Here is a 144,179-nt window from a genome sequence, read left to right as displayed (position 1 = left end):
TAATGTCTGAAAACACTGGGAAACCCTAACTATGTGGCATAATAAAAAAAAACCCTAGGATGATTTGAAATCAACTGGGAGGTGTATTCCTAAGTCATGATGGCCGTAGCATTAAAACACACTGCACGTATTCACTTCTAGAATGTTCTTGATAATCCAAAAGTACAATGTGTTTGTTTGCTGTGGCTAACATCACTTTTCCAAATGATGTTACATCTTAGTACGTTTTAAACACAATGTACACAACATTAACAAGGTAAGTCTGGTTCCTATCACCTTCCCAAGTCCTGTGACATGTTTTTTTTAATTTTAAAATACAAATTAGAAAAACATTTTTTAACACAAATTAATAAGCATTTAGAAAACCCCAAAAGGCAAAAATTTTTGCCCACCCAAAAAAAATATTGTGCACAGCCACAAAACATAACCACAAAATATTGAGTAACATGATTACTGTGCACTGATTATGACACCCATACTGTGATAATGAAAACAAACACACACCCAAAAAAAAGTAACAGCTAAAAACACAACATGGATAACAACACCACAAAAAAAAAAAAAAAAAGATGGTTAAAAATTTCAAAATACAACAACATACCATCAGAGCCTGCCGGGGCAGATACCGCTGGAGATGGTGGAAGGGTGGGAGGGGAAAATGGCTGGAAATTTTCCGAGGGAGGGGTTATTTGTGATGAGGACTTGGGTTCGGGAGGGGTGAGTTGGGATGAGTGGACAGGGGAGGAAGGATTACTAGGGGAGTTTTGGAAGAGGGAGGGAGGGTTACTGGGGGAGTATGGTGGTGGGGAGGGAGGGCTGGGTTGAGCGGATGGGGAAGGTGAGGGTGAGGGCTGCAGGTTGGGCCCTGCATTGCGGGCAATTCTGGGGGCCCTTCTCCGTCTCCGCTGTTGGGCTAAAATTAAACAAAAAAAGGATAACATCTTAGTTTAGTTTGCACTTTCTGCTACACAATACAAGTACACTTTACACATTCTGGACAATAGGGACAACATACAGGAGTGTTTGTTTACATTTAGGAAAAGAATTGGAAAAGGAACAGACATTTTTAAGGGTCCTCTAATTTAATAATTTATACAAACGCATACTTACATTGGCATATTAGCACCCGCAAATTGGCCAAAAGGACTGGCGACCGGTGGCGCAAATCCGACCACCACCTCTCAAGTTGTGCAATACTGCGGACTCCCCAAAAAAATATTGCAGACTCCCCAAGTTCTGGACTCCCCCAAAAAAGTGTATTTTTATATTTTTCTGTGTGTGCGTGGGTGTTAGGCTTAACCACATTAGCGCACAAGATACAGCGACTACAGTCGTGTTCAATAAAAAAAAAACAATTAAAGTGTCATATTTTTTTCTTGTTTGTGTGGGTGGGTTTTCAGCTTAACCCCATTAGTGCACAAGATCCAGAAAGTAACGCAAGTTGCGACCTTGTGCTGCCAGACTGTAGTCGTGATCAATCATTACTCTGGGGCCAAGTTCTTCTGGAGCTGACAAAAAAATATTAATCATCATTTGTCGTTTTTTGTAATATTTTTGTGTGTGCGCACGACTGCACGTGTGTTAATTTTGTAACTGCACCTTGGCTACACTATTGGTGATTGTGACACTGCTTCTAGACGGCAGAAAAAATATGGAGTGCGGTCACATGACAGGAGAGCAAGGCCAAGAACCACATGTTGTAGCTGCCGCCAGTAGTGCAAGGCCATCAACTTCCTCATCCTCTATGAAGGCCCATGCCCCAGGGCTTAAGTCACACCATCGATATGGTACTAGTAGTAAAGCAAGTTTTACTGAAATTAAGAAATAAATTGAAAGGATATTTGACTTTAGATAACCAAAAAATTGGCAATATGCCATTCACTACACGAAGTGGCACGGAAAGGATAATGCCCTGGCCTTCTTACTTTATGAAGAATACCGCTGATTCTTCTGATAGCCCTTCTGCTTGTAGTAGTAGTGGTGGTGGTTCAATTAAAAAAGTGAAAGTTGTTAAGACAGCTCCGGAAAAACCAACTGTGTGCCCTGAGAAATCGAAATCACAAATCGCAGAGGAGAGTGTAGGTGTGTCCGTGTGTCCGCGGTTGCCATGTGTGAGCCTGACCTAAATACTAGTGTACTGGAGGATCCTCCAAGTTCCAACATTTGTGTTCCCTCTGTAAATGTGGGGAAGGGCAGTCAACTTCTTGCACACGTAGTCATTGAGGATGCTTCTGTGGAATTGCACATGGAAGAGGATATTTTGGTGGATGAAGGCGCTAAGGATGATGAGGATGTTGATGATGTTGGTGTTGGTGATAAGGATGTTGATGCCGAGGATGTCCTTTGTGTATGTAAGGCAACAGCTGTTGCCAATGGTTTGAAAAAGCCAAAGCCCATTGTTGTCATGCCGGGACAAAAGACAAAAAAATATACTTCTCACGTGTGGAATTATTTCCATCCCGAATTGGACAACAGTTGTCAAGCCATATGTGCCCATTGCCATACAAGAGTGAGTAGAGGGAGGGACCTAAACCACCTAGGAACCTCCTCCTTGTTACGTCACTTGGAGTGCATTCATCAAAGTGTACGTTGCCAAGTTCCAAAACTTAAAACGTAACAAGTCCAGTGTCACCTACCTGCTCCCTCTCTGTGAGATCCAAGTGCCTTCGATTTCCAACACCTGCATCATCAACATCCTCATTTGTCATCGGGAGTAGTCCTGCTGCATCCAATGTTGGTATTCCAAGCATGATTGACTCCTCTCCTATCTGTGATTCAGAAGGATCCTTGATGACTACACCTGTTGCTGCTGCTGCTGTTGCTGTCAGTGGATCTTCATCCCAGAAGGGGACCAGGAGGAAGACTACTTGTAGCGCATCCCCCAAAAAGCAATTCACTGTTAAACAATCGTCTGCAACGGCAAACAAGTATGACAGCAGTCACACAGTTGCACAGCGGATTACTGACTCCATAACAGCTATGCAGGTATTAGATGTGCATCCAGTATCTGCCATTACTGCAGTGGGTTTTCAACAGTTAATTCAGGTCCTATGTCCTCGCTACCAGATCCCTTTTAGATTTCTCTTCGCTAGAACAGCAATTCCAAAAAAACTTATTAATGTCCTCAGAAATGCCGTTGTACTCACTGTCCACTTGACCACTGATATGAGGACAAGTGGGACAGGGCAAACTAAGGATTACATGACTGTGACAGCCCACTGGATAGGTGTATTGCCTACAACAGCAGCAGCAGCAACATCTTCCAAAAGACAGCTAATACAGAGGCAGGTTACTCTTTGTATAACTGGTTTCACTAAGAGGCATAACGCTGAGAACCTCTTAGAAAAACTCAGGGAAATCATTGCTAAATAACTTACCCCACTTGGACTCTCCTCAGGATTTGTGATTTCGGACAATGCCACCAATATTGTGAGAGCATTACATCTGGGCGAATTCCATCATGTCCCATGTTTTGCTCACACAATTAATTTGGTGGTGAAACATTTTTTAAAAAGTGACAGGGGTGTGCAAGAGATGCTCTCGGTGTCACGCAAAATATCCGGACATTTTAGACATTCGGCGACCGCTTGTCGAAGATTGCATGACCAGCAGGTACAGTTAAATTTGCCCTTCCATCAGCTGAAGCAAGAGGTAGTAACTCGGTGGAATTCTACTCTCTATATGCTTCAATGGATGGAGGAACAGCAAAAGGCCATCCAGGCCTATACAGCGGACATAGGCCGTGGAGGGGAATGCACCTTACTCAAGTGCAGTGGAGAATAATTTCCGTGTTGTGCAAGGTTCTCAAACCCGTTGAACTTGCCACACGTGAAGTTAGTTCAGACACTGCAGGCTTGAGTCAGGTCATTCCCCTCATCAGACTTTTGCAAAAATGGCTGGAGAAACTGGAGGAGGAGCTGAAATGGAGCGACTGCGCAAAGTATGTCGGATTGGTGGATCAAGCCCTTGATTCACTTCACCAGGATCCAAGAGTCGTCAATCTGTTGAAATCTGAAAAATATATTTTGGCCACCATTCTGGATCCTAGGTTTAAGTCCTACCTTTTGAGTTTTTTTCCAAAAGACCAAAATCTAAAACTATGCAAAGAACTGTTGGTCCAAAAATTGTCAGCTGCAGCCGCATGTGAAATGCCTTCATCTCCTCCTTCAGTTTCAACAGCTGCCAGGAAAAAAATCAATTTTCCTAACAGAATGCCTGCTGGTCATGCAGATCAGTCACCAAAAAATGACATTTGGTCGGGCCTGAGAGAACTGCCCACTAGTGACATGTCTTCTACCATGACTATGTGTGATATGGTCTCCATTCACAGAATGGTGGAGGACTATTTCAGAGATAACATCCTAATAGACATGTCAGACAGTCCCTTTCAGTACTGGCAGGAAAAAGAGGCAATTTGGAGTCCCATACAGAAACTGGCTTTGCATTACTTAAGTTGCCCACCCTCCAGTGTGTTCTCTGAAAGAGTTTTCAGTGCAGCTGGTAACCTTGTCAGTGATCGGTGTAGGAGGTTACTTCCTCAAAATGTGGAAAAGATGATGTTCATTAAAATTAATTACAAATTCCGCAAGGAAGACCTCAACCGACAATTGCATCAAAAAATGACAGAGGTGCCTATGGTGGAATCCAGCGGGGATGAATTAATATTGTGTGAAGAAGAGGATGTACACACTGATGGGGATGATGAGGATGAGGATGATTTGTAATGTAAAGCCAGCTTGTGTATGGGATTATTTTCTTTTCCATGTCCAAAGCACAGTGGCAGCTTGTTTAAGGGGGTCCAAACAAACCAATCATTTCAGCCACAATTGGCAGTCCTTGTCTCTGAAATGATTGGTTTGTTAAACTGTCCTGTTTCGTATACAACATAAGGGTGGGTGGGAGGGCCCAAGCACTATTCCATCTTGCACCTTTTTCCTTTCCATTATGTGCTGGTTGGGGCATTGCTGCCTGACATTTTAAATTAATGTTATGGTTGGTTTAGGAACCAATGATTTATTTTTAAATTAATTTATGATCAATTCAACAGCCAAGGGCTGCACCCAATGAATTGTTTTTAAATTAATTTATGATCAATTTAACAGTCAAGGGCTGCACCCAATGAATTGTTTTTAAATTAATTTATGATCAATTTAACAGCCAAGGGCTGCACCCAATGAATTGTTTTTAAATTTATTTATGATCAATTTTACACCTGGCTGTCACTGTCATCGGCGTAGCTGTGCAGGGGTGCTGTGCTCCTGTCTGTCGAGGGGGTGTTGCCCAAAATAATAAATAAACATTTTTTTGTGTGTGCGTGTCAGCCACACCTGTCATCGGCATAGCTGCGCAGGGGTGCTGTGCTGCTGTCTGTCAACGGGCTGAATGAATATTGCAATGAAAACTTTTTTTTAAGTTATTGGGTTACAAAAAGTTTTTTTTTTTATCTTAAACATAGCAGAAATGTTATCCTAACAGCTTATAAAGTTATATGCTCTAAAAAACTAAAGCCTATATTTGTAAAAAAAAATAAAGCCTAATTCAGCCAAAAGAGAGACTGACACCAAGGCTAAACATAAGAGTCACCTTCTGGATGTGAATTGTCTCATTTGCATTGGGAAAACACAACCCTCAGATGAGATGGATCTCAGTCAGTGGACAACATTGAAATCACCATTAAAAAGTCACAATGAAAGACTACGGTGTGGAGAATCATCCTTCACAGTCAGGAGAGGCCTCAGAGAACATGAAAAAAAAGATGCTCTAGGTGCTGAACTTCAAGGGATTTCTCCATATTGTTCTACAGGGTGGAAAGGTTTTAGTCACATGTTTTCTATAAAGCAGTTCAAAGTTACAGCCTTCAAAGTGTCTGGTAATTCCTGGCAAAGCAGGACGATTCTGAATCAAGGCAAAAGTTCTATCGCAGTAGTCCCAGATAGACACAGAGAAGCGAAGAGAAGGAGGAATAGTAAGGGAGGGTGGTCTAAGCTTGTGATCCATTCAGAAGAGAGAGTAAGGGGAATGGAAAGAAAGTAGCTGAGCTGCTAGGTCTACCCAACCCTTAGTGCGAGACGCAGCATGTGCCAGGATGTCCTGAGTTAAGTGGACAGCCAAATAGTATTTGTGAAAGTTTGGTAGACCCAAACCCCCCTCTTTACCACGGTAACATAAAATACAAAAACAGACTCTAGGTTTACGGCCCGCCCAGACAAACCTGGAGACCATCCGCTGCAAGGTAGCTAGAAAAATTGAAGGAACTTTAACTGGAAGTGTCTGAAACAGATACAGAAATCTCGGGAGCACATTAATTTTGACAGCGTTAACACGCCCTATCCATGAAATAAAATGAGCTCCCCAAGTGTTCAAATCTTGGCAAATCATGTCTAAAAGAGATGGAAAGTTGGCAGCAAATAACTTATCGTAAGTGTTGGTGAGGTGGACACCTAGATATTTAATGGATCGGGAACACCATCGAAAGGAATAGGAGCTACGCAGATGGGAGACAGTCATGGGGTCCAAGAGTATAGGTAACACTTCCGTTTTATCTTGATTTATTTTAAAATTTGACAGGCGACCGTAAGATTGAATTTCTTCAAAGATGCAGGGAGAGAAGAAATGGGATGAGTCAAGGTGAGAAGGACGTCGTCCACATAGAGAGCCACTTTATGTTGAGACTGATCCACTTTAATGCCCGTGCATTGCGGGATTGTTGCGAATACTTGCTGCTAGGGGCTCCATGACCAAAGCAAAGAGGAGCGGCGACAGAGGGCAGTCCTGGCGGCTGCCATTTAAAATACTGAACGGAAAAGAAGCAAAGCCGTTGGTCAGGACCAAAGCAGAGGGATTAAAATATAGAGAGGCTACACCATTTATAAAGTTGCCACTGAAACCAAATGCTTGAAGAGTGGATCTCAAGAAGGTCCAATCAATCCTGTCAAAGGCCTTCTCAGCATCTAAGGCCACCACGAGGGCAGAGACCGACTTAGTACTGACAAAATTAATGATGTCGATGACCTTCTGGGTATTATCAAAGGCCTGTTGGCCGGGAATAAATCCCACTTGATCAAGTACGTACATTTGTTTAGGTCTGACGGAGTACATCTGTTGGAGGCCAGTGTGCTTTTGTTTGTAGAGGCTTTGTTTAGGGTGTTGGTGGAGTTGGTCTAGTTTTGTTTGGTGGTGGGCTGCGGCTTGAGTGACCTAACTTTGTCGGAAAGAACGGTAGTGTGCTTTTTATTTGTTATACAAGTTAGATGGGTATGCTCTCCTTGTGCAAATAGGCCAAATCGTCCCTACAGAGAAATGACACAGCTCGTCCGGGGCGTCCTTTTTCTGGAGAGTTGAACACCAATGAGTGATGTGTTTGGTCTGCATGAGTTTTATTGGAGTGTCCGTTCTTTGTTGTCCGCCACCATACTAACTTTAAGCTCACAGTCAATTTCAATTGGCAAAATCTAATTATCTAATTCGATAGCCCTAATTCAATATGTAATTAATAATTAATAATCTGATGTCAAATAAATTTGACCTTTGATTTTAAATCCAACGCCTGTTGTCCGTGTGTTTGTTTTTAGACAAGTATTCAGTCGTGTTAAGTCTGTAAGGTATAGTGCACACATCAAACATTAGGGAGATTAATACAGTGGTGGATCTTACCCAGGGGCTGCAAGGCTGCAACCCCCTTCCCCCCCAGTAAAATCATCCAATGTTCAGTGAGCCAGTGCAGTCCGTGCTGCTTCCTATTGGAAGCACCACCTGCCAGTCACGCTGAAGACTGGCAGCCAGGGACAGGCGTCTCCTCCCCCTGGGACTGCCACTCCGGGCTGCCCTACTGGGAAGCCGCTGCTCTGCCTTTCGGGCAGTCCTACAGGCACCGGGACCCAGGCCAGCAGCAGCAGCAGCCCACCTCAGGTAAGTGGGCAGAAGCCGCTGTTGTTTATATAATCAAAAAGTTAGCTAAGAAATACATTGAGAGCATGCCGTACAGACTAAAAGCTGTTATCAAAGCCAAGAATGGCCCAACCAAGTACTAGCAGAGGTATATGCTAACCTAATGCATGCAAAAGATGTTAAATAATAAAAAAGTTTATATTAGTTTAAAAACTAAACTAAATAATTCCTAATTCATTGTCTAACCAATATATATGTTTTATTGTTTACATTTTAAATTTTTTCCTTATTTTATACATTTTTTAGTCCTTTTGATAATCTGTATTTTCATTTTTTCTTGTATATATGTGTCTGTTTTTGTTTACCCTCCATCCTTCTCCTATATCTATTGTATCCACTTTATGTTCCAAGTCTATGTTCAGAGAAATCCCTCAATCTAAGTTGCTTATACACAATTCGCCTCTCCAACCCCTTCCCCTAAATATATTTTACAAATTTGTCCCCCCTACCCCTTCCCTTATATGTTTTATACATTTGCCCCCACAACTCCTTCCCTAATATACAGTACTGCGTAAAACCTTTAGGCAGGTGTGGAAAACATGCTGCAAAGTAAGAATGCTTTTAAAATAGGAAAATTGTGTTAATCGTTTATTTTTATCAATTAACAAAATGTAAAGTGAATGAACAGAAGCGAAATCTAAATCAAATTAATATTTGGTGTGATCACCCTTTGCCTTCAAAGCAGCATCAATTCTTCTAGGTACACTTGCACACAGTTTTTGAAGGAACTCGGCAGGAAAACTTGGAGAACTAACCACATATCTGTGGATGTAGCTTGCTCATGTCCTTCTGTCTCTTCATGTAATCCCAGACAGACTGGATGATGGTGAGATCAGGGCTATTAGGGGGCTATATAATAACTTTCAGGACTCCTTGTTCTTGTTTATGCTGAAGATAGTTCTTAGTGACATTGGCTGTATGTTTGGGGTCATTGTCCGGCTGCAGAATAAATGTGGAGCCAGACAGACGCCTCCCTGATGGTATTGTATGATGGATCAGTACCTGCCTGTATTTCTCAACATTGAGGACACCATTAATCTTGACCAAATTCCTAACTCCATTTGCTAAATGCAGCCCCAAACTTGCAAGGAACCTCCACCATTCTTCATTGTTGCCTGCAGACGCTCATTATTGTACCATCCTCCAGCCCTTTGGTGAACAAACCGCCTTCTGTTACAGCCAAATATTTCACATTATGACTCATCAGTCCAGAGCACCTGCTGCTATTTTTCTGCACCCCTGTTCCTATGTTTTTGTGCATAGTTGAGTCGCTTGGTCTTGTTTCCACATTGAAGGTATGGCTTTTTGGGTGCAATTCCTCCATGAAGACCACTTCTGGCCAGACTTCTCCAAACAGTAGATGGGTGTACCTTGGTCCCACTCTGCCAGTTGTGAGATGATGACACTGCCGTACATCTTCTGATTTAGAAGGGAAGTAAGCATAATGTGTCTGTCATCTGATGCACTAAGTTTCCTTGGCCGACCACTGCGCCTACGGTCCTCAATGTTTCCCGTTTCTTTGTGCTTCTTCAAAAGAGCTTGAACAGCACATCTTGAAACCCCGGTCTGCTTTGAAATCTTTGCCTGGGAGACCTTGCTGATGCAGTATAACCACCTTGTGTCTTGTTGCTGTGCTCAGTCTTGCCATGGTGTATGACATGTGATATGAAACTGTCTGCCACAACCTAACCTTTGCAGTAGAGTTTGGCTGTTCATCACCCAGTTTTAAGCCTCCTACACAACTGTTTCTGTTTCAGTTAATGACTGTGTTTCAATCTACATATAAAAATTATCATTTTCACTATGATTGGTTAATCATACACCTGAATATAATCCTCCCTGACTTTGTGCAAGTGTACCTAGAAGAATTGATGCTGTTTTGAAGGCAAAGGGTGGTCACAAAAATTTTGATTAGAATAAGATTTCTCTTCTGTTCATTCACTTTGCATTTTGTTTATTGATAAATTAAACTATGAACACTTCTATTTTTAAAAGCATTCTTACTTTGCAGCATTTTTTCCACACCTGCCTAAAACTTTAGTACAGCATTGTATCTTTAATAAATTTGTCCACTTAACTCCTTCCCTAATATAAATGTATGTTGTTATTTATTTATATATTGTGCTGATATTGTTTTGTGTCTTATATACTATTTTTATTCAATCTGTTAATTTTATTTTTGTTATATTATGTATTCATGCTTCAATAAAGAGAACAATTGTTTAAAGAAAAAACATTTGTCCCACCTAACCCTTTTCCTAATATATATATTTTATAAATTTGTCCCACCCACCTAACTTCTCCCCTAATATAATATATATATTTTTAGAAATTGAGTAATTTTTATTGATTTTCAGAAACAACAAATAGAAAAAAAATACTTATTATAATAAAATAAAGCAAAATTAAAACATCAGGGTAATACAATTGAGCAGAGAAAATGTCACATATACAGAGATGTGGTAACATAAAATTACAAATATTGAACATGAGGGAGGATTACTAGCTGTACGTGATGCCATCGCCACCAGTCCAAAGTATATAGGTCCACCGGTTGAATTTTTATTATCATTGATGGAGTCCATTCTATACAAAAAATATTTTATGTTCAATAATGCTTTTTATTTGCAGTTAAAGGGGACAGCAATGGAGTCAAACATGGCCCCTTCCTATGCGAACCTCTACATGCATATTTCCAAAAAAAGTTACATCGTGGCGGACTCTCAATATTCACATTTTATACACTTCTACTCGAGATATATAGATGACCTGTTTTTACTTTGGACTTGAAGCATTTATAGAGAATTTAAATGCGTTGTCTGGATCGATCAGATTTATGTGCACCCACAGTACTGAGCAAATTGAGTTTCTTGATGTGTGCGTCAAGTTAGGACAGGGAGGTTTCAGTACCGAAATCTTCAGGAAACCAACTGATAAGAACACTTTGTTACTTGCAACGAGTTTTCACCTGCAACCTCTTAAAAGGGGTTTGCCATACTCCCAGCTTGTTAGAGTAGTCAGGATTACTTCTGATAGGAGTAAGCTTCCATTGGCGCTCGAACGTATGCGACAAAAATTCCTGGATAGAGGCTATGAACCAAGAGAAGTAAAGGATGCAATTAAGAGGTGTCTGGGACTGAGCAGAGAAGACTTACTAAAGCCAACTCCAAAAATTGATGCAGACACCAGGCTGACATTTGCCAGTACCTACTCTATCACATCAGGGGTTTTAAGAAAAGCCATCCTTATGCACTGGCATATAGTTCAAACCGACCCAACTCTTAAAGAATTTTGTGCACAACCACCACTCTTTTGTTATAGAAGGAGCCCTAACCTTAAAGAGTGGATCAGTCGCTCGGACATTAGTCCTCGGGGAAATCAAACTTACAACTGGTTACATCTACAAAGTGGTGCATATAAATGTGCTGGCTGCGTCAACTGCAAATTCATGCAGACAGGTAAAACATTCACTCATCCAATTGATGGCATGTTGGTTCACCTAAAGCATAGGATGAGCTGTGACACACGGTATGTCATATATACGTTATCGTGTGCCCTTGCAAAAAGTTATATGTCGGTAACACTATTAGGATGCTTAAGGAACACATTGCTATGCATCGGTCTTCAATCAAAAAAGCTAGTTCTGGTATTGAACCGAGCACACTGCCAGTTGCCAGACACTTTAAATTGCTAGGGCACAACATCAATGGTTTTGTCTTCATGCCCATTGACCACGTACCTCCAATAAGGAGGGGAGGGGACAGACACAATTTGCTTCTCCAACAGGAGTGTAGATGGATTAATCAGCTCAGAGCCATGGTGCCCCGTGGGCTGAATGAGGAGTTTATACTTACTCCGTTCCTGCGAAGTTTGAGCGCAAGTTACTGCTGTGATCCATCTATGGACATTCATTTCTCTGCGAGTATAGCTGGGTACACTGATGACTACAAGTACCTTATTGTTATGATTTAACATTAACCATCTAGTTCTCACATGTTCTCTATCGTTTTCCATGGTATATATGTCTGTTTTCATATTATATTTTTTATTTATTGAATATCTAGTGGTTGAAGCTGGGTCGCAGTGATGCATCAATGGTAATATTATGTGTTTTTCAGGGGTTGCTTAGCAACAATTTTGTTTATTCATTTATGATGGTTGCTATGGTTTCAGGACGTGAACCTTGTGACGAGGAATTAATATACTTAGCCTTGGCAGCCTCTAATTGTGTACACAGAATCAAGCGCCTGATATAAGACCCAGCTCCAACCTATGTTGGTTATGTTCTGATTGTAATTATTGTATTTTGTATTTGGTAATTCATTTGGGAATAGTGGTGCCGCGTCACTTCCGGTGACTAGGAACCATGTTGTCTTCCCCGGAGCCTGGTCACGGCCACATTAGTTCCGCCCACCGGCGTCCAGCATGGCGTTGAGCGGCTGTTGTGTCCAGGCTATGCATCCGTTGGGAGCGGTTTCCGGGTGTGCCAGGTGACACGGTTATTTGGTGAGTCCAGTATTCATGTGCGGTTTATTTTGTTAATGATTTTGGGTATATTAGCTGGCGTTTGGTATGGGCAGTTTACAGCAGTCCCCTGAGGAAGGAGGATCTGAAACAGCTGTTGGGGCTTCTGACTGACGGGGTTCAGAGCTTGGCTCCCCCTATGCATATTGAAACCTGACGCTAAGTACTACTCTATTTTACAAGTGTCGTGTGATGGCTTTTCACCCTGCTATGGGACTTTAAACTTATTGTTTTTTTTCAAATGGTGTGCTGGCTGGATTCCACATCCTATACAGGTAGTGGTGCATATATATATATATATATATATATATATATATATATATATATATATATTATATATATATGAGAAAATATACCTAGAGTCTGCTAATATATAACCTTGTCTTAATTTATCTTTCTTTATATTGGTTGTGAGCAGCTAATCTCAGGAAAGGCCCCTTGCCAGTAACCTATCAGTAACAATTAAAGTTTTTTGTTTTTTGGAGAGCACTAGTATATATGTAGTTTGCCAAAATTGATTGGTTAATTATAAATTAATTACCTTAATTTCAAAATATACTGTGTAATGTCATATATCTGAAGATATAATTAATATTTTATTATAACATCTCTAGAGTACACCCAAAACAATTTTCCAATAATAAAATATTATTAAAATCAATTTAATTGCATTAAAAGCAAAACTTATAAAACATTTTCACATAATACAGAATTAACATCACCCTTGTGAGCTACAATGTTTACTCTTGTTAGTTTTTCTTTGGGGTAAGGTTCTGATGATGTCCAGTTCAAAACACTGTAAGCGACAAACTGTGTAACCCAATGCGTTTCGTTAATCGTGACTTCTTCAGGGGTGTTTGGTATTGATGGCTCAGGCTTCTCAAATTAAGTGTATAAAATATGCTTATAGGTTGAGGTTCCTTTTTAGTCCTCAAGTAACAACCTAGTTTAATATGTGAAGTTGTTTAACAATCTTTTAAAATCAGCTTTCAATAAGGATTAACTGTTAGGCTTTAGACTAATTTTGCAGATTAAGCTTTTCAAACTTAACAGTTTTCAAAAGAGGCTAATTAGGAAAGATTTAACCTCCTCTGCTTGTATAAATCAACTTGTCCTTCCTTGCAGCTCAAAAGTTTCAGTGGAAACTATATATATATATATATATATATATATATATATATATGTGTATGTATATATATATATATATATATATATATGTGTGTATGTATATATATATATATATAAAACTGGCAGACATGGAAGCACCAAAACATAGCAAAGAAGAATAACCCTAGCAACTCCACTAGGGGTAAATAGACAAATTACTAGAAATAATGTTGTAGCCTGGCTGCAGAATATGTACATTGATTGCTTTGTTGAGCGCGCATTTAAAGTGGTTTGAGGTGAGTGACTCTTTTAGTTTACTCTGGGTGTTACAGGTGGAGATGCTGCAAGTCTCTAACGGCCCAATAACAAAGGGACCGAGGTCGACAGACTAAAATGAGTATTCCTGCATTGATTTTGTCATTATGATGGATCGCTTATGGAAGTTTTTTGATTGAGTAGCGCTTTACCTACCTGTGCCAGAAGTTTAGACTTTCCTACACTGGGTGGTGATGAAGATATTTTCTGCCTTTTTTAAACAATAAATGTGGATTTATGCTTTTCAATATTGCAACTTAGCATCAGTTGGTTTTTTTGTGGAAAAAGTGTGCCCTCTTTTCTTGGACTAATATATATATAAAAAAACTGGCAGACCTGGAAGCACCAAAACATAGCAAAGAATAACCCTAACACCTCTACTAGGGGTAAATAAACAAATTACTAGAAATAATGTCATAGGCCTTCATTCAGAGCCGCTCGTAAGCGGCAGTACGCTCGTAGCGTTCCGATGTTGTGAAACCACGCATGCGCCGGTGTTACACTGCGCATGTGCATACGGCTGATTGCGATCTTTTTTTTAGTCGTTCGTCAAATAGCGAACAGGAAGTGACATGTCAAATGTGATTGACAGAACAGGCCGTTTTTGGGCGTTGACGGGGTGGAGATGGGAAAACGCAGGCGTGGCGAGGCGTTTTTTGGGCGTACATAAATTATCTCATGCGAACATCAAATGTGATCATACGTCACTGTCTGATCCACTTTCCGTTCAAACTGCTCGCACAGCTTGTGGTCTGGTATACTCTACCACAATGTCGATGGTCTCATCCTCCTTCCCGTGCCTCTTCGATGTTTCATCGATTTATCATTTCTTGCCAGAAAAGCAATCAACTTAGAATTGAAAACTTGCTTGTAATGTGTTTAGCAACTTTTTTTTTAGCAGCACAAAACCGTACGCAGGTGAAATACTCAGCTGCTAATTTCTGGATTAGACAATCAATTAGCGTACCAATTTTTTTGTTTTTTATTTTTTTAGGATTTTATTTTTTGGTTTTGGGTTATTGCAACAATATTGTCATCATGTTTGTGTTTTTGCAACATTTTTAATGGGCCAGGAAAATTCGCATCCATTTTGTTTTTGCAAAGTGTTCCTTAAAACTCCTAAATGGTTTTTAACCCTTTGGACTCATTTTTTTTTTTTAGGCCGGGATTACCTAAAATCCATTTTTTTAATAATGTCACAATACAATGGAGCAGATTTTGTAATGTTTTTATTTTTTACACACATTTTTATATTTTCATGTGCATTTGCCAGTTTGCAGTTCTGGCTAACGTGAAAAATTAAGGAATATGGGGCAAGCACAGAAGGATTGTGGAAAAATTAGCCAGTGCTGTCATCGCTTTTTGCCCCGTTTGGCTGGGGTAGGGTGGGAGCCTGACCAGGTCCGGGATGTCCTTTGGCTGGCCTGTCCAGAGGCAGATGTTGGGGCCTCTGGACTAGGCAGAGGGCTAGGCACATTTGGAGGGATGGCTGTTGTTGTGCCAGAGGTGGAGGATCCTGATGTTCCGGCAGGAAGGGTGGGCGGCTTCACCATGTGCTGGCGAACGAGCTGCTCCAGGGCATTGGCAATTCGGATGTTGGCCCTGGTATTTTCGGCCATTCCTGACCAATGGTCACGTTGGCCGCAGCATTTTGCTCCATGGCCTCCGCCACCCGTAGCAGACTGGCGTCCATCCTCAGCAGAATCTCCGTGTGGTGATCCGATTTAAAATTTAGATCCATGAGGAGGGCCACTGCATGCGAGGGTGATTGCCCTGGACTGGCTTCTGCAGGGTCCCCAGCCGGTTCTACTGCTTCCTCCCCTGCAGAGCCAGCAGAAATTCTGCGGCCAAGGTTCCCCTCTGGAGCAGACTCATCCGCCTGTGTCTCTGTGAGAAAAATGAGAAAAGAGGAACATTAGAATCTACATATTGTCACAAACACATTTCAGAGTTGGTAACATAATAACATTTACCTGGGACAACATGAGGAGCCGCAAAGTCTGGCATGTCCGTTTCCATGTTGGACACGCCAAACACCTCCTCATACTGCACACACCCCTGTGCCAGCTCTTCCAAGTCATTAAGCTCCAATGACACAGGGGTGGGACCCCATTGCATGCCTAGCCCTCTCAGCCAGTTTTTGTTTCAGCCAATATTTATAATCGGTCCATCTGTGGGTGAAAAAGTTTGCATTATTCCTGCAGTATTTGGCCCTGTAACCACTTTTTTTTAAAATGTAGTTTTTACGTACCGGCGTTTGACATCCCGGTATAGACGTTCAAACTCACCCACCCTATTGACAGCACTGGCTATCTCCTCCCACATTTTCCACTTCTGGCTTGCACCCATATTCCGATCTGCCTGTGGCAGGGTGTCAACACACATTTGTAACAAAACCTCCATCTCCTTTCTTATGAATTGTGGCTGCCTTTATTTTTTGGTTTCTTTTGTTGGCCTACTTGGCCCAGCAGCCTCTTCCATGGCATCCTCAACACCTTTTTTCAAAAACATTGTTTAAATTTAGATGTCAAACTTTCTCTAAATTCGGGTTCTAAATAATCCTTTAATCCAAAAGAGACAAATACTTACCGGGCGCCTCTTGGCCATTGTTTTGCTGGTCTGTAGCCATTTTGAGCACAACAACTTGAACTACAGCAGACCGTTTGTTAATTTCCGTGACATATTTATACATGCGTCCTTATTATTCGGCCGCATCATTGATTGTGCGCTCCTATGATCCGTCCTTAATTTGAGCGGGAAAATAAAGACTATTTATGGCTTTTTGCGACTCGAGTCGAGGTGGCGGGTGATGATTGTTGGAGGCTTCGTGTGTAGTAGTGGATTGTTGGCGGGATTAGTGGATTGAGGCGGATTGTTGGAGTTGGTTGGAGTTGGTTCTTGTTTTTTTGGGGGGATTTTCCGTTCGCTTTTTTTTCTTGCGGTTATTTTCTTTGATGGTTATTTTTTGAGTAAGTATTTTTTACAACTCCTTGAAAAAATAAGGGATCTACAAACCAAATGTTCTTTTTTTTTTTTTTTTTTTTTAGTTATTTTGGCTGGGCCCCATTGAAGTTTTTGGACTGTGACTTATTTGTCGAATTTCGGTAAGTTTTTCTTTTTTCCTGATTTTCCAAATTTGATGTGTTGGTCTTCGCATATGTTTTGACCAGTAATGTTTTATTTCTAATTTTATCAATCATGTATTAACACTAAATATAGCGTAATGTTTAGCCAAATATATTTCCTTTGTTTTTCCCTAAAAATGCGAACTATTTAGCGCACTAAAGTTTCCTTATTCCCCATGTAAAAATGCAAACTATTTAGCGCACTAATGTTTCCTTATTCCCCATGTAAAAATGCAAACTATTTAGCGCACTAATATGTTTTTGAGTATAAATTTGGGCATTCTTGTTTGTCCACTCAATGTAGGGTGCATTTTCCAAATAATGTGTGCTCCCCCCTATCTTTTAACGCATTTGCCAATTTTTTCAGATTCCAATCTGTCCCCAAAAAATTCTAACATGAATTTCTAATGTTGAAATGTAGGTTGTTGCACTCATGACAATACCCCGGCATGTAAGCATCTTTGGATTTTGCGGCAAAGATAAGTATATTTTTGTTTTTACATTTTCAGCAAACATTAACTACCTGGCTTACCATTTCAGGTTGATGTTGGTCGTATTATTTTGGCCATGCTTCCGGAACCCGACCAACCTCAACCTCGTCCCAGGCATAGGCATCATAGGCGTGCAAGGCCCCAGATATATAAAACAAGTGTCACCCTTTTTGGAATGCCCGATGATGAGGTTTTAAGACGATACCGTCTTCCTCCACAAATCATCATAGACACTCTCTCATTAATAGAGAGTGATCTTGAGCTGCAAATTGACAGTCCTACAGCAATACCACCACTTATGCAATTAATGGCGGTGTTACATTTCTGTGCCTCAGGATCCTTTCAAACCATGGTGGGAATAGTGGCCGGAATCTCCCAATCCTCCTATTCAAGGATCCTGAGGGCAGTGATGGAGGCCCTTTTCAAGCACCTCCATCATTTTATTAAAATGCCATTGGATATGGGTTCCCTTAGTGTGGCAAAGGCCAATTTTTACCAAATAGCTGGCTTCCCACACATCATAGGGGTTGTGGATGGTACTCACATACCACTTCAGCCTCCAGCATGGCTGGAGGCAATTTGTAGGAACCGCAAGCACTATCACTCACTGAATGTAATGGTGGTATGTGATGCCTCTCTCCAGATCCTGTCCCTGAATGCCAAATTACCCGGGAGTGCACATGACTCAATCGTCATCCGGCAATCAGGGATTTGGCATAAATTAGACAACCTACAAGCTGGTGATGCATGGCTTCTGGGTAAGTGGAGACCTTTAGTTGAAACTAATGCAAAGCTTGATACACAGTGATCCTGATTGTTGTATTTGTTCTTTCAAAGGAGACAGTGGCTACCCTTGCACGACCTGGCTGCTCACTCCTTATTTGGCTCCCACACCAGGGCCACAAAGTGAGTATAATTCCACACTTACAGCCACCAGGCAGGTGGTGGAGCGCTGTATCGGCCTTTTAAAAGGCCGACTCAGATGCCTCCACCGCTGTGGTGGCGAACTCATGCATTTGCCGGCTATGGTTTCTAAAATTGTGGTCCTGTGTGGGATATTTCACAACATCACCATAAGGAGTGGTGCCCCAATGCAGCCAGAGGATGCCTTGCCTGAGGATGGCCCCCCCGAGGTTGGTCGGAGGTCAGTATGTGGGGGGGGCCATACGCGATGATGTGGTGGCCAGATTTTTCAGGTAATTATTGTCAAACATTTACTTAATTGACACAATGTCGACATGTACCATTGTAATGTTCCTTTTTGAAATTATTAATTTATTTTTAACTTTTCTTGTCTTCCTTTACACACCTCGACAAAACGATGCCTACTACCTGCTCCACTAAATTGTGTACATGTGGCCACATTGGATCTAACTTTGGAATCAATTATTTAATCGCCTCATTTGTGGCTTTATGTTGGCCTGCTACTTATTTCATCAGTTCTTGATTGTTTCTTTTGTTGTTTGCTTTTGGTGTTGGTTGTTTTTTGGAGTGTCTTTTCACTGTGTGAATTGCTTGTCACAATTCACTTTCTGTATGTGTTTGGTGTGTATTAAATTTTTGTTTGACGTTAAAAAGACTGTTTTTTACTAAATTCTAGTCACGTGTAACCTGGCACAAAAAAGGCCAACTTTCGTAATGCCTAATCCTGTAATGTGTGAAATGTTTAAGTCTTTGAACATGCTTTGTGGCTTAACAAAAACATCAAAGTATTATGTTGATTCAGTAGGTTTGCCAAACTAGGCCTAAGCTGCTTTTTTAAAAAATTTACATTACCCACCCAAAGAAGAACCAGAAAATGTTTGAATTTGTAATAACCTATTGGTATGGTGAGGTGTTTAATGTGGCAGCTTACATACTTACTAGCGCTTTGTACAATATAATTTACCTTACTTTAAAGAACATGATCAAATAGTGGACTTATGGAAGGTTAAACAATGTAATTGTTTCAGACAATGAATGAGACTCGTTAAAATACAATGAAATTTTAATTGCCAAACAATAATTTGAAAAAAACAAACCAGAAAAATAAAAAATCATCGCCGAAGGGCCGCCGCCATGTGGTCAAGGACCATTAACATCGAAATCATGTGGCCACGCAAGGCGGCCAAACCTTCCTGCATACAATGCATCCGCCTCTGGTCCTCTGTTGGAAAAAAAAAAGAGAAAAAATCAAAAACCTTACATTATAAGTTTAAAAAACCAATTCCTAAAAAAAAAAAGTGTAAACAAAGATCCAGTTGTGATGAAAAAAACAAAGTACTGGCAAATGCAAAGATGGCAGAAATACTAAATTACAAATGACCACACAAAAAGGCGACCACAAAAAATAAGAAGTACCCTTGTTAGGGTAAACAATAACTACACAAGTATGAGTGTTTGGACATGTGTGATATGTATCATTGGTAAAAATCCAATACATTGTCTATCAAATTAAAAATGTCAACAATACAAGTTTTCTAATTTATAAAAGGGAAACCTACCGGACATAGGGAATTGTAGGCCCTCCATCCTCCTCCTCCTCGGAGGTGGTACAGTGCTGTAGGCTCCACGGAGGGGAGATCTGGGAGCTGCTTGATGGCGATGAAAAGAGCCGGGGGGGAGGGGAGGGTGAAGAAAAGAGAAGGGGGGGGGTGGAGTGGAGGGTGAAATTTGTTGTGGGCTCAAATTTCCTGAGGGAGGGGCCTCAGGTAGTGGCCGGTCAGGGGTGGAGGGGGAATTGAGGGAAAGTTGGGGAGTTGCTGCTGGGCTTTGCGTCGGACTGAGGGGCCGAGCCCGGCGTCTGTGCCTACGGCGAGGGCTGATTCTGCGTTCAGCCCCTAAATGAGTTGAGAAAATGTTTAGTCTTTTTTTGAGGTGGGGGGGTTTGGCCCCAAATTAACAACTACACAAATGTTCTAACATTTAAAAAATTGAAACCATGCACACGCAGGCCTGTCCAAAAACTACCAACAGGGCTATACTGAAAACATGCACAAGCAGGCCTGTCCAAAAAATACCAACAGGGCTATACTGAAAACATGCACACGTAGGCCTGTCCAAAAACTACCAACAGGGCTATAGTGAAAACATGCACACGCAGATAGGGCAAAACATACCAACAGGGCTATAGTGAAAACATGCACACACAGATAGGGCCGCAAAAAAAGAAAGGAAAATAAATAAACAAATACTTACTTTCAGCTATCCGCTGCCGAAAACAGGCCAGCAAGCGTGGCGTGCGGCGGCGCAGATCCGACCACCTGCGCTCTAGCTGCCCGATCTGTCGGTGTGAGCCGAAGGAGCGGGCGGCGAACCTCCGCATAGGCGGATCGCTTCTGGCGGTTGCAGATGGGGGGAGGCTGGCTGGTTATCCGCCGGGCCATCACCTCCGTTAGGACCAAAAGCTCCCGCCTGGTAAACGCGGAGTCTCTCATGATGGCAATGGTTGTTTTTTTTTACAACAAACAGTTTTAATAAAGGCCAGAGAAAAAATTTGATTGGCTAATGTAGTTGGTAAATTAACAGGAACCATTCTATTGGTTATTGTATGAGTCATGTGTCCTCCAGCCTAAAAAATATAATGTGAGTTATGATAGGCTTGATGCAGTGACATTCGTAAGGTAATTTAAGTAAAGAAATGAAAAAATTAAAATATGCCATTCACAAACACAGGAAAACAAGAGGATCATTGGTTACAACATGTTTTTTTTATAAAGTTAAACATTGTTGAAACCGTACGTATTCTGCGGGAAAAATGACACACGAACAAAAATAAAGTTTATTGAAAATGAAAAAAAAAACAGATTGCAAACATGTGAAGAGCAATTAAGCTAATTAATATATTGATTGGCATGAAACGATTAAAGTATGTATGCAGAATGAACGAGCAGGTAATCGAAATCTGACAGGCCCACTTCCGGTTTGGACTTGTGCGAGCGTTCCCTGCAACCAAATTTGGAGATGGACGGTCGCATTTTTGCTCGTTCGTTAGCTAGAGGATGGGTTGGGAGACTTTGGGGCGGAAGATTAGCTACGAGCGAACTTACGAGCGAGCGCTTGAATTTACATTTTCTCGCTCGTTCGTCGAACGAGCGTACTGCCGCTTACGAGCGGCTCTGAATCAGGCCCATAGCCTTTAAATAAAAAAATAATCAGAATGTGAGCATGTCAGACCTATCGTCCAGCACTTTAGCAAACCTGGACTGTAGCCACATCTGCCATATATGATCAAATTTAGATTCAACCTTGTGGGCAAAATATACATATTGCACATGGGTCACCGTGACATTGACCAAAGAGACCCATTCCTGACACTGGGGACCTGTAGTTGCCATCCACGTATGTGCAATACAAACCTTGGCGAAAGAACACATATTAAGTATCTACTATTGTCTGGTGTACCGGTCAATGACATCCTCGGCCAGAGTGCTAAGTGTACAAACTGCTGGTGTGAGAACAGATGGAGAAATACTGGTAGAGGCAATCACTCTAATAACCTGTCCCCAGAAACTCTAACCTGTGGGCATGTCCAAAGGAGATGCCAAAAAGTACCCGGAGTAGACTCACACTTTGGTCATGAAGCATCAGTACGACCCCCAAACTTAAGAAGACGTTCAGGTGTGAGATAAATTCTGTGTACTATAAACAGTTGGATCTGTTGGAATCTAATAGAAGTTGTGAATTTTCTCTGACTTCCATAGACCATAGACCAATAATCATCACACATTGGACCTACATCTTCCCCCCACAATAGTTTAAGGCGTGGTAAATTAGAATTGAATAGACTAGAGTGATGAGCCACCATTATATACAAATATAAAGACAAGAGGGTTCTTTTGGAACTAATAGATAACTAACATAATTTAAGTGGGGAGTCCTGTATATTGGGTGACGTCCCTGAAAACTGAGCTGTTCTAGAACATGTCTGAGCTGTAAATAACCATAAAATATCGTAGCTGGGAAAATGATTTCAACACATTGCCTCCCCTAGTATATTTTATATACATTTAACCCACCCAACGTTCCCCTTCTCTTATCTATATTTAATAAAATTGTCCTTTCTAACCACTTCCCTAATTTATAATTTATAAATGTGTCCCCCACACCTAACTCCTTCCCTAATAAATATTATATACATTTGTCCCACCTAACCCCTTCCTGTATATATATTTTATGAATATGACTCCCCAACTCTTTACTATATACATATATATATATTTTTTTAAATGTGTCCAACCTAAACCCTTCCCTTTAAGGACGTCCGTATATACTATGTATGGTATATGTATACAGCGCCCCTATATATTATGTATGGTATATGTATACTGCGCCCGTATGTACTATGTATGTTATGTTAAATATATACTGCACCCCTATATACTATGTATGTTATATGTATACTGCGCACCTATATACTATGTATGGTATATGTATACAGCGCCCTTATATACTATGTATGTTGTTATATGTATGCAGCGCCCCTATATACTATGTATGGTATATGTATAATGCGCCCCTATGTACTATGTATGTTATGTTAAATATATACTGCACCCCTATATACTATGTATGTTATAGGTATACAGCACCCCTATATACTATGTATGGTATATGTAAACAGCACCCCTATATACTATGTATGGTATGTTATATGTATACAGCGCCCCTATATACTATGTATGGTATAAGAATACAGTGCCCCTATATACTATGTTTGGTATATGTATACAGCGCCCAAATATCCTATGTATGGTATATGTATACTGCGCTCCTATATACTATGCATGGTATACGTATCAAGCGGCCCTATATACTATGTGTGGTATAGGTATCCAGTGCCCTTATATACTATGTGTGGTATACGTATACAGCGCCCCTATATACTATGTTTCCTATATGTATACAGCGCCCCTATATACTATGTATGGTATACATATACTGCACCCCTATATACTATATATGGTATACGTACACAAGGCCCCTATATAGTATGTATGCTATATGTATACAGTGCCCCTATATAGTATGTATGGTATACGTATACAGCGCACCTATATACTATGTTTCCGATACATATACAGCGCCCCTATATACTATGTTTGATATATATGTAAACTGCACCCCTATATACTATGTATTGTATACGTATACAGCGCCCCTATATACTATTTATGGTATACTTATCCAGCACCCCTATATACTATGTATGGTATATGTATACAGCGCCCCAATATTCTATGTATGGTATACGAATACAGCGCCCCTATATACTATGTATGTTATATGTATACAGCGCCCCTATATACCATGTATGTTATCTGTATACAGCGCCCCCATATACTATGTATGTTATATGTATACAGCGCCCCTATATACCATGTATGTTATCTGTATACAGCGCCCCCATATACTATGTATGTTATATGTATACAGCGCCCCTATATACTATGTATTGCATATGTATACTGCGCCCCTATGTACTATGTTATATGTATACAGCACCCCTATATACCATGTATGTTATCTGTATACAGCGCCCCCATATACTATGTATGTTATATGTATACAGCGCCCCTATATACTATGTATGGCATATGTATACTGCGCCCCTATGTACTATGTTATGTTAAATGTGTACTGCGCCCCTATACACTATGTATGTTATATGTATACAGCGCCCCTATATACTGTTATATGTATACAGCACCCCTACATACTATGTATGGTACATGTATAAAGCGCCCCTATATACTATGTATGGTATATGTATACAGCGCCCCTATATACTATGTATGGTATATGTATACAGCGCCCCTATATACTATGTATGTTAAACGTATACAGCGCCCCTATATAATATTTATGGTATACTTATCCAGCTCCCCTATATACTATGTATGGTATACGTATACAGCGCCCCTATATACTATGTATGGTATATGTACACAGCGCCCCTATATACTATATATGGTATATGTACACAGCGCCCCTATATACTATGTATGGTTTAGGTATACAGTGCCCCTATATACTATGTATGGTATATGTATACAGTGCCCCTATATACTATGTATGGTATATGTATACAGCGCCCCTATATACTATGAATGGTATATGTATACAGTGCCCCTATATACTATGTATGCTATGTTATATGTATACAGTGCCCCTATATACTATATGTAATATGTATACAGCGCCACTATATGCTATGCATGTTATATGTATACAGCGCCCCTATATGCTATGTATGTTATATGTATATAGTGCCCCTATATACTATGTATGTTATATGTATACAGCGCCCCTATATACTATGTATGTTATGTTATATGTATACAGCTCCCCTGTATACTATGTATGTTATATTTATACAGTGCCCCTATACACTATGTATGGTATATGTATACAGCTCCCCTATATACTATGAATGTTATGTTATATGTATACAGCGCCCCTATATACTATGTATGGTATATGTATACAGCTCCCCTATATACTATGTATGTTATATGTATACAGCACCCCTATATACTATGTATGTTATATGTAAGGTACTCCCTATATACTATGTATGGTATATGTATATAGCTCCCCTGTCATGTTATATGTATACAGTGCCCCTATATACTAAGTATGTTATGTTATATGTATACAGCTCCCCTATATACTATGTATGTTATGTTATATGTATACTTCGCCCCTATATACGATATATATTATGTTATATGTATAAAGTGCCCCAATATATACTATGTATGGTTTATGCATACAGAGCCCCTATATACTATGTATGGTATATGTATACAGTGTCGCTATATACAATGTATGTTATGTTATATGTATACAGCGCCCCTATATACTATGTATGTTATATGTATACAGCGCCCCTATATACCATGTATGTTATGTTATATGTATACAGCGCCCCTATATACTATGTATGTATGTTATATGTATACCGCGCCCCTATATACTATGTATGTTATATGTATATAGCGCCCCTATATACTATGTTATGTTATATGTATACAGCTCCCCTATATACTATATGTTATATGTATACAGCTCCCCTATATACTATGTTATGTTATATGTATACAGCGCCCCTATATACTATGTATGTTATATTATAAGTATACAGCGCCCCTATATACTATGTATGTTGTTATATGTATACAGCGCCCCTATATACTATGTATGTTATGTTATATGTATACAGCTCCCCTATATACTATGTATGTTATGTTATATGTATACAGCGCCCCTATATGCTATGTATGTTATATGTATACAGCGTCCCTATATACTATGTATGTTATGTTATATGTATACAGCGCCCCTATATACTATGTATGTTATGTTATATGTATACAGCGCCCCTATATACTATGTATGTTATATGTATACAGCTCCCCTATATACTATGTATGTTATATGCATACAGCGCCCGTGTATACTTTGTATGTTATATGTATACAGCGCCCCTATATACTATGTATGTTATGTTATATGTATACAGCGCCCCTATATACTATGTATGTTATGTTATATGTATACAGCGCCCCTATATACTATGTATGGTATATGTATACAGCGCCCTTATATACTATGTTATATGTATACAGCTCCCCTATATACTATGTTATGTTATATGTATACAGCGCCCCTATATACTATGTATGTTATGTTATATGTATACAGCGTCCCTATATACTATGTACGGTATATCTATACAGCGCCCCTATATACTATGTTATATGTATACAGCGCCCCTAAATACTATGTATGTTATGTTATATGTATATAGCGCCCCTATATACTATGCATGTTATGTTATATGTATACAGTGCCCCTATATACTATGTATGTTATGTTATATGTATACAGCTCCCCTATATACTATGTATGTTATGTTAAATGTATACAGCGCCCCTATATACTATGTATGTTATATGTATACAGCATCCCTATATACTATGTATTTTATGTTATATGTATACAGCGCCCCCATATACTATGTATGTTATGTTAAATGTATACAGCGCCCCTATATACTATGTATGTAAGTTATATGTATACAGTACCCTATATACTATGTATGTATGTTATATGTATACAGTGCCCCTATATACTATGTTATGTCATATGTATACAGCGCCCCCATATATTATGTTATGTTATATGTATACAGCGCCCCTATATACAATGTATGTTATGTTATATGTATACAGCTCCCCTATATACTATGTATGTTATGTTATATGTATACAGCGCCCCTATATACTATGTATGTTATATGTATACAGCTCCCTTATATACTATGTATATTATGTTATATGTATACAGCGCCCCTATATACTATGTATGTTATATGTATACAGCGCCCCTATATACTATGTATATTATATGTATACAGCGCCCCTATATACTATGTATTTTATGTTATATGTATACAGCGCCCCATATACTATGTATGTTATGTTATATTTATACAGCTCCCCTATATACTATGTATGTTATATGTATACAGCTCCCCTATATACTATGTATGTTATGTTATATGTATACAGCGCCCCTATATACTATGTATGTTATATGTATACAGTTCCCCTATATACTATGTATGTTATATGTATACAGCTCCCCTATATACTATGTATGTTATGTTATATGTATTCAGCTCCCCTATATACTATGTATGTTATGTTATATGTATACAGCGCCCCTATATACTATGTATGTTATGTTATATGTATACAGCTCCCCTATATACTATGTATGTTATATGTATACAGAGCCCCTATATACTATGTATGTTATGTTATATGTATACAGCGCCCCTATATACTATGTATGTTATGTTATATGTATACAGCGCCCCTATATACTATGTATGTTATATGTATACAGCGCCCCTATATACTATGTATGTTATGTTATATGTATACAGAGCCCCTATATACTATGTATGTTATGTTATATGTATACAGAGCCCCTATATACTATTTATGTTATGTTAAATGTATACAGCTCCCCTATATACTATGTATGTTATGTTATATGTATACAGCTCCACTATATACTATGTATGTTATGTTATATGTATACAGTGCCCCTATATACTATGTATGTTATGTTATATGTATACAGAGCCCCTATATACAATGCATGTTATATGTATACAGAGCTCCTATAAACTATGTATGTTATGTTATATGTATACAGCGCCCCTATATACTATGTATGTTATATGTATACAGCGCCCCTATATACTATGTATGTTATGTTATATGTATACAGAGCCCCTATATACTATGTATGTTATGTTATATGTATACAGAGCCCCAATATACTATGTATGTTATGTTATATGTATACAGCGCCCCTATATACTATGTATGTTATAAGTATACAGAGCCCCTATATACTATGTATGTTATGTTATATGTATACAGCTCCCCTATATACTATGTATGTTATGTTATATGTATACAGAGCCCCTATATACTATGTATGTTATGTTATATGTATACAGCTCCCCTATATACTATGTATGTTATATGTATACAGAGCCCCTATATACTATGTATGTTATGTTATATGTATACAGAGCCCCTATATACAATGTATATTATGTTATATGTATACAGTGTCCCTATATACTATGTATGTTATGTTATATGTATACAGCTCCCCTATATACTATGTATGTTATATGTATACAGAGCCCCATATACTATGTATGTTATGTTATATGTATACAGCTCCCCTATATACTATGTATGTTATGTTATATGTATACAGCTCCCCTATATACTATGTATGTTATGTTATATGTATACAGAGCACCATATACTATGTATGTTATGTTATATGTATACAGCTCCCCTATATACTATGTATGTTATGTTATATGTATACAGCGACCCTATATACTATGTATGTTATATGTATACAGCGCCCCTATATACTATGTATGTTATGTTATATGTATACAGAGCCCCTATATACTATGTATGTTATGTTATATGTATACAGAGCCCCTATATACTATGTATGTTATGTTATATGTATACAGCGCCCCTATATACTGTGTATGTTATGTTATATGTATACAGTGCCCCTATATACTATGTATGTTATATGTATACAGAGCCCCTATTATCTATGTATGTTATGTTATATGTATACAGAGCCCCTATATACTATCTTTGTTATGTTATATGTATACAGAGCCCCTATATACTATGTATGTTATGTTAAATGTATACAGAGCCCCTATATACTATGTATGTTATATGTATACAGAGCCCCTATATACTATGTATGTTATGTTATATGTATACAGCGCCCCTATATACTATGTATGTTATGTTATATGTATACAGCGCCCCTATATACTATGTATGTTATATGTATACAGCGCCCCTATATACTATTTATGTTATGTTATATGTATACACAGCCCCTATATACTATCTTTGTTATGTTATATGTATACAGAGCCCCTATATACTATGTATGTTATGTTATATGTATACAGCTCCCCTATATACTATGTATGTTATATGTTTACAGAGCCCCTATATACTATGTATGTTATGTTATATGTATACAGCTCCCCTATATACTATGTATGTTATGTTATATGTATACAGAGCCCCTTTATACTATGTATGTTGTTACATGTATACAGCGCCCCATATACTATGTATGTTATATGTATACAGAGCCCCTATATACTATGTATGTTATGTTATATGTATACAGAGCCCCTATATACTATGTATGTTATGTTATATGTATACAGCGCCCCTATATACTATGTATGTTTTGTTATATGTATACAGCTCCCCTATATACTATGTATGTTATATGTATACAGAGCCCCTATATACTATGTGTGTTATGTTATATGTATACAGCTCCCCTACATACTATGTATGTTATGTTATATGTATACAGAGCCCCTATATACTATGTATGTTATGTTATATGTATACAGCGCCCCATATACTATGTATGTTATATGTATACAGAGCCCCTATATACTATGTATGTTATGTTATATGTATAGAGAGCCCCATATACTATGTATGTTATGTTATATGTATACAGCGCCCCTATATACTATGTATGTTATGTTATAAGTATACAGCTCCCCTATATACTATGTATGTTATGTTATATGTATACAGCTCCCCTATATACTATGTATGTTATATGTATACAGAGCCCCTATATACTATGTATGTTATGTTATATGTATACAGCTCCCCTATATACTATGTATGTTATGTTATGTATACAGAGCCCCTATATACTATGTATGTTATGTTATATGTATACAGCGCCCCATATACTATGTATGTTATATGTATACAGAGCCCCTATATACTATGTATGTTATGTTATATGTATACAGAGCGCCATATACTATGTATGTTATGTTATATGTATACAGAGCCCCATATACTATGTATGTTATGTTATATGTATACAGCTCCCCTATATACTATGTATGTTATGTTATATGTATACAGCGCCCCTATATACTATGTATGTTATATGTATACAGAGCCCCTATATACTATGTATGTTATGTTATATGTATACAGCTCCCCTATATACTATGTATGTTATGTTATATGTATACAGAGCCCCTATATACTATGTATGTTATGTTATATGTATACAGCGCCCCATATACTATGTATGTTATATGTATACAGAGCCCCTATATACTATGTATGTTATGTTATATGTATACAGCTCCCCTATATACTATGTATGTTATGTTATATGTATACAATCACCCTATATACTATGCATGTTATATGTATACAGCACCCCTATATACTATGTATGTTATGTTATATGTATACAGAGGCCCTATTATCTATGTATGTTATGTTATATGTATACAGCGCCCCTATATACTATGTATGTTATGTTATATGTATACAGAGCCCCTATTATCTATGTATGTTATGTTATATGTATACAGAGCCCCTATATACTATGTATGTTATGTTATATGTATACAGCGCCCCTATATACTATGTATGTTATGTTATATGTATACAGTGCCCCTATATACTATGTATGTTATATGTATACAGAGCCCCTATTATCTATGTATGTTATGTTATATGTATACAGAGCCCCTATATACTATCTTTGTTATGTTATATGTATACAGAGCCCCTATATACTATGTATGTTATGTTAAATGTATACAGAGCCCCTATATACTATGTATGTTATATGTATACAGAGCCCCTATATACTATGTATGTTATGTTATATGTATACAGCGCCCCTATATACTATGTATGTTATATGTATACAGCACCCCTGTATACTATGTATGTTATGTTATATGTATACACAGCCCCTATATACTATCTTTGTTATGTTATATGTATACAGAGCCCCTATATACTATGTATGTTATGTTATATGTATACAGCTCCCCTATATACTATGTATGTTATATGTATACAGAGCCCCTATATACTATGTATGTTATGTTATATGTATACAGCTCCCCTATATACTATGTATGTTATGTTATATGTATACAGAGCCCCTATATACTATGTATGTTATGTTATATGTATACAGCGCCCCATATACTATGTATGTTATATGTATACAGAGCCCCTATATACTATGTATGCTATGTTATATGTATACAGAGCCCCTATATACTATGTATGTTATGTTATATGTATACAGAGCCCCTATATACTATGTATGTTATGTTATATGTATACAGCGCCCCTATATACTATGTATGTTATATGTATACAGCTCCCCTTTATACTATGTATGTTATATGTATACAGAGCCCCTATATACTATGTATGTTATGTTATATGTATACAGCTCCCCTACATACTATGTATGTTATGTTATATGTATACAGAGCCCCTATATACTATGTTTGTTATGTTATATGTATACAGCGCCCCATATACTATGTATGTTATATGTATACAGAGCCCCTATATACTATGTATGTTATGTTATATGTATACAGAGCCCCATATACTATGTATGTTATGTTATATGTATACAGCGCCCCTATATACTATGTATGTTATGTTATATGTATACAGCGCCCCTATATACTATGTATGTTATGTTATATGTATACAGCTCCCCTATATACTATGTATGTTATATGTATAAAGAGCCCCTATATACTATGTATGTTATGTTATATGTATACAGCGCCTCTATATACTATGTATGTTACGTTATATGTATACAGAGGCCCTATATACTATGTATGTTATGTTATATGTATACAGCGCCCCATATACTATGTATGTTATATGAATACAGAGCCCCTATATACTATGTATGTTATGTTATATGTATACAGAGCCCCATATACTATGTATGTTATGTTATATGTATACAGCGCCCCTATATACTATGTATGTTATGTTATATGTATACAGCGCCCCTATATACTATGTATGTTATGTTATATGTATACAGCTCCCCTATATACTATGTATGTTATATGTATACAGAGCCCCTATATACTATGTATGTTATGTTATATGTATACAGCGCCTCTATATACTATGCATGTTATATGTATACAGAGCCCCTATATACTATCTTTGTTATGTTATATGTATACAGCTCCCCTATATACTATGTATGTTATGTTATATGTATACAGCGCCTCTATATACTATGCATGTTATATGTATACAGAGCCCCTATATACTATGTATGTTATGTTATATGTATACAGCTCCCCTATATACTATGTATGTTATGTTATATGTATACAGAGCCCCAATATACTATGTATGTTATGTTATATGTATACAGCGCCCCTATATACTATGTATGTTATAAGTATACAGAGCCCCTATATACTATGTATGTTATGTTATATGTATACAGCTCCCCTATATACTATGTATGTTATGTTATATGTATACAGAGCCCCTATATACTATGTATGTTATGTTATATGTATACAGCTCCCCTATATACTATGTATGTTATATGTATACAGAGCCCCTATATACTATGTATGTTATGTTATATGTATACAGAGCCCCTATATACTATGTATATTATGTTATATGTATACAGTGTCCCTATATACTATGTATGTTATGTTATATGTATACAGCTCCCCTATATACTATGTATGTTATATGTATACAGAGCCCCATATACTATGTATGTTATGTTATATGTATACAGCTCCCCTATATACTATGTATGTTATGTTATATGTATACAGCTCCCCTATATACTATGTATGTTATGTTATATGTATACAGAGCACCATATACTATGTATGTTATGTTATATGTATACAGCTCCCCTATATACTATGTATGTTATGTTATATGTATACAGCGACCCTATATACTATGTATGTTATATGTATACAGCGCCCCTATATACTATGTATGTTATGTTATATGTATACAGAGCCCCTATATACTATGTATGTTATGTTATATGTATACAGAGCCCCTATATACTATGTATGTTATGTTATATGTATACAGCGCCCCTATATACTATGTATGTTATGTTATATGTATACAGTGCCCCTATATACTATGTATGTTATATGTATACAGAGCCCCTATTATCTATGTATGTTATGTTATATGTATACAGAGCCCCTATATACTATCTTTGTTATGTTATATGTATACAGAGCCCCTATATACTATGTATGTTATGTTAAATGTATACAGAGCCCCTATATACTATGTATGTTATATGTATACAGAGCCCCTATATACTATGTATGTTATGTTATATGTATACAGCGCCCCTATATACTATGTATGTTATGTTATATGTATACAGCGCCTCTATATACTATGTATGTTATATGTATACAGCGCCCCTATATACTATTTATGTTATGTTATATGTATACACAGCCCCTATATACTATCTTTGTTATGTTATATGTATACAGAGCCCCTATATACTATGTATGTTATGTTATATGTATACAGCTCCCCTATATACTATGTATGTTATATGTTTACAGAGCCCCTATATACTATGTATGTTATGTTATATGTATACAGCTCCCCTATATACTATGTATGTTATGTTATATGTATACAGAGCCCCTATATACTATGTATGTTGTTACATGTATACAGCGCTCCATATACTATGTATGTTATATGTATACAGAGCCCCTATATACTATGTATGTTATGTTATATGTATACAGAGCCCCTATATACTATGTATGTTATGTTATATGTATACAGCGCCCCTATATACTATGTATGTTTTGTTATATGTATACAGCTCCCCTATATACTATGTATGTTATATGTATACAGAGCCCCTATATACTATGTGTGTTATGTTATATGTATACAGCTCCCCTACATACTATGTATGTTATGTTATATGTATACAGAGCCCCTATATACTATGTATGTTATGTTATATGTATACAGCGCCCCATATACTATGTATGTTATATGTATACAGAGCCCCTATATACTATGTATGTTATGTTATATGTATACAGAGCCCCATATACTATGTATGTTATGTTATATGTATACAGCGCCCCTATATACTATGTATGTTATGTTATAAGTATACAGCTCCCCTATATACTATGTATGTTATGTTATATGTATACAGCTCCCCTATATACTATGTATGTTATATGTATACAGAGCCCCTATATACTATGTATGTTATGTTATATGTATACAGCTCCCCTATATACTATGTATGTTATGTTATATGTATACAGAGCCCCTATATACTATGTATGTTATGTTATATGTATACAGCGCCCCATATACTATGTATGTTATATGTATACAGAGCCCCTATATACTATGTATGTTATGTTATATGTATACAGAGCGCCATATACTATGTATGTTATGTTATATGTATACAGAGCCCCATATACTATGTATGTTATGTTATATGTATACAGCTCCCCTATATACTATGTATGTTATGTTATATGTATACAGCGCCCCTATATACTATGTATGTTATATGTATACAGAGCCCCTATATACTATGTATGTTATGTTATATGTATACAGCTCCCCTATATACTATGTATGTTATGTTATATGTATACAGAGCCCCTATATACTATGTATGTTATGTTATATGTATACAGCGCCCCATATACTATGTATGTTATATGTATACAGAGCCCCTATATACTATGTATGTTATGTTATATGTATACAGCTCCCCTATATACTATGTATGTTATGTTATATGTATACAATCACCCTATATACTATGCATGTTATATGTATACAGCACCCCTATATACTATGTATGTTATGTTATATGTATACAGAGGCCCTATTATCTATGTATGTTATGTTATATGTATACAGCGCCCCTATATACTATGTATGTTATGTTATATGTATACAGAGCCCCTATTATCTATGTATGTTATGTTATATGTATACAGAGCCCCTATATACTATGTATGTTATGTTATATGTATACAGCGCCCCTATATACTATGTATGTTATGTTATATGTATACAGTGCCCCTATATACTATGTATGTTATATGTATACAGAGCCCCTATTATCTATGTATGTTATGTTATATGTATACAGAGCCCCTATATACTATCTTTGTTATGTTATATGTATACAGAGCCCCTATATACTATGTATGTTATGTTAAATGTATACAGAGCCCCTATATACTATGTATGTTATATGTATACAGAGCCCCTATATACTAAGTATGTTATGTTATATGTATACAGCGCCCCTATATACTATGTATGTTATATGTATACAGCACCCCTGTATACTATGTATGTTATGTTATATGTATACACAGCCCCTATATACTATCTTTGTTATGTTATATGTATGCAGAGCCCCTATATACTATGTATGTTATGTTATATGTATACAGCTCCCCTATATACTATGTATGTTATATGTATACAGAGCCCCTATATACTATGTATGTTATGTTATATGTATACAGCTCCCCTATATACTATGTATGTTATGTTATATGTATACAGAGCCCCTATATACTATGTATGTTATGTTATATGTATACAGCGCCCCATATACTATGTATGTTATATGTATACAGAGCCCCTATATACTATGTATGTTATGTTATATGTATACAGAGCCCCTATATACTATGTATGTTATGTTATATGTATACAGAGCCCCTATATACTATGTATGTTATGTTATATGTATACAGCGCCCCTATATACTATGTATGTTATATGTATACAGCTCCCCTATATACTATGTATGTTATATGTATACAGAGCCCCTATATACTATGTATGTTATGTTATATGTATACAGCTCCCCTACATACTATGTATGTTATGTTATATGTATACAGAGCCCCTATATACTATGTTTGTTATGTTATATGTATACAGCGCCCCATATACTATGTATGTTATATGTATACAGAGCCCCTATATACTATGTATGTTATGTTATATGTATACAGAGCCCCATATACTATGTATGTTATGTTATATGTATACAGCGCCCCTATATACTATGTATGTTATGTTATATGTATACAGCGCCCCTATATACTATGTATGTTATGTTATATGTATACAGCTCCCCTATATACTATGTATGTTATATGTATACAGAGCCCCTATATACTATGTATGTTATGTTATATGTTTACAGCGCCTCTATATACTATGTATGTTACTTTATATGTATACAGAGGCCCTATATACTATGTATGTTATGTTATATGTATACAGCGCCCCATATACTATGTATGTTATATGAATACAGAGCCCCTATATACTATGTATGTTATGTTATATGTATACAGAGCCCCATATACTATGTATGTTATGTTATATGTATACAGCGCCCCTATATACTATGTATGTTATGTTATATGTATACAGCGCCCCTATATACTATGTATGTTATGTTATATGTATACAGCTCCCCTATATACTATGTATGTTATATGTATACAGAGCCCCTATATACTATGTATGTTATGTTATATGTATACAGCGCCTCTATATACTATGCATGTTATATGTATACAGAGCCCCTATATACTATCTTTGTTATGTTATATGTATACAGCTCCCCTATATACTATGTATGTTATGTTATATGTATACAGCGCCTCTATATACTATGCATGTTATATGTATACAGAGCCCCTATATACTATGTATGTTATGTTATATGTATACAGCTCCCCTATATACTATGTATGTTATGTTATATGTATACAGAGCCCCTATATACTATGTATGTTATGTTATATGTATACAGCGCCCGATATACTATGTATGTTATATGTATACAGAGCCCCTATATACTATGTATGTTATGTTATATGTATACAGAGCCCCTATATACTATGTATATTATGTTATATGTATACAGCGTCCCTATATACTATGTATGTTATGTTATATGTATACAGCTCCCCTATATACTATGTATGTTATATGTATACAGAGCCCCATATACTATGTATGTTATGTTATATGTATACAGCTCCCCTATATACTATGTATGTTATGTTATATGTATACAGCTCCCCTATATACTATGTATGTTATGTTATATGTATACAGCGCCCCATATACTATGTATGTTATATGTATACAGAGCCCCTATATACTTTGTATGTTATGTTATATGTATACAGAGCCCCATATACTATGTATGTTATGTTATATGTATACAGCTCCCCTATATACTAGGTATGTTATATGTATACAGAGCCCCTATATACTATGTATGTTATGTTATATGTAAATAGCGACCCTATATACTATGTATGTTATATGTATACAGCGCCCCTATATACTATGTATGTTATGTTATATGTATACAGCTCCCCAATATACTATGTATGTTATGTTATATGTATACAGAGCCCCATATACTATGTATGTTATGTTATATGTATACAGCTCCCCTATATACTATGTATGTTATGTTATATGTATACAGAGCCCCTATATACTATGTATGTTATGTTATATGTATACAGCTCCCCTATATACTATGTATGTTATATGTATACAGAGCCCCTATATACTATGTATGTTATGTTATATGTATACAGAGCCCCTATATACTATGTATATTATGTTATATGTATACAGTGTCCCTATATACTATGTATGTTATGTTATATGTATACAGCTCCCCTATATACTATGTATGTTATATGTATACAGAGCCCCATATACTATGTATGTTATGTTATATGTATACAGCTCCCCTATATACTATGTATGTTATGTTATATGTATACAGCTCCCCTATATACTATGTATGTTATGTTATATGTATACAGAGCACCATATACTATGTATGTTATGTTATATGTATACAGCTCCCCTATATACTATGTATGTTATGTTATATGTATACAGCGACCCTATATACTATGTATGTTATATGTATACAGCGCCCCTATATACTATGTATGTTATGTTATATGTATACAGAGCCCCTATATACTATGTATGTTATGTTATATGTATACAGAGCCCCTATATACTATGTATGTTATGTTATATGTATACAGCGCCCCTATATACTATGTATGTTATGTTATATGTATACAGTGCCCCTATATACTATGTATGTTATATGTATACAGAGCCCCTATTATCTATGTATGTTATGTTATATGTATACAGAGCCCCTATATACTATCTTTGTTATGTTATATGTATACAGAGCCCCTATATACTATGTATGTTATGTTAAATGTATACAGAGCCCCTATATACTATGTATGTTATATGTATACAGAGCCCCTATATACTATGTATGTTATGTTATATGTATACAGCGCCCCTATATACTATGTATGTTATGTTATATGTATACAGCGCCCCTATATACTATGTATGTTATATGTATACAGCGCCCCTATATACTATTTATGTTATGTTATATGTATACACAGCCCCTATATACTATCTTTGTTATGTTATATGTATACAGAGCCCCTATATACTATGTATGTTATGTTATATGTATACAGCTCCCCTATATACTATGTATGTTATATGTTTACAGAGCCCCTATATACTATGTATGTTATGTTATATGTATACAGCTCCCCTATATACTATGTATGTTATGTTATATGTATACAGAGCCCCTATATACTATGTATGTTGTTACATGTATACAGCGCCCCATATACTATGTATGTTATATGTATACAGAGCCCCTATATACTATGTATGTTATGTTATATGTATACAGAGCCCCTATATACTATGTATGTTATGTTATATGTATACAGCGCCCCTATATACTATGTATGTTTTGTTATATGTATACAGCTCCCCTATATACTATGTATGTTATATGTATACAGAGCCCCTATATACTATGTGTATTATGTTATATGTATACAGCTCCCCTACATACTATGTATGTTATGTTATATGTATACAGAGCCCCTATATACTATCTATGTTATGTTATATGTATACAGCGCCCCATATACTATGTATGTGATATGTATACAGAGCCCCTATATACTATGTATGTTATGTTATATGTATAGAGAGCCCCATATACTATGTATGTTATGTTATATGTATACAGCGCCCCTATATACTATGTATGTTATGTTATAAGTATACAGCTCCCCTATATACTATGTATGTTATGTTATATGTATACAGCTCCCCTATATACTATGTATGTTATATGTATACAGAGCCCCTATATACTATGTATGTTATGTTATATGTATACAGCTCCCCTATATACTATGTATGTTATGTTATATGTATACAGAGCCCCTATATACTATGTATGTTATGTTATATGTATACAGCGCCCCATATACTATGTATGTTATATGTATACAGAGCCCCTATATACTATGTATGTTATGTTATATGTGTACAGAGCGCCATATACTATGTATGTTATGTTATATGTATACAGAGCCCCATATACTATGTATGTTATGTTATATGTATACAGCTCCCCTATATACTATGTATGTTATGTTATATGTATACAGCGCCCCTATATACTATGTATGTTATATGTATACAGAGCCCCTATATACTATGTATGTTATGTTATATGTATACAGCTCCCCTATATACTATGTATGTTATGTTATATGTATACAGAGCCCCTATATACTATGTATGTTATGTTATATGTATACAGCGCCCCATATACTATGTATGTTTTATGTATACAGAGCCCCTATATACTATGTATGTTATGTTATATGTATACAGCTCCCCTATATACTATGTATGTTATGTTATATGTATACAATCACCCTATATACTATGCATGTTATATGTATACAGCACCCCTATATACTATGTATGTTATGTTATATGTATACAGAGGCCCTATTATCTATGTATGTTATGTTATATGTATACAGCGCCCCTATATACTATGTATGTTATGTTATATGTATACAGAGCCCCTATTATCTATGTATGTTATGTTATATGTATACAGAGCCCCTATATACTATGTATGTTATGTTATATGTATACAGCGCCCCTATATACTATGTATGTTATGTTATATGTATACAGTGCCCCTATATACTATGTATGTTATATGTATACAGAGCCCCTATTATCTATGTATGTTATGTTATATGTATACAGAGCCCCTATATACTATCTTTGTTATGTTATATGTATACAGAGCCCCTATATACTATGTATGTTATGTTAAATGTATACAGAGCCCCTATATACTATGTATGTTATATGTATACAGAGCCCCTATATACTATGTATGTTATGTTATATGTATACAGCGCCCCTATATACTATGTATGTTATATGTATACAGCACCCCTGTATACTATGTATGTTATGTTATATGTATACACAGCCCCTATATACTATCTTTGTTATGTTATATGTATACAGAGCCCCTATATACTATGTATGTTATGTTATATGTATACAGCTCCCCTATATACTATGTATGTTATATGTATACAGAGCCCCTATATACTATGTATGTTATGTTATATGTATACAGCTCCCCTATATACTATGTATGTTATGTTATATGTATACAGAGCCCCTATATACTATGTATGTTATGTTATATGTATACAGCGCCCCATATACTATGTATGTTATATGTATACAGAGCCCCTATATACTATGTATGCTATGTTATATGTATACAGAGCCCCTATATACTATGTATGTTATGTTATATGTATACAGAGCCCCTATATACTATGTATGTTATGTTATATGTATACAGCGCCCCTATATACTATGTATGTTATATGTATACAGCTCCCCTATATACTATGTATGTTATATGTATACAGAGCCCCTATATACTATGTATGTTATGTTATATGTATACAGCTCCCCTACATACTATGTATGTTATGTTATATGTATACAGAGCCCCTATATACTATGTTTGTTATATTATATGTATACAGCGCCCCATATACTATGTATGTTATATGTATACAGAGCCCCTATATACTATGTATGTTATGTTATATGTATACAGAGCCCCATATACTATGTATGTTATGTTATATGTATACAGCGCCCCTATATACTATGTATGTTATGTTATATGTATACAGCACCCCTATATACTATGTATGTTATGTTATATGTATACAGCTCCCCTATATACTATGTATGTTATATGTATAAAGAGCCCCTATATACTATGTATGTTATGTTATATGTATACAGCGCCTCTATATACTATGTATGTTACGTTATATGTATACAGAGGCCCTATATACTATGTATGTTATGTTATATGTATACAGCGCCCCATATACTATGTATGTTATATGAATACAGAGCCCCTATATACTATGTATGTTATGTTATATGTATACAGAGCCCCATATACTATGTATGTTATGTTATATGTATACAGCGCCCCTATATACTATGTATGTTATGTTATATGTATACAGCGCCCCTATATACTATGTATGTTATGTTATATGTATACAGCTCCCCTATATACTATGTATGTTATATGTATACAGAGCCCCTATATACTATGTATGTTATGTTATATGTATACAGCGCCTCTATATACTATGCATGTTATATGTATACAGAGCCCCTATATACTATCTTTGTTATGTTATATGTATACAGCTCCCCTATATACTATGTATGTTATGTTATATGTATACAGCGCCTCTATATACTATGCATGTTATATGTATACAGAGCCCCTATATACTATGTATGTTATGTTATATGTATACAGCTCCCCTATATACTATGTATGTTATGTTATATGTATACAGAGCCCCAATATACTATGTATGTTATGTTATATGTATACAGCGCCCCTATATACTATGTATGTTATAAGTATACAGAGCCCCTATATACTATGTATGTTATGTTATATGTATACAGCTCCCCTATATACTATGTATGTTATGTTATATGTATACAGAGCCCCTATATACTATGTATGTTATGTTATATGTATACAGCTCCCCTATATACTATGTATGTTATATGTATACAGAGCCCCTATATACTATGTATGTTATGTTATATGTATACAGAGCCCCTATATACTATGTATATTATGTTATATGTATACAGTGTCCCTATATACTATGTATGTTATGTTATATGTATACAGCTCCCCTATATACTATGTATGTTATATGTATACAGAGCCCCATATACTATGTATGTTATGTTATATGTATACAGCTCCCCTATATACTATGTATGTTATGTTATATGTATACAGCTCCCCTATATACTATGTATGTTATGTTATATGTATACAGAGCACCATATACTATGTATGTTATGTTATATGTATACAGCTCCCCTATATACTATGTATGTTATGTTATATGTATACAGCGACCCTATATACTATGTATGTTATATGTATACAGCGCCCCTATATACTATGTATGTTATGTTATATGTATACAGAGCCCCTATATACTATGTATGTTATGTTATATGTATACAGAGCCCCTATATACTATGTATGTTATGTTATATGTATACAGCGCCCCTATATACTATGTATGTTATGTTATATGTATACAGTGCCCCTATATACTATGTATGTTATATGTATACAGAGCCCCTATTATCTATGTATGTTATGTTATATGTATACAGAGCCCCTATATACTATCTTTGTTATGTTATATGTATACAGAGCCCCTATATACTATGTATGTTATGTTAAATGTATACAGAGCCCCTATATACTATGTATGTTATATGTATACAGAGCCCCTATATACTATGTATGTTATGTTATATGTATACAGCGCCCCTATATACTATGTATGTTATGTTATATGTATACAGCGCCCCTATATACTATGTATGTTATATGTATACAGCGCCCCTATATACTATTTATGTTATGTTATATGTATACACAGCCCCTATATACTATCTTTATGTTATATGTATACAGAGCCCCTATATACTATGTATGTTATGTTATATGTATACAGCTCCCCTATATACTATGTATGTTATATGTTTACAGAGCCCCTATATACTATGTATGTTATGTTATATGTATACAGCTCCCCTATATACTATGTATGTTATGTTATATGTATACAGAGCCCCTATATACTATGTATGTTGTTACATGTATACAGCGCCCCATATACTATGTATGTTATATGTATACAGAGCCCCTATATACTATGTATGTTATGTTATATGTATACAGAGCCCCTATATACTATGTATGTTATGTTATATGTATACAGCGCCCTAATATACTATGTATGTTTTGTTATATGTATACAGCTCCCCTATATACTATGTATGTTATATGTATACAGAGCCCCTATATACTATGTGTGTTATGTTATATGTATACAGCTCCCCTACATACTATGTATGTTATGTTATATGTATACAGAGCCCCTATATACTATGTATGTTATGTTATATGTATACAGCGCCCCATATACTATGTATGTTATATGTATACAGAGCCCCTATATACTATGTATGTTATGTTATATGTATACAGAGCCCCATATACTATGTATGTTATGTTATATGTATACAGCGCCCCTATATACTATGTATGTTATGTTATAAGTATACAGCTCCCCTATATACTATGTATGTTATGTTTTATGTATACAGCTCCCCTATATACTATGTATGTTATATGTATACAGAGCCCCTATATACTATGTATGTTATGTTATATGTATACAGCTCCCCTATATACTATGTATGTTATGTTATATGTATACAGAGCCCCTATATACTATGTATGTTATGTTATATGTATACAGCGCCCCATATACTATGTATGTTATATGTATACAGAGCCCCTATATACTATGTATGTTATGTTATATGTATACAGAGCGCCATATACTATGTATGTTATGTTATATGTATACAGAGCCCCATATACTATGTATGTTATGTTATATGTATACAGCTCCCCTATATACTATGTATGTTATGTTATATGTATACAGCGCCCCTATATACTATGTATGTTATATGTATACAGAGCCCCTATATACTATGTATGTTATGTTATATGTATACAGCTCCCCTATATACTATGTATGTTATGTTATATGTATACAGAGCCCCTATATACTATGTATGTTATGTTATATGTATACAGCGCCCCATATACTATGTATGTTATATGTATACAGAGCCCCTATATACTATGTATGTTATGTTATATGTATACAGCTCCCCTATATACTATGTATGTTATGTTATATGTATACAATCACCCTATATACTATGCATGTTATATGTATACAGCACCCCTATATACTATGTATGTTATGTTATATGTATACAGAGGCCCTATTATCTATGTATGTTATGTTATATGTATACAGCGCCCCTATATACTATGTATGTTATGTTATATGTATACAGAGCCCCTATTATCTATGTATGTTATGTTATATGTATACAGAGCCCCTATATACTATGTATGTTATGTTATATGTATACAGCGCCCCTATATACTATGTATGTTATGTTATATGTATACAGTGCCCCTATATACTATGTATGTTATATGTATACAGAGCCCCTATTATCTATGTATGTTATGTTATATGTATACAGAGCCCCTATATACTATCTTTGTTATGTTATATGTATACAGAGCCCCTATATACTATGTATGTTATGTTAAATGTATACAGAGCCCCTATATACTATGTATGTTATATGTATACAGAGCCCCTATATACTATGTATGTTATGTTATATGTATACAGCGCCCCTATATACTATGTATGTTATATGTATACAGCACCCCTGTATACTATGTATGTTATGTTATATGTATACACAGCCCCTATATACTATCTTTGTTATGTTATATGTATACAGAGCCCCTATATACTATGTATGTTATGTTATATGTATACAGCTCCCCTATATACTATGTATGTTATATGTATACAGAGCCCCTATATACTATGTATGTTATGTTATATGTATACAGCTCCCCTATATACTATGTATGTTATGTTATATGTATACAGAGCCCCTATATACTATGTATGTTATGTTATATGTATACAGCGCCCCATATACTATGTATGTTATATGTATACAGAGCCCCTATATACTATGTATGTTATGTTATATGTATACAGAGCCCCTATATACTATGTATGTTATGTTATATGTATACAGAGCCCCTATATACTATGTATGTTATGTTATATGTATACAGCGCCCCTATATACTATGTATGTTATATGTATACAGCTCCCCTATATACTATGTATGTTATATGTATACAGAGCCCCTATATACTATGTATGTTATGTTATATGTATACAGCTCCCCTACATACTATGTATGTTATGTTATATGTATACAGAGCCCCTATATACTATGTTTGTTATGTTATATGTATACAGCGCCCCATATACTATGTATGTTATATGTATACAGAGCCCCTATATACTATGTATGTTATGTTATATGTATACAGAGCCCCATATACTATGTATGTTATGTTATATGTATACAGCGCCCCTATATACTATGTATGTTATGTTATATGTATACAGCGCCCCTATATACTATGTATGTTATGTTATATGTATACAGCTCCCCTATATACTATGTATGTTATATGTATACAGAGCCCCTATATACTATGTATGTTATGTTATATGTATACAGCGCCTCTATATACTATGTATGTTACTTTATATGTATACAGAGGCCCTATATACTATGTATGTTATGTTATATGTATACAGCGCCCCATATACTATGTATGTTATATGAATACAGAGCCCCTATATACTATGTATGTTATGTTATATGTATACAGAGCCCCATATACTATGTATGTTATGTTATATGTATACAGCGCCCCTATATACTATGTATGTTATGTTATATGTATACAGCGCCCCTATATACTATGTATGTTATGTTATATGTATACAGCTCCCCTATATACTATGTATGTTATATGTATACAGAGCCCCTATATACTATGTATGTTATGTTATATGTATACAGCGCCTCTATATACTATGCATGTTATATGTATACAGAGCCCCTATATACTATCTTTGTTATGTTATATGTATACAGCTCCCCTATATACTATGTATGTTATGTTATATGTATACAGCGCCTCTATATACTATGCATGTTATATGTATACAGAGCCCCTATATACTATGTATGTTATGTTATATGTATACAGCTCCCCTATATACTATGTATGTTATGTTATATGTATACAGAGCCCCTATATACTATGTATGTTATGTTATATGTATACAGCGCCCGATATACTATGTATGTTATATGTATACAGAGCCCCTATATACTATGTATGTTATGTTATATGTATACAGAGCCCCTATATACTATGTATATTATGTTATATGTATACAGCGTCCCTATATACTATGTATGTTATGTTATATGTATACAGCTCCCCTATATACTATGTATGTTATATGTATACAGAGCCCCATATACTATGTATGTTATGTTATATGTATACAGCTCCCCTATATACTATGTATGTTATGTTATATGTATACAGCTCCCCTATATACTATGTATGTTATGTTATATGTATACAGCGCCCCATATACTATGTATGTTATATGTATACAGAGCCCCTATATACTTTGTATGTTATGTTATATGTATACAGAGCCCCATATACTATGTATGTTATGTTATATGTATACAGCTCCCCTATATACTAGGTATGTTATATGTATACAGAGCCCCTATATACTATGTATGTTATGTTATATGTAAATAGCGACCCTATATACTATGTATGTTATATGTATACAGCGCCCCTATATACTATGTATGTTATGTTATATGTATACAGAGCCTCTATTATCTATGTATGTTATATGTATACAGAGCCCCTATATACTATGTATGTTATGTTATATGTATACAGCGCCCCTATATACTATGTATGTTATGTTATATGTATACAGTGCCCCTATATACTATGTATGTTATATGTATACAGCTCCCCTATATACTATGTATGTTATATGTATACAGCTCCCCTATATACTATGTATGTTATGTTATATGTATACAGCGCCCCTATATACTATGTATGTTATATGTATACAGAGCCCCTATATACTATGTATGTTATGTTATATGTATACAGCGCCCCTATATACTATGTATGTTATGTTATATGTATACAGCGCCCCTATATACTATGTATGTTATATGTATACAGCGCCCCTATATACTATGTATGTTATGTTATATGTATACAGAGCCCCTATATACTATCTTTGTTATGTTATATGTATACAGAGCCCCTATATACTATGTATGTTATATGTATACAGCTCGCCTATATACTATGTATGTTATATGTATACAGAGCCCCTATATACTATGTATGTTATGTTATATGTATACAGCTCCCCTATATACTATGTATGTTATGTTATATGTATACAGAGCCCCTATATACTATGTATGTTATGTTATATGTAAACAGCGCCCCATATACTATGTATGTTATATGTATACAGAGCCCCTATATACTATGTATGTTATGTTATATGTATACAGCGCCCCATATACTATGTATGTTATGTTATATGTATACAGAGCCCCTATATACTATGTATGTTATGTTATATGTATACAGCGCCCCTATATACTATGTATGTTATGTTATATGTATACAGCTCCCCTATATACTATGTATGTTATATGTTTACAGAGCCCCTATATACTATGTATGTTATGTTATATGTATACAGCTCCCCTATATACTATGTATGTTACGTTATATGTATACAGAGGCCCTATATACTATGTATGTTATGTTATATGTATACAGCTCCCCATATACTATGTATGTTATATGAATACAGAGCCCCTATATACTATGTATGTTATGTTATATGTATACAGAGCCCCATATACTATGTATGTTATGTTATATGTATACAGCGCCACTATATACTATGTATGTTATGTTATATGTATACAGCTCCCCTATATACTATGTATGTTTTGTTTTATGTATACAGCTCCCCTATATACTATGTATGTTATATGTATACAGAGCCCCTATATACTATGTATGTTATATTATATGTATACAGCGCCCCTATATACTATGTATGTTATGTTATATGTATACAGCTCCCCTATATACTATGTATGTTATATGTATACAGAGCCCCATATACTATGTATGTTATGTTATATGTATACAGCTCCCCTATATACTATGTATGTTATGTTATATGTATACAGCTCCCCTATATACTATGTATGTTATGTTATATGTATACAGAGCACCATATACTATGTATGTTATGTTATATGTATACAGCTCCCCTATATACTATGTATGTTATGTTATATGTATACAGCGACCCTATATACTATGTATGTTATATGTATACAGCGCCCCTATATACTATGTATGTTATGTTATATGTATACAGAGCCCCTATTATCTATGTATGTTATGTTATATGTATACAGAGCCCCTATATACTATGTATGTTATGTTATATGTATACAGCGCCCCTATATACTATGTATGTTATGTTATATGTATACAGTGCCCCTATATACTATGTATGTTATATGTATACAGAGCCCCTATTATCTATGTATGTTATGTTATATGTATACAGAGCCCCTATATACTATCTTTGTTATGTTATATGTATACAGAGCCCCTATATACTATGTATGTTATGTTAAATGTATACAGAGCCCCTATATACTATGTATGTTATATGTATACAGAGCCCCTATATACTATGTATGTTATGTTATATGTATACAGCGCCCCTATATACTATGTATGTTATATGTATACAGCACCCCTGTATACTATGTATGTTATGTTATATGTATACACAGCCCCTATATACTATCTTTGTTATGTTATATGTATACAGAGCCCCTATATACTATGTATGTTATGTTATATGTATACAGCTCCCCTATATACTATGTATGTTATATGTATACAGAGCCCCTATATACTATGTATGTTATGTTATATGTATACAGCTCCCCTATATACTATGTATGTTATGTTATATGTATACAGAGCCCCTATATACTATGTATGTTATGTTATATGTATACAGCGCCCCATATACTATGTATGTTATATGTATACAGAGCCCCTATATACTATGTATGCTATGTTATATGTATACAGAGCCCCTATATACTATGTATGTTATGTTATATGTATACAGAGCCCCTATATACTATGTATGTTATGTTATATGTATACAGCGCCCCTATATACTATGTATGTTATATGTATACAGCTCCCCTATATACTATGTATGTTATATGTATACAGAGCCCCTATATACTATGTATGTTATGTTATATGTATACAGCTCCCCTACATACTATGTATGTTATGTTATATGTATACAGAGCCCCTATATACTATGTTTGTTATATTATATGTATACAGCGCCCCATATACTATGTATGTTATATGTATACAGAGCCCCTATATACTATGTATGTTATGTTATATGTATACAGAGCCCCATATACTATGTATGTTATGTTATATGTATACAGCGCCCCTATATACTATGTATGTTATGTTATATGTATACAGCACCCCTATATACTATGTATGTTATGTTATATGTATACAGCTCCCCTATATACTATGTATGTTATATGTATAAAGAGCCCCTATATACTATGTATGTTATGTTATATGTATACAGCGCCTCTATATACTATGTATGTTACGTTATATGTATACAGAGGCCCTATATACTATGTATGTTATGTTATATGTATACAGCGCCCCATATACTATGTATGTTATATGAATACAGAGCCCCTATATACTATGTATGTTATGTTATATGTATACAGAGCCCCATATACTATGTATGTTATGTTATATGTATACAGCGCCCCTATATACTATGTATGTTATGTTATATGTATACAGCGCCCCTATATACTATGTATGTTATGTTATATGTATACAGCTCCCCTATATACTATGTATGTTATATGTATACAGAGCCCCTATATACTATGTATGTTATGTTATATGTATACAGCGCCTCTATATACTATGCATGTTATATGTATACAGAGCCCCTATATACTATCTTTGTTATGTTATATGTATACAGCTCCCCTATATACTATGTATGTTATGTTATATGTATACAGCGCCTCTATATACTATGCATGTTATATGTATACAGAGCCCCTATATACTATGTATGTTATGTTATATGTATACAGCTCCCCTATATACTATGTATGTTATGTTATATGTATACAGAGCCCCAATATACTATGTATGTTATGTTATATGTATACAGCGCCCCTATATACTATGTATGTTATAAGTATACAGAGCCCCTATATACTATGTATGTTATGTTATATGTATACAGCTCCCCTATATACTATGTATGTTATGTTATATGTATACAGAGCCCCTATATACTATGTATGTTATGTTATATGTATACAGCTCCCCTATATACTATGTATGTTATATGTATACAGAGCCCCTATATACTATGTATGTTATGTTATATGTATACAGAGCCCCTATATACTATGTATATTATGTTATATGTATACAGTGTCCCTATATACTATGTATGTTATGTTATATGTATACAGCTCCCCTATATACTATGTATGTTATATGTATACAGAGCCCCATATACTATGTATGTTATGTTATATGTATACAGCTCCCCTATATACTATGTATGTTATGTTATATGTATACAGCTCCCCTATATACTATGTATGTTATGTTATATGTATACAGAGCACCATATACTATGAATGTTATGTTATATGTATACAGCTCCCCTATATACTATGTATGTTATGTTATATGTATACAGCGACCCTATATACTATGTATGTTATATGTATACAGCGCCCCTATATACTATGTATGTTATGTTATATGTATACAGAGCCCCTATATACTATGTATGTTATGTTATATGTATACAGAGCCCCTATATACTATGTATGTTATGTTATATGTATACAGCGCCCCTATATACTATGTATGTTATGTTATATGTATACAGTGCCCCTATATACTATGTATGTTATATGTATACAGAGCCCCTATTATCTATGTATGTTATGTTATATGTATACAGAGCCCCTATATACTATCTTTGTTATGTTATATGTATACAGAGCCCCTATATACTATGTATGTTATGTTAAATGTATACAGAGCCCCTATATACTATGTATGTTATATGTATACAGAGCCCCTATATACTATGTATGTTATGTTATATGTATACAGCGCCCCTATATACTATGTATGTTATGTTATATGTATACAGCGCCCCTATATACTATGTATGTTATATGTATACAGCGCCCCTATATACTATTTATGTTATGTTATATGTATACACAGCCCCTATATACTATCTTTATGTTATATGTATACAGAGCCCCTATATACTATGTATGTTATGTTATATGTATACAGCTCCCCTATATACTATGTATGTTATATGTTTACAGAGCCCCTATATACTATGTATGTTATGTTATATGTATACAGCTCCCCTATATACTATGTATGTTATGTTATATGTATACAGAGCCCCTATATACTATGTATGTTGTTACATGTATACAGCGCCCCATATACTATGTATGTTATATGTATACAGAGCCCCTATATACTATGTATGTTATGTTATATGTATACAGAGCCCCTATATACTATGTATGTTATGTTATATGTATACAGCGCCCTAATATACTATGTATGTTTTGTTATATGTATACAGCTCCCCTATATACTATGTATGTTATATGTATACAGAGCCCCTATATACTATGTGTGTTATGTTATATGTATACAGCTCCCCTACATACTATGTATGTTATGTTATATGTATACAGAGCCCCTATATACTATGTATGTTATGTTATATGTATACAGCGCCCCATATACTATGTATGTTATATGTATACAGAGCCCCTATATACTATGTATGTTATGTTATATGTATACAGAGCCCCATATACTATGTATGTTATGTTATATGTATACAGCGCCCCTATATACTATGTATGTTATGTTATAAGTATACAGCTCCCCTATATACTATGTATGTTATGTTTTATGTATACAGCTCCCCTATATACTATGTATGTTATATGTATACAGAGCCCCTATATACTATGTATGTTATGTTATATGTATACAGCTCCCCTATATACTATGTATGTTATGTTATATGTATACAGAGCCCCTATATACTATGTATGTTATGTTATATGTATACAGCGCCCCATATACTATGTATGTTATATGTATACAGAGCCCCTATATACTATGTATGTTATGTTATATGTATACAGAGCGCCATATACTATGTATGTTATGTTATATGTATACAGAGCCCCATATACTATGTATGTTATGTTATATGTATACAGCTCCCCTATATACTATGTATGTTATGTTATATGTATACAGCGCCCCTATATACTATGTATGTTATATGTATACAGAGCCCCTATATACTATGTATGTTATGTTATATGTATACAGCTCCCCTATATACTATGTATGTTATGTTATATGTATACAGAGCCCCTATATACTATGTATGTTATGTTATATGTATACAGCGCCCCATATACTATGTATGTTATATGTATACAGAGCCCCTATATACTATGTATGTTATGTTATATGTATACAGCTCCCCTATATACTATGTATGTTATGTTATATGTATACAATCACCCTATATACTATGCATGTTATATGTATACAGCACCCCTATATACTATGTATGTTATGTTATATGTATACAGAGGCCCTATTATCTATGTATGTTATGTTATATGTATACAGCGCCCCTATATACTATGTATGTTATGTTATATGTATACAGAGCCCCTATTATCTATGTATGTTATGTTATATGTATACAGAGCCCCTATATACTATGTATGTTATGTTATATGTATACAGCGCCCCTATATACTATGTATGTTATGTTATATGTATACAGTGCCCCTATATACTATGTATGTTATATGTATACAGAGCCCCTATTATCTATGTATGTTATGTTATATGTATACAGAGCCCCTATATACTATCTTTGTTATGTTATATGTATACAGAGCCCCTATATACTATGTATGTTATGTTAAATGTATACAGAGCCCCTATATACTATGTATGTTATATGTATACAGAGCCCCTATATACTATGTATGTTATGTTATATGTATACAGCGCCCCTATATACTATGTATGTTATATGTATACAGCACCCCTGTATACTATGTATGTTATGTTATATGTATACACAGCCCCTATATACTATCTTTGTTATGTTATATGTATACAGAGCCCCTATATACTATGTATGTTATGTTATATGTATACAGCTCCCCTATATACTATGTATGTTATATGTATACAGAGCCCCTATATACTATGTATGTTATGTTATATGTATACAGCTCCCCTATATACTATGTATGTTATGTTATATGTATACAGAGCCCCTATATACTATGTATGTTATGTTATATGTATACAGCGCCCCATATACTATGTATGTTATATGTATACAGAGCCCCTATATACTATGTATGTTATGTTATATGTATACAGAGCCCCTATATACTATGTATGTTATGTTATATGTATACAGAGCCCCTATATACTATGTATGTTATGTTATATGTATACAGCGCCCCTATATACTATGTATGTTATATGTATACAGCTCCCCTATATACTATGTATGTTATATGTATACAGAGCCCCTATATACTATGTATGTTATGTTATATGTATACAGCTCCCCTACATACTATGTATGTTATGTTATATGTATACAGAGCCCCTATATACTATGTTTGTTATGTTATATGTATACAGCGCCCCATATACTATGTATGTTATATGTATACAGAGCCCCTATATACTATGTATGTTATGTTATATGTATACAGAGCCCCATATACTATGTATGTTATGTTATATGTATACAGCGCCCCTATATACTATGTATGTTATGTTATATGTATACAGCGCCCCTATATACTATGTATGTTATGTTATATGTATACAGCTCCCCTATATACTATGTATGTTATATGTATACAGAGCCCCTATATACTATGTATGTTATGTTATATGTATACAGCGCCTCTATATACTATGTATGTTACTTTATATGTATACAGAGGCCCTATATACTATGTATGTTATGTTATATGTATACAGCGCCCCATATACTATGTATGTTATATGAATACAGAGCCCCTATATACTATGTATGTTATGTTATATGTATACAGAGCCCCATATACTATGTATGTTATGTTATATGTATACAGCGCCCCTATATACTATGTATGTTATGTTATATGTATACAGCGCCCCTATATACTATGTATGTTATGTTATATGTATACAGCTCCCCTATATACTATGTATGTTATATGTATACAGAGCCCCTATATACTATGTATGTTATGTTATATGTATACAGCGCCTCTATATACTATGCATGTTATATGTATACAGAGCCCCTATATACTATCTTTGTTATGTTATATGTATACAGCTCCCCTATATACTATGTATGTTATGTTATATGTATACAGCGCCTCTATATACTATGCATGTTATATGTATACAGAGCCCCTATATACTATGTATGTTATGTTATATGTATACAGCTCCCCTATATACTATGTATGTTATGTTATATGTATACAGAGCCCCTATATACTATGTATGTTATGTTATATGTATACAGCGCCCGATATACTATGTATGTTATATGTATACAGAGCCCCTATATACTATGTATGTTATGTTATATGTATACAGAGCCCCTATATACTATGTATATTATGTTATATGTATACAGCGTCCCTATATACTATGTATGTTATGTTATATGTATACAGCTCCCCTATATACTATGTATGTTATATGTATACAGAGCCCCATATACTATGTATGTTATGTTATATGTATACAGCTCCCCTATATACTATGTATGTTATGTTATATGTATACAGCTCCCCTATATACTATGTATGTTATGTTATATGTATACAGCGCCCCATATACTATGTATGTTATATGTATACAGAGCCCCTATATACTTTGTATGTTATGTTATATGTATACAGAGCCCCATATACTATGTATGTTATGTTATATGTATACAGCTCCCCTATATACTAGGTATGTTATATGTATACAGAGCCCCTATATACTATGTATGTTATGTTATATGTAAATAGCGACCCTATATACTATGTATGTTATATGTATACAGCGCCCCTATATACTATGTATGTTATGTTATATGTATACAGAGCCTCTATTATCTATGTATGTTATATGTATACAGAGCCCCTATATACTATGTATGTTATGTTATATGTATACAGCGCCCCTATATACTATGTATGTTATGTTATATGTATACAGTGCCCCTATATACTATGTATGTTATATGTATACAGCTCCCCTATATACTATGTATGTTATATGTATACAGCTCCCCTATATACTATGTATGTTATGTTATATGTATACAGCGCCCCTATATACTATGTATGTTATATGTATACAGAGCCCCTATATACTATGTATGTTATGTTATATGTATACAGCGCCCCTATATACTATGTATGTTATGTTATATGTATACAGCGCCCCTATATACTATGTATGTTATATGTATACAGCGCCCCTATATACTATGTATGTTATGTTATATGTATACAGAGCCCCTATATACTATCTTTGTTATGTTATATGTATACAGAGCCCCTATATACTATGTATGTTATATGTATACAGCTCGCCTATATACTATGTATGTTATATGTATACAGAGCCCCTATATACTATGTATGTTATGTTATATGTATACAGCTCCCCTATATACTATGTATGTTATGTTATATGTATACAGAGCCCCTATATACTATGTATGTTATGTTATATGTAAACAGCGCCCCATATACTATGTATGTTATATGTATACAGAGCCCCTATATACTATGTATGTTATGTTATATGTATACAGCGCCCCATATACTATGTATGTTATGTTATATGTATACAGAGCCCCTATATACTATGTATGTTATGTTATATGTATACAGCGCCCCTATATACTATGTATGTTATGTTATATGTATACAGCTCCCCTATATACTATGTATGTTATATGTTTACAGAGCCCCTATATACTATGTATGTTATGTTATATGTATACAGCTCCCCTATATACTATGTATGTTACGTTATATGTATACAGAGGCCCTATATACTATGTATGTTATGTTATATGTATACAGCTCCCCATATACTATGTATGTTATATGAATACAGAGCCCCTATATACTATGTATGTTATGTTATATGTATACAGAGCCCCATATACTATGTATGTTATGTTATATGTATACAGCGCCACTATATACTATGTATGTTATGTTATATGTATACAGCTCCCCTATATACTATGTATGTTTTGTTTTATGTATACAGCTCCCCTATATACTATGTATGTTATATGTATACAGAGCCCCTATATACTATGTATGTTATATTATATGTATACAGCGCCCCTATATACTATGTATGTTATGTTATATGTATACAGCTCCCCTATATACTATGTATGTTATATGTATACAGAGCCCCATATACTATGTATGTTATGTTATATGTATACAGCTCCCCTATATACTATGTATGTTATGTTATATGTATACAGCTCCCCTATATACTATGTATGTTATGTTATATGTATACAGAGCACCATATACTATGTATGTTATGTTATATGTATACAGCTCCCCTATATACTATGTATGTTATGTTATATGTATACAGCGACCCTATATACTATGTATGTTATATGTATACAGCGCCCCTATATACTATGTATGTTATGTTATATGTATACAGAGCCCCTATATACTATGTATGTTATGTTATATGTATACAGAGCCCCTATATACTATGTATGTTATGTTATATGTATACAGCGCCCCTATATACTATGTATGTTATGTTATATGTATACAGTGCCCCTATATACTATGTATGTTATATGTATACAGAGCCCCTATTATCTATGTATGTTATGTTATATGTATACAGAGCCCCTATATACTATCTTTGTTATGTTATATGTATACAGAGCCCCTATATACTATGTATGTTATGTTAAATGTATACAGAGCCCCTATATACTATGTATGTTATATGTATACAGAGCCCCTATATACTATGTATGTTATGTTATATGTATACAGCGCCCCTATATACTATGTATGTTATGTTATATGTATACAGCGCCCCTATATACTATGTATGTTATATGTATACAGCGCCCCTATATACTATTTATGTTATGTTATATGTATACACAGCCCCTATATACTATCTTTGTTATGTTATATGTATACAGAGCCCCTATATACTATGTATGTTATGTTATATGTATACAGCTCCCCTATATACTATGTATGTTATATGTTTACAGAGCCCCTATATACTATGTATGTTATGTTATATGTATACAGCTCCCCTATATACTATGTATGTTATGTTATATGTATACAGAGCCCCTATATACTATGTATGTTGTTACATGTATACAGCGCCCCATATACTATGTATGTTATATGTATACAGAGCCCCTATATACTATGTATGTTATGTTATATGTATACAGAGCCCCTATATACTATGTATGTTATGTTATATGTATACAGCGCCCCTATATACTATGTATGTTTTGTTATATGTATACAGCTCCCCTATATACTATGTATGTTATATGTATACAGAGCCCCTATATACTATGTGTATTATGTTATATGTATACAGCTCCCCTACATACTATGTATGTTATGTTATATGTATACAGAGCCCCTATATACTATCTATGTTATGTTATATGTATACAGCGCCCCATATACTATGTATGTTATATGTATACAGAGCCCCTATATACTATGTATGTTATGTTATATGTATAGAGAGCCCCATATACTATGTATGTTATGTTATATGTATACAGCGCCCCTATATACTATGTATGTTATGTTATAAGTATACAGCTCCCCTATATACTATGTATGTTATGTTATATGTATACAGCTCCCCTATATACTATGTATGTTATATGTATACAGAGCCCCTATATACTATGTATGTTATGTTATATGTATACAGCTCCCCTATATACTATGTATGTTATGTTATATGTATACAGAGCCCCTATATACTATGTATGTTATGTTATATGTATACAGCGCCCCATATACTATGTATGTTATATGTATACAGAGCCCCTATATACTATGTATGTTATGTTATATGTGTACAGAGCGCCATATACTATGTATGTTATGTTATATGTATACAGAGCCCCATATACTATGTATGTTATGTTATATGTATACAGCTCCCCTATATACTATGTATGTTATGTTATATGTATACAGCGCCCCTATATACTATGTATGTTATATGTATACAGAGCCCCTATATACTATGTATGTTATGTTATATGTATACAGCTCCCCTATATACTATGTATGTTATGTTATATGTATACAGAGCCCCTATATACTATGTATGTTATGTTATATGTATACAGCGCCCCATATACTATGTATGTTATATGTATACAGAGCCCCTATATACTATGTATGTTATGTTATATGTATACAGCTCCCCTATATACTATGTATGTTATGTTATATGTATACAGCGCCCCTATATACTATGTATGTTATGTTATATGTATACAGCGCCCCTATATACTATGTATGTTATATGTATACAGCGCCCCTATATACTATTTATGTTATGTTATATGTATACACAGCCCCTATATACTATCTTTGTTATGTTATATGTATACAGAGCCCCTATATACTATGTATGTTAAGTTATATGTATACAGCTCCCCTATATACTATGTATGTTATATGTTTACAGAGCCCCTATATACTATGTATGTTATGTTATATGTATACAGCTCCCCTATATACTATGTATGTTATGTTATATGTATACAGAGCCCCTATATACTATGTATGTTGTTACATGTATACAGCGCCCCATATACTATGTATGTTATATGTATACAGAGCCCCTATATACTATGTATGTTATGTTATATGTATACAGAGCCCCTATATACTATGTATGTTATGTTATATGTATACAGCGCCCCTATATACTATGTATGTTTTGTTATATGTATACAGCTCCCCTATATACTATGTATGTTATATGTATACAGAGCCCCTATATACTATGTGTATTATGTTATATGTATACAGCTCCCCTACATACTATGTATGTTATGTTATATGTATACAGAGCCCCTATATACTATCTATGTTATGTTATATGTATACAGCGCCCCATATACTATGTATGTTATATGTATACAGAGCCCCTATATACTATGTATGTTATGTTATATGTATAGAGAGCCCCATATACTATGTATGTTATGTTATATGTATACAGCGCCCCTATATACTATGTATGTTATGTTATAAGTATACAGCTCCCCTATATACTATGTATGTTATGTTATATGTATACAGCTCCCCTATATACTATGTATGTTATATGTATACAGAGCCCCTATATACTATGTATGTTATGTTATATGTATACAGCTCCCCTATATACTATGTATGTTATGTTATATGTATACAGAGCCCCTATATACTATGTATGTTATGTTATATGTATACAGCGCCCCATATACTATGTATGTTATATGTATACAGAGCCCCTATATACTATGTATGTTATGTTATATGTGTACAGAGCGCCATATACTATGTATGTTATGTTATATGTATACAGAGCCCCATATACTATGTATGTTATGTTATATGTATACAGCTCCCCTATATACTATGTATGTTATGTTATATGTATACAGCGCCCCTATATACTATGTATGTTATATGTATACAGAGCCCCTATATACTATGTATGTTATGTTATATGTATACAGCTCCCCTATATACTATGTATGTTATGTTATATGTATACAGAGCCCCTATATACTATGTATGTTATGTTATATGTATACAGCGCCCCATATACTATGTATGTTATATGTATACAGAGCCCCTATATACTATGTATGTTATGTTATATGTATACAGCTCCCCTATATACTATGTATGTTATGTTATATGTATACAATCACCCTATATACTATGCATGTTATATGTATACAGCACCCCTATATACTATGTATGTTATGTTATATGTATACAGAGGCCCTATTATCTATGTATGTTATGTTATATGTATACAGCGCCCCTATATACTATGTATGTTATGTTATATGTATACAGAGCCCCTATTATCTATGTATGTTATGTTATATGTATACAGAGCCCCTATATACTATGTATGTTATGTTATATGTATACAGCGCCCCTATATACTATGTATGTTATGTTATATGTATACAGTGCCCCTATATACTATGTATGTTATATGTATACAGAGCCCCTATTATCTATGTATGTTATGTTATATGTATACAGAGCCCCTATATACTATCTTTGTTATGTTATATGTATACAGAGCCCCTATATACTATGTATGTTATGTTAAATGTATACAGAGCCCCTATATACTATGTATGTTATATGTATACAGAGCCCCTATATACTATGTATGTTATGTTATATGTATACAGCGCCCCTATATACTATGTATGTTATATGTATACAGCACCCCTGTATACTATGTATGTTATGTTATATGTATACACAGCCCCTATATACTATCTTTGTTATGTTATATGTATACAGAGCCCCTATATACTATGTATGTTATGTTATATGTATACAGCTCCCCTATATACTATGTATGTTATATGTATACAGAGCCCCTATATACTATGTATGTTATGTTATATGTATACAGCTCCCCTATATACTATGTATGTTATGTTATATGTATACAGAGCCCCTATATACTATGTATGTTATGTTATATGTATACAGCGCCCCATATACTATGTATGTTATATGTATACAGAGCCCCTATATACTATGTATGCTATGTTATATGTATACAGAGCCCCTATATACTATGTATGTTATGTTATATGTATACAGAGCCCCTATATACTATGTATGTTATGTTATATGTATACAGCGCCCCTATATACTATGTATGTTATATGTATACAGCTCCCCTATATACTATGTATGTTATATGTATACAGAGCCCCTATATACTATGTATGTTATGTTATATGTATACAGCTCCCCTACATACTATGTATGTTATGTTATATGTATACAGAGCCCCTATATACTATGTTTGTTATATTATATGTATACAGCGCCCCATATACTATGTATGTTATATGTATACAGAGCCCCTATATACTATGTATGTTATGTTATATGTATACAGAGCCCCATATACTATGTATGTTATGTTATATGTATACAGCGCCCCTATATACTATGTATGTTATGTTATATGTATACAGCGCCCCTATATACTATGTATGTTATGTTATATGTATACAGCTCCCCTATATACTATGTATGTTATATGTATAAAGAGCCCCTATATACTATGTATGTTATGTTATATGTATACAGCGCCTCTATATACTATGTATGTTACGTTATATGTATACAGAGGCCCTATATACTATGTATGTTATGTTATATGTATACAGCGCCCCATATACTATGTATGTTATATGAATACAGAGCCCCTATATACTATGTATGTTATGTTATATGTATACAGAGCCCCATATACTATGTATGTTATGTTATATGTATACAGCGCCCCTATATACTATGTATGTTATGTTATATGTATACAGCGCCCCTATATACTATGTTTGTTATGTTATATGTATACAGCTCCCCTATATACTATGTATGTTATATGTATACAGAGCCCCTATATACTATGTATGTTATGTTATATGTATACAGCGCCTCTATATACTATGCATGTTATATGTATACAGAGCCCCTATATACTATCTTTGTTATGTTATATGTATACAGCTCCCCTATATACTATGTATGTTATGTTATATGTATACAGCGCCTCTATATACTATGCATGTTATATGTATACAGAGCCCCTATATACTATGTATGTTATGTTATATGTATACAGCTCCCCTATATACTATGTATGTTATGTTATATGTATACAGAGCCCCAATATACTATGTATGTTATGTTATATGTATACAGCGCCCCTATATACTATGTATGTTATAAGTATACAGAGCCCCTATATACTATGTATGTTATGTTATATGTATACAGCTCCCCTATATACTATGTATGTTATGTTATATGTATACAGAGCCCCTATATACTATGTATGTTATGTTATATGTATACAGCTCCCCTATATACTATGTATGTTATATGTATACAGAGCCCCTATATACTATGTATGTTATGTTATATGTATACAGAGCCCCTATATACTATGTATATTATGTTATATGTATACAGTGTCCCTATATACTATGTATGTTATGTTATATGTATACAGCTCCCCTATATACTATGTATGTTATATGTATACAGAGCCCCATATACTATGTATGTTATGTTATATGTATACAGCTCCCCTATATACTATGTATGTTATGTTATATGTATACAGCTCCCCTATATACTATGTATGTTATGTTATATGTATACAGAGCACCATATACTATGTATGTTATGTTATATGTATACAGCTCCCCTATATACTATGTATGTTATGTTATATGTATACAGCGACCCTATATACTATGTATGTTATATGTATACAGCGCCCCTATATACTATGTATGTTATGTTATATGTATACAGAGCCCCTATATACTATGTATGTTATGTTATATGTATACAGAGCCCCTATATACTATGTATGTTATGTTATATGTATACAGCGCCCCTATATACTATGTATGTTATGTTATATGTATACAGTGCCCCTATATACTATGTATGTTATATGTATACAGAGCCCCTATTATCTATGTATGTTATGTTATATGTATACAGAGCCCCTATATACTATCTTTGTTATGTTATATGTATACAGAGCCCCTATATACTATGTATGTTATGTTAAATGTATACAGAGCCCCTATATACTATGTATGTTATATGTATACAGAGCCCCTATATACTATGTATGTTATGTTATATGTATACAGCGCCCCTATATACTATGTATGTTATGTTATATGTATACAGCGCCCCTATATACTATGTATGTTATATGTATACAGCGCCCCTATATACTATTTATGTTATGTTATATGTATACACAGCCCCTATATACTATCTTTGTTATGTTATATGTATACAGAGCCCCTATATACTATGTATGTTATGTTATATGTATACAGCTCCCCTATATACTATGTATGTTATATGTTTACAGAGCCCCTATATACTATGTATGTTATGTTATATGTATACAGCTCCCCTATATACTATGTATGGTATGTTATATGTATACAGAGCCCCTATATACTATGTATGTTGTTACATGTATACAGCGCCCCATATACTATGTATGTTATATGTATACAGAGCCCCTATATACTATGTATGTTATGTTATATGTATACAGAGCCCCTATATACTATGTATGTTATGTTATATGTATACAGCGCCCTAATATACTATGTATGTTTTGTTATATGTATACAGCTCCCCTATATACTATGTATGTTATATGTATACAGAGCCCCTATATACTATGTGTGTTATGTTATATGTATACAGCTCCCCTACATACTATGTATGTTATGTTATATGTATACAGAGCCCCTATATACTATGTATGTTATGTTATATGTATACAGCGCCCCATATACTATGTATGTTATATGTATACAGAGCCCCTATATACTATGTATGTTATGTTATATGTATACAGAGCCCCATATACTATGTATGTTATGTTATATGTATACAGCGCCCCTATATACTATGTATGTTATGTTATAAGTATACAGCTCCCCTATATACTATGTATGTTATGTTTTATGTATACAGCTCCCCTATATACTATGTATGTTATATGTATACAGAGCCCCTATATACTATGTATGTTATGTTATATGTATACAGCGCCCCTATATACTATGTATGTTATGTTATATGTATACAGTGCCCCTATATACTATGTATGTTATATGTATACAGAGCCCCTATTATCTATGTATGTTATGTTATATGTATACAGAGCCCCTATATACTATCTTTGTTATGTTATATGTATACAGAGCCCCTATATACTATGTATGTTATGTTAAATGTATACAGAGCCCCTATATACTATGTATGTTATATGTATACAGAGCCCCTATATACTATGTATGTTATGTTATATGTATACAGCGCCCCTATATACTATGTATGTTATATGTATACAGAACCCCTGTATACTATGTATGTTATGTTATATGTATACACAGCCCCTATATACTATCTTTGTTATGTTATATGTATACAGAGCCCCTATATACTATGTATGTTATGTTATATGTATACAGCTCCCCTATATACTATGTATGTTATATGTATACAGAGCCCCTATATACTATGTATGTTATGTTATATGTATACAGCTCCCCTATATACTATGTATGTTATGTTATATGTATACAGAGCCCCTATATACTATGTATGTTATGTTATATGTATACAGCGCCCCATATACTATGTATGTTATATGTATACAGAGCCCCTATATACTATGTATGTTATGTTATATGTATACAGAGCCCCTATATACTATGTATGTTATGTTATATGTATACAGAGCCCCTATATACTATGTATGTTATGTTATATGTATACAGCGCCCCTATATACTATGTATGTTATATGTATACAGCTCCCCTATATACTATGTATGTTATATGTATACAGAGCCCCTATATACTATGTATGTTATGTTATATGTATACAGCTCCCCTACATACTATGTATGTTATGTTATATGTATACAGAGCCCCTATATACTATGTTTGTTATGTTATATGTATACAGCGCCCCATATACTATGTATGTTATATGTATACAGAGCCCCTATATACTATGTATGTTATGTTATATGTATACAGAGCCCCATATACTATGTATGTTATGTTATATGTATACAGCGCCCCTATATACTATGTATGTTATGTTATATGTATACAGCGCCCCTATATACTATGTATGTTATGTTATATGTATACAGCTCCCCTATATACTATGTATGTTATATGTATACAGAGCCCCTATATACTATGTATGTTATGTTATATGTATACAGCGCCTCTATATACTATGTATGTTACTTTATATGTATACAGAGGCCCTATATACTATGTATGTTATGTTATATGTATACAGCGCCCCATATACTATGTATGTTATATGAATACAGAGCCCCTATATACTATGTATGTTATGTTATATGTATACAGAGCCCCATATACTATGTATGTTATGTTATATGTATACAGCGCCCCTATATACTATGTATGTTATGTTATATGTATACAGCGCCCCTATATACTATGTATGTTATGTTATATGTATACAGCTCCCCTATATACTATGTATGTTATATGTATACAGAGCCCCTATATACTATGTATGTTATGTTATATGTATACAGCGCCTCTATATACTATGCATGTTATATGTATACAGAGCCCCTATATACTATCTTTGTTATGTTATATGTATACAGCTCCCCTATATACTATGTATGTTATGTTATATGTATACAGCGCCTCTATATACTATGCATGTTATATGTATACAGAGCCCCTATATACTATGTATGTTATGTTATATGTATACAGCTCCCCTATATACTATGTATGTTATGTTATATGTATACAGAGCCCCTATATACTATGTATGTTATGTTATATGTATACAGCGCCCGATATACTATGTATGTTATATGTATACAGAGCCCCTATATACTATGTATGTTATGTTATATGTATACAGAGCCCCTATATACTATGTATATTATGTTATATGTATACAGCGTCCCTATATACTATGTATGTTATGTTATATGTATACAGCTCCCCTATATACTATGTATGTTATATGTATACAGAGCCCCATATACTATGTATGTTATGTTATATGTATACAGCTCCCCTATATACTATGTATGTTATGTTATATGTATACAGCTCCCCTATATACTATGTATGTTATGTTATATGTATACAGCGCCCCATATACTATGTATGCTATATGTATACAGAGCCCCTATATACTTTGTATGTTATGTTATATGTATACAGAGCCCCATATACTATGTATGTTATGTTATATGTATACAGCTCCCCTATATACTAGGTATGTTATATGTATACAGAGCCCCTATATACTATGTATGTTATGTTATATGTAAATAGCGACCCTATATACTATGTATGTTATATGTATACAGCGCCCCTATATACTATGTATGTTATGTTATATGTATACAGAGCCTCTATTATCTATGTATGTTATATGTATACAGAGCCCCTATATACTATGTATGTTATGTTATATGTATACAGCGCCCCTATATACTATGTATGTTATGTTATATGTATACAGTGCCCCTATATACTATGTATGTTATATGTATACAGCTCCCCTATATACTATGTATGTTATATGTATACAGCTCCCCTATATACTATGTATGTTATGTTATATGTATACAGCGCCCCTATATACTATGTATGTTATATGTATACAGAGCCCCTATATACTATGTATGTTATGTTATATGTATACAGCGCCCCTATATACTATGTATGTTATGTTATATGTATACAGCGCCCCTATATACTATGTATGTTATATGTATACAGCGCCCCTATATACTATGTATGTTATGTTATATGTATACAGAGCCCCTATATACTATCTTTGTTATGTTATATGTATACAGAGCCCCTATATACTATGTATGTTATATGTATACAGCTCGCCTATATACTATGTATGTTATATGTATACAGAGCCCCTATATACTATGTATGTTATGTTATATGTATACAGCTCCCCTATATACTATGTATGTTATGTTATATGTATACAGAGCCCCTATATACTATGTATGTTATGTTATATGTAAACAGCGCCCCATATACTATGTATGTTATATGTATACAGAGCCCCTATATACTATGTATGTTATGTTATATGTATACAGCGCCCCATATACTATGTATGTTATGTTATATGTATACAGAGCCCCTATATACTATGTATGTTATGTTATATGTATACAGCGCCCCTATATACTATGTATGTTATGTTATATGTATACAGCTCCCCTATATACTATGTATGTTATATGTTTACAGAGCCCCTATATACTATGTATGTTATGTTATATGTATACAGCTCCCCTATATACTATGTATGTTACGTTATATGTATACAGAGGCCCTATATACTATGTATGTTATGTTATATGTATACAGCTCCCCATATACTATGTATGTTATATGAATACAGAGCCCCTATATACTATGTATGTTATGTTATATGTATACAGAGCCCCATATACTATGTATGTTATGTTATATGTATACAGCGCCACTATATACTATGTATGTTATGTTATATGTATACAGCTCCCCTATATACTATGTATGTTTTGTTTTATGTATACAGCTCCCCTATATACTATGTATGTTATATGTATACAGAGCCCCTATATACTATGTATGTTATATTATATGTATACAGCGCCCCTATATACTATGTATGTTATGTTATATGTATACAGCGCCCCATATACTATGTATGTTATATGTATACAGAGCCCCTATATACTATGTATGTTATGTTATATGTATACAGCTCCCCTATATACTATGTATGTTATGTTATATGTATACAGCTCCCCTATATACTATGTATGTTATATGTATACAGAGCCCCTATATACTATGTATGTTATGTTATATGTATACAGAGCCCCTATATACTATGTATGTTATGTTATATGTATACAGAGCCCCTATATACTATGTATGTTATGTTATATGTATACAGAGCCCCTATATACTATGCATGTTATGTTATATGTATACAGAGCCTCTATTATCTATGTATGTTATATGTATACAGAGCCCCTATATACTATGTATGTTATGTTATATGTATACAGCTCCCCTATATACTATGTATGTTATGTTATATGTATACAGCTCCCCTATATACTATGTATGTTATATGTATACAGAGCCCCTATATACTATGTATGTTATGTTATATGTATACAGAGCCCCTATATACTATGTATGTTATGTTATATGTATACAGAGCCCCTATATACTATGTATGTTATGTTATATGTATACAGCTCCCCTATATACTATGTATGTTATGTTATATGTATACAGCTCCCCTATATACTATGTATGTTATGTTATATGTATACAGAGCCCCTATATACTATGTATGTTATGTTATATGTATACAGAGCCCCTATATACTATGTATGTTATGTTATATGTATACAGAGCCCCTATATACTATGTATGTTATGTTATATGTATACAGAGCCCCTATATACTATGTATGTTATGTTATATGTATACAGCTCCCCTATATACTATGTATGTTATGTTATATGTATACAGCTCCCCTATATACTATGTATGTTATGTTATATGTATACAGAGCCCCTATATACTATGTATGTTATGTTATATGTATACAGAGCCCCTATATACTATGTATGTTATGTTATATGTATACAGAGCCCCTATATACTATGTATGTTATGTTATATGTATACAGCTCCCCTATATACTATGTATGTTATGTTATATGTATACAGAGCCCCTATATACTATGTATGTTATGTTATATGTATACAGAGCCCCTATATACTATGTATGTTATGTTATATGTATACAGAGCCCCTATATACTATGTATGTTATGTTATATGTATACTGTGTTCTTCACTGACAGCAGCTCCTCAGATCTCTATCCCACCAACAACATGGCGGCGAGTACCGTCCCTGAGCGGCGACACTTCCTGCCTGTGGAACGGAAATGCTTTGACGTCACAAGGCACTTCCGGGTAGGATCTTGGTGTTCCGTTCTCTTCGGTGTCTCCGCGCTGGTCGTTCGGAGCTGTCTGCGCTACCGGGAGGATGTCTCGCGGCTCCATAGAGATCCCGCTCCGGGACACGGATGAGGTGAGAGGCACCTAATACCCCACCACCGATACTCTGACCCTGACCTGTGCCCCCCACACCCTACTCATTCACCCCAGTGCCCCCATCACTACCTAACACCCCAACTCTGGCCTCATACCCCACCCATACACCCCAGTACCCCTCATCACTACCTAACACCCCAACTCTGGCCTCATACCCCACCCATACACCCCAGTACCCCCCATCACTACCTAACACCCCAACTCTGGCCTCATACAGCACCCATACACCCCAGTACCCCCCATCACTACCTAACACCCCAACTCTGGCCTCATACAGCACCCATACACCCCAGTACCCCCCATCACTACCTAAGACCCCAACTCTGGCCTCATACAGCACCCATACACCCCAGTACCCCCAATCACTACCTAACACCCCAACTCTGGCCTCTTTTACCCCACTCATACACCCCAGTACCCCACATCACTACCTAACACCCCAACTCTGGCCTCATACCCCACCCATACACCCCAGTACCCCCAATCACTACCTAACACCCCAACTCTGGCCTCATACCCCACCCATACACCCCAGTACCTCCCATCACTATCTACCTAACACCCCAACTCTGGCCTCTTTTACCCCACTCATACACCCCAGTACCCCACATCACTACCTAACACCTCAACTCTGGCCTCATACCACACTCATACACCCCAGTACCCCCCATCACTACCTAACACCCCCAACTCTGGCCTCATACAGCACCCATACACACCAGTACCTCCCATCACTACCTAACACCCCAACCACCCTGGCCTCATACCCCACCCATACACCCCAGTACCCCTATCACTACCTAACACTTCAACTCTGGCCTCATACACCCCAGTACCCCCCATCACTACCTAACACCCCCAACTCTGGCCTCATACCCCACCCATACACCCCAGTACCCCCCATCACTACCTAACACCCTAACCCTGGCCTCATACCCCACCCATACACCCCAGTACCCCCATCACTACCTAACACCTCAACTCTGGCCTCATACCCCACTCATACACCCCAGTACCTCCCATCACTATCTACCTAACACCCCAACTCTGGCCTCATACCCCACTCATACACCCCAGTACCCCCTATCACTACCTAACACCCCAACTCTGGCCTCATACCCCACCCATACACCCCAGTACCCCCATCACTACCTAAGACCCCAACTCTGGCCTCATACAGCACCCATACACCCCAGTACCTCCCATCACTATCTACCTAACACCCCAACTCTGGCCTCATACCCCACTCATACACCCCAGTACCCCCTATCACTACCTAACACCCCAACTCTGGCCTCATACAGCACCCATACACCCCAGTACCCCCCATCACTACCTAATACCCCAACTCTGGCCTCATACAGCACCCATACACCCCAGTACCTCCCATCACTATCTAACTAACACCCCAACTCTGGCCTCATACCCCACTCATACACCCCAGTACCCCCTATCACTACCTAACACCCCAACTCTGGCCTCATACAGCACCCATACACCCCAGTACCCCCCATCACTACGTAATACCCCAACTCTGGCCTCATACAGCACCCATACACCCCAGTACCCCTTATCACTACCTAACACCCCAACTCTGGCCTCATACCCCACCCATACACCCCAGTACCCCCCATCACTACTTAACACCCCAACTCTGGCCTCATACCCCACCCATACACCCCAGTACCCCCATCACTACCTAACACCCCAACTATGTCCTCATACAGCACCCATACACCCCAGTACCTCCCATCACTATCTACCTAACACCCCAACTCTGGCCTCATACCCCACTCATACACCCCAGTACCCCCTATCACTACCTAACACCCCAACTCTGGCCTCATACCCCACCCATACACCCCAGTACCCCCATCACTACCTAAGACCCCAACTCTGGCCTCATACAGCACCCATACACCCCAGTACCTCCCATCACTATCTACCTAACACCCCAACTCTGGCCTCATACCCCACTCATACACCCCAGTACCCCCTATCACTACCTAACACCCCAACTCTGGCCTCATACAGCACCCATACACCCCAGTACCCCCCATCACTACCTAATACCCCAACTCTGGCCTCATACAGCACCCATACACCCCAGTTCCCCTTATCACTACCTAACACCCCAACTCTGGCCTCATACCCCACCCATACACCCCAGTACCCCCCATCACTACCTAACACCCCAACTCTGGCCTCATACAGCACCCATACACCCCAGTACCCCTTATCACTACCTAACACCCCAACTCTGGCCTCATACCCCACCCATACACCCCAGTACCCCCCATCACTACCTAACACCTCAACTCTGGCCTCATACAGCACCCATACACCCCAGTACCCCCATCACTACCTAACACCCCAACCCTGGTCTCAAACAGCACCCATACACCCCAGTACCCCCCATCACTACCTAACACCCCAACTCTGGCCTCATACCCCACCCATACACCCCAGTACCCCCAATCACTACCTAACACCCCAACTCTGGCCTCTTTTACCCCACTCATACACCCCAGTACCCCACATCACTACCTAACACCCCAACTCTGGCCTCATTCCCCACCCATACACCCCAGTACCCCCAATCACTACCTAACACCCCAACTCTGGCCTCTTTTACCCCACTCATACACCCCAGTACCCCACATCACTACCTAACACCTCAACTCTGGCCTCATACCCCACTCATACACCCCAGTACCCCTATCACTACCTAACACCTCAACTCTTGCCTCATACCACACTCATACACCCCAGTACCCCCCATCACTACCTAACACCCCCAACTCTGGCCTCATACAGCACCCATACACACCAGTACCTCCCATCACTACCTAACACCCCAACCACCCTGGCCTCATACCCCACCCATACACCCCAGTACCCCTATCACTACCTAACACCCCCAACTCTGGCCTCATACCCCACTCATACACCCCAGTACCCCCAATCACTACCTAACAACCCAACCCTGGCCTCTTACCCCACTCATACACCCCAGTACCCCCAATCACTACCTAACACCCCAACTCTGGCCTCATACCCCACTCATACACCCCAGTATCCCCCATCACTACCTACACCCCAACTCTGGCCTCATACCCCACTCATACACCCCAGTACCCCCCATCACTACGTTACACCCCAACTCTGGCCTCATACCCCACCCATACACCCCAGTACCTCCCATCACTACCTAAAACCCCCAACCCTTTCTTCATACCCCACTCACACCCCAGTACCCCCCATCACTACCTAAAACCCTCAACCCTGGCTTCATTGCCCACTCACACCCCAGTACCCCCCATCACTACCTAACACCCTTAACCCTGGCTGTAACCCCATTACTACCCCTCGTGTATCTTTCTCCCCAGCACTACTACCCATCTGTAGCGGTCACCCCAGCGCCACCCCTCATCTGTAGCGGTCACCCCAGCGCCACCCCTCATCTGTAGCGGTCACCCCAGCGCCACCCCTCATCTGTAGCGGTCACCCCAGCGCCACCCCTCATCTGTAGCGGTCACCCCAGCGCCACCCCTCATCTGTAGCGGTCACCCCGGCGCCACCCCTCATCTGTAGCGGTCACCCCGGCGCCACCCCTCATCTGTAGCGGTCACCCCAGCGCCACCCCTCATCTGTAGCGGTCACCCCAGCGCCATCCCTCAACTGTACCTGTTAGGATGACAGACACAGATGAGGGATAGCGCTAGGGTGACAGATAAAGATGAGGGGTAGAGCTAGGGTGACAGATACAGATGAGGGGTGTAGCGCTAGGGTGACAGATACAGATGAGGGGTATTAGCGCTAGGGTGACAGATACAGATGAAGGGTATTAGCGCTAGGGTGACAGATACAGATGAAGGGTATTAGCGCTAGGGTGACAGATACAGATGAGGGGTATTAGCGCTAGGGTGACAGATACAGGTGATGGGTAGTAGAGCTAGGGTGACAGATACAGATGAGGGGTAGTAGCGCTAGGGTGACAGATACAGATGAGGGGTAGAGCTAGGGTGACAGATACAGATGAGGGGTGTTAGCGCCAGGGTGACAGATACAGATGAGGGGTAGTAGCGCTAGGATGACAGATACAGATGAGGGGTAGTAGCGCTAGGGTGACAGATACAGATGAGGGGTAGTAGAGCTAGGGTGACAGACACAGATGAGGGGTAGTAGAGCTAGGGTGACAGACACAGATGAGGGGTAGTAGCGCTAGGGTGACAGACACAGATGAGGGGTAGTAGAACTAGGGTGACAGATACAGATGAGGGGTAGTAGAGCTAGGGTGACAGATACAGATGAGGGGTAGTAGCGCTAGGGTGACAGATACAGTTGGGGGGTAGCACTAGGGTTACAGATGGGGGTAGTAGCGCTAGGGTGACAGATACAGATGAGGGGTAGAGCTAGGGTGACAGATACAGATGAGGGGTGTTAGCGCTAGGGTGACAGATACAGATGGGGTAGTAGCGCTAGGGTGACAGATACAGATGGGGGTAGTAGCGCTAGGGTGACAGATACAGATGAGGGGTGTTAGCGCTAGGGTGACAGATATAGTTGGGGGGTAGCGCTAGGGTTACAGATGGGGGTAGTAGCGCTATGGTGACAGATACAGATGAGGGGTATTAGTGCTAGGGTGACAGATACAGATGAGGGGTAGTAGCGCTAGGGTGACAGATACAGTTGGGGGGTAGCGCTAGGGTGACAGATACAGATGAGGGGTGTTAGCGCTAGGGTGACAGATACAGTTGGGGGGTAGCGCTAGGGTGACAGATACAGTTGGGGGTAGCACTAGGGTTACAGATGGGGGTAGTAGCGCTAGGGTGACAGATACAGATGAGGGGTAGAGCTAGGGTGACGGACACAGATGAGGGGTAGAGCTAGGGTGATGGACACAGATGAGGGGTAGAGCTATGGTGATGGACACAGATGAGGGGTAGCTCTTTGCCCTAGTTGCCCTGTGTTTGGGTGATATGTGCTGTACCTTTGTGCATCTTGTAGTCTATAGGGGGCAGGTTCTATATGTACCGGATTCTAATCCCTGGTTCCTGTAATTCCCGCAGGTCATTGAGCTCGACTTCGATCAGTTACCGGAGGGGGATGAAGTTATCAGTATCTTGAAGCAGGAGCACACTCAGCTGCACATATGGATCGCATTGGCGGTGAGTAAAGGTCCTGCGCCCCCCTGCGTTCTCCCCTTTACAGGGCTCATGCAATATAAAGGAACTGGATCTGAAAACTAGGTTTATACAAATATCTAATGGGATAATATACATGAAAACTGTGTAACGGGTGAGCTCTGATGTCATCTGTTCATTAGAAACTTCCATAGAATAATGTCCGCCTCCCGTACGATGGCGCAGTGTCAGATGGCTCATTCTCACATGTGATTAGAAGGATGAGCTCTGATCCCTAAGGCTTGTTATATGAGAAGGATACAGAGAACTGATGGTAAAATAGCTTAGATAATAAGTATATACATAACTTATCACACCACCGACTTCAACTGATCAGCTTAGCAAAGTGCTAAAAACCATATATATGAAGTAGCAGGTGATAAACCTTTCATTAATCCCTGTGCGTGTATAACAGCGTACTCTTACAATGGTAGCGGTCACCGTCGTCAGAATTGCGTCACCTTCTGCTCCCTCTTCAATTCCGATGAGGCCCTTTAGTACTTCTCAATGTCTATCAATCAGCTGGGCTTTATATGCTGCAATAATACATTTGGTCGGCAAGCCTGGGTCATATTGTTATTAGATTCGTTTTTTTGTTTTATTCTAGATATATATTTATACAAATTGAATAATGAAACCCACATTTGCCGACACATTGCTGGCAATCTAATATGCGTTTGTCCTGGTATGAGCTCATTAGAACGCCTGGCGACCTGCAGTGACCATATATTCTCTGTAATGTGTCTTCTAATATATGTTTGTGGGTTTCAGTCCATAAATAGTTAGTTTTATGTTTTTTTCTGTAATTGATCAGGCAAATGAAATGATAATTGTATGTGTAGAAATGAATTAAGCCGTGCGCCTGGTGCGTTTGGTAATTAGTATTGTATAGACGTGCCACAGACAATACACATACCCTTAGCTGTCAGTCCTGGGTGATTATATAGATCATACAGGTCTCAGACTCCCAGCGATTGCAGGCATGGAGCGTATTGTCATATAAAACACAAGTCCATTATCAAGTTCCATGCGTGGCGCTTACTAACTAGGGAAGTGTGTGCGTGTGTGGTTTGCTTATAAATGGAGAAGATACCGGGAGGAGACCTCCCATCTCAGCATGTGCCCCGGGAGGAGACCTCCCATCTCAGCATGTGCCCCGGGAGGAGACCTCCCATCTCAGCATGTGCCCCGGGAGGAGACCTCCCATCTCAGCATGTGCCCCGGGAGGAGACCTCCCATCTCAGCATGTGCCCCGGGAGGAGACCTCCCATCTCAGCATGTGCCCCGGGAGGAGACCTCCCATCTCAGCATGTGCCCCGGGAGGAGACCTCCCATCTCAGCATGTGCCCCGGGAGGAGACCTCCCATCTCAGCATGTGCCCCGGGAGGAGACCTCCCATCTCAGCATGTGCCCCGGGAGGAGACCTCCCATCTCAGCATGTGCCCCGGGAGGAGACCTCCCATCTCAGCATGTGCCCCGGCAGGAGACCTCCCATCTCAGCATGTGCCCCGGCAGGAGACCTCCCATCTCAGCATGTGCCCCGGCAGGAGACCTCCCATCTCAGCATGTGCCCCGGCAGGAGACCCCCCATCTCAGCATGTGCCCCGGGAGGAGACCCCCCATCTCAGCATGTGCCCCGGGAGGAGACCCCCCATCTCAGCATGTGCCCCGGGAGGAGACCCCCCATCTCAGCATGTGCCCCGGGAGGAGACCCCCCATCTCAGCATGTGCCCCGGGAGGAGACCCCCCATCTCAGCATGTGCCCCGGGAGGAGACCTCCCATCTCAGCATGATGGTGATAAAGATCTTTGTTCTTCTCTCTGCAGTTGGAATATTACAAGCAGGAGAAGACAGAGGACTTTGTGAAGCTGCTGGAAGCAGCTCGGATAGATGGCAATTTAGACTACAGGGACCACGAGAAGGACCAGATGACCTGTCTGGACACTCTGGCTGCCTATTATGTGCAGCAGGCTCGCAAAGAGAAAAACAAGGACAACAAGAAGGAGCTGATTACCCAGGCCACTCTGCTGTACACCATGGCCGACAAGATCATCATGTACGACCAGGTAAGCTGGTATTCCTGTGCCCCCGCACAGCACTGTTATCATGGGGTCTGCACTAATAAATCATTGGTTGTGTTACCTAGAACCACTTGCTGGGGAGAGCCTGCTTCTGTCTGCTGTACTCACTGTTATCGTGGGGTCTGCACTAATAAATCATTGGTTGTGTTACCTAGAACCACGCTGGGGAGAGCCTGCTTCTGTCTGCTCCACTCACTGTTATCGTGGGGTCTGCACTAATAAATCATTGGTTGTGTTACCTAGAACCACGCTGGGGAGAGCCTGCTTCTGTCTGCTGTGCTCACTGTTATCATGGGTTCTGCACTAATAAATCATTGGTTGTGTTACCTAGAACCACTTGCTGGGGAGAGCCTGCTTCTGTCTGCTGTACTCACTGTTATCATGGGGTCTGCACTAATAAATCATTGGTTGTGTTACCTAGAACCACTTGCTGGGGAGAGCCTGCTTCTGTCTGCTCCACTCACTGTTATCGTGGGGTCTGCACTAATAAATCATTGGTTGTGTTACCTAGAACCACTTGCTGGGGAGAGCCTGCTTCTGTCTGCTGGAGGGGGACAAGATGGACCAAGCAGATGCCCAGTTTCACTTTGTGCTCAATCAGTCTCCAAATAACATCCCAGCTCTACTCGGTAGGTTAGAGGCCTAATGTCTGTCTGTCTGTGTGTGTTAGAGGCCCGATGTAGGCTGTGTGTGGGAATCTTTGTTTTTGTTTTTTTGACCCTCCCCATGTATCTATGTCTTGCAGGAAAAGCCTGTATCTCTTTTAATAAGAAGGACTACAGAGGGGCTCTCGCCTACTACAAGAAAGCTCTACGTACAAATCCTGGCTGCCCAGGTAACTCCCATTATCCATCACTATGCTGAATAACTACAGTACCTGTAGCCTACTTGTTTCCTGAACATTGACACTTGGGGTCCAATGGACAGTGATGTGCTGGCTCTTGGGTTTCTGAGGACAATGGATTACTGGCCGTTGGGACTTGCTGGACAATGGCTCGCTGGTGCTTGGGTTCCCCGGGGACAATGGCTTGCTGGTGCTTGGGCTCCTTGTGGAAAATGGCTTGCTGGTGCTTGGGCTCCTTGGGGATAATGGCTAGCTGTGCTTGGGTTCCCTGGGGACACTGGCTCGCTGGTGCTTGGGCTCCTTGGGGACAATGGCTCGCTGGTGCTTGTGTTCCCCGGGGACAATGGCTCGCTGGTGCTTGGGTTCCCCGGGGACAATGGCTCGCTGGTGCTTGGGCTCCCCGGGGACAATGGCTCGCTGGTGCTTGGACTCCTTGGGGACAATGGATCGCTGTGCTTGTGTTCCCCGGGGGCAATGGCTCGCTGGTGCTTGGGCTCCCCGGGGGCAATGGCTCGCTGGTGCTTGGGCTCCCCGGGGGCAATGGCTCGCTGGTGCTTGGGCTCCCCGGGGGCAATGGCTCGCTGGTGCTTGGGCTCCCCGGGGGCAATGGCTCGCTGGTGCTTGGGCTCCCCGGGGGCAATGGCTCGCTGGTGCTTGGGCTCCCCGGGGGCAATGGCTCGCTGGTGCTTGGGCTCCCCGGGGGCAATGGCTCGCTGGTGCTTGGGCTCCCCGGGGGCAATGGCTCGCTGGTGCTTGGGATATATATATATAATTAGTGTTCACTCTAGCTCCGGCGGCAGGCAGGGCGCCTGAGCTAGAGGGGGCAGCTTTGTGCGCGAAAAAAGGGGCGTGGCTGTGAAAAGGGGGCGTGTCTATAAGACGCGTCCCCTTTTCGTCATACTTGGGGGCATGCCCGGCACTTACAGACACGCCGGGCAGCCCCCAAGCGCTGCAGACAGGGAGAATAGATGCCGGGCGCATGTGGTGACCGGGACACCGCACATTTCTCCACCCGCGGGACACTGCGTCCCGTGGGTGAAGACGGCACCCGCAGGCTGTGAGGGCAGGGTGCTTTTTGCCCTCCTTCTATATACACGCACATATATAAAATCAAGGAGAGCTTGTCGGCATGTACCAGTTATCTTGGGGAGGAAATAATGTTGTCGGTAGTGGTGTGCGCAGACATGCATGTCCTGTATATGTTACATACAGCCATCTGACACATGACTTGTTATATGTACAGGACACCTGCAGTAATACACAGGAATCTGCTATACGCTATTATGGCAATACAGATTCTGTGCTCCGGAGTCCTAGAAATGCATAAGGTGATGTAAGATAAGGGCCTGATCTAGGTTTTCGTGGCATGCAGTGATACATTAGAGCAAGGGTGGCCAACCGGTCAGGGGCAAAGAGCCGAAAAATACCTGTAGTCTAGTTGAAGAGCCGATACCATGTGCGTGCCGAAGGTGCGCGTGCAAAAATGGGGCGTGGCCTGCCTGTCAGAAGGCCTATGCCCTGCGCACACAATCGCTGTGGAGGTAACTGTTGAAGTGAAAGAAAAAGCCACGTCCACCTAAAATACACGGCAACCAGCCCGATCCACATCACCTACCCGGCAACCAGCCCGATCCACATGACCTACCCGGCAACCAGCCCGATCCACATGACCTACCCGGCAACCAGCCCGATCCACATGACCTACCCGGCAACCAGCCCGATCCACATGACCTACCCGGCAACCAGCCCGATCCACATGACCTACCCGGCAACCAGCCCGATCCACATGACCTACCCGGCAACCAGCCCGATCCACATGACCTACCCGGCAACCAGCCCGATCCACATGACCTACCCGGCAACCAGCCCGATCCACATGACCTACCCGGCAACCAGCCCGATCCACATGACCTACCCGGCAACCAGCCCGATCCACATGACCTACCCGGCAACCAGCCCGATCCACATGACCTACCCGGCAACCAGCCCGATCCACATGACCTACCCGGCAACCAGCCCGATCCACATGACCTACCCGGCAACCAGCCCGATCCACATGAAATCCATTTTAAAAGCTAGAGACACAAAATGCATTGAAAACGTCATATGCACATAATACACACAGCTCCTCCATGTGTCACTCCAGCCCCCCTCCCACGCCATTCCAGCCCACATGTATCATAGCTGGCCCCCTCCCACTGCAGCGGCCCCTCATGAGGCAGCTAGAGGACTCTTACCTTGTTAGGTGATGCAGTCCCTGAGCCTCCCATCTTCTGGACTCCGTCGCCACGTACTCTTATTACTTCAGGGTCTGCTTGGTGAAGGGCATCTAGCTGTTGCCTGTCATTATCATTATGTAACGTGACGTCATGATGTCACAGCGTGCACAGAGCAGAGGCATGCTACGCGTCTGTCAGAGGAGGCAGGCTGCAGGTGTCAGGACTCTGGTGCAGTGCGGGAACGGGAGCCACGGGTTGGCCACACCTGCTATAGAGAGATTTATCAAACCTTCTAAAGAGTATGTGTGAAGTTGTTGCCCATAGCAACCAGTCAGATTGTAGCTATTATGTACATTATAATATCTCTGTAGCTCCTGTGCTCCTGGCAGTATTACCTGTGTCACCTCCTTACTGGTCAGGTACAGGGTAGCTTTAGAGCAGCCATGTGCATAGAACCTATGGAAACACATAGGCAGCTCCATATGTAGTGTTATGTGGGTGTATTCCCTATATCCATGTTCCTACACTGCCGTCACTATGGAGAGGGCATAGAGGAACAGCACATGTAGTATGTTATTGTGTGGCTCTGCTAGGGATGGTCCCCATGTAAGGCACGGGCCTCCCTTACACTGCCTAATGCAGAGCGCTCCTGTCTAAGGCCCTGGGATCTCCTGTAACCAGCTGCTTTATTGTGGACCTTGTGTTATTTCCGCAGCTGGTGTGCGATTAGGAATGGGCCACTGTTTCGTAAAGCTGAACAAGCTGGATAAAGCACGGCTGGCATTTGGACGGGCGCTGGACTTGAATCCCAAATGTGTTGGTGCCCTGGTGGGTTTGGCAGTTCTTGAGCTTAACAACAAGGAGGTAAGTGGCCACAAATAACATAAATAGAGAGGGTTAGAGAGAGAGCAATAGTCCTTTGATTCTCACAAACAGGACTGGTTTCCATCGGCCGTCCGCCAGGCTTACATTGGGACAGGCAAGTCTTTTCTGGAAAATGCTGAGCCCGTCCTGTCAGTGGCGTGAAGCAGGGTCGCTGGTGCGGAGCAGCCCCTTAGCCGCCTGTGCAGATTTCACAAGATTCTATGATTTCATTTCATCTAATGATGCCAGTTGTGGTTTCTTTACTCCAGGAATTGGTCACAATTTTGGGGGCATCCCCACTGTTCCAGTGTCCCCCCAAGGATGAAGATGAAAATGTGATTTTTGATTCTTGCGTTAAATCCTTTTCTCATATTCCATGGGGAGACTATACCGCCTCCCTCATGCCCCCATGTTTGTGTGGTTTGGGCAGTATGTTCCCTCCTCTCCCTCATTATACTCCGTCTCTATCTTTTAGTCTTTCTTACACGGAATAGAGAATAAGCCAATTGGGCAACAGTGGGGCAGGAGCCTGGGGCAAATCCGTGGTTATGAAGGTGCCAGAACTCCTGACTCCACTTACTGTACCCCAGTGTCCCCCATGGAATAGGAGAAAAAATTTAGCTCAACGTCCAAACATCCCATTTATGCTTCAGTCATCCCAAAATGTATCAACATTTTTAAAATAATGTTTTTGTACTATTTAGACTTTGAATAATACATTTCCATGTTTGCAGGCTGATTCCATTAAAAATGGTGTTCAACTTCTGTCCAAAGCATACACGATTGATGCCAGTAACCCTATGGTCCTCAATCACCTGGCCAACCACTTCTTCTTCAAAAAGGTGAGAATTATTCATTGCATAGTTTTTCTTCAATGCATCCCGGTAGTCTGGTGAGTACACAGCCCCCTCCACCTCCTCATCCTCTATGAAGGATGTATGACTATCTGTGTGCACTGCTGAGCTCAAATCTAATGGCTCCAAGTGTGTGACCGGGCAACCGTAGGCAGAGGACTCGCTACATATGCCACCCTGAAGATGGCAGGACAGGTAAGAACTTTATACATTTTGCGAGAGTGTATATAGAGCCCAGGTACAGCTAAGGGCGTCCTTTGTGCATATAACCCCAAAAAGACTCTATGGAAGTGGATTTAGAGTTTAACAGACAATTCGAAAACTATATTGATTATTCTTAAGATTATCAGTTTCTCTTCAGTCGTCCGTTCATATTTATCTGTGACTTGGAAATTCTCATTAATATGAAGTTTTGGGTACTTTGTTGGTAAAATGTGATCCTGCAGAATCCGACCACTCTAATCCTGTGTGATTATATAATACACCCGTTTCCCCGGCAGGATTACAGCAAAGTTCAGCATCTGGCGCTCCACGCGTTTCACAACACAGAAGTGGAGGCTATGCAGGCAGAGAGCTGCTACCAGCTGGCCAGGTCCTTCCATGTACAGGTAGGATGCCGTTGGGCAGGCCCATAGCCTCTGGGACGGGACTGGAGATGCATTGGTCCTCATTGTGCTTATTCCTCAGGAGGATTACGACCAGGCATTTCAGTACTACTACCAAGCCACCCAGTTTGCTGCTGCCTCCTTTGTGCTGCCATTTTTTGGTTTGGGCCAAATGTATATTTACAGAGGTGACAAGGAGAATGCTGCTCAGTGCTTTGAAAAGGTGCTGAAAGCCTATCCCAATAACTACGAGACCATGAAAATCCTGGGGTCCCTGTACGCCACCTCCGATGACCAGGAGAAGAGGGACATTGCAAAGGTGAGTTTCTCATTGCAGGGGGGGCTCCTGCTCTTACTATTACCATAATCTCAGACAGAATTATACATCCCCAACCCAGCTCATTTTTATTACACGGTAACCGAAGTATATTAATAGACACCACAGTTTACACAAGAAGGGTGTTTATCAGAATTGGATATGCCACATTCGCTTATGAACACAGCACTAAATTAATTGATTCATTTGAAGAAATAGATGGTACCATAATGAGGGAATTTGTCCATATTTATGTCCCCTGGCGTCTGCCCTCTTGTATTTGCCATAGAGCCACCTGAAGAAGGTCACGGAGCAGTACCCGGATGATGTGGAAGCCTGGATTGAGCTGGCTCAGATCTTGGAGCAGACAGACATCCAGGTATGGAGACAGGAATCTTTGTTTGGAACTTATCCTTTGTCGTATGCTTGGTATTGACTTTGCATTGTGCCCACAGAATGCCCTGTCTGCCTATGGCACAGCCACTCGGATTCTGCAGGAGAAGGTCCAGGCGGATGTTCCCCCAGAGATCTTGAATAACGTGGGCGCTCTGCACTTCCGCCTGGGGAACCTTGGAGAAGCCAAGGTACCATTGTGTCTATTACTGGGGGTGAAATTAGTTTTCTACTTCAGGGTCCATAGGGGGTCCACAGGGTTGACCTTGGGGTATAGGTTGGGAACCAAATCCGGGCACCACGCAGTTAAAGCTTTTAGCTCCCAGGATGCACTTGGGTCCACTCTCCCTATAACCCCGCCCCCCAGCCAGAGGCACCTCAGTTTAAGTTGGTGCCCGGCCGGAGTCGGGTCACTGTTACTGCAGGGGGGCTGCTTAGCAGCCTCTAAGCTTACAAGAGTTTTGTTTTATTATTTTTTTACTACTCTTCAGAGCGGCAGCATCAGACTGTCCAATGGACGTCTGAGCTGCCGCTCCTACACCCCGCCGGCGCTGCGACGCCAGTACAGATCTGGGGATCGCAGCGGGACCCCAGAGTCTGTACTAGCCGGGCTCTGGAGGAATCCCTGGGCTGCTGCCGGATCGACGGGGACAGGTAAGTCGCGTGGTCACCGCTTGCGGTGATCCACGTGTGAATATGCAGCCTTATGCCTCCGGTCTCTGGGGACAGACCGGAGGCGCTAGCGGTGGCGGCGGGCTCCCCCTCCATGGAGGCATACCCCGCGTGTCCACAGCCCACCAGGGATTATAGCGGCAGCGGGAGCCGGCATCCTGGGGGGTTAATTGCTAGCCAGGGGAGGAAGCCTTCCCTGTCTAGCGGCTCCTCCCCTCAGCTCAGCGCGCCTTTCAATACTACAGTCTGGCGTCGCTGAGCTGCTTCCTCCGCGGGCCACGCTTCTTCTGAGGTCTCCAGCGGCCATTATCTCTCGGTGGTGCTGCAGAACTCCTAGGATGACAGTGAGCCCAGTCCCCCTGCGTACCTGGCCATTTGGGTGAGTATACACAGTGCTATAGCCTTCCCAGACACTGAATCTGGGCAGTTGAATGTAGCGACATTGTGCAGTATATTATATGTCATGCTCATGTATGTATATATATTTTTCTGCATTGTATGTGACTTATGCTAGTGCTGACTGTCTGCTTTTTCTCTCACCTGTCAGTGTATATCTATCCCTTTTCTTTATCTGCCCTAATACAGGTGTACCTGGGGTGGTTCTGAGACCTCACATATATATATTTGTTAATATCTGTGAGGTTTGTCACATACTGTTGCGTGCTGCACGTTGCCATATTTTAGATGGAACTGTGAGTTGCGTACGCTGATAATGGGTTCCTGCAGCTAATCTTAGCGTCAGTCAGGACCGGTATGGCGCTGCTTAATATTTCCGTCAAGATAGATATATCTGACCAGGAGATTGCACACGATACTGCACCCATTATTGCTATCCTGCAAGTCATAGCCTGCAGGTAGTAGTGCGGAGGATTTTAACTCAGAAAGGTTTACGTATGCGGCACCATCTGGTGCCGGGCCCCTTGCACGACCCCCTTAAAGGGCGGTTTATTTCTCAGGATCCTCTCCTTTGAGGATCGCCGGGCGGGCCCCATTGTCGTCACTCGCTTGGAGTTACTTCACCATACTGCCCTTTTGAACTCGGGGTATCTCGCAATTTCTTGCAATTTACCCCTGTGTCACAGACTATCGCTCCCTGCCGGGGTTTTTCACAGTACATGAATTACCTCCGATACCACATCGGTCTGTCATTCCCCTTGCAGGGATTACCACAACGGCCACCCTGGTGGATGTCGTTTTATACGAAATACTAATTGGCGTGATATACGCCCTGTGGTTACTGACCAGTGGCTCTGCCGTGAACTGGATGGTATATTCGGCTCTTTCCCTCTCACATGGGGGGAGCCGATCTCAAGTATTATTATCCCTGCTTTGGGGCTGGTAGCCAGGCTCATTCTGGATATAGAGAATGTCGATCCTGCACCAGTATCATACATCTCCCGTTTTCTGCCCAGCGGGTGGATCTCATAGCGGGAGTCTGGCTGTCCCCAGATACGAGGAGTCACAAAGGCCTCCTGTTTCCCATTCCCTGAGGGTCCTCACAAGTAATGGAAATCCCCTTCTGGGATGGATTTGTATGTTAATCATCGGGTTACAGGCATTAATACGCCTCCCATCCCGGCCTGGACGAATTTTACGGATCCGTAGGTGGTAACTTTGCCTGAAATCAATGTACTCGTTTTCAGGGCCTGTTGCCCGTCCTACCATGGCCATCGCATGGTGATGCTTTTGTGACGTTTTTCCCCTCCAACACGTCTGAGGTTCAAATATCTTTTTGCCGCTCACAAAATATGCAGTGGTCATATGTGGGATTACCTCATGGGATGCCGGTCTTCTAACTTTCAGGGTTTCGGCGGCGTCTGTATCCGCCGCAGTACCCTATGGCTGCGTTATGGGAAAGCAGAGGTGCACACTCCTTCCAGGGGGAAGTTCTTGTTTGGTCCTGACCTTGACAAGATCGTTGCATCATTGGCAGTATCACTAATGGGGAGATACCGTCTTTAGCTACTCCCACTACATTCGGACTAACTCTGTTAAGTCTTTTTGTCCTCGGGGTCAGCCTAAAGGCCTGTTTTTTCCTAGGCTGTCGGCCTCCATGGGGGCCACCATATCCAGTACCGAGCAGTCCTGGACTTCCGGACGACCCTGTTTCTGCACCTGAGGATATACCCTCAGCCTGACGGGACAGGTCTACATCTGGGGAATTTCCAGAGTGAGGTACTGATTCTCAACGGCCTCTCATTGCTCATGCAGCCTCCTCACAGGCATTGTTACACGGGCCCTTCTTCAGAACTGATCAGGGCCCTACAATCCCAGAGAGCTATCTCAGTGAGGGACTGGTTGTTCTACTTTCTTTTTGGGGCGGTGACCGACTGGTCCTCCTTTGCCTATACTCTGTCTCAAATCCCTGAATCAGATTCCAACGGTGCCTTGACTCAGGTGGAATCGTCCATGCTCCATCATCCGATGTTTGGAACCTGGGGATTTTATGGTATATCCGAGTATTCAGGATACGTACCTACGGGTACATACAGAGCCCTCTCATCAGCATGGGTTCAGGTTTGCTGTGCCACAGCAACACTTGTAAATTTCGGGCTCTGCCTTTTGGGGCTGTCCTCAACTCCACCGGGGTTTACCAGCTTTATGGATTTTCTGACAGTTCACCTGTTCAGTGTATCCGAATGCTCCTTTCTCTGGACGGTCTCCTGCTTTTAGCAGGATCACCAAGGTACTTTACCGCCAGGTCAGGATAACCGGGGCTTCTTCTCGGCACAGATAATTAGTCAACGGAGGAAAAGTCCTCCCTGCATCCCTCACAAAGTTTTCTTCATCTGGGAGCACTGCTGGATTCTCAGAATCTGAGAATTTTTCTGGCGTAAGACAAGATCTCCACTCTTCAACTTCGAGTGTGCGGATATCTACGCAGTCGACATATGTCATTACTCTTTGTGATGCGCGGTCTACCAGAGTGTCTACCTTTTGGTAGGGTGAAATGTGCTCAGTTCCATTCCAGGCCTTGCCATAATTGACTCCCCTCCAGATGGATCGAGTTTTTTCCATCGGATCGCTGTTCGAACGATGATACTTTCTCCGGAGGCGAGTTGGTCTCTGTCCGGGTGGCTATGGCCATCTCGTCCAGGGTGTTCTTTGCTAAAGACAGTGTCTGGTCCGCATTCGTTTCGGGGCAGTTGGACGTCTGTCGCTTCTGCCCTGCCACTTAACTTGTTGAAACTTTAGGCTGTCTTGGACTTTCACTCTGGCCTAATCCATTTGTCACGGTAAACCTGAATAGGTTCAGTCCGACAGTGTCACAACAGTGGCTTCCATCTAGGCAACACTGGTAGTTGGGTGGCAATGTTAGGAATGTCATCCATTCTGACATAGTCCAAGGGTCTTCTCCTGGCCAACTCTGCAGTGTTTATTCCCGGAGCTCTCCATTGGGAAGCGGGCTTCCTCAGCCGTCACGGCGTGCATCCCGGGGACTAGTCTCTTCTCCAAGAGAGGTTTCAACTCCTGGTGAGCAGAGGGGGCCTCCCTGAGGGGATTGATCCCCATGGCCTTCTGACTCGATCACACATTACCGGTGTTACAGTCCAGCTCTAGGAGTACTGAAGCTACCTTCAGTGACTCTTTGTCAGTGAAGTGGTCCTTCCACTTTGTGTACCTGTGTCCTCCGGTCTCCCTTCTTCCTCGAGGTCTTCGGAAGTTTAATTCGAGACGGAGGGGCATTCCTTCTGGGGGCTCCAGGTCGTCCCAGACATCACTGGTACTAAGATTTTCGGAGTCTCCTCCTCGATGCTCCGTTCCTACTGCTTCACTATCTGGACCTGTTGTCTCAGGGTCCTTGTTTTTCCCTGGATCTGGATCGCTTGTCTTTAACTGCGCCCCTACTGTGGTCATCGGGCTTCCCTGGCTCTGTCTTCATTGAGATGTTTAGAGCAGATAGGCCAGACTTTGCTGGGATCTGCCACGGACTGTGGCATACATAATTCTTATGGTATCGTACCTGTCGATACGATCCTCCGGTGTCCAGGATTTCCAGATATTCTGGCATTCCTTCCAGCTGGCTTGGGTTTCACCCTTGGCCTGGCCTTCCTGACAGTGCGGATCTCTACACTGTCGGTATGGTTAAGATATGGAATTGCTCCGCTCTGGTATCCAGTTCATCCTTTGGAGTGTTTTCTGGATTATGTCTCCACTTGTCCTCCCTAGGGACTCCTGGGGAGTTAGTAGTGGTTCTTTGTTCCCTCCGGGGACAGTCAATGGAACCGCTGGTTGTGATAGCCATTACATGGTCTATTGTTTAAGCTCTCTCTCTCTCTCAGGGTGTTTAAATCAACCAGGAGAGTGTCTGAATGGGGAGCTCCCTCTTCTGGAGGGCATCATGTCAGGGTGTGAGTTGCTCTCGCCCTGTGTTTCTTCTTAAAGTGGTTTTTAGGTTCCATATTATTCTGGAACTTATGGTATGGCCATTCAGTTCCCAGTCCTCTCGGCTGTTGTGGCCTCATGGACTGTGGTCCGGCCTCTTTGGCTTTATGTGATCCGTTCAAGTTCCTTATGGTAAGCGGACTCCTTATTGGTGGTCTGCGGTTTCTGGTTTTAACAGGAAACGATGGCCGGCCTATAATGAAATGTTGACTGGATGGCCTCGTATGTCTTCCTCAGGGGCCTACCCATGGGTGGGCATTTCTGTCGTTGAGGCTTGTTTTTTTCTTGGGCCGTGTAACCCTCGTGGGCGGCTCGTCGTGGCGCCTCGGCTGTTTTGCCTTACTAGGTGTCCACGTGATCTTCTGTCCATACCTTTTTAAGGTTCTAGGCATTGGTTTCCTTTGCCTCTCAGGATGCTTCCTTTTTGGCGACGGATTCTCCTCTCAGCACAGGAGCGTCCCCACCCTTGGTTGAACTGCTTTGGGACATCCCCAAGGTCAACCCTGTGGACCCCCTATGGACCCTGAAGTAGAAAACAAGAGATATGGTAAGAACTTACCTTTGTTATCTCTGTTTCTACGAAGTCCATAGGGTCCACAGGGCGCCCGCCCTGACGCACCTGGCTTCATATGGGCTGTGTTACTGGTCACCGGCTTCCCGTCTCCTTTTCTGTGAGTATGGTTCTAGAGTGTTCCAGTTTTCTCTCTCTTTTTCTCTCCTCCTCCGGCCTTTGGCTACTTACAATCTGAGGTGCCTCTGGCTGGGGGGCGGGGTTATAGGGAGAGTGGACCCAAGTGCATCCTGGGAGCTAAAAGCTTTAACTGCGTGGTGCCCGGATTTGGTTCCCAACCTATACCCCAAGGTCAACCCTGTGGACCCTATGGACTTCGTAGAAACAGAGATAACAAAGGTAAGTTCTTACCATATCTCTTGTTTTTTTCATGAACAAACATTAAACGATCTGCTAGAAAACTTAGATATAGATCAGTGTACGGTTAGTTATATCCAGCGCTTTTTGCGGATGGTTCTTAATGGTGTGGTGCATCGTTTCCTGGCGTAATGCTGATATCTACTTCTGCAAAAAGAAATCTGTGTAATCATTTAGGAAATTAATAAAATAATCTGGAGCAGAGGTTTCCCAAACTCCACCATTACAGGCCAGATTTTAAGGATATCTAGGCTTGAGCACAGGTGACTTAATTAGTACCTCAGTCAATTTGATTTGACCATCTGGACTGAAGCATGGATTTCCATAAAACCTGGGCTGTAATGGCAAAGTTTGGAAGGTCCTATAAATCTTAAATATTAACTTGTAACTTATGGAGAGCATCGGTACCATTTAGAAAAAAGAACTTGTTATTTCCAAGATCTTATTAAGGACTTTGTGCAGCATGGAGCAGGCGTTCATGTTACACATGGTAAGAGCAGTGCCTCCTTTGTGCCTCCTTTGTGCCTCAGCTATGTATTGAATTGATAAGGATTCCTGACATTTGCTGCCTCTATTCTGATTAGATGCGTTTTCTGCTGAGAACAGAGAGACCTTTAATTTGTCATAACCAAGTCTTGGCCAGCGAGTATCTTACTCCTTCATGTCTGTGTATAGTAAGGAACAGAGCAACAGTATCACTCAGGGCCTATGTAATAAGTGACCTAATAATGTATGGTCTGTGGTAATGGCCCATGTTCTGGGATTACATCTTCGTCTATGACTTTCTGCATCAATAAACCCATCTCTTGTGTCCTCCTGTCCTTTGCAGAAGTATTTCCTGGCCTCTCTGGACCGTGCGAAGGCTGAGGCTGAACATGATGAACATTACTACAGCGCCATCTCTGTCACCACCACCTATAACCTGGCCAGGCTGTACGAGGCGCTGTGCGAATTCCACGAGTCAGAGAAACTCTACAAGAACATTTTGAGAGAACATCCAAACTATGTGGACTGTAAGTACCTGGATCAATGACTTTGGTTTGACCGTTTCATTCCTCACTTCACAGGTAGATTGCTGTTACGGGTGTATAGCTATGACTGGCTCGCACAATTTCACCATCAGCCACCGGGGTACACTGGAGTTACACTGGGGTACACTGGAGTTACACTGGGGTACACTGGAGTTACACTGGGGTACAATGGAGTTACACTGGAGTATAGTCAGTGGAGAGTGGAGCCTGGCACTTTAAATCTGAAGACTTGAAACGGGCTCCTCTCCACCTGACTCTTTCGTTTTAGTGGCCGATGGAGCCGGGCGCTTGTTCAGGCTGCTTCTGCATTCTAGAAGTTTATTTTCATTTGTGTCCTGGTGGCATACTTTGTGCTGCGGGGGTCTCCCTGAGACGGGGGACCCCCCACATCCACCACAGGGTAGCTTCCAGGCACCCCAGAAGTGAACGCTGTGCTGCACCATGCATCTGTAAGCCCGCTGCACCCATGGGACAGATCATCAGCATAACCCCCATGACAGGGTCAGCATCTCTCGCTCTATTGGCTGTAGCTCGGGATAATTAGGCTGTCTGACCCCCCAAGAGGTGGTGCTACTCAGGAGTGCGCTGCTTCCTTCTCTGTTTGGCGCTCTTTTCTCTACAAGTACGCCATGAAAAGCTGTAGATCCCCTCAGCGAGTCTCCGCGGCACCGACACAGCCGGAGAGTCTGCTGTAGGTCTGGGGGGCTACTGGGACGGGCTGTTTCCATAGTAACACACCCTGTTCTTTCCATGGTAACACACCCTGTTCTTTCCATGGTAACACACCCTGTTCTTTCCATGGTAACACACCCTGTTCTTTCCATGGTAACACACCCTGTTCTTTCCAGTCTAGTTTGTCCTTTAGACCAGAGGGTCCCAAACTCCACCATTACAGTCCACATTTTAAGGATATCCATGTTCAATACAGAACACTTAATTAGTACCTCAGTCGATTTGATTTAACCATGTGGACTCAAACAAAGATTTCCTTAAAACCTGGACTTTAATGGCGGCGTTTGGGAACCTCTACTAATAGTATCAAGCGCTACAACTGCGCTGATGCACCCTTGTTGGGAAAATGGATAATAGCAATGATGGTATTAATACAAAGAATACAAAGCTAAGTGCATATAAAGATGAGACATAGACTACACTAATAAACACAATATTAGCAGCTCAAATTCCTAATGTTAATGCTCACATACATTAATAAAAATATACACATCGATAATACTATTTTATCTTCATCAGGCTCATAACAAAGTCAGTAGGTATTGGTGATTAAGGATTATTAAACACTTGTCCTTATATTGAATTCAGAGTCCCCTTAGTAGCCAAAGACTTAATTAGCTGCTGTGACCAGGAAATGTCATGTGGGTCACAGTAATTGTTCTGACAAGCGGCTGATACAAAATAGCAATAAAAGTACATTTGTTGCAAAGGTTTCTTCACTGAGAGATATCTTCCAGCACAAACTGATACATCTCATACATACACAGTACATACACGGGACATACACAGGACCTCGGCTGGTATATAGCAAGTACACGTATTTAGTATATGCTTATTCTCTGGGAATTCCCTTCCAGCACAAATACACACAGTACATACATACACGGGACCTCGGCTGGTATATAGCAAGTACACGTATTTAGTAGATGCTTATTCGCTGGGAATTCCCTTCCAGCACAAATACACACAGTACATACATACACGGGACCTCGGCGGGTATATAGCAAGTACACGTATTTAGTAGATGCTTATTCGCTGGGAATTCCCTTCCAGCACAAATACACACAGTACATACATACACGGGACCTCGGCTGGTATATAGCAAGTACACGTATTTAGTAGATGCTTATTCGCTGGGAATTCCCTTCCAGCACAAATACACACAGTACATATATACACGGGACCTCGGCTGGTATATAGCAAGTACACGTATTTAGTATATGCTTATTCTCTGGGAATTCCCTTCCAGCACAAATACACACAGTACATACATACACGGGACCTCGGCTGGTATATAGCAAGTACACGTATTTAGTAGATGCTTATTCGCTGGGAATTCCCTTCCAGCACAAATACACACAGTACATATATACACGGGACCTCGGCGGGTATATAGCAAGTACACGTATTTAGTAGATGCTTATTCGCTGGGAATTCCCTTCCAGCACAAATACACACAGTACATACATACACGGGACCTCGGCTGGTATATAGCAAGTACACGTATTTAGTATATGCTTATTCGCTGGGAATTCCCTTCCAGCACAAATACACACAGTACATACATACACGGGACCTCGGCGGGTATATAGCAAGTACACGTATTTAGTATATGCTTATTCGCTGGGAATTCCCTTCCAGCACAAATACACACAGTACATACATACACGGGACCTCGGCGGGTATATAGCAAGTACACGTATTTAGTATATGCTTATTCGCTGGGAATTCCCTTCCAGCACAAATACACACAGTACATACATACACGGGACCTCGGCTGGTATATAGCAAGTACACGTATTTAGTATATGCTTATTCGCTGGGAATTCCCTTCCAGCACAAATACACACAGTACATACATACACGGGACCTCGGCTGGTATATAGCAAGTACACGTATTTAGTATATGCTTATTCGCTGGGAATTCCCTTCCAGCACAAATACACACAGTACATACATACACGGGACCTCGGCGGGTATATAGCAAGTACACGTATTTAGTATATGCTTATTCGCTGGGAATTCCCTTCCAGCACAAATACACACAGTACATACATACACGGGACCTCGGCGGGTATATAGCAAGTACACGTATTTAGTAGATGCTTATTCGCTGGGAATTCCCTTCCAGCACAAATACACACAGTACATACATACACGGGACCTCGGCTGGTATATAGCAAGTACACGTATTTAGTATATGCTTATTCGCTGGGAATTCCCTTCCAGCACAAATACACACAGTACATATATACACGGGACCTCGGCTGGTATATAGCAAGTACACGTATTTAGTAGATGCTTATTCGCTGGGAATTCCCTTCCAGCACAAATACACACAGTACATATATACACGGGACCTCGGCTGACCGTCCTGGTCGGGTGAAGTCTGTTGGTTACGTCGCCTCATTAGCTGTGATAATCCTGTACTGCGCGGTACCGTCAGCCGGGTCTCTGATGGTAACTGCAGCCGGAAGCTAAATTATTCTACCACCCTTGTGCTTATCGGTCTGTGGTGCTTCTGGAGCCCTAGAGAGGGTCGGCAGTTGGTTTATTATTAGTAGTTAGTGAGTTTCTGTCTTTTATAGTCACTTGCTGCACTTGTGTATTCAGCTACTGTATTTAAATTGAGTATTTTTAATTAAATTATTTTGCATATACAAAAATTAATCAACTAACAGAAATTAAACATAAAGTACATACTTAGTAGCTACTAACAAAATGACACAGCAACAAACACACCATCACCGTATACAAATATTAACATAAAAAACAAATGACTATATAAGCATATAGAGAGCAGCGAAGAAATGAAAATACAAATAACGTTCTGCACTGTTGGCGCAACCAAGGATACCCAAGCCTGAAAGTCAGGACCTATAGGTGCCATCCAAAGTCTTACTATACAGACCTCCGCTAACACACAAATTGCTACTGTATTACTTTACTGCTTTTCTGTTCCCCTCTCCTTTCATTGCCATGCCAGGGAAGGACAATGCCACAAGTGCAGTCCCAGATTAAAGTGGCGAAGTGCCTGTGCAATAATGCAATTCTAAATCTCGTCATGCACAGTCTGACCGGGGGGCAGTTTGTGAAGCGTGCAAGTTAGAGTCCCCGGTCTCTGTGGGGTCATAGAGGGTGTTCCCCACCTGTGGATACGCCACCCTGGGTGGCAACTCTGGTGAGTGCTATGGCAGAGTTATCTCAGCAATTAGCAGCTTCCAGAACTGCTCCTTTCTTGTCTTCTCTGCTTGCTACTTGTTGTTGAGAGCCAGCTGGGGGTCGCTCTTCACTTGGTTGGTCCTGTAAGTCTATAAGGGGTTCAACCTTCTCCTCTTCCAGTTGATCCTCCTTGGGCTCAAATCCAGCTCTCTCAGTCCAGGGTCTTGTTCAAGTCTGTTCTTCGCTTTTTCTTTTGCTGGACAGCACATTCCGGTTACCCTGGCAGTCTTCCTCCCCGTTAGTCAACAATTGGGAGGCAGATTACCTCATCCATCAGGATCTCCACCTTGTTGCTTGGTCTCTTCAACTGGAAGTGTGGACAAATAGGGGCTTGAGCCTTAACCACATGGTCCCACTTTATTGTGTGAGAATGGATCCCGTAGCTCTGGCAGCAGATGCTCGCTCGCTGCCATGGACTTTTCACCTCCTTTTCCTGCTTCCACCATTTTCGGTTCTCCAATGAGTTCTTAAACGCATCAAGTGGAGGCAGGCAATAGTAATCTTGGTGGGCCCAGATTGGCCATGACGGGCGTGGTACTCAGATCTTCGGCCATTCCTTCTTAAATAAGGTCCACTAGTTCATCCGCACTTGTCTGTTGAGTCAGTGATCTTAAGAGCAAGAGGCATTCCTGATGTGGTCATTCTGACCATGCTTTAGGCCTGGAAGCCGACCTTGGCGCAGATCTATCATCATTTTTGGCGGGCCTATTTGTCCTAGTGTGAGAGGAATGGATTACCTCCTAGTTCTTTCCGCATTTTCCGACCTACTTTTTGGATGCAGGCTTACTTTTGGGGTCCTTGAAGACTATTTTATTTGTTGGCGCCGTTTTGGCTTTGCTTCCATCCGTCCAAACCTTTCATACAAGGAGTTCTACACCAGCAACCCCCGTTTCTTCCCTCCACAGCTCCTTGGGACATAAATGTGGTTCTCGATCTTAAAGCCTAATGTGCTTAAAACACTCTGGACTAATTTTGAGTATTTAACTTTGCAGACCATGTTTTCATTTTGGAGGTTGCCACTGTCAGGAGGATGCCTTAGGAATGCTTTGTTTTGTTCTCCTTATTTAGTTTTTCACAACGATCGGGCGGAGCACTGTAACTATCTTTTTTTATGCCGAAAGTTGGGTCAAAATTCCACAAAAATCAACCTATTGTGGTTCCGGCATATCCTAGCTGAGATTCTTCCTTCATTTATTCTCTGGAAGTGGTTCATGCTCTTAAGTGTTACTTTTCCAGGACTTCCTCCTTTTGTAGAAAGGATGAATTGTCGTCTATGATGCTCAAAAGCTGGGTTGGCCTGCCTCCAAGCTAACGGTGGCTCGGTGTTTTAGAGTGTTGACTTGTCAGGTTTATGTTGCTGCTGGCCTTCCAGTGCCATTCAGGATATAAGATCATTCTACTTGTCGGTGTTAACCCAACTGATTTTATATATGCCAGAACAGCTGGCGTCTGGATTTCAGGCCGAAGGAGATACTTAGGAGCTCTTTGCCTCAGTCCGTCAGATACGTGATGCTTCCGTTTATATTGGTGATATCTAGAGATGCTTCGGTAGACACTGCTTTTCTACAATCACTTATCTCCAAGAAGAGCTATCTGCCTCAGATCATGGGACGCTGACCCAGAGTCAAAGCATACCTTAGATGTGGGAAGAGCCATTCCGGTCTCAACATCTAGGGTGAATACTCCTTGCTTTCGTTCCTTTCGCTTCCCTGGGAGGTGCAGATCTCAGTCCTTACGAGGCATATCTGGTTACTCTTGCAGAGGAGCCTTCAGAGGCCATGTCTCAACTAATTTTTTAGGACTTGGTCCCAGGCTGGCAGAGAAGCAGACTCCGTGACATTCAGCGGGCTCAGGGCCTAATTCAGCGTGCACTACTGAACGCAGATTCCCGATGATCGGGAAGCAGCGCAGGCGCCAGACCCATTCTGCGCATGTGCAGAATGGGTCTGCGAGCCCGCACGTAAACTGGCACCAGACTGTCAGGTGATAGCCTCCTTTTCCTGAAACTGAGGCATGTCGCCACCATTGGTGGGGAGGGTCACCTTAGCTTGCCGATGGTCCTCAGAGTTTCCGATGCTGCGTTGGATACGTAACCCCTTCTGTTGCATTACCGTATCTACACAGACGGAATAGCGCTTAGCTATTCCGTCTGAAGCTTAATAGGGGCCTCAGTCCCATCCTAAGGTGGTAGGGGCCTGCTTGCTCAGGTTTTGGGAGGTCTGACTCCAATCTGTCCCAGACCTTTGAGTGAGTGGCATTGCATCCAGAGGATACATCCTGGACTTGGCAGGTCCCATGCCCAGGAGAATTTTTTGCTTGTCCTCTTCCTCACGATCCATCCAGAACAATGGTCCTTTTGGCTGCGGTACATTCTCTTAGAATCCAGAGTTATTGTTCCAGTTCCTTTACACCACCAGGTGCTTGGATTTTACTCAATCCTCTTTCTGGTAGGCAAGCCAGATGGGTCATTGCATCCGATTCTGAATTTGAAGCAGCTAAATCCCCATCTTTCTTGAAAGATTCAGGGTGGAGTCTTTGCTCTGTCATCAGCACAATGAATTGCGAGAAATATTTAGCGTCAACAGATATAAAGAGCATGTATCTTCATATTCCCATTTGGGAGGACTATCATCAACTCCTCCGCTTTGCAGTGGGAGACCTACATTTTCAGTTCCAGGACTGTCCACTGGTCCCAGGATTTTCACAAATGTCTTGACCCACATGGTTTCCTTGTTGAGGCGCAGAGAAAGTCATCATCCCTTATTTGGATGACCTGATAAAGACCCCTTTCAGAGGTCCTACTGCTGCAGCATCTGCAGGTGGTGGTAGGCATCTTGGTGGCTCATGATTGGCTCCTGAATTATCCTAAGTAAAACCTTATTCCTTCATAGAGGATTGTTTTCTTGAGCCTCTTGTTCGACACTGTCAGGGTTTTCCTCCCTCCGCACAAGATTCATGACCTCCATTAATTAGTGAGGTTGCTTCTAGCTGCCTCAGATGTCTGTCCTCCGGTGCAGAACCATTCTCCAGGTTTCTTGCCTGGACTCTTCAAATGCAGATCCTTACAATGTTGTTCCAGGACAGGATCCCTTCTGGACAGGCAGCTTTTCAGACTGTCCCATCAGATGTGCCAGTCACTTCTGTGGTGGCTCCATACCCCAAATCTTTTGAAGACGACCCTGTTCTCGCTTTGGGACTATGCAGAGCAGCGGTGTGTGCTCACCCCAACTGTCATCCCCCCCCCCCCCTGCCTAAACTGTAGGCCACTGATTAATTTGCTGCTATTTAAAGTGTCCTTGATCATACAAATTTGTCCCACACCTTCTGCCGTCATAATACATCCGCACAGCATAACACTAACTGGATGCTGCACAGCATAACACTAACTGGATGCTGCACAGCATAACACTAACTGGATGCTGCACAGCATAACACTAACTGGATGCTGCACAGCATAACACTAACTGGATGCTGCACAGCATAACACTAACTGGATGCTGCACAGCATAACACTAACTGGATGCTGCACAGTAGGTGTTGTGCACTCAGGTGCCAAATCTTCTCCTATTCTCCTGTGGACATATTTCATTCCATCACTACCAAATATGGTTATTGTGGTTCTGTCACTCCAGGTGACACTGGTCTACTGTTCTTCTGACCAATTAATATGCTTTTTTGCCCTTTCTAATCTTTTCTGTCTTTGTTTGAGAGATCACATCGGCTTTTTCCTTGGAATTCTGGCGTTTAATCTAAAATATTGAAGTCTGCGTGGAACAGTGCTGGCGCTGATGTTTACACCGCAGTCACGTAAATCATTGTGAATTGCCTCAGACGATTTTATTGTCACTCAAGCGCAGTATTTTCCTCCTATCACAGCGTGGCGTTGTGCGGGGCCGAGCGTGGCGTTGTGCGGGGCCGAGCGTGGGGTTGTGCGGGGCCGAGTGTGGTGGTGTTGATCTTTTCCTACCTTTACCAGTTTGGTTTTGAATTGACTGAGTCTGTTGACACTTATTCCGCGGTTTGGGAACCCCTCCTTCGGTTACCTGCTTCACGTAAAATAGTCACCTCTTCTTACTTTGCTTGTCACCTAAATACGTTAGTTACACCAAGAAGTGAAAGTAAAAAATACGCATAAAACACAGCGACCAACTTGGTGATAATGAAACCACTAAATAAGATGTTTTACTATCAATTCTGGTAGCAACAAATGTGCTCCCTATCTCTATTTAGCTGTAACTATTTGTGTGATACACAGAATTCTTTGTATTCTCTGCATTATATTGTGTATAAAATGATCTTTCCAGGGATATATACCTTCATAGGATTTTCTTGAAAAAAAATTGTTATACGCAATTAAATCCTAAATACACATTTAACAAAAGGTTTTCACAATTTTGGCCACTAGTGTATATTTAACCTGTTAGTGGCTATACTCCTGTGCCAGCCTCTCTACCCATAGGCAAGACTACAGTGTCCTCCAGATGGGTCAGGCGGAAGGGATGTTATGGCGTCTGTGCATACTTTAGTTACTTTTTACCATTTTGATAGTTTTGCAACCGTGGAAGCCGGCTTTGGGCGTAGGCTGCTTCCGTCATCCACGGCGTGCTCCCTCCCATGAGGACTGCTGCTTTGGGAAGTCCCCAGCGTAACTCTAGTGTCCCCCAGTGGATGATGGACAAAACAGGATTTTTTGTACCAGTAAAATTCCTTTCTCCAAATCCATGGGGTACACTGGATGCCCTCCCTGCACTGCGCTGTGTGCGTGTCGCTGTGAGGGTGTGAGTGACTTGTTGGCGACCTGTTGTTCCTACGGGGGGGGTTTCCCTGTTCTTCCTCTCTCTGCATCGCTTAGGCTTCGTTAACCTTAACAGAGTAAGGAGGGTAAAGAGGAGGATGGAGCCTGTTTCAAGTCTTAAGCTTTAAATTGCCCGGCTCCACTGACTCCAGCGTAAGTCCAGTGTCCTCCATGGATTTGGAGAAAGGGATGTTACTGGTAAGTACTAGGATCCAGTTCTTAGATTTCTAATTCTGTTATTCGCTGCTTTTCAGGCTATTTACGTCTGGGAGCTATGGCCAGAGACAAAGGCAATTTCTACGAGGCCTCAGATTGGTTTAAGGAAGCTCTTCAGATTAATCAGGTGCGTTAAATGTCCCCCATTCTCCCTGTCTCATAGTGGACAGTGCTTGACCCTCTGACATAACCATGTTCTTTATTTCAGGATCACCCGGATGCCTGGTCCTTGATCGGGAACCTTCATTTGGCGAAGCAGGAGTGGGGTCCCGGGCAAAAGAAATTTGAGAGAATTTTGAAGCAGCCTTCTACCCAGAACGACACCTACTCTATGCTGGCACTGGGCAATGTATGGCTGCAGACTCTCCATCAACCTACCCGTGACCGGGAGAAGGTAAATTCATCCACAGGGATGAGCTGATTATTTTGTGGTATGCGCCACGGGTTGGAATCTACAGACCATTCCCAGCAGAAGCAGGAAGAGATCTTTGTACCGATGACCTAATATACATACTCCAGACTTTCACACTCGTTCTTAGTGATCAGTCCTGCGCTCCAACACGGTGTCAGGATTTGGGTTTGTTTGTCTGAATCCTAAGTATTTGTCCAAATCTGATGTAAAACTTATAGGCATTCACCCTAATAACCCGTTTGATTGCTGGATTCCGTATAATCCTGGTGACCCTCCGAGCCCTCCTGCTTGTAGACCCTCTCTATACATATATACTATGTTGGCACTCGCTGACCGTCACCGGTGAGCCCCTCTCTATACATATATACTATGTTGGCACTCGCTGACCGTCACCGGTGAGCCCCTCTCTACACATATATACGATGTTGGCACTCGCTGACCGTCACCGGTGAGTCCCTCTCTATACATATATACGATGTTGGCACTCGCTGACTGTCACCGCTGAGCCCCTCTCTATACATATATACTATGTTGGCACTCGCTGACCGTCACCGGTGAGTCTCTCTTTATACATATATACGATGTTGGCACTCGCTGACCGTCACCGCTGAGCCCCTCTCTATACATATATACGATGTTGGCACTCGCTGAACCTTTGTTTTCCCGCAGGAAAAACGGCACCAGGATCGAGCGCTGGCAATTTACAAACAGGTGCTGAGAAACGACTCCAAGAATCTCTATGCAGCCAACGGCATCGGTACGCATGATAACCGCTTACATTGCGCTAACTGATGTGATTCCTCGTTATGAGCTATGATGATGTATGTTCTCCTTTGTTACATAAGGAGCTGTGTTGGCGCACAAGGGGTACGTCCGAGAAGCCCGTGATGTGTTCGCCCAGGTCAGAGAGGCGACTGCTGAAATCAGTGATGTCTGGCTGAACCTGGCCCATATCTATGTGGAGCAGAAACAATACATTAGCGCTGTACAGATGGTATGAATGACAGTAATTACAGGAACTGCTCTCTGGTCATTACGGCCAGCAATGAGGGAAATATAAATAGGAGACGCCATGTTATTTCACCCTCTATGGTGGCTATGGGCATTGTCTCGTGGTTATGACCGACACCTCTCACCTACCTGCAATGACATCACAGACTTCACTTACAATGATGTCACACTCCCAAGTTGTCTTGTGGGAGACTTATTGCCCCTTGTTTACATGGCAGAGAATAGAAATCGCGGCACGGCAATGCTTGGCGAGCTCGGCAGCACCAACATAGGATCTAGGTAGATTCCTATAACAAGAATATAAATATCCTATAATAAGAATATAATACTACATGTATTCTTTATTTACACACATACAAGGGAAGATAATAAAAGCGTCAGATTGAGTCTCTGTCTCTCATAGCAGTGATTACGCCATACGTAAGGGTGAGCTAATGACCCTTCTGGCTGATGTACTCTGGTCATTCAGTCACTCCGGTCAGTACCGCTAATCACAGATAGGGGGCAGCTCATCGTTCCATTGTTCGTCACCAAGTCAGTGTTTTAGTCCATTGGGGTCCTCTAAATATTCTGCCACTATTTGGATCAGTAACTGAGAATTGTGGCCACTCACTCCAGAGTAAAGCCTGTGTACATAACTTCTAATTCACACAATAGCGCACATACTGACTGTTCTGCTGAGACATTGATAGTCTATGCACAGAATGATGGATATGTCTCTTCTATAGAAGTGAGACGTTATTGTACCATTCGCTAAACCACGTCCACCCGTTACTCTCTCACAGAAGTTGGGATCATATAGGGTCCGATGTACACAGGTCCCCCCATGCGCAGCGCGTTCTCCCAGCCATTGGCCTCTCCATCTTTCCCTCTATCTCCCTCTTTAGTATGAAAACTGTCTGCGCAAGTTCTACAAACATCAGAATACGGAGGTTCTTCTGTACTTGGCTCGAGCGCTCTTCAAATGTGGGAAATTGCACGAATGCAAACAGATTTTACTGAAGGTAATTATATCTCCATTTTCTTTCTACATAAATGAATAAAATATTTGTGGATGTACCAAGATGCTCCACATACGGCCCCATGGAACATGGTTATTGCGCAGTAACGACGTATGGAGCACAACAATGTAGTAATAGTGACATCACGTGGAGGTGCCTTATTGTGGAAATAAGCAATATTCATGCGTATGTAGCATTAACTAAGAGCTGTACGTAACTGAGCCACGAGGTTCCTTATTGCCGGGCTGTTTTCTGGTGAACGTGCTTTCTGCCCATAAAATGGCGTTCTCCATAGGTGCGCAGGTGGCGGGTGCAGCCTGAAGGGGGATGAAATGTTGTGTGGTGTTTGTATGCCTCCTAGTTACACGTCTTACTTTTAGTATTATAAACCTGCAGGCTCGGCATGTGGCTCCTAATGACACCGTTCTCATGTTCAACGTGGCCCTCGTACTCCAGAGACTCGCCACCTCTGTGCTGAAAGACGAGAAGAGTAACTTGAAGGAAGTACTGAATGCCGTGAAGGAGCTGGAACTGGCACATCGGTGAGAAAGGGCCCTGCATTGATAGATGGTAATAAATATATATATTATCCAATCTGTCCCACACTCACATCCAATTAGATTCAACATCGGGATGCCCTCCAGCCAATCCAATCCTTCTCCACAGGCGTCAGGCTATAACATAAAATGCCAAGAACAGACGCTCTCAGCAGGAGGACGGCAGCTCAGTCCGTGCTAAAAGCAGCATCTGTGCAATGGGTTATAACAGCGGCAACGTTTCGGTCACATCCAGACCTTCATCAAGCCAGCGGCATGTCACAATAACCTTCTACACAAATACAATCTCAACCCGAAAGCCTGTTATAACCCACAGATGCTGCCTAAGCATGGAATAATCTGACTGAGCTGCCGTCCTCCTGCTGAGAGCCTCTGTTCTTGGCATTTTATGTTATTGCCTGACGCCTGTGGAGAAGGATTGGATTGGCTGGAGGGCATCCCGATGTTGAATCTAATTGGATGTGAGTGTGGGACAGATTGGATATTATATATATAATATTTATTTTCTTGGAAGTCGATAGGGATAGCATGGGGGATATAATGGTTGGGAGACCAGGCACCAAACAGTTAAAGCTTTGGCTCCCAGGATGCCCCGAGTCCTCCACAATATATACCCTGCCCCCAGCCATAGGACTTCAGTTTGTTTTTGGGTGTGGCAGGATTCAGTCGCACTTTTGTAGCCGGAGGACAGCACAGAGCAATTCTAAGCTTTTATTATTTTAGGTGTTTTGAGTGATCGTACTAAGTGTCTGTATTAAGACGCACGTACCGCGACTCCATCTTCCTCCGCCGGGCCGCAACATCAGTAATTGTGCAGCCTGATGGTGATACTAACTGATAGGGGTTAACATTGACCAAATGCTTTCCCTAAACTTCCTCTTAGACCTCCTTTTATCATCCTCCTTTGTACTTCTCTCTGTGTGATTGTGACGCCTTGTGCAAATAAACGATTGCAGTCCGCAGATGTCAAGGCGCATGACGCCACCTACAGGCTATTAGGAGATATTGCAGTTTGATATGGTGTTCAGTATAGCAAACCCTCAGTCACTCGTAGACTTGTAAGCGTAATTATAACTTATATGGATCTGCTTGTGTCTAATGATATTGTTACTTTATTTTGTAGATATTTCAATTACTTAAGCAAAGTCGGTGACAAGATGAGGTTTGATCTGGCTCTCGCTGCTTCGGAGGCCAGGTAAGTTGTGGGTTATATTTATTGTCCAATATAGCATTCGCGTGTAATTGTATTTACATCAATTCAAAGATCGGCAACAGGTAGCGAGTGGGAAATGCGCAGTTCTAGTTACAGAGCCCTTAGAATAAAATCAAGCAGAGAATTACATGATAGATAATTACGTTTCATGTATTTCTCAATGTTTAGTTTGTTTTCAACCACCCCCCCCCCCCCCCTCACCCCCTCACCCCCTCACCCCCGTGGCTGCTGGCTGGAATTTAGACATATAGCATGGAGATTTGGGTGCTGGCTGTTTCCATGCACCCTTAGAATGAGCAGCTATAGGCAGCTACCTACACTGACCACTTGTAACCCAGTCAATGTGACATTGCAGGCAGTGCTCTGATCTCCTGAGTCAGGCTCAGTATCACGTGGCTCGCGCACGCAAGCAGGACGAGGAGGAGAAGGAACTGCGCGCTAAGCAAGAGCAAGAGAAGGAACTGTTACGTGAGAAGCTCCTGAAGGAACAGGTAGGAGCCTTGGCCCTAATCGTTATAGGAACTTCACACAATGTGCCCTTATTAACATCTGAGAGTACATGTACCACAGAGCTAAACCTGCATTGTCACCATATATACAGTCAGGTCCATAAATATTGGGACATTGACAGAATTCTCATATTTTGGCCTCTAGTCACCACCACAATGGCTTTGAAATGAAACAAACAAGATGTGCTTTACCTGCAGACTTTCAGATTTAATTTGAGGGTAATTACATCCAAATCAGGTGAACGGTGTAGGAATTACAATGGTTTCTATATGTGCCTCCCACTTTTTAAGGGGCCAAAAGTAATGGGACAAACTAAACAATCCTAAATCTAACTTTCACTTTCTAATACTTTGTTGCAAATCCTTTGCAGGCAATTACAGCCTGAAGTCTGGAACGCATAGACATCACCAGAAGCTGGGTTTCATCCCTGGTGATGCTCTGCCAGGCCTCTACTGCAAATGTCTTCAGTTCCTGCTTGTTCTTGGGGCATTTTCCCTTCAGTTTTGTCTTCATCAAGTGAAATGCATGCTCAATCGGATTCAGGTCAGGGGATTGACTTGGCCATTGCATAACATTCCACTTTTTATCCTTATAAAACTCTTTGGTTGCTTTTGCAGTATGCTTCGGGTCATTATCCATCTGCACTTGTGAAGCGCCGTCCAATGAGTTCTGAAGCATCTGACTGAATATGAGCATATAATATTGCCCGAAACACTTCAGAATTCATTCTGCTGCTTTTGTCAGCAGTCACATCATCAATAAATACAAGGGAACCAGTTCCATTGGCAGCCATACATGCCCACGCCATGACACTACCACCACCATGCTTCACTGATGAGGTGGTATGTTTTGGATCATGAGCAGTTCCTTTCCTTCTCCATACTCTTCTCTTCCCATCACTCTGGTACAAGTTGATGTTTGTCTCATCTGTCCATAGGATGTTGTTCCAGAACTGAAATGGCTTTTTTAGATGTTGTTTGGCAAACTCTAATCTGGTCTTCCTGTTTTTGTGGCTCACCAATGGTTTACATCTTGTGGTGAACCCTCTATATTCGCTCTTGTGAAGTCTTCTCTTGATTGTTGACTTTGACACATATACAGCTACCTCCTGGAGAGTGTTCTTGATTTGGCCAACTGTTGTGAAGGGGTTTTTCTTCACCAGGGAAATAATTATTTTGTCATCCACCACAGTTGTTTTCCGTGGTCTTCCGGGTCTTTTGGTGTTGCTGAGCTCTCCGGTGCTTTCTTTCTTTTTAAGAATGTTCCAAACAGTTGATTTGGCCACACCTAATGTTTCTACTTCAGGGTCCATAGGGGTCCACAGGGTGACCTTGGGGTATAGCTGGATTCTGGATCCTTGGGCACCACGGAGTTAAAGCTTTTAGCTGCTCCAAGGATGCACTTGGGTCCAACCTCCCCTATACCCCGCCCCCGAGCCACAGGCACCTCAGTTTAAGATGGTGCCCGGCCGGAGTCGGGTCACCCTGCGGGGGGGGGGGGGGGGGGGCTGCAGGAGCAGCCCCCTAAAGCTTTTTATTTAACTAGGTTAAATTTATTTTTACTATAGTTTTTTTTCTCCAGAGCGGCAGCGCTGGGCTGTCTGTACAGACGCCCACGCTGCTGCTCCTTCTCCCTGTTGGCGCCGCGACGCCAGCACTGAACTGGGGATCGCGGCGGGGTAAGCCAGAGTCTGTACTAGCCGGACTCTGGCTTCCCCCGGGACTGCTGCCGGAAGACGCCGGGGAGCTTAAGGTAAGCCGCGCACCGCTGATTAGCGGCGGTGCGCGGGTAATGCCTTTTATATGCAGTCCCATGCCCCCGGTCTAGTGGACAGACCGGGGGCGCTAGCGGAGGCGGCGGGCCCCCCCTCTATCGGAGGCATACCCCGTCAGACCACTAGACCACCAGGGTAAATTAAGCGGCAAGCGGGATGCCGCAACCTTGGGGGTTAAATATGCTAGCCAGGGGAGGAAGCCTTCCCTGTCTAGTGGCTCCTCCCCTCAGCTCAGCGCGCCTTTCAGCTCGGAGTCTGGCGTCGCTGAGCTGCAGCTACTCGGCCACTCCTCCTCTGAGGTCTCCAGCGGCCATTTTCTTACTGGCAGCGTGGATACTCTCAGGGAGCACGCGGACCGGTCCCCCTGTGTACCTCTCCCCCGATCAAGGACAGTGTACACAGCACTATAGCCCTCCCAGACACTGAATCTGGGAGGGTGATTGTAGTGGAAAGGTGCAGTGAGTATATCTTCCTGCATGGTATGTGACTTTTGCTAGTGCTGCCTGTCTGTGTCTTTTTTCTACTTACTGTCAGCTTATACCTATCCCTTTCCTTCTCCTACAAGCCCTACAGGTGTGCGGGGGAAGGGTGTTTCTACTGACCTCACCTATATAGATCACGTATTTGTGAGGTCCGTCACATACAGTTGTGTGCTACACGGTGCCATATTGTGGGCTGTTGTTCAGCACACTGGTGAGTGCGCACGTTTTCTTCCTAAGTCATGTCTGAGGAGGAGATTGAGCACTCCGGGGCTCCGGCATTGTTCTCCTGCAGGCGCTGTTCTGCAGGAGTGGATAGGGAGGATTTGTCACAGGACGGCCTGTGCGGACGGTGCCAGGCGGTCCCTGGTACGTCTAAACCTCCCATGTCGCAGGAGCCACCATGGGCGATGTTTTTCCAGGTGCTGGTATCCATCGCGGACCGTCTGTCGGTCCCGACTGCCGCCCCTACTAGGGCGTTGCCCCAGCCTGCCATCCCCCATTCCCCGGGTGTCCCACAATTATTGCAGACTCCCCCGGGGTCTCAGCCTGTTGGTCCCTATGCGGGGTTGCCAATGTATATTCAGTCCACCCCTGTGGCACAGCCGGCTGTGGTGCCGTTTCAGGCTCCTGTGACAGCCCCTCCACCCTGGGTGGATGCGCTTTCCCACACTGTCCAAGATTTGGCGGCAGCATCTTCGGCTTTTCAGTCGATGTTGCGCAGTGACGTGCCCTCCAGGGCGTCTAAACGCTCAGTCATGGCACAGGCTGCGCATCTTTCGGATTCTGAGGGGTCCTCGGATGATGGTGAGGTGCAGGATGACTCAGCCTCAGATGCCTCAGTCCAGGAGGTAGACAATAAGTCTTCCATCAATGTGCGGGCTCTGGTTAGGGTGGTGTTTGCCATTCTTCTGATTGAGGATGAGGCACCCGCTCCCAAGTCAAGGTATCCTAGTTTTAAAAAAGCTAAGGTTACTTCTACAGCGTTCCCCTTGTCTGATCAGTTGACTGATCACATGGCGGTGGCCTGGCAGACGCCCAGTAAGCGTTTCCTGCCACAGAAACGCTTGGCGTCCAATTATCCATTCCCGGAAGCGCATTGTAAGAAATGGGAAACTCCGCCTGCAGTCGATTCCCATGTAACACGCCTCATCAGGAGTGCTACTTTGCCATTGCCGTCTATATCCTCGCTGAAGGATCCTACGGACAGGAAGGTGGAGACTTGTCTAAAGTCTATTTATTCTCTCTCAGGGGCTGTAGCCCGGCCGTCCATGGCCATCTCCTGGGTGGCCAAGGCCATTGAGGGGTGGGCCAACGCCTTGGAGGACACGTTTACAGATGAATCTCCGGACGTCCAGAGGGCGTTGTTAGGACAGATGAGAGATGCCGCCTCCTACATTGGAGAAGCATCTTTGGATGCTAGCCTGTTGACCTCTAGGGTTTCGGCGGCAGCAGTGTCTGCTCGTAGATCCTTGTGGTTGCGGTCTTGGAGAGCAGACGCGGATTCAAAGAAAGGCTTGGAGGCCTTACCTTTTAATGGAGAATTACTATTTGGTCCGGACCTGGACAAAATAGTAGATACCCTGGCAAAATCCAAGTCAGCCTTCCTCCCTTCAGCTACTACACCTGCTAAGGTCCGGAGCTCGGCGTTTCGTTCCTTTCGGGTTCAGGGCAAGGCAAAGGGTCAGTCCTTCCCGAGGCAGTCCGCACCAAAGACCGCCTCAAAGCCAAAGAAGCAAGCCTGGAGTGCTAGGCGCCCTACTTCCAAGCCAGAAGATAAGCCTTCTGCGTGATGGGACGGGCCTCCCTCTGGGGGACCCCAGAGTGGGAGGCCGACTTCTTCAATTCGCCCAGTGCTGGCACAATACCACCACGGATGCCTGGGTGCGAGAAGTGGTCTCCCAGGGGTACGCCCTGTCTTTTCGGCACAGGCCGCCTTGCCAGTTTTTTTGCACAAGTCCTTCTCAGGACAAAACCAAGGCCTTGCAGGTTCAGGAAGCCATAGAGGCCTTGCTGACGGCGGGGGTCATTATACCCGTACCACAGTCTCAACGTGGGATGGGGTATTACTCTACGCTGTTTCTGGTGCAGAAACCCAATGGCTCTCATCGCCCCATCCTCAATTTGAAGTCCCTGAACAGGTTTCTCAGGGTTCCCAAATTCAGGATGGAAACTTTGCGTTCCATCATACTGGCGATGGAATCGGGGGATTATATGGTCTCCCTGGATATCCAGGACGCCTACCTCCATGTGCCTATAGCAACATCGCACCAACGGTTTCTGCGGTTTGCTATTCTCCACAACCACTACAAATTCAGGGCTCTACCCTTTGGTCTCTCCACGGCACCAAGGGTATTTACCAAGGTGATGGCGGTCATGGCGGCTCAGCTTCGGAGCCAGGGGATGCGGTTGCTACCGTATCTAGACGACCTCCTCTTGCTGGCAAGCTCCCCGGAGGTACTGATCCAGCATCTCCACCTGACGGTCGCTTGTCTACAGGCGCACGGCTGGTTGATCCAAGTGGAAGAAATCCTCCCTCATCCCATCACAACGGATGGTTCATTTGGGGGCCCTGCTGAACTCTCGTCAGCAACGGATTTTTCTGACTCCAGAGAAGGTCTCCTCCTTACAGCTGCGGATTCACGGCTGTCTGAGCAGTGGCAGAGTGTCGGTGCACTCAACGATGAGAGTTTTGGGGTCCATGGTGTCGGCATTCGAAATGGTGGAGTTTGCCCAGTTCCATTCCAGGCCCCTGCAGGGGCTGATTCTTTCGGAATGGAACGGATTGCCACACAGGATCCGCTCTCAGATGCTGGTGTTGTCCTCGGAGGTGCGTCTGTCCCTAGCCTGGTGGCTGCAGACAGCTCATCTCCTGGAGGGGTGCCCCTTTTGGATCCCAGAATGGGTTCTGCTCACGACAGATGCCAGTCTCCGGGGTTGGGGGGCGGTGACAGGCTCCTTGTCACTTCAGGGTCGTTGGTCGGCGGAGGAAGCGATTCTTCCCATCAACATCCTGGAACTGCGGGCAGTATACAGAGCCCTGCAGTCGTCCGGCACCGCTCTTCACGGAAGGGCCGTTCAGGTGCAGTCAGACAACGCCACCACGGTGGCGTACATCAATCACCAGGGAGGGACTCTCAGTCGAGCTGCGATGTCGGAGGTGTCCCGCGTCCTGGCTTGGGCGGAGCGCTATCTTCCAGCTCTCTCGGCAGTTTTCATCCCAGGAGTCCTCAATTGGGAGGCAGACTTCCTCAGCCGTTACGATGTGCATCCCGGGGAATGGTCGCTTCATCCAGAGGTATTCCAACTACTCGTGGACAAGTGGGGGCTGCCAGAGCTGGACCTGATGGCGTCCCGTCACAATCACAAGCTGCCTGTGTACGGGTCAAGGACAAGGGACGCAGGCGCAAGTCTGATAGACGCGCTGTCGGTGAAATGGCTGTTTCAACTGGCTTACTTGTTCCCTCCGATATCTCTGCTGCCTCGGGTCCTGCGCAAGTTCAAACAGGACGGAGGCACACTGATCCTGGTGGCCCCAGCGTGGCCCAGAAGGCCGTGGTACTCCGATCTGCGGAGCCTGTCCATCGACGCTCCGTACCTCCTACCTCACGGCGGGACCTGTTGTCTCAGGGGCCCTGTCTTCACCCGGATCTGGGTCGACTATCTTTGACGGCGTGGCTCTTGAGACAGCCGTCCTGAGGTCTCGGGGCTTTTCTAGCTCCGTTATTACCACCATGCTGAGGGCGCACAAGCCTGCTTCCGCGAGGATCTATCACAGAGTGTGGCACACTTACTTTCAGTGGTGCAAGGCCAGAAACTATGATCCCCAGGTGTTCCGGGTTTCGCGTATTCTGGCTTTCCTTCAGTTGGGTTTGGACTTAGGATTACGTCTTTCTTCACTGAAGGTACACGTGTCTGCTCTGTCGGTGTGGTTCCAGCACAGGATCGCTGCTATGCCGGACGTACACACCTTTTTCCAGGGTGTTTAGAGAATCCTGCCTCCCTTTGTGCCACCTGTGGCCCCGTGGGATTTGGCGGTGGTTCTTCGGGTCTTACAGGGTCCTCCTTTTGAGCCCTTGGAGTCAGTGGAGCTCAAGTGGCTAACTTTTAAAACTGTTTTCCTCTTGGCAATAGCTTCTGCCAGAAGGGTTTCAGATTTGGGGGTGCTTTCTTGTCGTCCCCCTTTTCTGATTTTTCATCAGGACAGAGCGGTGCTTCGCACTCGTCCTGATTTCCTGCCTAAGGTGGTTTCCAGGTTCCACATTAATCAGGAAATTGTTGTACCAGCCTTTCAGTCACCTGATCTTTCGGCTGGGGAGACTTCATTAGACGTTGTCCGGGCACTCCAGGTTTATGTGGACCGGACTAGTTCTGTGAGGAAGTCGGATTCTTTGTTTATCCTCTTTGGTTTTCACAAGAGGGGTTGGCCTGCCAACAAACAGACTCTAGCCCGTTGGCTTCTTTCTGTTATTATTGAGGCTTATATGCAGGAGGGTTTACCTGTTCCAGCCTCTGTTAAGGCTCATTCCACTCGGTCCGTGGGCCCTTCTTGGGCTGCTAGCCGTGGCGCCTCTGCTGTTCAGCTCTGTAAGGCGGCCACCTGGTCTTCCATTCAGACCTTTTTGAGGTTCTATGCGTTTGACACCTTTGCCTCTCAGGATGCATCCTTTGGGCGCCGGATTCTCCTATCAGCACAGGAGCGTCCCCGCCCTTAGTTGGACTGCTTTGGGACATCCCCAAGGTCACCCTGTGGACCCCTATGGACCCTGAAGTAGAAAACAAGAGATATGGTAAGAACTTACCTTTGTTATCTCTGTTTCTACGAAGTCCATAGGGTCCACAGGGCACCCGCCCTGACGCACCTGGCTTCATATGGGCTCTGTGACTGGTCACCGGTTTTCCGTCTCCCATTTCTGTGAGTATGGTTCTTGTGTGTTCCAGTCTTCCTTCTCTCTGTTTCGTCTCCTCCTCCGGCCTGGGCTGCTTACCAACTGAGGTGCCTGTGGCTCGGGGGCGGGGTATAGGGGAGGTTGGACCCAAGTGCATCCTGGGAGCAGCTAAAAGCTTTAACTCCGTGGTGCCCGAGGATCCAGGATCCAGCTATACCCCAAGGTCACCCTGTGGACCCTATGGACTTCGTAGAAACAGAGATAACAAAGGTAAGTTCTTACCATATCTCTTGTTTTTTGCTATCTCTCTGATGGGTTTGCTTTGATGTTTCAGCCTAATGATGGCTTGCTTCACTGATAGTGACAGCTCTTTGGATCTCATATTGAGAGTCGACAGCAACTGATTCCAAATGCAAATGTCACACCTAGAATCATCTCCAGACCTTTTACCTGCTTAATTGATAATGAAATAACGAGGGAATAGCCCACACCTGTCCATGAAATAGCTTTTGAGCTGATAGTCCCATTACTTTTGGCCCCTTAAAAAGTGGGAGGCAGATATAGAAACTGTTGTAATTCCTACATCGTTCACCTGATTTGGATGTAATTACCCTCAAATTAAATCTGAAAGTCTGCAGGTAAATCACATCTTGTTTGTTTCATTTCAAAGCCATTGTGGTGGTGAATAGAGGCCAAAATATGAAAATTTTGTCAATGTCCGAATATTTATGCACCTGACTGTATATACACACACACACACGCACATAATGTGCCCTTGTTAACAACTGAGAGTACATGTACCACAAAACTAAATACTGCATTGTCACTTCTCTGTCATTCGTTAACCAGATTAGAAGATAATAGCGTTTTGAACTTTCAAATCCAATGTTAGTTTATTAAGGTGCGTACACATTGAACGATTTGTTGTTAACGACGTCATCGTTAAATCGTTCAAAAAAATCGTTCAGTATCTGAGGTATAACAAAGAACAAAAATCACAAATGCGCGCTCCGGTTTGTAGTTTTCGGTCATCGCACGAACCTCCTGTCCAACCTGACGATAATGTTCGGGGATGAGGGAGGGAGCCCGGCACTGAACAAAATCGTTATTTATTTCATTCCATGTTGTGCTCAGTGTTAACAACCCTGATCACACCCCTGCCGGGGACACAGGACGGTTTTCATTTGGGGAGAAAATCATCCCATTTGTACGCGATACGATTCTTTAACCTAAACAATGTGAAGCACAGAAGGGGTCTTGGCTCCAAGAACGTACATGAAGCTGCAGAGTAAATGGACCATAGGCGGTCATTGTGTAGAGTAACGTCTCCATCTTCCTTTCAGGCAGAGAAACGGCTGAAAGAAATGGAAGAGCAGAAGAAGCTCTTGGAGCAGAGAGCTCAGTATGTGGAGAAAACCAAGAACATCCTTCAGTTTACTGGGGAGAAGGAGGTCACCAAAGAGAAGAAGCGAGCGGGTGGTGGTGGCCGGGTAGGTGCTGACCCCATGTCTGACGGGCGGCATCACCGGGACTCATTACTTGTCCCAAGTCTCGGAGTAACTAGATGTCGTCTTCTTATTCCTGCAGAGATCAAAGAAAAGTGGGGAGTTTGAGGAGTTTGTGAACGATGACTCTGATGAGGATCTGGCTCCCAAGAAGAAGAAAAAAAGAAAAGCTGGGAGCAGCAGCGGAGAACAAGAGGGAGGAGAAGGCAACGATGGGGAGAAGAAAAAGAAAAAGAGGAGGAGGAGGTAACAAACCCCCCCCGAGATCTAGTACTGTATCTGGGCCATGTTCAGCAGTACACGGGCCAGGGGAACGTCTGTGGGTAACACTCCGGGGTGTTTTGGGGTACGTGTACCAGGGGAACGTCTGTGGGTAACACTCTGGGGTGTATTGGGGTACGCGGACCAGGGGAACGTCTGTGGGTAACACTCTGGGGTGTATTGGGGTACGCGGACCAGTGGAACGTCTGTGGGTAACACACCGGGGTGTATTGGGGTACGCGGACCAGGGGAATGTCTGTGGGTAACACTCCGGGGTGTATTGGGGTACGCGGACCAGGGGAATGTCTGTGGGTAACACTCCGGGGTGTATTGGGGTACGCGGACCAGGGGAATGTCTGTGGTTAACTCTCTTCTGCTGTTTTCTGTTAGATCACAAAAGACTGGCGATGGATCAGATGATGACGATGAGCAACGTCCGCAACCTAAAAAGAGACCAATGAAAAGGGTATTTACATTTGTCTATACTCCTTTCATTTGTTTAGGGTGTTAATGTATAGAGAGCGGTACCCAAACTATAGACTCATAGCTAAGACCGTGCCAAACTCTCTCTCTCTAAGGAGGAGATGTCACCACCTACACTTGTCCTCTACAGAATGTTTGATACATCTCATCCCAAGTGATGTCCTGAAGTATTTTCAGTTCTAGCATGGATAAAGCATTGTCACAATGTCAGAGGTTGTAGTGTAGTCAGTGCTGGGCCTGAGGAGGGGGAGGAGCCTAATTCCTGTCAGAGGTTGTAGTGTAGTCACAGTGCTGGGCCTGAGGAGGAGGAGCCTAATTCCTGTCAGAGGTTGTAGTGTAGTCACAGTGCTGGGCCTGAGGAGGAGGAGGAGCCTAATTCCTGTCAGAGATTGTAGTGTAGTCACAGTGCTGGGCCTGAGGAGGGGGAGGAGCCTAATTCCTGTCAGAGATTGTAGTGTAGTCACAGTGCTGGGCCTGAGGAGGAGGAGGAGCCTAATTCCTGTCAGAGGTTGTAGTGTAGTCACAGTGCTGGGCCTGAGGAGGGGGGAGGAGCCTAATTCCTATCACTTTGTAATGTAGTCACAGTGCTGGGCCTGAGGAGGAGCCTAATTCCTGTCAGGTTGTAGTGTAGTCACAGTGCTGGGCCTGAGGAGGGGGAGGAGCCTAATTCCTGTCAGAGGTTGTAATGTAGTCACAGTGCTGGGTCTGAGGAGGGGGAGGAGCCTAATTCCTGTCAGAGGTTGTAGTGTAGTCACAGTGCTGGGCCTGAGGGGGAGGAGCCTAATTCCTGTCAGATTGTAATGTAGTCAGTGCTGGGCCTGAGGAGGGGGAGGAGCCTAATTCCTGTCAGAGGTTGTAGTGTAGTCACAGTGCTGGGCCTGAGGAGGGGGAGGAGCCTAATTCCTGTCAGAGGTTGTAGTGTAGTCACAGTGCTGGGCCTGAGGAGGGGGGAGGAGCCTAATTCCTATCACTTTGTAATGTAGTCACAGTGCTGGGCCTGAGGAGGGGGAGGAGCCTAATTCCTGTCAGAGGTTGTAGTGTAGTCACAGTGCTGGGCCTGAGGAGGGGGGAGGAGCCTAATTCCTATCACTTTGTAATGTAGTCACAGTGCTGGGCCTGAGGAGGGGGAGGAGCCTAATTCCTGTCAGGTTGTAGTGTAGTCAGTGCTGGGCCTGAGGAGGGGGAGGAGCCTAATTCCTGTCAGAGGTTGTAGTGTAGTTACAGTGCTGGGCCTGAGGAGGGGGGAGGAGCCTAATTCCTGTCAGAGATTGTAGTGTAGTCACAGTGCTGGGCCTGAGGAGGGGGAGGAGCCTAATTCCTGTCAGAGGTTGTAGTGTAGTCACAGTGCTGGGCCTGAGGAGGGGGGAGGAGCCTAATTCCTATCACTTTGTAATGTAGTCACAGTGCTGGGCCTGAGGAGGGGGAGGAGCCTAATTCCTGTCAGGTTGTAGTGTAGTCACAGTGCTGGGCCTGAGGAGGGGGAGGAGCCTAATTCCTGTCAGAGGTTGTAGTGTAGTCACAGTGCTGGGCCTGAGGGGGAGGAGCCTAATTCCTGTCAGAGGTGGTAGCGTAGTTACAGTGCTGGGCCTGAGGAGGGGGAGGAGCCTAATTCCTGTCAGAAGTGGTAGCGTAGTTAGTGCTGGGCCTGAGGAGGGGGGAGGAGCCTAATTCCTGTCAGAGATTGTAGTGTAGTCACAGTGCTGGGCCTGAGGAGGGGGAGGAGCCTAATTCCTGTCAGAGGTTGTAGTGTAGTCACAGTGCTGGGCCTGAGGAGGGGGGAGGAGCCTAATTCCTGTCAGAGGTTGTAGTGTAGTCACAGTGCTGGGCCTGAGGAGGGGGGAGGAGCCTAATTCCTATCACTTTGTAATGTAGTCACAGTGCTGGGCCTGAGGAGGAGCCTAATTCCTGTCAGAGATTGTAGTGTAGTCACAGTGCTGGGCCTGAGGAGGGGGAGGAGCCTAATTCCTGTCAGAGATTGTAGTGTAGTCACAGTGCTGGGCCTGAGGAGGAGGAGGAGCCTAATTCCTGTCAGAGGTTGTAGTGTAGTCACAGTGCTGGGCCTGAGGAGGAGGAGGAGCCTAATTCCTGTCAGAGGTTGTAGTGTAGTCACAGTGCTGGGCCTGAGGAGGAGGAGGAGCCTAATTCCTGTCAGAGGTTGTAGTGTAGTCACAGTGCTGGGCCTGAGGAGGAGCCTAATTCCTGTCAGGTTGTAGTGTAGTCACAGTGCTGGGCCTGAGGAGGGGGAGGAGCCTAATTCCTGTCAGAGGTTGTAATGTAGTCACAGTGCTGGGCCTGAGGAGGGGGAGGAGCCTAATTCCTGTCAGAGGTGGTAGCGTAGTTAGTGCTGGGCCTGAGGAGGGGGGAGGAGCCTAATTCCTGTCAGAGATTGTAGTGTAGTCACCGTGCTGGGCCTGAGGAGGGGGGAGGAGCCTAATTCCTGTCAGAGATTGTAGTGTAGTCACCGTGCTGGGCCTGAGGAGGAGGAGCCTAATTCCTGTCAGAGGTTGTAGTGTAGTCACAGTGCTGGGCCTGAGGAGGGGGAGGAGCCTAATTCCTGTCAGAGGTGGTAGCGTAGTTACAGTGCTGAGGAGGGGGAGGAGCCTAATTCCTGTCAGAGGTGGTAGCGTAGTTACAGTGCTGAGGAGGGGGAGGAGCCTAATTCCTGTCAGAGGTGGTAGCGTAGTTACAGTGCTGAGGAGGGGGAGGAGCCTAATTCCTGTCAGAGGTGGTAGCGTAGTTACAGTGCTGAGGGGGAGGAGCCTAATTCCTGTCAGAGGTGGTAGCGTAGTTACAGTGCTGAGGAGGGGGAGGAGCCTAATTCCTGTCAGAGGTGGTAGCGTAGTTACAGTGCTGAGGAGGGGGAGGATAACTCTGGTCATCCCTGGTGGGGCTTAGCAGTGAATCAGGGGAGGGGCTAAGGTTAGTGCCCCAAGCCTTGAGTGAAAAAAACACGATGCTTCTCAGTCATCGATGATGGAGAACAGTCGGATCTCCACCATCGTTGGCCATCTGTAGTGCTAAGCCTGAGGAGGAGCTAATTCCTGTCAGAGTTTGCATGTCCTCCATAATATGGTGGGATGTTCCCCGTCACACGGAAGCTGCCTGCATCTGACAGACACAGAACACAGTGATGGCTCTTACCATACCTCCCAACATGACCCTCTCCAGGAGGGACACAGTGCTCTGGTCCTGGACTTCCCTGGTAAGAGGCGGGGGTGCAGCACAGTTCAAAATTCAAATAGGGGAGGAGTCACCCCAACTGTCATTTCACACCCTGCCAATCATCACTGGCCGGGACTCCCCTATGTGAATGTTGGACTGTACAGGAGCCTCCACCAATCATACATTACCAGGGAAGTCCAGGACCGGAGCACTGTGTCCCTCCTGGAGGGGGTCATGTAGGGAGTTATGAGCTCTTACACAGGGGAAGACATAGTGTCATTATTCATATATTTCCTGCAGTGTTTTGTCTGTTGTAATCACTGAGAGCTGCCATGTCAGACAGGAGCAGGTCCCAGACCTCCCAGCCCTCCCGGCTTTGGGTCGCACTGCTGCACGCATGCGTCTATAGGGGGCAGCCCAGCAGCTAGGTGTGCGCAGTGTCCCGTCTTTCTCTGCTGTAAGGGGCTCTGTAATTTGAGGTGACATTTTGAATCTGTAAAAGCAAAGTGAGCAGCCTGGAGTGGGCGCAGACCTGGCCGTCATGTTCACCCACAGGGCGTAATGCCAACTCGGGGAACCTTATGGGATATATAAATAGCCACGTCCCTCGGGCTAGGCTCTGTGCCAGTTGGCTTCCGTTACTGGGTGCGTGCGCTGTCGCAGATTTGTCATTTAGCTCGTTCTAACGTGGGTGATCTTAGTGTAAGGCAAATGTCAAAACATTCAGACAGATGTGTTCCTGTGAAAGCCAAATTATTTGCTGGTAATTAGGGGCAGGCGCACATAACAGGTGACGGTCGCCGGCACAAGTAGCGCTTGTGATTGGCTGGCTGTGAACACTCCCCTGACAGTAATTGGTGCTTTGCTGCCCGAGCATAGAATTTGCTTCTCAGAGCATCTTTTATTTTTTGTATTAACGTAAGTAAGATTTCTGCTTTATTAGTTTCACCAGCTGAAATGATACCAACTAAGAAATGCTTTGCTGCACATTGGTGCCTATAGGATGTAAGCGTATGTGACGCACTGAGATTAGGCCCATGTGCTGCCGGTGCTGACGGGCTCAGGTTCTAATTGTGGAAGAAATGTGTCGTTTCGTCCCTTTTACTATCTAGTCTGCGTGAGCCCCTCCGTGTGTAAGTGATGACTGAGCATGGTCCTTCGGTTCACCCCCCTCAGCTTATTGGGTAACCTGGGTCTGCGGAGAGTGTTAGTCAGGGCGCTACATCTATCTCCACAGAAGAGCGGCTTTGGGCCCAGCGAGTGGCGACTTCTGTACAGGGCTAGTACAAGCAGTCGCTTTGTCAGCTGCGCAATTGCATTAGATGCTGTAACAACTTCGTCATCTTCTGTTTATTCTTAGCCGGCTAAAGTGGAGCGAACTCCGGCTTCAATGCGAGGGAAAATCAAATCAAAAGCCACAATCTCCTCCAGCGACGACTCTTCAGATGAAGATAAACTCAAGATTGCTGATGAAGGGTAGGAAAATGTTCTTTATTCCATTGCTCCGTTCCTCTGTAGCTCAGGCACAGGACGCATTTCATCCATTTTGAATTACTTCGCTATCCTTGGGGTATAGAGGGGGGGGTAGTTTATTTTGTCAACATTCACATTGGCCGCCTCCTAGTGCAAAATTGTGTGAATGCAGCAACTGTGAGTAATAGAAGTGCGTACCTGATGCACACATGGGTAACGGAGCTCCCCCAGACTCATCAGGGTCTCGTCACGCTCTAAAGCTGGCCACACACATGGCGATCTGCACGCGATCTCGTGTCCAATCTTTATACGATCTCTCCTGCAGTCAGACTGTCACAGTGCATCGCCTCCTAGATTGTCAGATCTGCCCCCTATTGCACGGCAGATCTGAAGATGCGATGTGCGGCCAGCGGGGACGCGCATTGCGATCGTGTATGGGGACTCACGATTTACTCCGGATTTGGCCATATTTTACACAATCTCTCATTCCAATGTGTCGAAATCGTCCACATCTGGTAAAATATCGCTGTGTGTGTGGCCAGCATAGCAATAGAAGAATATCGGCAGTGATGGTGTAGTGTATATACATGATCATATTTTATGAAGGAGAATAGGTGTCACATGTACAGTAAGTAAGTAAAATCCAACGCGTTTCGTCTTTAGCAGTTATTGTGTCCAATTGACTTCCCCCGAATAAATATCTGCTTTAAATACCATTTCCTAATTAGATCATATCTAATATACAGGTATCTACAGTGGCGCTCTGTTTTACATATAGATATTGGATAACAAACATTTTATTCAGTTCAATGAATCTATGTAATAACATTATTTTCTTATATGTAGTACGGCCAGGAACAGCAACAGTGACTCTGATGGGGATGCCAGACCAGCCAAAAAGCGCATGGTGTCTGATAGCGACTCTGATGGAGCAAACCAATCTGGAAGTGGTGATGGCAGCCCGCAGAGGTCACCGCAGAGGTCACCGCAGTCCGGGGACGAATCTGATGAGAACAACTGGGTTAGGGGAAGGAAGAGGCAAAGATCTGATTCTGGATCTGATAATGGATCTGTCCAGTCAAGAAGAAGCGTTTCCGAGGGGTCAGACAATGTGTCCCGAGCTGCGTCACGCAGTCCTGAATCCAACAGAGGATCTGGCAATGAGGGTTCTGCCAGGGGCTCCGGGAATGACTCTGAGCAGGAAATGTCTCCCAACGACAAGTCAGAGCGTGTGTCCGATGACTCTGATTAAATGCGACATCTCACACCGTGTATTTAGTGTAAATATTCTTTTTTATTCTCTTGGTTCCTAGAACTGTTTCCTGCAGGTGACATAGGGGTCTATTTACTAAGCTGTATTAGGAGATAAAGCCAACGATGATAAGGTACCAGCCAATCGGCTCCTGACACAGCTTAGTACATAGACCCCATTGTCTGCCTTTAGCCTCCCCAGCCCAGCAATAGATGTGATAGAGGCTACACATTGCGCTACTGTCTGACATTTCTGTCTCAGTAATTTGCTATAACAGATGTACAATGGGCCAGTCCTCCTAATATAGCTTGTGTGTGTGTATATGTATATATATACACACACACACACATACTGTTATTTACCACTGACACACACAGCCCTCCACATAAAAGAACCCTGAAGAGAACAGTAGTAAAATACATTAGACCACTGTATGCCAAACCCAGTCCTCATAACCCCCTAACAGTCCTGGGGGCAGATGTATGAAGCTCTGGAAAGTGATAAAGTGCAGAGTGATAAACCACCAACCAATCAGCTCCCAAGTGTCATGTCACAGGCTCTGTTAGAAAAATGAGAGGTGGGAGCGGATTGGCTGGTCATTTATCACTCTGCACTTTATCACTTACCACAGCTTCATACATCTGCCCCCTGGTTTTAAGACTGTCCATGTTTGAGCACAGGTGACTCTCATTTTGGTTTAATCATCTATGCTGAAGCATAGCTATCCTTTAAACCTGGACTGTCAGGGTGCTATAAGCTTGGTAAAAACACTACAATATGAACATGGACTGTAGAGACGTCATCTACAAGCTCAGGATGCTCCTTCTCTACTTAGTTACTGGCCAGGAATGTGACACTATAAATACTGAAATAATCTGATTTCAACCAATAAAATGTTCACTTGTCATTAAAAAAAACTAAAACTTTTGACTACTTTGGGTCACCTACCTACTCCCATACCTCCCTACTCTCATACCTCCCTACTCTCATACCTACCTTACTCTCATACCTACCTTACTCTCATACCTACCTTACTCTCATACCTACCTTACTCTCATACCTACCTTACTCTCATACCTACCTTACTCTCATACCTACCTTACTCTCATACCTACCTTACTCTCATACCTACCTTACTCTCATACCTACCTTACTCTCATACCTACCTTACTCTCATACCTACCTTACTCTCATACCTACCTTACTCTCATACCTACCTTACTCTCATACCTACCTTACTCTCATACCTACCTTACTCTCATACCTACCTTACTCTCATACCTACCTTACTCTCATACCTACCTACCTCCCCTACCTACCTACCTCCCAAACCTACCTTACTCTCATACCTACTAATGATACTGGATCAGAACCTCTATACACACCTTCCTATACCTTCTAATGTCCTGCCTATACCTTCTAAGGATGACGCTAATTTGCGTACGCAGTCACACCATAAATAAATACTTAGACGTGGAATCTGTGGTTCCAAAGCACAAGTGATATGCAGGTAAAAGTTCAGACAGTTACACGCAATTGATCAAGACACAATTTAGGCGCAAAAGGAAATTATACAGACCCAAGTACAGTATTCATACGCAGGTGCTTCCGGACCCAGAGATAGGCTTCAGCAAGATACCCCTCGTCATTCAGCACGAAGACTGAAAATCAGCGTTCGTGCACTCATATTTATACCCTCCGGCAGCATCCTAACAGTTGTTTCTAAAATATACATTTAGTTGCTTGTAGGCTCTGCGATCCATAACTCGGGAATGCATGATGCGATCTCCCCACCGATAACACCGCAATACTGTGAAAAGAGTACGCATCAGTACAAGACCAAACACGACTTGTTTAGCATGTATAATACCTTAGTTATCAAATATCTTTATTTCTCAGCATTTAAACTAACTGAACCTACTTAAATCATACACTTTAAAGCTTATTGAACCTTATGTGTGAATATGTAATGTGTGGGTATTCAGGGTTTGATATGGGACGCTAGTTAGCTTGGGGCAGATGCGTGCGCATAAAGCTAATAAAACAGCGGTTTCATACAAAGTCCTATGCATTCGCTAATATGCGACTAGTTAACAGCGCTATTGTATGTATTAATGTGCGTATGGGAAATGATGAAAAATGCAATCGCATGGTGCTATTAGTATTATCGCCACATGTACTAAAATGTGAGTTTACCTAAAATGGCGCTTAGGCGGCCATTCACAAAATGGCGTCTTGCGATCTCATTTTCAAGATGGCATCTTGCGGCCATTCGCAAGATGGCGTCGCTGCGATTAAATTTTAAACTGAGCTTGTCTCAGCCAATTACTCGACACTACCTTACTCTCATACCTAAATTACTCTCATACCTACCTTACTCTCATACCTTCTCATACCTACCTACTCGCATACCTTACTCCCATACCTACCTACTCTCATGCCTTACTCTCCTATACCTACTCCTATTACTCCCATACCTACCTTGCTCTCATACCTTGCTCTCATACCTTACTCTCCTATACCTACTCCTTTCTACTTCAGGGTCCATAGGGGGTCCACAGGGTTGAAATTGGGGTATAGCTGGATCTGGATCCACGAGCACCACGCAGTTATTTTTTTTAGCTGCTCAGAGGATGAACTTGGGTCCATCCTCACCTATTCCCCGCCCCCGAGCCACAGGCAACTCAGTTTGAGTTGGTGCCCAGCCGGAGTCGGGTCACCCTGTGCAGGGTGGCTGTTATGGTTTTTATTTTTTTAACGGCTCCTTAGTGGCAGCGAAGGGCTGTCTATACAGACGCCCACGCTGCCGCTCTTATTCCATGCTGGCGCCACGACGCCAGTATCGCACTGGGGATCACGGCGGGAGGCCAGAGTCCGTACTAGCCGGACTCTGGGGACCTCCCTGGACTGCTGCCGGAGACGCCGATTAGCGGCAGCTCGCGGATCTTGCCAGAAATGCAGTCCTTTGCCCCCGGTTCTAGGGGACAGACCGGGGGCTGCTAGAGGTGACGGCGGTTTCCCCCTCTGCGGAGTAATACCCCATGAGACCACTAGACCACCAGGGATTTCAATGGCAAGTGGGAAGCTGGCAGCCCTGGGGCTAATAGCTAGCCAGGGGAGGAAGCCTTTCCTGTTTAGCGGCTCCTCCCCTCAGCTCAGCGCGCCTTTCAGCACGTCTTGCGATCTCATTTTCAAGATGGCATCTTGCGGCCATTCGCAAGATGGCGTCACTGCGATTACATTTTAAACTGAACTTGTCTCCGCCAATTATTCAGCTTCGATAGTCCACCCTTTGATAACAAACAACATGCTATCACAATCTATTAGAATTTAATTTAGGCTTACATTTACATATTATTTGGTGTTATGGTATGACACAAGGTGGTTCTTTATCCATCAATAATGTGTCTCTGGGTGGGGACATAAAACTACTATTATACGCACACCGCGGATCTTGGAAGATCATATGAAAGGTGTGGGAATGCACCAGTCTTATAAAAGCAGTCTTGAAGGGGAATTGAGACTTTACATCATCTGAAGTGTTCTATGAATAACATTTCAATAATAAATTCTATGCATGTCTAAATATAATACATAAACGATTGTATTTCCTAGTTCAGGGTTGTAATACAGTTCTATATTTACCTCAGTATACATATTGTCATTACTAACCACCATCATAGTTTCATTCTTTCGTTTCACTCTGTTTTTACATTTTCCATACTTCAACACAATAGGAACACACCAGACGCATATGCCATTTATTATGATGACAATCAGTATAAGGATTAAGAATTTGCCTATGCTGGCGATCACTTCCTGGACCCATTCCCCTAGACCTGAGAACCATTTCACTGGGTTCAGCCTTGAAACCCATCCTTCTATCTTTTCCCCTACTTCAGCCACTGAAGCATTATGGTTCTTGCGAAACTCCCACTTTAGCTGCAGAATTTCATCCATCTTCCGGTCTATCACCACCTCAGGGTCGCTGGTATCGTTGGTGACATAGGTGCAACATTTTACTCCAAATTGGGTGGCCAATGTTACGCAGTACCCTCCAGTAACAGCAGTTACATAATTTAACACTAGCCTGTGTTGCACTAATTCTTTCTTGTACGTTTGCAATTCTTTCCCTGTATACCTAAATGTGTCATCGTACATCTCGGTGATGATATCTATTAATTTAGCAAGTTCCTGGATATATCTAAAATTTAATGTACCCCGAGCTATCCTAGTGTGGTCCAGTGCGACCAGAACTTGAAAGCCAGTTGTCTCACTGATTAACTGAGTGGCTTTATGTATATCACCAGGTATCATATTTCTTTTGCCTCTGTGTTCATATTGTGTGTGAAGATATGGTGACGTGTGTTTTTATGTATACCCAGCATTTCAACATGTGTGAGGGTCATAACTTCTGGGACTACTCTTCCCAGGTAACACAAACCTTCGGAACTCGGGGAGAGCCATTTATACGCTTTTCTTCCACAGATGAAATATACATTAATAGCGAGAACATAAGGAATGGTATGCATCATTATCATTAAGCACATTTCCCTTGCAAACAATCCTATTTCTGGTTCTTCCATCTGGTACATGCAAGTTTCTGGCTGTATTATTTTAGCACAATAACCATTTGGCACCTTACCAATAATTTCTTTGGTGGAACTCAATGTATACCGATACCTAAAATGTTTCCCACCAGACTTAATGGAGCGCAGCAGATCATGGTTTATGGACTCATTATCAGCTCTTTGTGAGAAGGTCATTGTCTGATTATTCCCCATCACTTCCCAACTCCCGGGTTTATTGGGGTTGGTTATGTTTAGACACAAAAGTGATCTATCTACTTGGAATTGATAGAATTTGAAATGAGGTGGTTTGGATGAGAGGAATTTTCCATCCAATGTTTTCCCTTTTTGTAATTCTAAAATCTCCGTGATATTCAGCGGAAATGTCACCAACCCTACGTTATGTTGTCCCTGGGGCACATGTGAACACACCCAACAATCTGTTTGATTTAACACTTTGCCTACCATGCTATGATAATCCTCTAGAGGATACCCACCCCAGTACGGATTATATTTAGGTTGGCACCGTTGGATACAGTTCTCATCAACTACGGACCCACAAAGCTCACAAATACAGGAATCTTCAGGCGATAACCCTCCACACCTTCCCCGAGTATCCGGAATGACAGCTCTTTTAGCAATAACAGTACTAAGATTGGAAAGGCACTCCCCTGATTGGCATTGCACTCCTCCTGATTCCACTCCATCAGCACTGCCATCAGCTCCCGTTTCCTCAATCGGTCCCCCATCAGACACTGGATATCCCCGGACTGACCAGGATGGTGAACACTAAAAGAGAATATGAAAATGAACAAAGCAGGCCCGTCCATTATCACAACAAGACCTGCAAATTTCTCTCAGTTCAGGTATCTTACTACGACCTTTTCAATCCTCCCGGAACAAGCTCGCGAGCGACAGATCCACGCTATCAGCTTTGTCTCCGACTTGTTTCTCTACCGGTTGATTGACCTTTTTGCAGTGAGTGGAATGGACCCAGGTATCTCTCTCGGCCACCTTCAAAGATGTAGTACTCGTCAGCAGCACCTGGTACGGACCTTCCCACCGGTCAGTCAAACAACCTGAACGCAAGAAATTTCTGATCATTACATATTCTCCTGGTTCAACATCATGACAGTTTGTTTCAGGCATATCATTAGACAACAATTTCAGTTTCTGCTGCTGTTGCTTTAACTGCTTACTCATTGATATAAGATACTTCACAGTTACCTCGTTGTTACCCTTTAGATCTTCCTGTGGACTTATAATCAACTGAGGTTGTCTACCGAACAATATTTCAAATGGGGACAGATTCAGAGGAGGTCTAGGAGTGGTCCTTATGCTATGTAGGACCAAAGGTAACGCTTCTGGCCATCCTAGTCCAGTCTCTGCCATGATTTTACTTAGCTTATTTTTAATAGTCCCGTTCATCCTCTCTACCTTGGCACTGGCTTGCGGTCGGTAGGGGGTGTGAAGTCGGCTATTAATACCCATCAGCTTACACATATTTAGAAAAACATCCCCTTTGAAATGAGAACCCCTGTCACTCTCGATGATTTTAGGGATACCGTACCTGCATACAAATTCCTGAACTATTTTCTTAGCAGTAAACGCAGCAGTATTAGTGGCCGCTGGGTAGGCCTCAACCCAGTTAGAAAATACGTCTGTGCACACTAATACATACTTAAGGTTCCTGCAGGGTGGTAATTGGATGAAATCAATTTCTATCACCTGGAAAGGTCCATCAGTCGGTGGAATGTGGGACGGTTCGGTAGGGATCGCTTTCCCTATGTTCTTTCTCAAGCAGGTCAGAGAGAACATTGCTATCTTCTCTGCTTGTGAAGAAAAACCTGGTGCGCACCAGTATGCCCTCACCAACTTGCACATACCCTGTTTACCTAGATGAGTCAGACCGTGTGCTGCCTCAGCCAGGCTGGGGTAATATGCCTTGGGGGCTACTGGCTTACCATGTCCATCCCTCCAGAGCCCAGAAGACTATTGCCCACACCCCTTGGACTTCCAAATGGATTTTTCCTGAATTGAACACAAATTTTGCATCTCAATTAATTTCAGCATATCAATAGTTTGAAATGACATTGTTTCAGTTGGAGAAAACATTTTTAACCCTGCTGCCCATTTTGCAGCTTCGTCAGCTCTGTTGTTGCCCAGTGACACCGGGTCATCCTCACATGTGTGGGCTTTGCATTTAATTACTGCCACTGCTTTGGGCAGTTGGATTGCTTCTAAAGATGTTTTATGTGTCGGGAATGTGCAACTGGTGTGCCTGCTGCTGTCATAAAGTAGACACCATAGAGCCCCAAAATCATGCACCACCCCGAACGCGTACCTCAAGTCAATGTAAATGTTAGCAGATTTGCCTGCTGCCAGTTCACATGCTCTAGTCAGTGCTACTAACTCTGCCACCTGGGCTGAGTGAGGAGGACCGAGACTTTTAGCTTCTATGGTGTCTGTGTCATTTACAACAGCATAACCTGTACATAATTCACGTGTCTGTTTGTCTATGACAACTCCCATCTGTATAAAAAGTTACATCCACATTCTCTAAAGGTGTGTCATGTATGTCAGGTCTAGCAGTAAAGGTCTGATTCAGATATGTCATACAATCGTGCGTGTCATTATGTCTGCCGAACTCACCTCCCGCCAGCAACTCCTCTCCTTCCACCCTTTGTACATCATGTTGTACATATGGTAGGTATGTTGCTGGATTCAGCGTACTGCAACATTTAACTGTAATATTTGCAGGAGCGATTAAAGCTAGTTCCCATTTAGTGAACCTAGCCGAGGAGACTTGTCTGGTTTGAGCTGAGTTCAACAGAGCAGATACAGCATGGGGAGTGTAGACAATCATATCATGGCCCAATACTACGTCCGCACTTTTACTCACCAATAAAGCGGTAGCTGCTACACTTCTCAAACAGGTGGGGAGTGATCTTGCTACCGTGTCCAATTGGGCACTGTAGTATGCTACGGGCCTACTGGCATCACCATGTTTTTGTGTAAGGACACCTGCAGCACAACCATCGGCTTCCGTACAATACTAATCAAAAGGTTTTTCATAATCAGGTATTCCCAATGCAGGAGCTCTTGTCAGACTATCCTTAAGATTAAGGAAAGCCTGTTCTAATTCCTCTGTGTATATGACACGATCGGGCTTTGAGGAAGAGACTAATTCCTGTAAAGGTAAGGCCAAAATAGAAAAACCTGGTATCCACATTCTACAGTATCCACACATTCCCAAGAAGGTACGAATTTGCTGTTGATTCTGCGGCAGTGTCATGTTTTGTATGGCCTGGATTCTATCTGTTGTAAGGTGTCGTAACCCCTGGGTTAGGCAGTGTCCCAAATATTTTACTCTGGATTGGCACGGCTGTAGTTTTTCCTTAGCCACCTTGTGTCCTGTTTGTGAGAGATGAAGTAACAAAAGTTTAGTATCATTCAAACATGACATAAACGAGTTAGAACATAGCAATAAATCGTCCACATATTGAATTAGAACAGATCCATTGGTAGGTTGAAAAGATTGTAAACAGTCGTGCAATGCCTGGGAGAAGATACTGGGGCTGTCTATGAAACCTTGGGGTAATCGTGTCCATGTGTATTGTAAACCTCTATATTTAAATGTGAATAGATACTGACAGTCAGGATGGAGAGGCACAGAGAAGAAAGCAGAACAGAGGGCAATGACAGTGAAATGGGTTGCATTTGGTGGGATTTGCATCAAAATGACAGCTGGATTCGGCACTATGGGGAATTGGCTCTCTACTACCTTATTAACACCTCTAAGGTCTTGTACCAGCCTATAACCCTTCCCACCACTCTTCTTCACTGGAAAGATGGGACTGTTGGCTACACTAGCTGTACGAACTAAAATTCCCTGTTGCAATAATTGCTCAATTATTGGAAAAACCCCTAATTCTACCTCCTGCTTTAGTGGGTACTGGGGAATTTTTGGAGCTTGCCTTCCGCTTTTTAAATTTACCATTACTGGGCTTACGTTTGCCATTAATTCAGTGTCCTGTCCATCTTTAGTCCAAAGGGAATCTGGAATTAGGGACATTTCATCTATTTGTGATGGAGTTTCATTTAAAACGGTAGAGTGATACATTATCCTTTGAGGAGTGTCACATATCCCGCACCTCGTATACCATTCTCTCTGGGATATCTAAAAATACACCATCAGGGGTGCAATATATAACACATCCCATTTTACATATCAAGTCTCTGCCCAGTAGGTTAGTAGGAGCCGCAGCAGCCAGGAGAAAAGAATGCCTGGTATGCAATGGCCCAATAGTAACCTCTTTGGACTTTGCTAAAGGATAATGTTCCACTATACCTGTTACACCCATTGTTGGTACTGTCTCGTTGGTCACCTGCAAATTAATGGGAGATTTTATCACCGACCTGGTCGCCCCTGTGTCTACAAGAAAAGGATATTCAGTACCAGCTACATCAACCATCATGACCGGTTCTTCCCTAGTACTTCCCGTTAACCTGACCATCTGTAGACTATGACCTGACCCCTAGCGTTGGCTACCATTCTCCAATAAAGCATTTATGGCTACAATTGGAGCTGGTGCCTGCTGAACATTTGCTGGCCTCTGTGCATATCCCTTATGGGGATATCTAAGTCTTCCCTGATGTGAGATCCCTACTCCTTTTACTGTACAGTTTCTACTTAAGTGTCCTGTTTGTTTACAGTTAAAACATGTTCGTGTTTCGGGTGAAGACGTGGTGTTGTGAGGTTTGCGCAGGGGGCAAAGGTGGCGGATATGGGTAAGGATAGGGAGGGTAAGAGTATTGTGGGGGATAAGAGGTTGGTGGATAGCCTGGGACCTGTGGTTGTATCGGGTTAGCGGGATAGAGTTGTGTTTGTTGAGTGGGGTTAGTGAGAGCACATACTTGTTCAGAAGTGAGTGTGTGTGCGCAAGTGCAAGTGTGTCTATTGGCTGTGGTGTTACCATCATTCCCTCCAGAGCTTGTATACTGACAGCCATTAGTTTTTCGCTCTGGGCTTCTCTCTTTTTGGAGATGTTTTTATCATGTTCAATAGCGGTTTCTATGAGGGTATCTATTGTAAGTCTCCGCCAGCCAGGCTGTGAGTCTGAACCCGAGTTTTTAAACTCTCTTTCAGACCGTCCACAAGTAGCGTAACTATCATTCCCTTGTGGTGAGTGTTATCTTTGATATCTTCTATCCCAGTGCACTGGGTGATAACCTGCAGAGCCCGATCGCAGTAATCTTCTGCAGTCTCACTCTCTTTTTGTTTAATGGTGAAAATTTTGTTCCAGTTAACTACTACTGGAAAATATATACCCAATTGAGTTACCTTGGTTTACTTGGTCTGTTAAGGGAACGTCACCATCCAATACACAATCCGTGATAAATTTTGTCATGTCGGTATTGCGTGGCAGACAGGCCCTTAACACCACACGCCAATCTTTATTAGTGGTCTCATGTGAACTACCCAAATTTCTCAAAAATCTTTGACATTTGGCTAATTCCTTTTTGGGATCGGGGAAATCATTTATGATGGAATTTAGTTCTGCTCTTGTCCAAGGACAATGCATTACTACTTTCCTTGTGGGCACTACACCGCTCGCATCTGCATTTCCATTTGGAACAGTTATTGTCCGAATGGGATGCAGACCTTTAGCGCTGCTACCTTTGACCTGGTTACCTGGCTGGGGGTTTAACCTACTGCTGCTACGTATAGTATGAACAACTTCCTATACGGGTGCAGAGGGCATTAACACTTCCCTTGCTGTTACCGATGGAGATGGCGGCACCACTCGTGATTGTGGTGATGCAGCATCTATCATTTGCACAGCATGGGAAATGGCAGACATTACAATAGGCTCATCATCCACATCATAAACATTTTCTTTATAGTTGAGGGTACAAGTTGCTTGTTACATTTTTATGGGTATTTTTGGTTACTGTACTTGCACCTCCATCCACATAAGGTGGGGGAGGTGAGTGTGAACTGCTGGCAATACTCTCCACGATGCTACCTTGTCGCACGTGCGCGCCATTTTGCGGCTCGCCCGTATTGCAATTTAGCGTCGCGGATGTATTTTCTGACAATGTGCTCGTGACGCTAGTTTGCGTCATTTGCACATTAAGCCACGCATCCCCTTCATGCTGCCACAGTTTTAAACATTCAAAATATTTAACCTTTTTCTCTCGGGAGCGCATCAAACTGATGTGATCCCAGACATTATCTAACACATTTTTATCAAAACTACCAATTCTGGGAAACGGTCTAACACTCTTTCTCGTCATATTAAACCATAAATCACAGTACCTTATTGCATAAGTACCGTACTTAGTATGCATGATACGACGGGCCGATCTGATCGGCGCCTCCATTAGCAGCACATCATTGCCTAACATTTATACTGTTTGCGTGGCTCCCATTCTGAGACAACTCCTACACTTTTCAATAAAGATTTAAACCGGTGAAAGACAATCAAAACACTTTCACTTACCTGTGGACGATTTAAGTCGGCGGCGCCCCCACACCTGGATAAGATTTAGTAAGGCAACTTCCACACCTGGATAAGATTTGAAAAAGGCAACTTCCACACCCGGATAAGATTTAGTAAGGCGACTTCCACACCTATGAGAGTTTATATGTCGGCTACTCTCACGCACCTCTCTACAACAAAGACAACATGTACACCTGCTACTGTGTATAGAACGGTAAAGCTGCTTACCGAGCGGCTAGACTAATCCTTGCACCTAGCCATTAAGGATCATACGATACCCTTAACTTTGTTCAACAAATATTCACTGTTACACTTTTCCTGCGCAGAAAAATACACGTTAACCCAGATATTGGTAATAGAAAAAAATGAAAACCTCAATGGCTTTGTTCAAACACGTGGCAGCACAACCGGAAGTACGTATACGCTATTGTGCGACCAGTCGCATACACAATAATGCGACTACCCCACAACCGTATAATGGCTTTTTAACTGCGTACGCAAAAGTGCGTCTTGGCTATGCGCAAATCTGCGACTTAGCCGCGTACTCAGTACTGCGACACCCCTTTAAACGTAAGGTTCTATCAACAGAGGAAAACAAACTTTTTCCTCTCTTGTCCCTGGATTCTAGTCAGCTTCCTTGATTCACACGGAAACGGATAGTGATCTTTCAGCACAAAGCGGTTGCAGGCAAACCCTGCATGTGGCCACTCCACCCTTTGCTGAAATATCGCTGACCGTATGTGCCGTGTGAGCAGGTAAGTGACTTCACTACGAGCCCCCAACTAACGATACTGGATCAGAACCTCTATACACACCTTCCTATACCTTCTAATGTCCTGCCTATACTTTCTAAGGATGACCCTAATTTGCGTATGCAGTCATACCATAAATAAAGACTATGGGGTATATTCAATTGGCCGCGAGAAAAGCCAAAAATCCGCACCTGCGATATATTTCCTGCAGGTGCAGGTTTTTCGCTATTAGGTGCGTGTTTTTTTTATAAAAAACACGCGCCGGGAGGTTTTTTTTTGCGCACCTCCTGAGCAAGCGTGATTTTTCCAGAAATCAATGTTCTTAGGAAGAATCACGTGTACTTGCTCTGACAAACACCCCCTCCCCAAAGGACTAATTAAGCAATTGGAAGTATCCAATTAGCTTAATTAGTCCTTAATTACTCACCTTCCGAAGCGCTGTCTTCTCATCTTCTGCATCCAGCGTCGGGAGCCGGCTCTTCTGCAGCAGCGGTGAGTATGTCAGTGTGTGTGCTGTATGTAAGTGGGTATGAGTGACTGTGGTGTGTGTGTGCCCCCCCCCGAATGGGCGCTGGGAGAACTACATCTCCCAGCAGCCCTTGCTCCTCCCATCAGCCCCCGGGACTCCCAGCAGCCCCCTCTCCAGTAAGAAGAGAGAGGGGAGGCCGCCGGGAGCCGCGGAGACCCGGACAGGCAAGTGACTTTTTTTTTTTTTTAATTTACGCGGCGCGTGGTTTTCAGTGATGAAAACACCGCGCCCACTGTTTTTTTAATTGAATCCCGCAGGTATCGGGAGCGCGCATACCCACAGGATTTCGAAATTGGCCGTGAGGGGCGCGAGGTTTTTCCTCGCAAAACCTCGCGGCCAATTGAATATACCCCTTTGACGTGGAATCTGTGGTTCCAAAGCACAAGTGATATTCAGGTAAAAGTTCAGACAGTTACACGCAATTGATCAAGACACAATTTAGGCGCAAAAGGAAATTATACAGACCCAAGTACAGTATACATACGCAGGTGCTTCCGGACCCAGAGATAGGCTTCAGCAAGATACCCCTCGTCATTCAGCACGAAGACTGAAAATCAGCATTCGTGCACTCATATTTATACCCCCCCAGAATATACAGGACAATAGGGAAGTCTGTTGCTGATATCATTGGTTCTCAGGGGTGAAGCATCTGTTACAGCACATTTAACAGGCTGGTTCAAACAGACTCTCCCTGCCTCTAACAGCTGGGGGTCTTCCTCTTCACGCCTCCGGCAGCAACAGTTGTTTCTAAAATATACCTTTTGTTGCTTGTAGGCTCTGCGATCCATAACTCGGGAATGCATGATGCGATCTCCCCACCGATAACACCGGAATACTGTGAAAAGAGTACGCATCAGTACAAGACCAAACACGACTGGATTAGCATGTATAATACCTTAGTTATCAAATATCTTTATTTCTCAGCATTTAAACTAACTGAACCTACTTAAATCATACACTTTAAAGCTTATTGAACCTTATGTGTGAATACGTAATGTGTGGGTATCCAGGGTTTGATATGGGACGCTAGTTAACTTGGGGCAGATGCGTGTGCATAAAGCTAATAAAACAGCGGTTTCATACAAAGTCCTATGCATTCGCTAATATGTGACAAGTTAACAGCGCTATTGTATGTATTAATGTGCGTATGGGAAATGATGAAAAATGCATGGTGCTATTAGTATTATCGCCACATGTACTAAAATGTGAGTTTACCTAAAATGGCGCTTAGGCAGCCATTCGCAAAATGGCGTCTTGCGATCTCATTTTCAAGCTGGCGTCCTGCAGCCATTCACAAGATGGCGTCGCTGCAATTACATTTTAAACTGAACTTGTCTCAGCCAATTATTCAGCTTCGACACTACCTACTCTCATACCTACCTTACTCTCATACCTACCTTACTCTCATACCTACCTACTCTCATACCTAAATTACTCTCATACCTACCTTACTCTCGTACCTACCTACTCTCATACCTACCTTACTCTCATACCTACCTACTCCCATACCTACTCCTATACCTACCTACTCTCATACCTACTCATACCTACCTACTCTCATAGCTACCTACTCTCATACCTACCTACTCTCATACCTACTCCCATACCTACCTACTCTCATACCTACTCTCATACCTACCTTACTCTCATACCTACCTACTCTCATACCTACCTTACTCTCATACCTACCTACTCTCATACCTACCTTACTCTCATACCTACCTACTCGCATACCTACCTTACTTTTATACCTACTTACTTGCATACCTACCTTACTCCCATACCTTCTCATACCTACCTACTCGCATACCTTACTCCCATACCTTCTCATACCTACCTACTCTCATACCTTACTCCCATACCTACCTACTCTCATACCTTACTGTCATACCTTACTCTCCTATACCTACACCTATTACTCCCATACCTACTCCTATTACTCCCATACCTTACTCCCATACCTACCTTACTCTCATACCTTATTCTCCTATACCTACTCCTATTACTCCCATACCTTACTCCCATACCTACCTTCCTCTCATACCTTGCTGTCATACCTTACTCTCCTATACCTACTCCTTTCTACTTTAGGGTCCATAGGGGGTCCACAGGGTTGACATTGGGGTATAGCTGGATCTGAATCCACGAGCACCACGCAGTTATTTCTTTAGCTGCTCCCAGGATGAACTTGGGTCCATACTCCCCTATACCCCGAGCCACAGGCACCTCAGTTTGAGTTGGTGCCCAGCCGGAGTCGGTTCACCCTGTGCAGGGGGGCTGTTAGGGTTTTTATTTTTTTAATGGCTCTTTAGTGGCAGCGAAGGGCTGTATATACAGACGCCCACGCTGCCGCTCTTATTCCCTGCTGGCGCCACGACGCCAGTATCGCACTGGGGATCGTGGCGGGAGGCCAGAGTCCGTACTAGCCGGACTCTGGGGACCTCCCTGGACTGCTGCCGGAGACGCCGGGGACAAGGTAAGCTGCGAGTCGCCGATTAGCGGCGGCTTGCGGATCTTGCCAGAAATGCAGTCCTTTGCCCCCGGTTCTAGGGGACAAACCGGGGGCTGCTAGCGGTGGCAGCGGGCTCCCCCTCTGCAGAGGAATACCCCTTGAGACCACTAGACCACCAGGGATTTCAATGGCAAGTGGGAAGCCGGCAGCCCTGGGGTTAATAGCAAGCCAGGGGAGGAAGCCTTCCCTGTTTAGCGGCTCCTCCCCTCAGCTCAGCGAGCCTTTCAGCACATAGTCTGGCATCGCTGAGCTGCAGTTACTCGGCCACTCCTCCTCTGAGGTCTCTGGGGGCCATTTTCTATGTGGTAGCGCAGATCTCTCAGGGAGCACGCGAACCGGTCCCCCTGTGTACCTCTCCCCCGATCAGGAGCGCTATAGCCCTCCCAGACACTGAATCTAGGAGGTTGATTGTAGTGGAAAGGTGCAGTGAGTATATCTTCCTGCATGGTATGTGACTTTTGCTAGTGCTGCCTGTCTGTGCTAATTTCTACTTACTGTCAGCCTATACCTATCCCTTTACTTCTCCTACAAGCCCTACAGGTGTGTGGGGGAGGGGCGTTTCTACAGACCTCACCTATATAAATCACGTATTTGTGAGGTCCGTCACATACAGTTGTGTGCTACACTACCATATTGTGGGTTGTTGTTCAGCACACTGGTGAGTGCGCTTGATTCGGCTCTGTTGCCAGATATATTTATTTATATAATATATTTTGTCATGTCGGACGAGGAGATTGAGCACTCCGTGGCTCCGGTGTTGGTCTCCTGCGGACGCTGTTCTGCAGGAGTGGACAGGGAGGATTTGTCTCAGGATGGCCTGTGTAGACGGTGCCAGGTGGTTCCTGGCCCATCAAAACCTCCTACAACGCAGGAACCACCATGGGCGATGTTTTCTCAGGTGCTGGTGTCTATTGCGGACCGTCTGTCGGTCCCGACTGCGGTTCCTGCTAGGGTGTTGCCCCAGCCGGCCGTCCCCCATTCCCCGGGTGTCCCGCAAGTATTGCGCAGCCCCCCCGGGTCTCAGTCTGTTGATCCTTATGCGGGGTTGCCTATGTATATACAGGCTTCCCCTGTGACTCAGCAGTCTGTGGTGCCCTTCCAGGCCCCTGTGGCGGCTCCTCCACCCTGTGTGTATGTGCTCTCCAACTCCGTACAAAATTTGGTGGCCGCGTCTTCGGCTTTTCAGTCAATGTTGCAGACTGACATGCCTTCTAGGGCGTCAAAACGCACACTAATGCCGCGGGCGGCTCATGTATCGGACTCAGAGGGGTCCTCAGATGATGGGGAGGTTCCTGATGACGCTGACTCAGACACATTGGTCCAGGAGGTGGATACCAAGTCGTCCATTAATGTGCGAGCATTGGTTAGGGCGGTGCAAGCCATTCTCCTAATAGAGGATGAGGCACCAGCTCCTAAGTCGCAGTATCCTAGTTTTAAAAAAACTAAGGTGGCTTCTGCTGTGTTTCCCCTGCCTGATCAGTTGACGGATCATATGGCGGTGGCTTGGCAGGCGCCCAGTAAGAGATTCCTACCTCAGAAGCAGTTGGCTTCTAATTACCCTTTTCCTGAGGCACATTGTAAAAAATGGGAAACTCCACCGACGGTGGATTCTCATGTCACCCGTTTAATACGGAGCGCTACTTTGCCATTACCGTCTATATCCTCGCTGAAGGATCCCACGGACAGGAAAGTTGAGACTTGCTTAAAGTCCATTTATTCCCTCTCAGGGGCAGTGGCCTGACCGTCCATGGCCATCTCCTGGGTGGCCAAGGCCATTGAGGGATGGGCCAACGCATTGGAGGATACCTTTCCGGACGACGCTCCGGATGTCCAGAGGGCATTGTTGGGACAGATGAGGGACGCTGCTTCCTACATTGGAGAAGCCTCTTTGGATGCTAGTCTGCTGACTTCTCGAGTATCGGCTGCAGCAGTGTCTGCCCGCCGATCCTTATGGCTGAGATCCTGGAGAGCGGACTCCGATTCAAAGAAGGGCCTGGAGGCCTTACCTTTCAATGGGGAATTACTATTTGGTCCGGACTTGGACAAAATAGTGGATACCCTGGCTAAATCCAAGTCAGCTTTCCTCCCTTCAGCGGCAACGCCTGGCAAGGTCCGGAGCTCGGCTTTTCGTTCCTTTCGGGTTCAGGGTAAGACAAAAGGTCAGTCATTCCCGAGACAGTCGGTGGCTAAGACCACCTCTAAACCCAAGAAGCCTGGAGTGGTCGGCGCCCTTCTTCCAAGCAGGAAGATAAACCTGCGGCCTGATGGGACGGGCCTCCCTCTGGGGGACCTCAGAGTGGGAGGCCGACTTCTCTAATTCACCCAGTCTTGGCACAATACCACCACGGATGCCTGGGTTCGAGAAGTTGTCTCTCAGGGGTACGCCCTGTCTTTTCGGGTCAGGCCGCCCCGCCAGTTTTTTTGCACGAGTCCTTCTCTGGACAAGACCAAAGCTTCCCAGATTCAGGTGGCTGTACAATCCTTGCTACAAGCAGGGGTCATTGTTCCCGTTCTGCAGTCTCAATGTGGGACGGGTACTATTCTACTCTGTTTCTGGTACAGAAGCCCAATGGTTCTCATCGCTCTATCCTGAATTTGAAGTCTCTGAACAAATACCTCAGGGTTCCCAAGTTCAGGATGGAAACGTTACGTTCCATCATTCTGGCGATGGAACCCAGGGATTATATGGTCAGAGGTGTCTCAGATCCTGGCTTGGGCGGAGCGCCACCTTCCAGCGATCTCGGCAGTCTTCATCCCGGGAGTCCTCAATTGGGAGGCAGACTTCCTCAGCTGTCACGGCGTGCATCCCGGGGAATGGTCGCTTCACCCAGAGGTGTTTCAACTTCTCATGGACAGATGGGGACTGCCGGAATTGGACCTGATGGCCTCTCGTCACAATTACAAGTTACCCGTGTACGGCTCAAGGACGCAGGCGCAAGCCTGGTGGACGTGCTGTCGGTGAAATGGACATTTCACCTAGCTTATCTGTTCCCTCCGATCTCCCTGCTCCCTCGGGTACTAAGAAAAATCAAACAGGACGGGGGCACGTTTCTGCTGGTGGCTCCAGCGTGGCCCAGACGTCCTTGGTACTCCGATCTCAGGAGCTTGTCCGTCGACACTCCGTTACTTCTACCTCAGCATCGGGACCTGCTGTCTCAGGGGCCTTGCCTTTTCCCAGATCTGGGTCGGCTGTCTTTGACGGCGTGGCTCTTGAGACAGCCATCTTAAGGTCCCGGGGCTTTTCAAGATCTCTCATCGGTACTATGCTTAGGGCGCGTAAATCCGCCTCTGCACGGATTTACCACAGAGTGTGGCACACTTATTTTCAGTGGTGTGAGTCCAGAAACTTTGATCCTCAGGTGTTCAGGGTTTCTAGGATTTTGGCATTTCTGCAGTCAGGTCTTGACCTGGGCTTACGTCTTGCTTCCCTGAAGGTTCATGTATCGGCTCTGTCGTTGTGGTTCCAACGTACAATCGCTACACTGCCTGACGTTCATACCTTTTTCCAGGGTATTCATAGAATCCAGCCTCCCTTTGTGCCTCCAGTGGCTCCGTGGGACTTGGCGGTGGTTCTTCGGGTCCTGCAGGGACCTCCTTTTGAACCTCTTTAGTCGGTTGACCTCAAGTGGTTAACACTTAAGACTGTGTTTCTCCTGGCAATTGCTTCGGCCAGGAGAGTATCTGAGTTGGGGGCACTTTCCTGTAGTCCCCCCTTCTTAATTTTTCACCAGGACAGAGCAGTGCTTCGCACTCATCCTGAGTTTTTGCCTAAAGTTGTCTCTAAGTTCCACATCAATCAGGAACTGGTGGTGCCAGCTTTTCAGTCACCTGATCTTTCAGCTGGTGAGGCTTCGTTGGACGTTGTCCGTGCTCTAAGAATTTATGTTGTTCGGACTGCTTCTGTTAGAAGGTCCGATTCGTTGTTTGTTCTGTTATTAGGGAGGCTTATGTACAGGAAGGTTTACCTGTTCCAGCCTCTGTTAAGGCTCATTCCACTCGGTTTGTGGGTCCTTCTTGGGCTGCTAGACGTGGTGCCTCCGCTGTTCAGCTGTGCAAGGCAACCACTTGGTCTTCCATTCAGACGTTTGAGGTTTAATGCTTTTGACACCTTTGCCTCTCAGGATGCATCCTTTGGGCGCAGGATTCTCCTTTCTGCACAGGAGCGTCCCCGCCCTTAGTTGAACTGCTTTGGGACATCCCCAAGGTCAACCCTGTGGACCCCCTATGGACCCTGAAGTAGAAAACAAGAGATATGGTAAGAACTTACCTTTGTTATCTCTGTTTCTACGAAGTTCATAGGGTCCACAGGGCGTCCACCCTGACGCACCTGGCTTCAAAAGGGCTGTGTTGCTGGTCACCGGTTTTCCGTCTCCCTTTTCTGTGAGTATGGTTTTCTTGTGTGTTCCAGTCTTCCTTCTCTCTGTTTAGTCTCCTCCTCTGGCCTGGTCTGCTTACCAACTGAGGTGCCTGTGGCTCGGGGGCGGGGTATAGAGGAGGATGGACCCAAGTGCATCCTGGGAGCAGCTAAAGCTTTAACTGCGTGGTGCCCGTGGATCCAGATCCAGCTATACCCCAAGGTCAACCCTGTGGACCCTATGGACTTCGTAGAAACAGAGATAACAAAGGTAAGTTCTTACCATATCTCTTGTTATTACTCCCATACCTACTCCTATACCTACCTTCCTCTCATACCTTACTCCTATTACTCCCATACCTTACTCCTATTACTCCCATACCTTACTCTCATACTTTGCTCTCCTATACCTACTCCTATTACTCCCATACCTACCTTCCTCTCATACCATCCTCCTATTACTCCCATACCTTACGCTCATACCTTCCTCTCATACCTACCTACTCTCATACCTTACTCCTATTACTCCCATACCTTAAATCACATACCTACTCGCATACCTACCTACTCGCATACTAAAGCCCTGTACACACTGAATGATGTGTGTACGGGGCAATGACTGATGCGGCGGGCCCAGTGGGGGTGCCAGTATTGGTAAGTGCATCCAGAGTTGCCAATGCCACGAACTATGGCACCAGGGGGTGGGGGGAGCAGGGGCATGCTGCATTGAGCAGCATGGCACCATTAACGATATCCCTAGATTGAGCTGCTTGTTCAGATGACTGGGGATATTGTTAACGCCCCGTGGGAGCGTGCATCATTAATCGCCTCGCCTAGTGCATCCACACTAGATGATATGAATGATATATATCGTTCAACAAATATATATCATTATCGTTCATGGATATTGTCCAGCGTGTACACGGGGCTTTACTCATACATTTTATTTCCAGTGTTACACATTTCTTCTTCACGATCCATAGGGGCCACAGGCTTAGTCCATGGGTATAGATGGAGAAAGAGGAGTCTGGGCTTCTATGGCCACACCACCCTGAATGCACCCGATATCTGATCTCGGAAGCTAAACAGGGTCAGGTCTTGGTTAGTACTTGGACCATCTGGGAATACCAGGTGTGGTAGGCTACATACCCCTAAGGCTAGCACTTTGGTTTTCATACTTCGGTAGATGGTTTCTGCATTCCCATCTTTTGCGCAGTGTGTGGACCTTCTAAGGAGGGCTTACCGCAATAGGTACCTCCGGGTTTCTAAGATCCTTGCCTCCTTCAATTCTTTACCTGCTGCGGACTAGGTCATGATGAGCTTCCTCCTCAGGGAATGCTCACTTGGTCCGCCTAGTCAAGAACGCTGCCCTTCCTAGTCCACATATGGCGTTCCTTGCGATCTGTCGTATAGGACATGGAACTTTTCTCAAACATGTCTTATTCTGCAAACGCTATCGCTTCCTGTCCTGACTTCTGCTTATGTAGCTAAAGCCATTGGAGGTTGGACGGATGCTCTTTAGGAGAGCCTCAACTGCGTCAGGTGAGCACACCAGAGGGGGGCCTCTTACATTGAAGAGGTGACAATAGCTACTAATTTGCTGTGATCCTGTTTTGGTCAGGATGGTAGCCACAATGACGGCGTCCAGGTCTACCTTCCTCCCCCCGCCCCCTTTCTGTGACTTAGGTCACAAACGTCTAATTTCTACTCCAGTGTCCTTAGGGATCCTCAGGGATACCTTGGGGTATAGGCATGGGCTTGTCCATGGGCACCACACAGTTAAAGCTGTCATCCCAGGATGCACCGGGCCCCCTCCTATACCCCGCCCCCAGACCAAGACACCTCAGTTTTAGTAACAAGCCATAGGCCGGAGGAGGAGAAAAAGGAAGAAGAACAGTCTGGAACACACAGGAATCACATTCTCACAGAAAAGGAGACAGAAACTGGTGACCAGAATAACACCCTACAGAAGCACAGGGTCGTCAGGGCAGGGCTGGGTTATCGCACAGCCCCTGAAGATCTTCAAGAGCAGTAGTATGGACAGTCCAGTGGACGTCCATGCTACCGCTCCAACACCCCCACCAGCGCCGACCACCGGTAGCGATCCGGGCTCTTGGGGGTTCCAGCTAGCGGAACCCCAAAGGGGCCTTGGACTGTGGCTGGCCCTACGGGGGGCATCAAAAGGTAAGCAGCGGGCGTCTGTGGTAAGCGCCCGCTGATACACAGTCCGGTGTCCCCAGGGATGGGGGCTCCCTGGGGACGGAAGTATAGTGGAGCCAGGCACTGAGCCTGCGCTCACACTAGACCACCAAGGATGCGGGGCTGGAGCGTTGCGGAACACGCTCCAGCATCCCGGGGGCTAATTACCAGCCAGGGGAGAGCGCCTTCCCTACAGCGCACAGGAGGCCTCTCCCCCACTGCTCTCAGCACCTTTCCACTGCGGTCTGAGGCTGCGATCCTCCTGGGACCGTCTCCTCTGTCTTCTCCGGTGGCCATTTTAGTTGAGCATTACACGCTGGTGTCAGAGTGCGGAGCCCGGATCCCCCTTACATACCTCTCCTCCAAGTAAGGTCAGTGTATGTAGCACTATTCCTACCAGACTGTTGGTCTGTGTAGTTGATGATAGCGCCATTTCTGCAGGGTGTGTGACTTTATGCTAGCCCTGTCTGTCTGTTGTTCTACTGTCAGCCATTTTACTATCCCTATATCTCCTTTTCTCTCAGCCCTCATGGTGCCAGTGCTGTCAGGGTGGGAATTTGCCTCACAGTTTGAAGTATTTCTTGCTGTGCAGTGGGTCACATACCAATATGTCTAGTCGGGATTCTGTGTCACTTGGTGCACCTCTCCTGTTTTCCTGCTCCAAGTGTAAAGCGGGTGTGGGGGAGGGGGTGTGTGCTTCAGGATGGTAGGAACCTGCCTGGGCTTGTTTTGCACAATCCCTGACTATCCTGGTGTATTGATGGTCTGCCCCCCTGCGTTCCCTCAGTTGGGGTTCACGCTGCAGGCGGTGGTCCCGTCCCCCATATTAGGGGTCCCAGGACAGACGGTTGTAGCACAATGTCCCCCTCAATAGACTTTCCCAAACAGCCTGTTTGGGTGAACCTTCTGTCTGCCACGGTCCAGAGCCTAACAGATCGGTTGCAAGAACAGCCGCTTAGACCTGCTATGAGACCTTTGTTGTGTGTGTCTCCCCCCCATCCGACTACACAGTATGGGGAGGATGACATGTCATCCGATGAAGGTGAATTTGCAGATGTCTGACACTGACACCCAACGATCAGAGGTGGGGGTGAAGTCCAAGATATATATTCCAGGCCTTATACGGGCAGTCTGTATGGCCATGGTAATTACGGATGACGGCCTGCCAGCAACTGTGCCTGCATATGCGTATTTTAAGGAGGTTAAGGGGGCTGCTGCTTTTCCCCTATCTGGTCAGCTAGTGGATCATTTAGAGGTGGCGTGAAGGGAAACTGTTCCAACCACAAAGGCGTCTGGCCTATGAGAACCCCTTTGCGGAGAATTATCTCACTAAATGGGAGTCGCCTCCTCAGGTGCTTTCTCATGTGATGCGCTTAGCGAGGTGCGTGACATTACTATGCCGTCCATGACCTCTATGACTGATGCAATGGACCGTAAGGCGGAAGAGTGCCTTAAGTCTACTCCCTCGCTGGAGGGGCCTCCAGACCGGCTATGGCAGTCTACTGAGTGGCTTGGGCCATGGAAAGATGGACAGACGCCTTGGAAGCTTCCTTATCTTCGGATATCTTCGCCGATCCTTGTGGTAACGTTCTTTGCTGAATCCAAGAAGGGCTTGGAATGCTTACTTTATAATGGTCAGGTCCTGTTTGGCCCTGATCTGGACAAGAACGTACACACACTGGTGGCAGCAAGATCTGCATGTTTACTTTCAGCACTGGTTCCATCTAGGTCTAGGACCCCGTCCATTCGGTCCTCTCGCCCACAGTGTAAGCCCAAGGTGCTGACCTTTCCGAGGCTGTCAGGATCCAATAAGAGGCTTGGAGCACCAGACGTCCGGCCGCTAAGCGGGATGACAAACTCTCAGCCTGACGGGATGGGCCTCCCCTTGGGGGACCCCAAGGTGGGAGGCTGACTTCTGTAATTCGCCCAGTGCTGGTGCCAGACTACCACAGACACTTGGGTAACGGAAGTGGTCTCTCGGGTATGCCCTCTCATTCCACAGCAGGCCTCATCAGTCTTCACTGCTGGCCTTCCTTCAGATCCTGAGAAGGCTCGGGCAATTCAGGAAGTGGTGCACTCTATGCTCCACATGGGGGGTCAATGTGTCGGTCCCGTTAAGGGGAACAGGTTATTACTGCAACCTCTTTCTGGTTCAAAAACCGAACGGTTCCTACTGCCCTATTCTCAAGTCCCTGAACAGGTTTCTAAGGGTCCCTCGGTTCCGGAGAGAGACTCTGTGTTCCATTATATTAGCTATGGAACCTGGGGATTTTATGGTGTCTCTGGATATTCAGGATGCCTATCTGCATATCCCTATTGACAGGGTTCATCAACGTTTCCTCAGATTTGCTGTACTAGACCACCATTACTAGTTTCAAGCTCTGCTGTTTGGCCTCTCTACGGCACCGCGGGTGTTTGCCAAGGTAATGGTGGTCATGGTGGCCCACCTGCAGCTACAGGGGGTTTGCCTGCTACCCTACCTGAAAGACCTTCTACTGTTAGGGTCTCCAGAAGTACTCTGCAGCCATCTGCAACTGACATTTTCAGTGTTGCAAACCCACAGCTGGCTGATAAATTGGAAGAAGTCCTCCCTAACTCCATCCCAGAGGATGACCCGTCTGGGTGCTCTGTTGGACTTTCAACAGCAGAGGATTTTCTTGACGGTAGAGAAGATCTCTGTTTACAGACAAGGATATGCACTTGTCTCCAGGGTCGCCGACTGTCCATTCACTCAGTGATCTGATTACTGGGGTCCAGGGTGTTGACGTTCGACATGGTGGTGTATGCCCAGCTTCATTCCAGACCTCTGCAGAGGTTGATTCTCTCCAGGTGGGATGGATTACCCCATCGGATAAATACATAGACTATGGTGCTTTCTCCGGAGGTGCGACTGTCTAACTTGGTGGTTACAGACGTCTCTTCTCTACAGGGGACGCCCGTTTTTGGGATCCCGGACTGGGTCCTCCACAGGACGGATGTCTGTCTTCGGGGCTGGAGCACTGTGACAGGTCCACAAGTCTTTCAGGAAAGGTGGAAGTCAGTGGAGTCTACCTTCCCGATCAATATATTGGAACTTTGGACGGTGTTCAGAGTGCTGCCACAATCAAGACTCATTCTGCATGGAAAGCCCGTGCAAATTCAGTCAGACAACACCAGCATGGTGGCTTTCATGAACAGTCAAGGAGGAACTCGAAGTTAGGCGGCCCTACTTTGGAGTCTCTCCATTGACAAGAGATATCCCGCATTCTGACTTGGACAGAAGGCAAGCTCCCAGCCATCTCTGCAGTGTTCATTCCAGGAAGTCCTCAACTGGGAAGCAGACTTCCTCAACCGGCATGATGTGCATTCAGGGGAAATGTCCCTTCACCAGGAGGTATTTCAGATCCTAGTGGACAAGTGGGGCCTTCCAGAAATAGACTGCATGGCCTCCAGACACAACCGCAAGCTGCTAGTGTATGGGTCCAGAACAAGAGACGCAGAGGCTCTCCTGGTAGACACTCTGTCGGTATGGTGGACCTTCCAGTTTGCATACCTTTTTTTTTCATTCTCCCTTCTTCCTTGAGGGCTTCAAAAGTTCAGGCAAGAAGGGGGTATGATCCTGCTGGTGGCTCCAGCATGGCCAAGACGTCACTGGTACTCAGATCTTTGGAGTCTCTCCATCGACACTTTGTTGCTGTTGACTCAGGGTCCTTGCCTATACCCGGTCCTGGGTCATCTGTCTTTGACTGCGAGGCTCTTGAGACATTCCTCCTAAGGGCTAAGGGGTTCTCCAGCTCTGTGGTGAACACCATGCTCAGAGCTCGGAAACCCGCTTCTGACAGGATTACCACGGGGTGTGGCATACCTACTTTGAATTTTGCCACCCCAGGGGGTACGATCCCCAGGTATTTTGGATATCAAGGGCTCTGGCTTTCCTACAGTTGGGCTTAGAAAGGGTCTCCACCTCGCCTCCTTGAAGGTGCATGTTTCCACACTGTCAGTGTGGTTCCAGTGTGGGA

General features: G+C 42.2%; 1 protein-coding gene across 1 annotated transcript; it reads left to right on the top strand.

Annotated features, from left to right (window-relative positions):
• Positions 1-69,286: 69,286 nt before the first annotated feature.
• Positions 69,287-118,781, top strand: CTR9 (CTR9 component of Paf1/RNA polymerase II complex). The gene is made up of 25 exons (XM_088460526.1): positions 69,287-69,412; positions 74,508-74,606; positions 76,448-76,687; positions 77,214-77,331; positions 77,448-77,537; positions 80,481-80,629; positions 81,364-81,471; positions 81,984-82,091; positions 82,171-82,407; positions 82,694-82,783; positions 82,860-82,988; positions 89,613-89,796; positions 98,818-98,906; positions 98,988-99,173; positions 99,861-99,948; positions 100,037-100,185; positions 101,090-101,206; positions 101,600-101,745; positions 102,884-102,955; positions 103,329-103,464; positions 111,969-112,115; positions 112,213-112,376; positions 112,782-112,857; positions 117,397-117,512; positions 118,356-118,781. The coding sequence occupies exons 1-25, from the start codon at positions 69,368-69,370 to the stop codon at positions 118,759-118,761; spliced, it is 3,489 nt and encodes a 1,162-aa protein (XP_088316652.1). The 5' UTR covers positions 69,287-69,367; the 3' UTR covers positions 118,762-118,781.
• Positions 118,782-144,179: the final 25,398 nt, after the last annotated feature.

Source organism: Taudactylus pleione, unplaced genomic scaffold (genome assembly GCF_031769625.1).
Source record: "Taudactylus pleione unplaced genomic scaffold, aTauple2 ptg000047l, whole genome shotgun sequence".
NCBI lineage: Eukaryota > Metazoa > Chordata > Amphibia > Anura > Myobatrachidae > Taudactylus > Taudactylus pleione.
Note: the sequence above shows the minus strand (reverse complement) of the source record. Positions and strands in the feature narration are given on the sequence as shown.

Bases quoted from the DNA above. Each gene is read 5' to 3' on its own strand.
- CTR9 (XM_088460526.1), top strand. From the start codon at position 69,368: ATGTCTCGCGGCTCCATAGAGATCCCGCTCCGGGACACGGATGAG. The intron at 76,688-77,213 runs GTAAGCTGGTAT...TGTGTTACCTAG, and splicing joins AGATCATCATGTACGACCAG to AACCACTTGCTGGGGAGAGC. The intron at 99,949-100,036 runs GTACGCATGATA...TTGTTACATAAG, and splicing joins CTATGCAGCCAACGGCATCG to GAGCTGTGTTGGCGCACAAG.